The following is a 144,179-nucleotide window of genomic DNA, read 5'->3' on the forward strand; positions in this document are numbered from 1 at the left end:
TTGTATACCCCTCTATGTTGTACATTGTATACCCCCTGTATGTTGTACATTGTATACCCCTGTATGTTGTACATTGTATACCCCTGTATGTTGTACATTGTATACCCCCGTATGTTGTACATTGTATACCCCTGTATGTTGTACTATGTATACCCCTGTATGTTGTACATTGTATACCCCTGTATGTTGTACATTGTATACCCCTGTATGTTGTACATTGTATACCCCTGTATGTTGTACATTGTATACCCCTCTACGTTGTACATTGTATACCCCTGTATGTTGTACATTGTATACCCCTGTATGTTGTACATTGTATACCCCTGTATGTTGTACATTGTATACCCCTGTATGTTGTACATTGTATAGCCCTGTATGTTGTACATTGTATACCCCTGTATGTTGTGGTCTTTAAGGTGCCCATCTAATAGTTTTTTTAAACTATCGAGAATTCCACATCCTTTTTTTTTTTTTTTTTATAATTCAGTTTATTAAGTTTAGCACAAATAAAAACAAGGCCTTAGGGGGCATACCCTAGCAAACAGACAAATAACATAAAAAGAAAAACAGAAAATAACCCACCCAAAACCTCCCACAACTGAACCGCTCAGTACCCTTCATAGTCCAAGTCAGAAACATTGATCTCCGTTCTCTCTCCCCATGGTCCACCCCACCTGAGTTCAGGCCGTATCTGGCTCCGAGGCCCGCTCATCTACGGTAGATCTGGAAGCAACCCAGACCTGCCAGACCTTTTCATATTTCTTAGGGCAGTTCCTGGAAATATAGATCGCCTTGTACAGTGGAACTACCGCATTAACCAGCCCCTTCCAGAAGCCCAAGGTTGGAGGGTAAGGAGATATCCACTTAAGAACTATGGCCTTCCTGGCATAGAAGAGTAGGATACCGATAAGGGTACATGTCGCCCTGGCCATCGCCAACTGGTCTACCAGGCCAAGGAGACAGACCCCCACCGTTAAAGGAACCGATATAGAAGTCAGACCGGATATGAATTGAGTCACCTCCAACCAATAGGAAGTGATCTGCGGACATTCCCAGAAAATGTGAGAAAAGCCTGCAGAAGCGCAAGAGCATCTCCAGCAAGAAGCCGAGACACTAGGATAAATACGATGCAGCCTGCGAGGAGTATTATAAGAATTCCACATCCTTACTGCTCTGACAGTGAAGAACCCCTTACCTATTTTAAGGTTAAACCGTTTTTCCTCTAGGTTTAGTGAGTGGCCACGTGTCTTATTGTATTCCCTTTCTCTGAATAGTTTGTTCCTTATGCTAGGGTCACCAGTACAGAATTTGTACATTGATATCATATCCCCCCTCAATCGTCTCTTCTCCAGAGAGAATAAGTTCAGTGCTTGTAGTTTTTCCTCATAGCTGATGTCCTCCATTCCCCTAATTATTTTTGTTGCCCTTCTCTGGACTCTCTCCAGTTCCAGCACATCCCTCCTGAGGACCGGTGCCCAGAACTGGACAGTATACTCCAGATGTGGCCGGACCAGAGTCTTGTAGAGTGGGAGAATAATCTCTTTATTTCTGGAGTGAATCCCCTTTTTTATACATCCCAGTATTCTGTTGGCTTTGCTTGCAGCAGCTTGGCATTGCATGCCACTGCCAAGCCTGTTGTCTACCAGTACCCCCAGGTCACTTTCCATCCTAGACTCACCCAGAGGTTCACCCCCTAGTGAATAGCTTGGTTTCTGGTTTCTGACGCCCAAGTGCATTACTTTACATTTTTCAACATTAAATCTCATCTGCCATGTAGTTGCCCACCCCGTTATTTTGTTCAGGTCCGCTTGTAAGGTTTCCACATCCTGCATAGAAGATATTGGCATGCTTAGTTTAGTATCATCCACAAATACTGAGATTGTACTAGATATCCCCTCCTCTAGATCATTTATGAATAAATTAAACAGGATTGGTCCCAGGACAGAACCTTGGGGAACCCCACTTTCCACACCCGCCCAATCCGAGTACTCCCCATCATACACTGCATATAAAAAGTCTACACCCCTGGTAAAATGAGACAAAGGTAAATCATTTCAGAACTTTTTCCACCTTTAACCACTTCAATACCGGCCACTTTCACCCCCTTCCTGCCCAGGCCAATTTTCAGCTTTCAGCGCTGTCATACTTTGAATGACAATTGCGCTGTCATGCAACAATGCACCCAAATTAACTTTTTGTCGTTTTTTTTCACACAAATAGAGTTTTGTTTTGGTGGTATTTAATCACCGCTGAGTTTTTTATTTTTTACTAAAACAAAAAGAAAAAAAAGACGGCAAATTTTGAAAAAAAGTTTTTCTTCATTTCTGTGAGTAAATTTTGTAAATAAGTCCTTTTTCTCCTTCACTGATGTGTGCTGATGAGGTGGCACTGATGGTCTCTGATGGGCTGCATTGATAAGCATTGATGAGGTGGCACTGATAGGCACTGATGAGGTGGCACTTATGGGCACTGATGAGGTGGCACTTATGGACAATGGTGGGGTGGCACTGATGAGGAGGCACTAATATGCCACACTGATGGGCACTGATGTGCGGCACTGATGAGCACTGATAGGTGGCATTGATGAGCACTGATAGGCAGCACTGATGGGCACTGATAGATGGCACTGATATGCCGCACTGATGGGCACTGATATGTGGCACTGATAGGCCCCATGCTGCCCGCCCCTTGAGCCCCCGGAGTTGGGCCACCCTTGGTTCTAGTCGCATGCTGCTGCTTGCCTACTGTCACTTGTAAATACAGAAGCACTGGGGTGGGGGATGAGGAAAGCCTTGTACTTGGAGGGGGGGGGAGTGGAACTCTACACTGGAATCGGGGGAGAAGAGCCCTGCAATCTGCACTTAGCTCACCACTGCACTCTGCACATGGCGCAGCCCTGCATTCTGCACATGGCACAACCCTGTACTATGCACAGGGCACACCCCTAAACCCTGCACGTAGTGCACTCCTCAATTCTGCACTCTGCATGTAGCGCACCCCTCAACCCTGCACTCTGTACTCTGCACATAGCGCACCCTTCAACCCTGCACTCTACACATTGTACACCCCTGCACTCTGTACCTAGCGTACCACTGCACTCTGCACATGACACACCCCTGCACTCTGTACCTAGCGTACCCATGCACTCTGCACATGACACACCCCTGCACTCTGCACATGACACACCCCTGCACTCTGCACATAGTGCACCCCTAAACCCTGCACGTAGCACACCCCTAAACCCTGCACCTAGTGCACCCCTAAACCCTGCACCTAGTGCACCCCTCATCTCTGCAATCCCTAAACCCTGCACGTAGCACACTCTTAAACCCTGCTCCTAGTGCACCCCTCAACTCTGCAATCTGCATGCAGCGCACCCTTATAATCTGCACATAGCGTACCCCTCAACCCTGCACACTGTTTGTAGTGGAATTCACAGCAAATTTTCCCCACACTCTTCCTTGAGCAGCACACACTGCAGCAATCCCAAGTCAAAAGCTGCTCAAGGAAGAGTGTGGGGAAAATTTGCTGTGAATTCCACCTGGGCCTTGTTCAGCTCTTTGTGTCTCCTGTAAAAGCAGATAATCTGAAGAGGGCAACCGAGCTGGTAAAACAGGCGGCCCAGCAAGGAGCTCAGATTGTAGCGCTGCCGTACATATGTAAAGTGCAGAGAGACCGGACCCGGGCAAAGTATAGCTGGGATATCGAGAGGACAGCACTCAGAGCTAGTAGGACCGCCCAGGGAGATCAAAGGGCATCCGAGAAGCATAGGAGGCAACACTATTCTAAGGCCCGTTACCCCTGTAGGGGTAATTAATTCTGGTGAGTGCGGTCCTGGGGGTGCGGGGAGCACAGAGTGATCACCGTATTTGGCACCCTTGAGAGATATATTAAGGCACCTGCACTGAAGTCACTTTTGGATATTCTCTTGCATCTTAAATTTTGTGATATACTTGAAAAAAAGTGGACTACACACTTATATATTTTTTATACAACAATGTTGGGATATTTTGGATACTAATTTCTGCTACTTGTTAATGTTATTTAATATTTATATGTGGTTCCCTGCTGATTTTTATATTGCGTATTTCTCAGATCGTTTTCTACTTAGCTAAGCCTAGGAATAGGATTTATATACACCGTTTTATTCATCACTTTATGTATGTTTTTAGTGGTGTCACTTATATTTCACTTAGTAACACTATTCACACATACCTTTTATAGTATCATTGCACAAAGTTCTATATTGTTATTGATTTATATAAATTGCACTACTTTCACAGCGATTTATAATATCGCATCACACCTGACTATTGAAGATATCAGGTGGTGACATTTGGTGGACCACAGAAGATTTTCACTCATTATTTGCGCAGCACAATTTTATTTTCACAATATTATTATCTCACATTTTACTTATTTCTAAGGAGTTTTATAATTCACTAGTTTTTAAAGGATATTGCACTAGTGCACTTTATCTAGGTCCATGCTAATTAGCAGTAAGTGATTCACAGGCAGCGCCATATACCTCCCCTTTTCTCTTCACTCCTTACTATATATCCTAGGATTATAGTTATAGAGGTAGGCTGCAGCCGGTGTTAGTTGGATTCTACTATATCCTAAGCGCGGATTTTTTATATACAAAAGTGATAAGTGGCTTGGGGAACAAAACATAGAAATTTTGGGTCCATGGTCAGGAAACTTCCCAGACCTTAATCCCATTGAGAACTTGTGGTCAATCATCAAGAGGCGGGTGAGCAAAAAAACCCCACAAATTCTGACAAACTCCAAGCATTGATTATGCAAGAATGGGGGGGGGGGGGCGCCATCAGTCAGGATGTGGCCCAGAAGTTGATTGGCAGCATGCCGGGGGGAATTGCAGAGGTCTTAAAAAAGAAGGGTCAACACTGCAAATATTGACTCTTTGCATAAACTTCATGTCATTGTCAATAAAAGCCTTTGACACTTATAAAATGCTTGTAATTATATTTAAGTATCCCATAGTAACATCTGACAAAAAGATCTAAAAACACTGAAGCAGCGGACTTTGTGAAAAATAATATTTGTGTCATTCTTAAAACTTCTGGCCACGGCTGTATAGTGTAGTATGTTTTATTAACCACTTCAAGACCAGGCCTATTTCTGAGATTTGTTGCTTACAATCTCAGAAATGAGTATTTTATGCTAGAAAATAGCTTGGAACCCCCAAACATTATATGTGGTTTTTTTTTTAGCAGAGACCCTAGAGAATAAAATGGCGGTCAATTCAATATTTTATGTCACACAGTATTTGCGCAGTGGTCTTTCAGACGCAATTTTTTTGGAAAAAATACACTGAAAAAAAAACAAAATACCAAAGTTAGCTCAACTTTTTTGTTTAATGTAAAAGCTGATGTTACGCCAAGTAAATAGATACCTAACATGTCACCCTTTAAAAATTGCGCGTGGAATGGCAACAAAATACGGAACTTAAAAATTTCTAAAAAATTTTAACGGTTACCGGTTTAGAGTTAAAGAGGTCTAGAGCTAGAATTATTGCTCTCACTCAAACAATCGCAGCGATACCTCACATGTCTGGTTTGAACACCGTTTACGCTTGCAGGCGCGCCTTACGTATGTGTTTGCTTTCATGAAGCATGGGGCGCTTTAAAATATTTTTTTTCTTTTTTATTCTATTATATATTTTTTTTTTTTTACACTGTCCTTTTAAAAAACTTTTTTCTGATCACTTATTGCTGTCACAAGGAATGTAAACTTCCCCTGTGACAGTAATAGGCAGTGACAGGTAGTCTTTATGGAGAGATAAAAGACCCCAAACCCCTCCTCTGCACTTGAAAGTATTCAAAATGCCAAGATAGTTTATTGAATACTGTGGATTTCTTTTTAAATCGGTGCCGTTGGCTGCAGAGTAAACCGGAAATGTTATGATGTTGGTTCTGGGTTACTACATCCAAAACCCGATCAAAGCCAATTCCAGCTTTGTTCAGGTCTCCGGCCAGCCGGCGGACTTGGTGGCTGGTGGCTCTGGTTCTCCCGATGGGAAGGGAGAGCCCGGGCGAGCCTCACTAGGCAGCAGGAGGGGGAGAGGACCTCACTGCCCCCCCCCCCCCACTCCATGTCCCTGCCACCCGCTGCTTGTTATACCAGCTAATCGATTGCTTAGCCACATCGGTTGTTATCACAAGAAAGCCGACAGTTGGCTATGAAAAAACGGTGCTGGGGTGCAGTGGCATCACTAGGGTTGGTGTCACCCGGTGCGGTAACTCACGGTGTCACCCCCAACCCCCTCAAATACACAAGTCCTTCCTCTATTTACCGTATTTTTCGCCGTATAAGACGCACTTTCTCTTCCCCAAAACAGGGGGGGAAAAGTTGGTGCGTCTTATACGACAAATACACATTTTGCCTGCATTAAAACTGCCCCTAACTTTGTGCGGTGCTTGCTCGCAGTCCTCTTTTTATGCTGTGTGTGCTACAGGCTGGATTTGTGGCATGTACTGCGGGCTGTGGAGACTTCTCTGACCCTCCCTGCACGGCCAGGCTGTGTGTGTTCGGGCTTCCCTCTCCCTCCTATAGCGCGCCTTGTCCCCCCCTCCCAACAGTCTAATCACGTGCTGCCCGGGCACCATGTCAACGCTCTGCTGAGCTTACCGGTACCTTTCCCTCCATCAGTGCGGGCTGTGCCTCCTTATGTCTCCCCGGGCAGTCTCACTCCTTGATGAGCAGTGTGGGCACAATTGCGCCGCTTCTGTGCATATCTCCCGGGCACTGTATCAATATATGCTGCCCTGAAATGTCCGCACGTCTGCCCCACCTGCTCCATCCCTTCCGCCTCCTCCGGCCAATGTTTACTGTGTGCTGTCCGTGCTCTGCTCCGCCCCGCTCCTACTTGATTTGATGCCCGTGATTGATGGGCAGAAGAATTGATCCACCAAAGCTCCTCCCCCCGAATCCCGGGGAGAAGACACCGCCCTCCCTACCTCATACTGCTGTTCCTGCTCCGCCCCCACATCGCCTACTACTCTATTGGATGCCCATGATTGATGGGCAGAAGAATGGCTCCACAAGCTCCGCCCCCGAATCACGGGGAGAAGACACACCGCCCTCCCTACGTCATACTGTTGCTTCTGGCATTTGGTTCAGAATCTTTTTTTTCTAGATTTTCCTCCTTTAAAATTGGGTGTGTCTTATATTCCGGAGCGTCTTATACAGAGAAAAATACGGTAACTCCTCTAACATCCCCAACCCACATAATAACTCAAGAGAAAACAAATTCTGCAACTACTTCTATAGTAGAAAACAACTCTAAAGGGTTTATTTGATAAACTCTGAATGAGACGCACAGTCATTAATTTATTAGACCTCCCTTTTTCCAGTGAATTACTGGAAATACTTACAGTTCTCCAACAGGCTCAGCAGGCAGAGGCTCAAGGATCAGCAGTGTTCTGGGCTCAGCCTCAGTCACTCAGGGTTCAGGGCAGATTCCTTGCGGAAGGAGTTTGAGTTTGAGGCCGCTTTGTAATTCTTGGAGCTGGAGGAGACCACGCTGCACTGACCCAGGGTTCACCCTAGCGTTGCCGTGACTCCGCGTGATGTCATGGAACCCTGGTATGCAAAGGGCAGGGGAGGTCAGGACTCGGGAGGAGGAGCAAGTAAATCCTTCGCTATGCGGCGATGCGATGATACTCGTATAGTGAAGGATCAGATCGGGAGGCAAAGAGGCAGCTTCCTTGCTTGGGCCCCCCAAGGGGGTGTCACCCCCCCTCCCCCATGGACACCCTGGTGCGGTCCACACCCCCAGTACCCCCCTTGTGATGCCCCTGCCAGGGTGATTCCTCTAGATGCATATCATCCCACTACAACCACTTGAATCTAATGATGTACAGGTACATGATTTTGCAGCAAGCCAAGCTAAACAAATATAAAACATCTGCACTCACATGCTAACGAGTGAAAATGAGGATTAAATGTGTGCCGCTTCCTAGCTGATGTATCCTGCACCATTGCTTGCTTCCCAGGGTCAGCGTGTGTTCCACCAGCTGGAAGTAAAAAGGGGATGGCTCCGGGATTAACGTGTCAGGCTTTGATGCATTTCGTCATTTTCTTGGAGCCTTCTATGCATTCTATTCTGTTTTGATTGGTCCACTCGAGAGATCATATTTAGTGGACTACCCCGGCCAAAATGTGTGATCAGCCTGCCGCAAGCTTCACACATTAACGCTTTTATTAACCATGCTGCAGTACATACACTGTGGCAGGGTGGCTTGTACAGGCACTGTATTATACCTTGTGATGGGAGTCCCTTTGGTTGGGGGGGTCTGTGGAACACAGCTTACCTTTGAGAGGTTGAGAAATCCCTCTCTCAGCTCCCTAGGCCCCTCTTATGTGTAAGTCACCCTGTGTCTATTAGGGGCACAGGGTGACCAAGAAAATGATGGACAACTACTTGGTGGACACTGAGAATGTGGTTTTGATTGCTTCAAATAGGACAGTGATATTTGTCCACAATATCCCTCAAGAAATCTATGATACATTAATTCCACTATATCAGAATGATAGAACATTCTATGAGCTTTGCCTCATAGGCTGTTGTAGACCGTTGCCACGAAGTCTGTGACTTCTGAATGGCCGGGGCGTTGCTTGGATGTGGATTCCAGGTTCTTCAATGTAGGAGAAGGACAGTCTGTTACTGGTGGTCTCCTGCTATTGTCTGTTTAATATGATGTTCTGTGTTTATACGTAGGATAATGTGTAATGTATTTTGTTTTAGCCTTGTTGCAGTGCTGAGTTAAGTAACATATTAATAATAACATTGTCTAAATGTGGATTGTCATTAACCGATTGTTTCTGTCCGTAATGGATAGATAATTAGTTCAGGTTAATTATATTTCTGGACACAATTTCATCTGCATTGGATAATGTAATCAGGCACTTGTCCTGGTGGGGCAATCTGATCAGGAGGGGATGTCCTCCTGTGTGGTATATATTGTGTGTGTGAGTTTCTTCAAAAAGATTCCAGATCTATACAAGCTAGGTGTCGGCTAGTTTTGTATGGGGGCGCTCTAATATCTAATATCTATGTTCAAGACTGAAGGAAGCGGTATTCTGACGGAAGCCCACAAGCGCATTGTGGGGTTGCGATTCCATTACATACCTGTACAACGGGGCTTTCTACCGGGTGCGCTCGTGGAAATCTATAATTGGCTGCAGGACCAGTTTGTCTGTGTTTATACTTAGGATAATGTGTAATGTATTTTGTTTTAGCCTTGTTGCAGTGCTGAGTTAATTAACATGTTAATTATAAGATTGCATAGATGTGGATTCCCATTCACCAATTGTTTCTGTCCGGATGGATAGATAATTAGTTCAGGTTAGTTATATTTCTGAACACAATTTCATCTGCATAGCATAATGTACTCAGGCACCTGACCTGGTGGAGCAATCTGATACACACAAATCATAGGTTGAACTGGATGGACTGATGTCTTTTTTTTAACCTCACTAACTATGAAACTATGTAACTATGATCAGGAGGGGGATGTCCTCCTGTGTGGTATATATTGTGTGTGAGCTTGTTCAAAAAGATTCCAGATCTATACAAGCTAAGTGTCGGCTAGTTTTTTATGGGGGCGCTGTAATATCTGATATCTATGTTCAAGACTGAAGGAAATGGTAATGTGACGGAAGCCCACAAGCGCATTGTGGGGTTGCGATTCCATTACATACCTGTACAACGGGGCTTTCTACCGGGTGCACTCGCGGAAACCTATAATTGGCTGCATGATCAGTTTGTCAGTTGGTCCAATGATTTATGGCCCGGGACCCGCTGATCGACGGAGCGAATGACAGAAGAGAGCCCTGTGTTGTTAAACAACAGAGAACTCTCTACAAAGTGCAGCATTTTCTCCCTGCAAAGACTCTACTGAAGTTGAAGGCCAATGACCGGTATCCATGTTTATGTAAAACTCGCTCTTTACTAGAGAAGAACACGCCTTGATTTATTGGGAGACTCAGAGAACATATACAGTACATCTGAAATCTGCAAACTATGCATCTGGAATCCATATGTCTATGACTATAATACAAGGCTGTGAATCTTGTTGGCAGTTGCGTAGTATTTTGTCATCATCAAAGTGTTCCATGTTATGATGTCATTAAAATACACCGTGTTTCTGTTAGCAAAGTTCTTCTCTGTAACCTTATTTATGTCTTTATACAGAAGAGCGTGTTGGTTGTTCTTATACAGCGGGGAAAATAATGAATTGATCTCCTGCAGATTTTGTACGTTTGCCAAGTTACAAAGAAATGAAGGGTCTATATTTTTTTTATCATAGGTCTATTTTATATGATAGAGGCAGAATATCAACCAAAATCCAGAAAAAAAAAAAAAAACACACGATACAAATGTTATAAACCGAGTTGCAGTTCAGTGAGTAAAATAAGTATTTGATCCCCAAGCAAAACACGACTTAGAAGTTGGTGGAGGAACCCTTGTTGGCAAGCACAGAGGTCAGATGTTTCTTGTAGTTGGTTACAAGCAGTGGCGGCCCGTCCATCAGGGGCACCGCCCCCCCATCCATGCGTCCGGCCCCCTAATCTACTTGCAGGGCGCCGGACGCATGGATTCCAATGCAGGATTTTTTTTTTTTTTTTTGAAGCACGTAATTAAAGTCAAAGGCTCTAATAGGCTTAAAAAAAGGGTGGGCTCAGGGCGAAGAGCACTGCGCCCTGAGCCCCCCCCCAGTTGTGTGACAATAGAGGATGAATATTCGCTATTGTCACACGGATTCTCCTGCTGGCCAATCAGGAAGCGGGTCCTGGGACACGTTTCCCGATTGGCTGAAAGGAGAAGCCATCATATTGGCGAAGGAGGAGGAGGCCCGACCAACGAAGGGGGACAGGGAGAAGACTGAGGGGGAAGCCGCCGCCGCCTCCACATGTCAGTCCAGTGGCAGCACAGGGTGAGTGAGCCGGCGACTGGGGGGGGGGGTATGGTGCGGCGCGGGCTTGAGCTGGTAAGCTCTGTGGTCAGGTCCATCTGCCCCGCCCCCCCAACCGATGGAGCACCAGTTGTCACTGGTTACCAGGTTTGCACACATCTCAGGAGGGATTTTGGTCCACTCTTCTTTACAGATCTTCTCTAAATCCTTAAGGTTTCTTGGCTGTCTCTTGGCAACTTGAAGTTTCAACTCCCACAGAGGACATCTACACTGACAATCAGGGCACTGATTATCAGTCTCATGAAGATCAGTGCAGCCCAAACACTGCCAAACAGTGCCCATCAGTGCTGTCTATCAGTGCCTCCTCATCAGTGCCGCCTATCAGTACCGCTTATTAGTGCCCTGCAGTGTTACCTATTAGTGCCCATCAGTGCAGTCTCATCAGTGCCGCCTCATCAGCGCACATCAGTGAAGGAGAAAAAAATAATTATTTGCAACATTTTATAACAGAAACTAAGTAAATCTAAGGTTTTTGTTTTTTTTTTTCAAAATGTCTTTTTTTTTGTTTGTTTAGCAAAAAATAAAATCCCCAGTGATTATTAAATACCGCCAAAAGAAAGCTCTATCTGTGTGAAAAAAAAGGACATCAATTTTATTTGGATACAACATCGCACCACCGTGCAATTGACTGTTAAAGTAACGCAGTGCCGAATCGCAAAAAATGGCCTGGTCATTAACGGGGCAAATCCTTCCGGTCCAGAAGGGGTTAAAGCCAATGGATGTTCTTATATCTGGAAAATGCAGCAAAATGTCTTCTACCGTATCTGGGGAACGCACATTGAGACATGTTCAGCCGCAGTGCAGATAGCGGTGATCCGTGCGGTAGAGCGGTGGGGGAATGACTTTGTTAATTAGCCGGACCTCACTCCCAGCAAGCTTACCTCTGGTAATGTCAGACTTCATTATTCCCATTCAATTAATTATTCTAAATGTGAGCATCCTGGCCGATTCAGTGACTGCCTGTGTTAGGTTGTCTGCAGCTGAATTTGATAGGGCTCAGTTTCCACTAGTGCGACTTGTCATGTGACTTTGGACACATAAAGTCGCATGACAAGTCACAACCCATTGATTTCAAATGCACTTGTTCCAATCCATGCGACTTAAAGTTGCAGCGACTTTGAAAAGGTGCCTGCACTACTTTGATGCGACGTTTGATGCGACTGTGTAAAGTCAGATCAAAATTGCACTCAAAGTTCCATCAAAGTCACACTGCAAATCTCGCGATGTTGGCGTCGCACCAGGGGAAACGTAGCCTAATTTATAAATAATTGACGAAGCAGATCGGCTTCATTTGCATTATTAGCCGTGTCATGTTGTCATCATTTAATAGGCTTTGCCTTCAGGCTGGTAACGCTGGCGGCCCATGGAAGCCTTTTAAAATATGCTAATTCTGTTTACAGAAATGGATGAGGATTATTACAATGAACACAATTATAAATGCAACACTTTTGTTTTTGCCCCCATTTTTCATGAGCTGAACTCAAAGATCTCAGACTTTTTCTATGTACACAAAAGGCCGATTTCTCTCAAATATTGTTCATAAATCTGTGTAAATCTGTGTTAGTGAGCGCTTCTCCTTTGCCGAGATAATCCATCCACCTCACAGGTGTGGCATATCAAGATGCTGATTGGACAGCATGATTATTGCACAGGTGTGCCTTAGGCTGCCCACAATAAAAGGCCCCTCTAAAATGTGCAGTTTTATCACACAGCACAATGCCACAGATGTCCCAAGTTTTGAGGGAGGGTGGAATTGGCATGCTGACTGCAGGAATGTCCACCAGAGCTGTTATCCGTGAATTGAATGTTCATTTCTCTACCATAAGCCGTCTCCAAAGCTGTTTCAGAGAATTTGGCAGTACATCCAACCGGCCTCACAACCACAGACTATGTGTAACCACACCAGCCCAGGACCTCCACATCCAGCATCTTCACCCCCCAAGATGGTCTGAGACCAGCCACCCGGACAGCTGCTGCAACAATCGGTTTGCATAACCAAAGAATTTCTGCACAAACTGTCAGAAACCGTCTCAGGGAAGCTCATCTGCATGCTCGTCGTCCTCATCGGAGTCTCCACCTGACTGCAGTTCCTCATAGTAACCGACTTGAGTGGGCAAATGCTCACATTGGATGGCATCTGGCACTTTGGAGAGGTGTTCTCTTCATGGATGAATCCCAGTTTTCACTGTACAGGGCAGATGGCAGACAGCATGTATGGCGTTGTGTGGGTGAGCGGTTTGCTGATGTCAACGTTGTGGATGGAGTGGCCCACCCATGGTGGTGGCAGGGTTATGATATGGGCAGGCGTACATTGTGGATGGAGTGGCCCATGGTGGCGGTGGGGTTATGGTATGGGCAGGTGTACATTGTGGATAGAGTGGCCCATGGAGGCGGGGTTATGGTATGGGCAGGCGTACGTTGTGGATAGAGTGGCCCATGGTGGCGGTGGGGTTATGGTATGGGCAGGTGTACATTGTGGATGGAATGGCCCATGGTGGCAGTGGGGTTATGGTATGGGCAGGCGTACATTCTGGATGGAGTGGCCAATGGTGGCAGTGGGGTTATGGTATGGGCAGGCGTACGTTGTGGATGCAATGGCCCATGGTGGCCGTGGGGTTATGGTATGGGCAGGCGTACGTTGTGGATGGAGTGGCCCATGGTGGCGGTGGAGTTATGGTATGGGCAGGCGTACGTTGTGGATGGAGTGGCCCATGGTGGCGGTGGAGTTATGGTATGGGCAGGCGTACGTTGTGGATGAAGTGGCCCATGGTGGCGGTGGAGTTATGGTATGGGCAGGCATACGTTGTGGATGGAGTGGGCCATGGTGGGGGTGGGGTTATGGTATGGGCAGGCGTACGTTGTGGATGGAGTGGCCCATGGTGGGGGTGGGGTTATGGTATGGGCAGGCGTACGTTGTGGATGGAGTGGCCCATGGTGGCGGTGGGGTTATGGTATGGGCAGGCGTATGTTGTGGATGGAGTGGCCCATGGTGGCGGTGGGGTTATGGTATGGGCAGGCGTATGTTGTGGATGGAGTGGCCCATGGTGGCGGTGGGGTTATGGTATGGGCAGGCGTATGTTGTGGATGGAGTGGCCCATGGTGGCGGTGGGGTTATGGTATGGGCAGGCGTATGTTGTGGATGGAGTGGCCCATGGTGGTGGTGGGGTTATGGTATGGGCAGGCATCTGTTGTTTGTGTATGGAGTGGCCCATGGTGGCGGTGGGGTTATGGTATGGGCAGGCATATGTTATGGACAACGAACACAGGTGCATTTCATTGATGGCATTTTGAATGCACAGAGATACTGTGATGAGATCCTGAGGCCCATTGTTGTGCCATTCATCCACGACCATCACCTCATGTTGCAACATGATAATGCGCGGCCCCATGGTGCAAGGATCTGTACACAATTCCTGGAAGCTGAAAACATCCCAGTTCTTGCATGGCCAGCATACTCGCCGGACATGTCACCCATTGAGCATGTCTGGGATGCTCTGGATCGGCGTATACAACAGCGTGTTCCAGGTCCTCCAATTTCCAGCAACTTTGCACAGCCATTGAAGAGGAGTGGACCAACATTCCAGCAGCCACAATCACCAACCTGATCAACTCTATGCCAAGGAGACGTGTTGCACTGTGTGAATCAAATGGTGGTCACACCAGATACTGACTGGTTTCCGAACCCCACCAATACAGTAAGACTGCACATTTTAGAGTGGCCTTTTATTGTGGCCAGCCTAAGGCACACCTGTGCAATAATCATGCTCTCTAATCAGCATCTTGCTGATACAGGGGGAGGGCAAGCCTCTCCGTGGCTGCACAGAGAAGTGCAGGATCTGGCGGAGGAGATTCTATCCTCCTCTCTGCTGCCAACTGCTGAGACAAGGTGGGGGCGGAGACGAGGGGGGTGCTGCAGCAACTTCTAGTTTATTTATAAATATTGAATACACCGGTCCACACCTAATTTGTTTGTTTAATGCCAAAATGCAACATTTAGGGGTTCAACCCTATTTATAAACTTCCTGGTATTTAAGAAGTTGAAATAAGCTCACAGCTCCAGCTATAAACTTGGTATTGTTTTTTTTTTTCAGCCGGCTGCTATGCAAAAGGGGCTTAGTGATTGGCTAGATCTGGCGCCAAGAGCACAACTCTCTACCCCCGCTCCTGCCCTGCTAGAAGGCCTTCCTGCTGAGGCTTAACCCTCCGCCATATTGTGCCCCACGCCATGCCAGAGGCCTCCACACGACATTCCCAGCCGTTGACCTTTATATCTCAAGGAAGGAATGCCCGCACATAGTAGATTTTCTGAAATTTATTGATGGAATTCAGAGAATGGCATAACAGTAACATCACAAGGAAATACTTTCCAAAATCACTTAGTCATTTACATTTAGTGGACGGTCCGCAGCAGTCATATGTGAAAGAATATGCAGTTCTTTGACAGCCATCTCACCCTTACTGTCTCTCATTCTACCATTAGTACTCACTGTGCCCTCTGTAGTCAAATCCTCTATAGGTACATCTCTCCAGGACCCTCCAGAGGAATAGCCCAATTCAGGTTTAGCACCCTCCTAGGTAGGTGCTAGGATGAGCATATTATAGGTTTTAATTTTGCTGCTGTACAGGGAGATAGCCAGGTAAATGTTTGTACTGCTGGCCTAACAGAGAGCGGTAATCAGTTAGTGTAGGCTGCTCAGTGCACTCTGGTGCTGCTTATGGGTTCTGGGTTAAAGGTGGAGACTAGGCAAATGAGAAGCATTAATATGCATACAGGCCTGGCCAATTTGAAGGGGAGGTGCCCCTAGGCATTGATGGGTGCTGGTATTTATGTTTGAGGAGCACATGCGCTCTGGGTCATTCCTGGAGGGGATTGCACCAGGCTGGGAAAGGAGCTTTGTCTCCCCCAGCACTGGCTGCCATGTGGCCTCGGGTGGGTGACCCAAGTGCCTGAATTGCTGACATGTGGCTTCAGATGGGAGATGTGAGAGGAAAACTGTGTGGCTGACCCTAGTCCTACTATAACTGACAGAGGGAGAGTCTACAGTGCATATGGTCTGGTATCACACAGAGAGGAGGCTGCCGGTGGAGCTGCAGGAGCCTTGTGAGAAAAGACACCCTAAGGATCCTTAGACAGTAACCCCCCTCTTGTTCTCTAAGTCAGTTGGGGGCCAACACACTGGCTAGTGTTCTTAGATCCTTGTCCAGAACTGTCTACTACTTTATTAAGAGACATTGCTCAGTTCTGCTGTGAAGAAGTCTGTATCTGCCTTTGCAAGGACTTCAGTCAAGTTTCACTTGGAAAGGAAGTTAGAGGGCACTGGGGTTACAACTGCAAGAGGGGGTCACAGGAACAGGGTACAGTCTGGGGGTCACAAGAGAAGGGTACAATCTGGAGGGCACTGAGGGTCACAAGAGCAGGGTACAGTCTGTAGGGCACTTGGTCAAAGGTGCAGGATACAGTCTGGAGTAGGTCGGGATCACAGGAACAGGGTACAGTCTGGAGGGCACTGGAGCTACAGGAGCAGGGTACAGACTGGAGTACAATGGGGGGGTCACATGGGTCACATGAGCAGGGTACAATCTGGAGGTCACTGGGGGTCAAAAGAGCAGGGTACTATCTGGAAGCACACTGGGGTGCCCCAGGTGATCTTTCTAGCACACTGCAGGTTTACAAAAGCAGGGTACAGTCTGGATGGCACTGGGGGCAAGGGTGCAGGTCCAGATACAGTTTTAAGTTGTCTGGGGGTCACAGGAACAGGGTACAGTCTGGAGGGCACTGGAGTTACAGGAGCAGGGTACAGTCTGGAGAGAACTGGAGTTAAAGGAGCAGGGTACAGGCTGGTGATCATTGGTGGAGCCAATGATGTCACAAAAGCTCTGGGGAACACAGCAGAGATGCTAGAAGACACAGGGGGGTCAGCCTGCTCAAAAGTTGAGCCATACAACAGCTAGCCCCCCCATGATTGGCTGCAGAACCCAGAAGCTGGTGGCCACACACAGGGCAGAGGACCCAGTGCTGGAGCATGGAACTGGTGAATGTGACAGAAAGGGATCAGGGCTAGGAAAGGGTTGAGCAATGTAAAGGATGAGACTTACCTTGCATAGAACAGGTGGTCAACTGGAGATGATTATTTGATGGACTGGGGATGACCATTTCATATGGAGCTGAGAGGTTGTCCTGCTGGCACGCCACTCTTATTTGAATTAGGTTGGTGTGGACGGGTTATATGCTATGACAGTCTGGTGGTAGACTGGTTTTGGAAAAGCAGATACATTTGTTGATATGGGACCCTCCGGTATTTGGTGATTGTTCTGTGCCTTGAAGGTCCTCGGTTCCTGAAGAACTTGTACTATTTTGGTAAAATATCCTCAAACCAATGAGGTGCAGCTGAGAACAGAGATTTGGGTATGGTTCATCAAACACATGGCCAACAAATACTTTTTTTTAGCTGAGATCTCTGTTAGCTCTATTTGTAGCAAAATTTGAATTTTATGGGGTTTTTTTATGACTTTTTGTTAATGATTTTGTTATATTTGTTTGCCCTCAAGTTGCCCCAAGTCTCTTGTCATTACAAATTCAATGTAAATGAATGAGAGCTGTCTTAATATGCACTACTGAAGTCGCTCCGACTTCAGAAAAGGTTCCTGTACTACTTCAAGACGACCTCTATCCGACTTGTGCCCATAGACTTCAATGGGAGTCGCCTCTAAGTCGGATCCTTATCTATTTTCAAGCGACTGTTATCAGACTTTCCAGGAAGAAGAAAAAGATTACCCAGGCATTCCCCACAGACAAATTCGCCCATCATTTAAGTCTCTTACAAGTCTCTCACAAGTCTCTTACAAGTCTCTGACAAGTCTCTGACAAGTCTCTTACAAGTCTCTGACAAGTCTCTTACAAGTCTCTTACAAGTCTCTTACAAGTCTCTGACAAGTCTCTTACAAGTCTCTTACAAGTCTCTGACAAGTCTCTCACAAGTCTCTGACAAGTCTCTCACAAGTCTCTTACAAGTCTCTTACAAGTCTCTGACAAGTCTCTTACAAGTCTCTTACAAGTCTCTCACAAGTCTCTCACAAGTCTCTCACAAGTCTCTTACAAGTCTCTTACAAGTCTCTTACAAGTCTCTGACAAGTCTCTTACAAGTCTCTGACAAGTCTCTTACAAGTCTCTGACAAGTCTCTTACAAGTCTACTGCTGCTATGGCCATGTAAACCCAATGTCACGCAGTCCCAGCGTTTTCATTGAGGACAGCTATTGGTGAATGAGGAAGATGGCCAATTATTGCTTTTATCGTGATCATTGCAGTTCATTACTGAATTGAAAATTCCACAAAATTTTGAATTCCAGCTTAGACCTCGATCTATCAATTGTTTGGAATGGAATAATTGCATAAAGCTGGAGGAAGGTATCAGCAGAGTAATGCATTACCCATTGGAATTGGTCTCAGATTTTTTTTTTTTCCACATTTTTTCAGGGAAAAAAAATTGCAGCTAGAAATTGATTGATTGTCCTTGACGGAAGCAGAACAGCCATGCAAAATCTACATGTACCCGAGCTTGCTAAGACACCCGAACATCTGGATTCCTTTTTTTTTTTCCCTGTTGGTGCTATTTCTGGGTAATTGGTTTTATCTCAGCTCATCACATTCACACGCTGTGCAATATTCTTGCCCAAACCTACGGGCGATGGATGATGAATGGTTATATATATGAGCAGGTCGTTGTATTGTGTTTTAATATTCGGTTATCTGTTCTTATTTATAAAAAACAAAAGAATCCTGCGCTAAATTATAAATGTGAATGAAAAAATATGTGTGATAATGAAAGCAGCAAATACACTTCATCTATAGAAAAACCAAAAACAATAATACCAATAAAATGTGTAGCGCTAACTTCAAACCAGTGTTGAATACAAAGATTATACATAAAAAATACAAATTATATAAAACTTGATAGTGACATATCCAAATCAAGGACAGTGCATCTAAGTGAAAAAGAGTCCATTGAAAAAAAATAAAAAAAAAATCAATAAAACAACAAGTCCCAGGATGGGCGATGATAGATGGAAGACTTCAATCCCAAGGAGGTGGTGAAGCAGGAATACACCCGTGAGGAGTATAAGAAATGGCTGCTTACCAGAAACTTAGGCCCCCAAATTAATGGATAGGCCACAAGTGCTTAGGTATGGAACTGCAGTACTAACATTCCTTCAGGTGCGACTTTGCAGCGGACAGTTCGGACCCCTGACTGACATTTTTGACACTTTTGGGGGTACCAGTGACATTACTACAGTAATCAATGCTATAAATATGCACTTTCACTGTAAAAATTACACTGGCAGGGAAGGGGTTATAGTGGAGTTCCGGCCTATTTTGCAACTTTAGTGATTCCTGGAGTGCTTGCTATGCTGATCAATAATTGGGCATTTTCAATTTTTTTTCGGGATTTCCTTATCTTATTTTCAGGGCATTTTTGATTGTACTTCCTCCTTCTCCCCCCTCTGTGGCCACGGCCACCGACATCACTTCCGCCTTTGCATTGCATCCTGGGAGCTGTTTGTCATCACTCCCAGGAGGCTGGAATCAGGAAGAACTCCCAGAACACTCCCTGGAATCAGGAAGAAGGACACAGCAGATTACACTGCGGCTTCAGATGCCCACATCCAAAATGGCCGCGCCCAGACAGCATTTTTAAAAGTAAGATTTTGACTAAAATCCAATACCGTACACCTTGTAAGTATGAGAATAGCGGTTCTGTAAAGGGCGATGGGTTAGTATTATAGGGGTATTTTTAGTTAAAAAAGGTATTTGAGGCCAGTGTTGGGGTAGTTACTCAAAAAATGTAACTAGTTACTAGTTACTTCTGTAAATTGTAATGAGATTACTTTACTAGTTACTGCATTTGAAAAGTAACTTCACTACTTATTACTTTACTTTCCTCTTTCTTAATTGACCGTGTAGAAGAAGATACATGGCACTCTTTCTGCATAGAGTTTATTGTATAAACACAGGCTTTGGGAAACATGAGAACAAAACCTGAAAAAACAGAATAAAACATAAAGTGCAACAAAAAGTCATAAACTTCACCCCTCTCTATTCTTCCAAATAACGATTGTATCGAACGGCTTGGGTAACGCAGGAAAGCGCGTTCCTATAGCCTAGTAAAGTAGTGTAGTTACCTCCTATAGCCTAGTAAAGTAGTGTAGTTACCTCCTATAGCCTAGTAAAGTAGTGTAGTTACCTCCTATAGCCTAGTAAAGTAGTGTAGTTACCAATATTAGTATTGTAACTAGTTACTTTACTTAGTTACCAAAAAAAGTAATGTAGTTACTGTAATCAGTTACTTTGTAACTAGTTACCCTCAACACTGTTTGAGGCTGGAACTCCACTTTAACTTTACTGGTGATCAAGGGGTTAAGTATGTCCCCAGGGGTGTGATTCTAACTGTGGGGGGGGTGTGGCTTGTGATGTAATCACAGAGACATACGATCCTACATAGCAGGATCGCATAGCATCTGTGATTAGTTTAATGAGAATGAAAGACGGCCGTGTTTACATCAGCCGTCTGTCCTTCTCCCTCTCCTGCGGGAGATTGTGATTGGCCGGCGGCCATCGGAGCCGCCGGTCACACGCGCTGGCTCCCCAGGGAACGAGCGGGGGCGGGAGCGAGCCGCCGGCGTCGCACGCTCGCCCCCTACAGGCTCGTGGGCGAGCGACGTACCCCTACGTCACTTTGCCTGTAAGGGGCTGACTGCCGCAGTAAATAGTCGTGCGGCGGTCGGCAAGTGGTTACGAATCACTGTTATATGTGCCTGTAATGATTCATTTCTTATCTTTCCCCTCGTCGCCTATCTCAATCATATAAGAACAAAATTTAGGGACTGGTGTTTTCTTGAATCCCTTATAATAACTGGTTGTAAATCCATCTGGGCGAGGGCTTTTTCCTGTTGGGGAACTTTTGAGGGCCTCGCGTATTTCTTCTTGGCAAATTGACTCCTCAAGGGTTAAGTTTTTATTTCTCTAGTTTGGGAAGCTTTGATATAAATTGTATATATTTGATAATACTTTGTTTTCTGAGTTGTTCTACCTCGGGTCTGTCTTTTTGTCTAAACGTGTAAAGATTCTTGTAATAATTTTGAAAAGCGCACGCTATTCTGTAGTTGAGAACACCAATTCTTCTCTTCTATTCTTTATTTTCTCTATGTAATTATTTGATTTTTTTACTCTTTATTAATCCAGACAGATATTTTCTAGGTTTGTTTCCTCACTTATATCTTTCCTTAGCTACCCTATTAAAGCACTGTATTGTCTCTTCCTCGAGCAGAGCTCTTAATTTATCTCTTTTTAGCACCAGAGCTTTTTGTATTTCAGTCTTTAGAGTAATTTTATGTTCTTGTTCCAAATCCTGCAATTCTTCTATTAATCTATTTATCTTTGCAGTTCTTTCTCTTTTTTTCCTAGATCCAAGTGAGATAAATATTTCCCTTATATAAGCTTTATGGGCTTCCCAAGTTATGGCCCGGGAGACCTCAGGGCAGTGGCGGCCCGTCCATGGGCCCCCCCCTATCCATGTGTCCGGCCCCCTAATCTACATGAAGGGCACCGGACGCATGGATTCCAATGGGGTTTTTTTTTTAAGCACCTGATAAAAGTCAGAGGCTCTAATAGGCTTCAAAAAAGGGTGGGCTCGGGGAGCAGAGCACTGTGCCCTGAGCCCACCCAGTTGTGTGACAATAGCAAATGAATACTGATTCTCCTCCCGGCCAATCAGAAAGCGGGTCCTGAGACCTGTTTTCTGATTGGCCGAAAGGAGAAGGCATGCTATTGGCCAAGAAGGGGGGAGGAGACGGCCACCGAGAAGGGACATGAAGGAGCCTGAGGGGGAAGCCGCCGTTGCCTGTCATTCCGGAGGAACATGGGATTCACATGTGATTCGGGACTAATGCTTGGCTGGGGCTGGGTCGCTGGGGCCCCCTGGGCAAGTGGGGCCCCCCGGGCAACTGCCCAGCATGCCCATTCAGTAAGATGGCCCTGATTATATGCTTAAAATTAAGATCTGGAGAGAGAGAATCTCCTCTTGTACATCCAAGCAGGGCCAGCTGTCTCACCGCTATATCTTCGGCAACTCAACGCAATGTCAGAGGCGGCAGTGGAGCGGCTGGAGCCCCAGTCCGAGCTCCCACACTGACAAGAGACGCCGCCGCAGCTATTTAGCCCTTTATACACTCCGGTAGCCTCTGAATCCCTCACTTCCGATCACCAGTACGGTGGTCACGCGTCCTTGGGTCCCGGCACCAAAGTGCCTCAGGTAGGAAAGGAAGGAGAGGTAGGGAAGCCGCCCGCACCGCCCGGCGTACAGCTGTTTCTACATCAAACCAGGCTAGAAGCCGTAGGGAGTTCTAGGCGGTCAGCTAGAGCTTTGTCTCAGCATGGTGTTCAGCACCAAGAGGTCCTCACTCTCATGGCTGCACTATGCAGGCTTCTCCCCCCTCCAAAACTCCATCGCCCTGCACACACCCACAAAAAAACACAAGCACAGAGTGTGCATATTTATTGTAATTCTAGGTGCCTCATTTATGGTCTACTGTACTCTAAACCAGAGGTGTAACTAGAACCTTCAGGGCCCCGGTGCAAGAAACCATGAAGGGCCCCCCCGACCCCTGGTCGGGGCCCTTCCTTTCAAGCCTGGGTTCTCTTCCCATTGATCCTGGGGCCCTTTACTCTCGTTGCGGGGCCCTTTATTACAGTCCCGCAGCAGGACACTTTCACAAGTTCTGCAGTGGGCCCCCTTCCTACCATCTTGGGGCCTCCCCAGGGTGGTGGATTGCCAGGGTCTGGTCGCAAGTGTGAACTTTGGGATCCTGGAAGTTCACCCACTGGTGTCAGTAGTTTTTATTTTTTGGTATTTTAATTGTATTTTTTTTTATCATTTTATTTGTTTAAAATGTCACTGACTATGACTCTGTCCATTCAGAAAAGGAAGGAGCTGGTAAATTACATATTTTCCGACCCCTTCCTGGTTCTCTATTGTGACACATCCCCTGCAGCAGCCGGTAGGAGAGGGAAGGGAGCACAGTGGGGGGAGGGGGCAGCACAGTGGGGGGGGGGGGAGCACAGTGGGGGGGGGAGCACAGTGGGGGGGAGGGGGGCAGCACAGTGGGGGGGGGGGGAGTACACAGGGGCCCAGAGACAGCAGAACACAAATTAACTGGATAGGAGGAGTGGCGGGGGCAGCATACAGAGGAACCAATCTCCTCCATTTTCCTCCTGCAGATACAGGAGGAATAAGGAGGACAGTGATTTCTCTACATGCTGCCCCCGCCACTCCTATCCAGGTGTCTAGGGGAGCCGCACAGGACCCCTGGAGCATGGGGCCCGGTTGCATTTGCAACCCCTGTAGTTATGCCCCTGCTCTAAACTGATGAGCTGTAACTGAAAGAGTTATTAAACATTTCCAGATAATACTTATTTTCCACGGATCTCTCCAGTGTTTTAGCCTTCACTTTTTTTTTTAAACTGATCAGATCTGATATGTGATTAGCGGTTACGGCTTGCGATACAATTTGTACTGTAAGTACCTTGTAATTAAACTCAAGAAGAGCAGTTGTCTAAAATCAAAGGAGTGTAATTAATCCCTTATTACCGACTTTGCTTCATTAAAAGAGATCCTTATAAATTGCACATTTCATTTTTTTCCCACCGGCTGACCTATGAACTCTTTTTCTCTGAGTGTTTAGTGTAACTTTTGTACTCACATTATTCTATCTATATACTGTATATAAGGCCATTTTGTAAAAACACTGGAGATATTGAATATTGGTCATTGTTGGCTTTATCAACCAATCAGATGCCTGATTTTCTTTTTTTTAGCCTGAACTAGAAAAATGGCAGATGAAATAAAATTGGGGGATTTGATTTTACAATAATTAACCACTAACCGTCCGCCCGCCATTGATTTACGTCGACGCTAAATACCGGGGTTGCTGCTATAACCCATTCTATTTTTTTAAACGGCGGGCAAACAGCTTTTAGGTAAGGGTGGTCCCAGCGGTGCGGTGGTTCCCGAACGGTGCGGCGGAAGAGGTGACCCCGCCGCGTCCCGGCCATTTTCCCCGCTTAACGGACCCGCCGGCAGCGGGGAAAACGATCCGGGTCTCTTATCCTCAGAGACAGTAAGTCGAGTGAGGGCAAGATGGCCCTCACTCGACTCTATGGTCTTGGAGGACCGGAGTGACGTCAAAAGTCTTTAACCACTTGCCGACCGCCGCACGACTATCTACGTCGGCGGTCAGCCCCTTACAGGCAAACTAACGTAGGGCTACGTTGTTTGCTTGTGAGGGTCTAGGGAGCGAGCGCGCGCCCCCCGGGGCGCGCTCCCGCTCCCGCGTGGTCACGGACCCCCCCGCGCGTGTGACCAGCGGACCCGATGTCCGCCGGTCACTCGGCGATCGGCGGGGGAGAGGGAGAATGTCAGGCAGCTTGTGTAAACAAACTGCCTGTCATTCTCCTCGCTGCAAAGACACTGATAAAACGGATCTGGTATGTAGATCCGTTGATCAGTGTCCTTACAGCTAGAGCCACAGCCAATCACAGTAGAAACCACGCCCCTAGGGACACACACAGCCCCTCCCTTCCAAATAAAGTTAACCCCTTCACTACCAGTGTATTTTTACAGTAACAGTGCATATGTATAGCACTGATTACTGTAGAAATGTCACTGGTAACCCCAAAAGTGTCAAAAATGTCAGTCAAGGGTCCGATCTGTCCGCCGCAATGTCGCAGTACCGCAAAAAAAATCGCAGATCGCCGCCATTACGCGTTAAAAAAAAAAACAACAAAAATGACAAAAATCTTTCCCTTTGTTAGTAAACGCGATAACTTTTGCGCAAACCAATCAAAATACGCTTTTTGCGATTTTTTTTACCAAACATATGTAGCATAAAATAAATTGGCCGAAAATTTTTAAAAATTTTGATTTTTACATTTTTTTTGGGGGGAATTTCATATAAAAAAATGTGAAAAATATTGTTATTTTTGCAAAATTGACGCTCTTTTTTTGTTTATAGCGCGTGATCAAAAAATCGCACAGGTGATCAAATACCACCAAAAGAAAGCTCTGTTTGTGGGAAAAAAAGGACGTCAAATTCGTTTAGGTACAGCGTCGCACGACCGTGCAATTGTGCGTTAAATTCACGCAGTGCCGAATCGCAAAATACCCCCTGGTCGGAATGGGGGTAAAATCTTCCGGGGCTTAAGTGGTTAAAGGGCTTTTTTTTTTTTCAACTATCTTTTTTTTGTTCTTTTTCTTTTTTAGTGTAGTTGTGAGGTGTGAGGTCTTTTTGACCCCAGATCTCACAATAAAGAGGACCTGGATGGTTACATTCCTTGTAATAGGAATAAAAATGATCACAATTTTTTTTTTTTTAAACTGTGTAAAAATAAAAAATTATAAATAAAGTAAATAGGAAAAAAAAATCCCCGTTAGCTCGCGCGCAGAAGCGAACACATACACAAGTCCCGCCCACATATGTAAACGGTGTTCAAACCACACATGTGAGGTATCGCCGTGATCGTTAGAACGAGAGCAATAATTCTAGCCATAGACCTCCTCTGTAACTCTAAGTTAGTAACCTGTAGAAATTTTTAAAATGTCGCCTATGGGGATTTTTAAGTACCTATGTTTGTCGCCATTCCGCGAGCGTGTGCAATTTTGAAGCATGACATGTTGGGTATCTATTTACTTGGCATAACATTATCTTTCACATTATGGAAAAAATTGGGCTAACTTTACTTTTTTCTTATTTTTTAATTAAAAAACGTGATTTTTTTCCAAAAAAAAATGCGTTTGGAAGACCGCTGCGCAAATACGGTGTGATAAAAAAATATTGCAACGATCTCCATTTTTTTTTTCTAGGGTCTCTGCTAAAAATATATATATAATGTTTGGGGGTTCTAAGTAGTTTTCTAGCAAAATAAAATTATTTTAGCTTGTAAACACCAAGTGTCAAAAATAGGCCCGGTCTTAAAGTGGCTAAAATGGCGCTCTATAAATATCAGTAATAAAAATAATAATAATAATAAGAAGAATAGCAGTTTTCATTCTTTTTTTATTATTTTTGAGGAAGTTGAGGGTCTTTTATATTCTTTATCTTTTTTAGTCTTTTATCATAAAATAATTGTATACTGTAAACTGAAAAAAAAAAAAAAAAAGAAAGATCTTCATTTGGGTCGTTCTTCTAACAATTCTTCCAACAATAACTAACTGTTACATATAATAAAAGAGTTTTTATCCTGATTTCTCTCGTTTTTCCTCCTGGGTTTGTTCAGACAGATTTGGCGAGCTGCTGAAACATCAAACTGAATAAACTGCACAGTCCCATGGAGTGCAACTATTTCCAGATTATTATTTAGGATTTGTGTAGTTGGGGGGTACATTTCACTGTCAATGACCAGCAATAAAGGGGAAGGGTTAACTCTCACTGCCACTGACCAGCTTTATGGGGGGGGGGTTAAACTTCACTACCATGACCACCAATGCAGGGAGAAGGGTTGCATTTTACTGCTATGACCACCAATGCAGTTTGGTGGGGGGGTAAATTTTGCTGGCAGTGACCATTTAGGGACTTATTTACACCAATGCTGGGGGTTTTTGTTGCACTTACTGACACCCATGTTGAGGGTTATTATTGCATCCACTGACACCAGTGCTGGGGGTTATTTTTGCATCCATTGACACTAATTCTGGGGCTTATTATTGCACTTATTTACACCAATGCTGGGGGTTATTATGGCATCCACTGACACCAATGCTGGAGGTTTTTATTGCACTTACTGACACCAATGCGGGGGGTTATTATTGCATCCACTGACACCAATGCTGGGGGTTATTATTGCACTTATTTACACCAATGCTAGAGGTTATTATTGCACTTACAGACACCAATGCTGGGGGTTATTATTTCATGCACTGACACCAATGCTGCAGGTTATTAGTGCATCCCTTGATACTAATGCTGGTGGTTATTATTGCACTTATTTACACCAATGCTGGAGGCTATTATTGCACTTACTGACACCAATGCTGGGGGTTATTATTGCACTTACTGACACCAATGCTGGGGGTTATTATTGCACTTATTTACACCAATGCTGGAGGCTATTATTGCACTTACTGACACCAATGCTGGGGGTTATTATTGCATACACGGACACCAATGCCGCGGGTTATTATTGCATACACTGACACCAATGCTGCGGGTTATTAGTGCATCCATTGACACTAATGCTGGTGGTTATTATTGCTTCCCCTGACAGCAATGCTGGGGTTATTATTGCACTTATTTACACCAATTCTGGGGGTTATTATTGCATCCACTGACACCAATTCTGGAAATTATTATTGCATCCACTGAAACCAATGCTGGAGGTTATTATTGCATCCACTGACACCAGTGCTAGGGGTTATTATTGTGTCTTCCGACACCAATGATGGGAGTTATTATTACATCCACTAACACCAATGCTGGGGGTTATTATTGCATCCACTGACACCAATGCTGGGGGTTATTATTGCTTTCACTGACACCAATGCTGGGGGTTATTATTACATCAACTAACACCAATGTCGGGCCTTTTTTTTTGCACTCACCGACACCAATTCTGGAGGTTTTTGTACTCCAACTTATGTGCACCTCTGTGGAAGTGTTGGGGGCCACACTTGAGGCCCTCAATCATTTTTTTTTTATAAATTGTATTTTTATTGAAGTATAAACAAGTACATTGAACAGACAATGGGTGGGTTACCCCAAAAACAGAACATTGCAAAGTAGTTCATAGCAGTCCCAGTAGGTAAATGCACATAAAAGAGAACAAAATAGGCCCTCAATAATTTTCAAGTTGACCACCATTGGTGTAGATGGATAATGCTTTGAGCTGCATGTAGCTTGCATTTGAAATGCTTGTGATTTTTATTTGACCTCCTTCCCATCTGCTTTTGCATTCCCACTGACCTGTGTGATGAGAGAAGCAGTTCTTACCATATCAATGTACACCCACCCCTTGCAATAATGCCAATGATGTAACTTTTAGCTAAATTGTTAAAAATACAGCTGCATGATGCAAGATTTTATTTTTTTTATGTTCATAAATCAAACCAAAAACTATGCCTCCCCTCATGCCAGGGTGCTAGGTGTAATCCTGGACTCTGACCTGTCCTTTCAGCCCCAAATCCAATCATTGTCAAAAACTTATAGACTTCACTTTAGCAACATCTCTAAAATTCGCCCCTTTTTAACAACTGAAACCACCAAGCTACTCATTCAGTCCCTTGTTATTTCTCGCCTCGACTATTGCAATTCCCTTCTCATAGGCCTACCACTCCATAGGCTATCCCCTCTTCTGTCTATCATGAACGCTGCTGCCAGGCTTATCCACCTTACCAACCGCTCAGCGTCTGCCTCCCCTCTCTGCCAATCCCTACACTGGCTCCCGATTGCCCAGCGAATTAAATTCAAAATACTAACCACAACATACAAAGCAATTCACAACTCTGCCCCAAGTTACATTACCAATCTTGTCTCCAAATATCATCCAAATCGTCCTCTCTGCTCCTCTCAAAACCTCCTACTCTCAAGCTCCCTTGTCTCCTCCTCCCATGCTCGTCTCCAGGATTTCTCCAGGGCCTCTCCCATCCTCTGGAACGCTCTACCTCAACCTGTCCAGCTATCTCCTACTCTAGCTTCTTTCAGGCGATCCCTGAAAACTCATCTCTTCGGGGAAGACTATCACACCGCCAACTAATCTGCCAACAGCTCATTCCCTACTCTTACCTCTTGTAACACCTGCCCCACCCCATTAGATTGTAAGCTCCTCTTGTATTTTATTGTATTGTATATGTACTGTCTCCCTCTAATATTGTAAAGCGCAAATTGCTGGCGTTATAGAAATCCATAATAATAATAATATGCATTTACGGAACAAAAAAAAAAAAACATGCATCAAACAAAAACATTTAAAATTCACCTGCTCGGGCTTATCTGACCTTCTTTTTTTTATTTTATATTTTAGATAATCAAAGCCTTTGGAGTAACATGAGAAGACGGCGATGTCACAGCACCCATGTATACCAGTCTTCTTCACCAGTCCAATTAGAGAAACTTTTTGTTCCCAACAATTTAATCAGCAGCCTCCAAAGAATAGGATAACGGACTGGAAATTGGAGGATCCACCAAAAACCTTCACCGGCCTTTTCTCCAGGAGAGATTCATCTCAACGAATAGATGCTTATAAAGTTCTCCTAAGTGAAGTAAGAAAAAATACAATACAGAGTATTACAACATACAATATAAACCTTGAAAAAAGCACATTTTGCCAAATATATGCTCGGCTACAACCAAACCTTTATCAGGAAGCTACTCAACCCAAAAACACCTTCACAGGAGGAGATTTCGTACGATAAATGTGAAATGCTAAGACATGTGATTCTTATGAAGAAACGGCGTGCAATGAAATCTCTTCACATCTGCAATCTATTGGAATAACTTGGAAGTGCCCAGAGAGAAGGAAAACATTTCAAAATGATGTTGGAGTTACCATCTCTGATCAATCACGAGGACATGAAATGTAAACATCATATTGGCCACGTTCTAAATTCTGCATGTTAATCAGTGCCTGAGTGTGTATTTTGGCCCAAAAACTATTTCCAGAACCTTAAACTTAGGAATCCTTTCCTGACTCTAAACTTTGGAGACATCATTTCTTTAAACAGACTTGGCTGAACTTGATCATGGTCCTATTTAACCAGAGCAACACAGTAGAATCGATCCCTCTCTGTCTAAACTGCACTCACCAGACGCCCACCAACAGCATCTCCAAAACCATCATCATCGGAGTTATCTTTGGGGTCTTCATCACCTTTGGTGTGCTTGGAAACATCTTGGTCATACTTTCAGTCGCCTGCCACCGGCATCTACAAACCGTGACCCATTATTTCATCGTCAACCTTGCCGTAGCAGACCTACTCTTGATGTCCATGGTTCTTCCATTCTCCGCCACTTTTGAGATCCAAGGCTACTGGCTGTTTGGACGTATTTTCTGCAACATCTGGGCAGCCGTTGATGTACTTTGTTGTACAGCTTCCATAATGAGCTTATGTGTCATATCTATCGACCGCTACATAGGGGTCAGCTATCCGCTGAGGTACCCCAGCATAATGACAGAAAGGAGAGGTCTTCTTGCTCTACTCTGCGTGTGGGTCTTGTCCCTCGTGATCTCCATTGGACCTTTATTTGGCTGGAAGGAGCCGGCGCCGGAAGACGAGACCATCTGTGAAATCACAGAAGAGCCGGGCTATGCACTCTTCTCTGCCTTTGGTTCCTTTTATCTTCCCCTCACCATTATTCTTGTCATGTACTTCAGGGTTTACGTCGTGGCCAAAAGGGAGGGCAAAGTTTTAAACTCTGGGATGAAATGTGAGAAATCAGACTCTGAGGAGGTGACATTGAGGATTCACCGGAAGAGCACCCCTGATAGCCTCAACTCCAATTCAAGTACGAAGCACAAAACCCACTTCTCTGTACGACTCCTTAAATTTTCCAGGGAAAAGAAAGCTGCAAAGACATTGGGGATAGTTGTGGGATGTTTTGTCCTATGCTGGCTTCCTTTTTTTCTTGCCATGCCTATAGGTAAGTGTTTTTTTTTTTTATTACTATATAACTTTCTGTTGCAGAAATGAAAGTTGCTGGGAATTGTTCCAAAAAAAATCCAACTTTAACCCTTTTGTTGTCAGAGCCATTTTTTGCCTTTCTTGCACACATGTTTTAAAAAAATAATTTTAGGCCTCAAGATTAATTACCCACTTTAGCTCTGGAAGATTTACCCCCTGAATAACCAGGCCGTTCTTTGCTATTTGACAATGAGCTACTTTAACTGGTAATTGCGCTGTCATGCAACATTGTACCCAAGCGAAAGATTTGGGTATCGTCGGCGTAGAGATGGTATTGGAAGCTGTAGAGGTGTAGAATTGAAAACAGGAGAGGTCCAAAAAGAGAACCTTGGGGGGCCCCAAAAGAGAAAGGAAGAGGTGAGGAGAAAGTAGGATTGTAAGTAATACTAAAGGTGCAGTTGGATAAGTAGGAAGAGAACCAATGAAGAGTACAGTCACGGAGACCAAAGACGTGGAGTTTTTATGAGTAGGAGGGGGTGGTCAAGTGGACGCTAGCTAGTAGTTTAGCAACCTCGTCTATAGTGGTGAGGTTGAATGAGGGAAGTAGTGATTGCACCTGTGTGCATGAAGTGTAAAGCATGGAAGGTATCTGAACAGCAATGATCTCCTCACAAATTGTATCAATCTTCTGTTTGAAGTGGTTGGCGATCTCCTGGGCAGTGAGTGAATCAGTGAGTGGAGGACTAAGTAGAGAATTAAAGGTAACGAAGAGTTGCCTGGGGCGAGATGATAAGTTGTTAATGAGAGTGATAAAATAGGTCTGTTTGGCAGTGTGGAGACTGGAATTGTATTTTTGGAGGGCAGATTTATATTGTTTGAAATCTTTCTGAGACCTAGTCTTACGCCATAGGCGCTCAAGAGCAAGGCTATTCTTTTTCAGACTTCTAGTGTTATCTGTTTGCCAAGGTTGAAGGGGTCGGGGACTGATTCGATGTGTAGTGAGGGGGGCCAGTGTGTCCAGGGAGGCTAAAAGTGAAGCGTTGTAAACAGAAGGGTCTAGGTTGGTGCAGGACAGGGGCACGATTTTGTCATAGAGGTGGTCGGTAGCAGAATAGAGAAGGGAAGGTTTGAGATTACGTAGGTTTCTACGGGTAACTGTAAGGCAGTTGGAGGGAGAGGAGGTGGAGGAGAGGGAGAGAAGGAAACTAATAAGGTAGTGATCAGAGAGAAGGAATGGATAGTTTGAGAGGTTGTACGGAGTACATAGGTGGGAGAAAACAAGGTCAAGGATATTGCCTTCAGAGTAGAATCATGTATTCATTGCTTCAGGTCAAAAGAGGAGGTTAGACTGAGAAGTTTGGAAGTGGCAGGAGTGTTAGTATTAATAGGAATGTTGAAGTCGCCAAGAATGATTGTGGGGATTATGGAAGAAAGAAAGTAGGGTAGCCAGGCAGAGAAGTCGTCAAGAAAGGTTGATACTGGGCGGTAGATCACAGCTATCCTTAGAGATACTGGAGAAAAAAGACGAATGCAGTGTGTGCCTTGCGTCCACTGGGTCTGGGGGAGTGAGTCCAGAGAATACCACCATGGGATAGGGCAGCAGAAGACGCAGTGTCGGATTCATGAAGCCAGGTTTCGGTAATGGCGAGGAGATTAAATGAGTTAGCAATAAAAAGGTCATGGAGAGAGGTGAGTTTATTACAGACAGAGCGGGCATTCCAAAGGGTGCAAGAGAAAGGGAGTCTGGTCTTGGGAAGAAGAGAGATGGGAACTAGATTGTGCTGATTGCGGCTGCAGCCAGAGGGTGCAGGGTAATGGATGTGTTGAGCACAGGTAAATGATGGAGGCCCAGGGTTTGGGGATATGTCTCCAGAGGTTAGGAGAAAGGTGAGGGAGGTAATATGAGAGTGTGATTTATATGAAGGGACATGACCCTGTGTCCTGGAGGTTTTGTGTGCGTGTGGATTTAGAAATAGAAGGAGATGGTGAGTGTAGTAATAAGGAGAGGACAGAAGTGAGGGTGATATATATAAGCTGTGGGGTGGAGAAGAGGGGTGAAGGAGAGAGAGTTTAAGGATAGAGGATATGGCTGTCAGAAGGAGTGGTAGAGAGTGCATGTTACAAGGAGAAATAGCTGAAGGGGTAGACAAGGTCACCTGTAGTCTGTGTGGTGTTTAGCTCAGCCTTTCCTGTGTTCATTCACTTTGTGCATTCGCTGAAGTGCAGAGTCAGAAGTGCTCCCACTTATAGAAAGAGCCCCACTTTGAGAAAGAGCCCCAACAGCAAATGTGCCTTCCCCAAGAGATGCTTTCTTATTAACTGTTAGAGATAGGGTGGGTGCTTTCCAATTAACTAATCAGGAATTATTAAAGGGACGGGCTAAACAGAGCAACATTTTCACTTCAGAAAAAGATTTACAAGAGGACAGCTAACTGATAAGGAACAGGCTATAAATTAAAAGTCATAGGATGACAATAAAGCATTGCAATGAGAACAGTCTACAGATGGTTAAGCAAAATAAACATACCACAGTTAAAGACAGAACATAAAGGAGAGCAGTTTTCAGTAGTACAGCTTTGAGTGGAGTTTCAGCAGCATTTAAAGGAGTTGTAAAGTCTCAGGGTTTTTCACCTTAATGGATTCTGTGCATTAAGGTGAAAAACCTCCTTTGTTGCAGCTGCCTCCCAGACCCCCCATTTTTCTTACCTGAGCCCATCCTTTCCAGCGATGTGCATGAGCCCAGCGGCTTCAGCCGTTGTCTCTGTCCTCATTGGATAGATTGATAGCAGCAGGAGCCATTCGCTCCCGCTGCTGTCAATCAAATCCAGTGACACGGGAGCGGAGGGTGGGGCCATGTTCTGCTGTCTGTTTCGATTGATGCAGGAACAGGACTCAGGAGCAAGACCGCATGGGTGCCCCCATGGAAAGCGGCCCCTTGTGGGGGCATCTGATGAAGGGAAGGAGCCAGGAGCGCCGAGGGGGCACCCCAGAATAGGAGGTTCAGGCTGTTCTGTGCAAAATGATTGCACAGAGCAGCTAAGTATAACATGTTTGGTATTTTTATTTTAAAAAAATCTGAACCTTTACAACTCCTTTAATGTAAATGAGAGATAAAACCTGGAAGCTGATTGGTTACTATGCACAGCTGTACCAGATTTTGCACTCTCCAGTTTTAGTAAATCTTCCCCTAACTGACACTGGGTGGGAACTGACTAACTGCCACTGACATTACCTGTGACACTAATTGTAATGTTCCGGTACCTATGGTACCCTTGTTCCTATATTTCTCCTCTCTTTGCGTCCCATCTTGTATATACAAAGGACGCATACACCTTTAAGACCGGATGACATCACTGCCGAGCGCCGCTATGAGCGGCTATTTTAATCGCCGGTTTGCTCTCACTCATCGCTCGTTCAAACCCACATGTTCATCGCACCTACGCCTGAGAAGTCGGAGCTGCTGACATACCTTCCTTGCTGAACTAAGCCGGAAACCTCGCTGGTGATCCGTATCCCGCTACGGGATCACCTCTCTCCTCTGGACATTGTATTTCCTAACCTATCTAAGTGATAAGTACCCCGCAGGGGATTCTTACTAAACCAATCTCCTACTGTCATCTACAGCAATTACCAAGACTATCTGTATCTATCTATTCACTATCATCTGCATAAGACTGTTAGCTCTTGGGACTACCTTGAACTATCCTTGCACTAGGTTACTCTGTCTAAAGTATACTCCATCTGTGTCCTCTTACCATCTGCACTATACTTGACATCAGAACCTATCTGCTTACCATCACCTGCAACTCTCCTATACTACTTCTAGTGCTCACCATACAATAGCCTGTCTCTCATCTATATATCCTCATATACTCTATCCCTCCATTAACATCTATTAATATATATATAGTGTATAACAGGCTGTACACGGTGATGAAGTCCTGAGAGTTGGATATGTTGTTCAACAGATTCTCTACAAGGCTACTGAGTGTAATAATTCTGCAGCTGTAAATCCATCCGCAAACAAAAACGCATGAACGTTACACTAATACAGTGATCAGTGCTAATACTGTACACTATCACTGTACTAATGACACTGGTTGGGAAGGGGTTGACATCTAGGGGTAATCAAGTGGTTAAACGTATGCCTAACTACATTTAATGTATATAATATGACAGCTTAAATGCCCAACGAAAACCAAATAAAGTATAAGCTATCCCAAGCGCTTCAAATGAGGATCACTCACCAATAAATAAATTGGCTATGCAGCTACTTAACTAAAACATATGGAGAAAGATATATAATAGATAGATACTCAGCAATATCCCTATATATATATAGTAGCGCAAACTTGTCAAGAAGCAAGTGCCAAAAAAATACTGTGCCCACTGCACAAAAGTCCGAAATGCAATAGATGTCACATAGGCAGCAGGAAAAAGTTCAGAAATGACTCAAACAGTCCATAATCCTTCACTCTATCTCCTGGGATGATAATGTACGAAGACGTGTTTCTCAAAAGGATCACCACCACCACCGTGCTCCAAGGGGGGAGGAGAATTGCCCACTCACCAGATGCTGTGGCCCAACCCACTTTCGTGTTTGAGCATTCAGGCTTATAATGATGGTCACTGGTCCAGAGTATCCACAACAGGAATCGCACCAGCGCAGTCAAAAAAAGCTCAGCAGCATATGGGGAGGAGAGAACATAATCCCAATAGCGTGATACCGTTTGAAAGGGTTTTATTAAAAAAAAATAAAACATAAGGTAACACACTCACATGTCTTGTATGTCATCCAACGCAAAAAAACAGTCACGAATAGGGGAGGGATGCCCTTCGGGAGATGATGTCCAGGCTCCACGCCGTGGACGCTGCGCCTTCTGGGTAATCCGAACTCCTCTTACACAGCCTGGTTACATCGCCTGGTCACGCCCCGACGCGTTTCGTGATTTCCACTTCTTCCCCGGGAGCGTATTTTTTTGGCACTTGCTTCTTGACAAGTTTGCGCTACTATATATATATAGGGATATTGCTGAGTATCTATCTATTATATATCTTTCTCCATACATTTAATGTATGCTGCTTTTACTTATAATAGATCACTAAGTTTCTCTTCCTTGCTTTGCAGGGATGAGAAACAGAGATCGTTCCCTCTAGATTGTCAACACAGAGCTCTGGGCTGTGATTGGACACAGCCGATTATCAGGTCCCAGCCATGAAACATTGGCCGGGACTTGCTGACAGGCTCCGGCTGTGTACAATCACAGTCAATGCCGGAAGTGGGGCACACATTGACGCTTCCTTAACCCAAAAGTAGGCAGGGACGTACGTGGATTGTAGTATAAAAAAAAGCAACGCATTTGTGAGTCTAACATTTGGCTTGCCGTTACAGCGTGCTCCCATTGAACTCACTGGGCTGTTTGACAAGCAGTATTGAAAATGCTGCAAAGCAAAGCATCACGTATGCATTTTGGGTGAGCAGCTGGGGCCAGTAATACTGTGACTCAGCCACTTTTTTTTACAGCCCCCCCCCAGCCGCTCATGTAAAAATGCTCCTATTGACCCACCATCCTGCCTGGGGGCTGCCCTACCTGACAGGAGGAGCCTGAGCAGAGTTGCAATGGTTCACCTATGTGAAAGAACCCGTACTGACCCACCATCCTGCCTGGGGGCTGCCCTACCTGACAGGAGGAGCCTGAGCAGAGTTGCAATGGTTCACCTATGTGAAAGAACCCGTACTGACCCGCCATGCTGCCTGGGGGCTGCCCTAAAAGACAGGAGGAGCCTGAGCAAACTTGCAATGGTTCACCTATGTGAAAGAACTCATACTGACCCGCCATTCTGCCTAGGGGCTGCCCTACAAGACAAGGGGAGCCTGAGCAGAGGTGCAATGGTTCACCCATGTGAACTAACCCATACTGAGCCACCATGCTGCCTGGGGGCTGCCCTGCAACACAGGAGGAGCCTGAGCAGAGGTGCAATGGTTCACCCATGTGAAAGAACCTATACTAACCCGCCATGCTGTGTGTTGGCTGCCCTACAAGACAGGAGGAGCCTAAGCAGAGTTGCAATGGTTCACCTATGTGAAAGAACTTGTACTGACCTGCCATGCGGCCTAGGGGCTGCCCTACAAGACAGGAGGAGCCTGAGCAGAGTTGCAATGGTTCACCTATGTAAAAGGAACTCGTACTAAACCACCATGCTGCCTGGGGGCTGCCCTACAAGACAGGAGGAGCCTGAGCAGAGTTGCAATGGTTCACCTATGTGAAAGAACTTGTACTGACCTGCCATGCTGCCTATGGGCTGCCCTGCAAGACAGGCGGAGCCTGAGCATTGGTGCAATGGTTCACCCATGTGATAGAACCTATACTGACCCGCCATGCTGCCTGTGGGCTGCCCTACCAGGCAAGAGGAGCCTGAGCAGAGTTTCAATGGTTCACCTATGTGAAAGAGCCCGTACTGACCCGCCATGCTGCCTGGGGGCTGCCCTACAAGACAGGAGGAGCCTGAGCAGAGGTGCAATTGTTCACCCATGTGAAAGAACCTGTACTAACCCTCCATGCTACATCCTGCCTGGGGGCTGCCCTATGAGACAGGAAGAGCCTGAGCAGAGTTGCAACGGTTCACCTATGTGAAATAACCCGTACTGACCTGCCATGCTGCCTGGGGGCTGCCCTATGAGACAGAAGGAGCCTGAGCAGAGTTGCAATGGTTCACCTATGTGAAAGAACCCATACTGACCTGTCATGCTGCCTGGGGGCTGCCCTATGAGACAGGAGGAGCCTGAGCAGAGTTGCAATGGTTCAACTATGTGAAAGAAGCCCTCCTGACCTGTCATGCTGCCTGGGGGCTGTCCTACCAGACAGGAGGAGCCTGAGCACAGGAGCAGTTGTTCCTCCAGTGGTTTGGCCTATTGTCTGCACCAGTGGCATGCTTAGGGGGTTCGGGGTTGCGATCCACACCAGGTACCAGCACTCCCAGTGTGCCAACCAGTCACCCAACATTTTCTTCTTTTTGTTGCACTGTGCAATTGTATGACAGGTAGAAGTGGCACCCCCATCAGGGTAGGGGGGGGGGGGTACAGTTTGGCGCCTTCAGCACTAGATGAGCTTGTCCCGCCACTGCTTATGGTAAATGTCCTAGATATAAACTAAAAGTTATTTCCGGGCAGTTGTCTAATTGGTTTTGGATCCTTATAAACCCCTACATGTGTGTTTATTAGTTATGCGCTGTTTTTAAATAAAAAGTACTAATTACTGATGAACGATCACACCCTTGTCTCTAATGATGTCGCCGATGGAGTGTAAAATGTTCTTTAATTAAGCCGAACCTTCTAATTAACCGTGGAGAATTCGAAAGTTTCCCCTTCCATCTGTTTTTCTGCGCAGATGATGAAAAGGCCCGTGAGGGTGTGACGAGCGTCCAATTCAGTATTGTTTTGTTTCCAGTTATTTTACCATTCTGACCGAGTTTTATTATTGTCATCAACCAGCTTGTGACTGTCATTTATTTCCCTGAGCGATTCCATTTAATTACATGGGGAAGTGGTGGTGCACCGTCGGAGCCGGTCTATGGGTATTGTGACTGACAACCACTAATAGACATTATGGCTCCATCACTGGTTGGGGATTTAAGGCACATTGTTGGCTGCTCACATTGCTGAAGGGTTATTGGGCACAAACTTACAAATTAACGTAGCACTATTGCCTCCCATTCCCTTTACTTAGAGGGTTAGTTCTCCTTTAATTGGTAATTTTCCAGAAAATCCCCCAATTGATTCCAGAATCTCTAGCACATTACATACCCCTCCCTCCATTTTAGCTAGTTTTTTTATAATGCCTCCTTAGCCTCCTGATGTAACCCCTAAAAACCTGCACCACACATTATATTTGATTTTTGGGTGGCCACGTTCAGTAGAATGGGTCTTATTCGGCGACTGAACTTGACAGGGGGGATCAGTTTTGCTACATGTCATGGCTGTGGCATGTGCATACCCATACCCTCTGCCTTTGCAGCCTTTGTCTGTGTGTTACCCTCACCTAACCCTTGCACTCTGTTATTTACATACTCTAGACACCTGCATTCTGTATGTTGCTCACTCTGAACCCTGAACTATGCACGTTATGGACTACTGACCCCTGCACTCTATGCATTATTTACAAACAACCACTGAGCTATGAACATTACACACTCCTGACCCTGGACTATGAACATTACACACTCCTGACCCTGAACTATGTACATTACACAGTCCTGACCGTGAACAATGTATGTTATGGATTCCTGACCCCTGCACTCTATGCATTATCTACTTCCAACCCCTGAACTATGTACATTACACACTACTGACCCTGAACTTTGAACATTACACCTCCTGACCCTGAACTATGTACATTATACACTCCTGGTCCTGAACTATGCACATTACACACTCCTGACCCTGAACTATGAACATTACACACTCCTGACCCTGAACTATGTACATTACACACTCCTGGCTCTGTACTATGTACATTACACACTCCTGACCCTAAACTATGTAGGTTACACACTCCTGACCCTGTACTATGTACATTACACACTCCTGACCCTGAACTATCTATATTCCACACTCCTGACCCTGAACTATGTACGTTACACACTCCTGACCCTGTACTATGTACATAACACACTCCTGACCCTGAACTGAAAACATTACACACTCCTGACCCAGAACTATGTACATAACACACTCCTGACCCTGAACTATGAATATTATACACTCATGACCCTGAACTATGCATACTATGGACTCCTGGCCCCTACACTCTATGCATATTATGGACTCCTGACCCCTGCACTCTATGCATTATCTACTTCCATCCCCTGAACTATGATCATTAAACACTCCTGATCCTGAATTATGCACATTACACACTCCTGACCCTGAACTATGAACATTATACACTCCTGACCCTGAACTGTGAACATTGTACACTCCTGACTCTGAACTATGTACAATACACACTCCTGACCCTGAACTATGTACATTACACACTCCTGACCCTGAATTTTGTACATTACACACTCCTGACCCTGAACTATGTACATAACACACTCCTGACCCTGAACTATGTACATAACACACTCCTGACCCTGAAATGAGAACATTACACACTCCTGACCCTGAACTATGTAAATTACACACTCCTGTCTCTGAATTATGTACAGTACATACTCCTGACCCTGAACTATGTACATTACACATTCCATACCCTGAACTGTGAACATTACACACTCCTGACCCTGAACTATGTACACTATACAGTCCTGACCCTGAACTATGTGCATTACACACTCCTGACCCTGAACTATGTACATTACACACTCCTAACCCTGAACTATGTACATTACACACGCCTAACCCTGAACTATGTACATTACACACTCCTAACCCTGAACTATGTACATTACACACTTCTGACTCTGAATTATGTACATTACACACTCCTAACCCTGAACTATGTACATTATACACTCCTGATCCTGAACTATGTACATTACACACTCCTGATTGGTTCTGAACTATCTATATTACACACTCCTGACTCTGAACTATCTATATTACACACTCCTGTCCCTGAACTATGTACATTACACACTCCTAACTAGGGATGGGCTGAACGACCCCCTGTTCGGTTCGTACCAGAACTTTCGAACATTGCGAAATTTCAAGAACCGAAAAACTAACCCCATTGAAGTCTATAGGCCCCAAACTGGAAAAATCAAAAGTGCCCATTTTGAAGGTGCATATGCAAGTAATTGGGCATACAATAGTTATGGGGGTCTGGGTACTGCCCTGGGGGACATGTATCAATTAAAAAAATGTTTGTAAAAAAAAAGTAATTTTTAAATGAGCAGTGGTTTACTGATGCTTAAAGTGAAAGCATCAAAATGAGAAATAACAGAAAAAATGAAAAACTCCTTCCAATATAGTGCCTGGTAGGGTCCCCTTAGTCTACCTTTAAAGTGGCACATCTGTAATGTGTACAGAAGCTGCTGCAGAAATAATTGCATTTATAAAGCCAAAACAATTAAATTTTTCCTGCAAGCTTTCGTTATTTGGTAAATAACGGCTTGGGGAGCACTCACTTGTCCCATGATCCAGCGACGTGGCCTCTCGATGCCTCGCTCCGCTCTCTCGCCTCTCCTCGGCGCCAGAATCACAAGTGTGGGTACCTGGCTGTGAAAGCTTGTGGCTTCACAGCCAGGTGCGCACTGCGCATGCGCATTAGATGTGTCCCAGAAGATTGCAGGGAGGGAGGGGGAGAGGAGAACTTCCGGTCGGGGCGCCTAGGTGGCCCAACCGGAAGCGGGAGTGGGTACCTGTCAAAACTAGGTACCCATTTTCTGCTCCCAAAAAAATGACATGCCAAATGTGGCATGTAAGAGGGTGAGGAGTGCTTAAAGCGGAAGTTCCTCTTTTGGGTGGAACTCTGCTTTAAGTGGTTAATTATGTAAGTGCTATAAGGAACTTTGTGTGTACCTTTAGTGTATACTGGATATTGTTGTTAAGACTAATAGCTATGAAAATGTCAAATCTTTTTTCCTTTTCAAAATATTTTGGACTTCGGCCATTGGCATTTTGTCGGGACATAGCAATATGCAGCAGGAATTTAAGAAGGTAAAAAATGATAGTTTACAAGAGACATGAACTTATATGGTAAACTAAAAAAATACGGAAAATGTTAACTTGTAACTTAAAAAAAAAATAGAGAACACTGAGAGGAACTAGTCCTTGGGATGCATGAGTGGGGACACAATCTGCACCGGATCATGGCACACCTTGGTGGTGTTTGGCTAAATGTAATGCAATTCTTTTTGTCTTTTGCGTGACCAGTAATGATGAGGGATGAGCATATCTGCACATTGTTCAATCTGTGGAAAGTTTCACGAAACGTGATGAAAATGAGAAAAGTCCAAATTTGTTTGAACCCTAATAACACCAGTGTAGGGTGTACCTGGATATTCAAGTTGGTCCTTTTGTGGGGCTAATAATCAAGCTATTGTCCAATGAAAGGCATGGGAAGCACGCTCCTAGGTAGGTGCTAGAAAGTGAGTATAGTTGTTGGCTCTGCTCAGAGGAGCAGCAGGTAAATTCTATATCGCACTGTGCATAACAGGGAGCAGGATCTGTGAGTTAGGTCTGCTCAATGTGCTCAGTGTGTGAGTCATGTGGTCTGAAAGAGTGTCCCCACTGGTCCAATGGGGAGGCACATTGGACAGTGGAGGAAACCTGACCAATGGGGATACAGCCCCAGTGATTGGCACAGACTGCTGTCTCTGTGCGTTATGGGGTGTGGTATAAAAGCCAGGAGCACATGGGTCTTTGGCAGGAAGCAGAGTCCCAGAAGGAGGGTGGCGGCTGACTCCTCTTCTGCAGTGGTTGGTGTGTGGCCACAGGCAGTCAGCCTGATGAGCCAGAAGTGTGGAGCTGAACCCAGAGGTCCAGGAGGGCTGACTAGGAGGAGTTGATACACTGGAGAACCTGAGAAGCAGTGAAGTGAGTACAGGGCCTGACCAGGAAGGGGGCCACTCCGGAGTAGAGTAGTCAGAGGACGGGTGTCAGCTGGTGGATAGAAAGGGGGTACTAGGTGAGTACCCTGAAGATAAGTGCTAAAGAGCATTACTTCAGATTCATCTAGTGGCAGGATGAAGCTGCGGCCTTGCCTCATTCTCAGATAGAAGTCCTCAGCATTGTGAATAGTTCATCCCTTCTCCCATCCCCATATAAAATAAACCAACAAAAACTACAACCACTAGACTGTTCATTGATTGAGCCAGAAAGTAAAGTGTTAAGATTCTGCATGCAGTTGCTGTCGGTAACCCAGAGGACCCGGAAAGGTGAGAAATCTAGCCACCCTCAAGGGGGCAGGGCTACGCATGGGAAGCCAGGCATTGCCATGGGGGGACATGTTCCAATACCAAAATATAACATAAAACATGCCATACAGAGGGAAGGTGGCCTTTTCACTAGGCTTGGAGGGTGACAAATACACAAACCCTTTGTCAGCTTTCCTTAATGTAGCACCCCTCTGACACCCCAAAGGCAGGATAGCACCTCCAGAGGCCAGGGGCAGACTAGCTTTTCACCCCAGGGCTGAGTCTTTGGCTAAAATAGGGGACCAAGAAAGGATATTGAGTGCGAGCCACTTTTGTATTTCTAAAGTTTTATTGCAGAATGGTTAAGGAGGTGAAGGTTAGGGGTCCCAGATACCGTAGCAGATCACTTACAGACTCTACGGATCTAAATCAATGTCCAGCTTCACAGATTCAGAACCTTGAAGCCCACCCAGAAACACTAAACATGTTCCCAAATTCTAGTATGACCTTCAAGTGAGATACTAGACCTTTCTTAGAGACCAGCATTCTTCCTGGCTCTCTCCAGCAAGGGGCCTCCCCTGGGTCTTCTCCTTGGCACAGCTTTCTCCAGATCAGGCAAAACAGCTTGAAGACCACTTCAGCACATGTTAGGCTCAAAATCAGGGGCTCCATCCAGCTGCACCTCCCTAGGCCTCAGCCCAGGGGGAGAGAGGGAGCACATGACCTGTCTCAAATATTTATATCCTCCCCCAGCATGCACCAGTGGCTAACCTACTGAATTGGCTGAAGAAATATGAATATTTATGACTTTTAGGAACCCAGCTTACCTTAGAGAGGTTGGCCCCTCTTATGTGTAAGTCATCCTGTGTCTATTAGGGGCACAGGGTGACCAAGAAAATGATGGACAACTTCTTAAAGAGGAAGTAAACCCTCCTCTACAACTTGTACCCATAGGTAAGCCTATGATAAGGCTTACCTATAGGTACTGTAAATATCTCCTAAACATGTACCGTTTAGGAGATATTTACCTTACATGTCGCCAGTGACGTCACTGGCGCATGCGCTCTGAAGGAACGGCCGATCGTGCCGTTCCTTCAGAGCCCCGTGCCGTGACTGTCGGCTCTAGCGCGCGTGCGCGGGAGTGACGTCACCGCGGCTCCGGCCAATCAGATGGCCGGATGCCGCGATCCCGGAAGACGGGCGACTAGACATGTCGCCCGTCATAGAGGTGAGTGAGCGGCACGGCGGGGCTCGTTCTGAGGTAAGTATTGCATAATGAGCTAGTATACGATGCATACTAGCTCATTATGTCTTTCTTTTGCAGGGTGTAAAAAAAAAAAAAAAAAACTCAAACGAGTTTACAACCTCTTTAATGAACACTGAGAATATGGTTTGGATTACTTAAAATGGGACAATAATATTTATCAACCATATACCTCAAGAAATATATGAAGATTTAATCCCACTTTACACTGTGAGACCTATAGCCTGTTGCCATGAAGTCTGTGACTCCTAAATAATCAAAGCATTGCTTAGATGTGGATTCCATGTACTTCAATGAAGGAGCCGGACAGTCTGCTACTGGGGTCTCCTTCTATTGTCTGTTTAATAAGGTGTTCTGTGTTTTTACTTAGGATAATGTGTAATGTATTTTGTTTTTGCCTTGTTGCAGTGCTGAGTTGATTAACATGTTAATTATAACATTGTCTAGATGTGGATTCCCATTCACCTATTGTCTCTGTCCAGATGACTAGGTTTTTAGCTCAGGTTAATTATATTTCTGTACACAATTTCATCTGCATATGATAATGTAATCAGGCACCTGACCTGGTGTAGTATATATTAGGTGTGAGTTTTCTCAATAAATGTTCTAGATCTTATACAAGCTATTCTTCTTGGCTAGTTATGTATGGGGGGGGGGGGGGCTAGAATATCTGATATCTTTGTTCAAGACTGAAAGAAGCGGTATTCTGATGGAAGCCTACAAGCACATTGTGAGGTCGCAGTTCCGTTACATGCGGCCTTCACGCCGAGCAGCCACATTTATGCGGCCCTGTGTAAACCACTTACTTGGCTGAAAGCATGCTCCCTGCATGGTAGATGGTGTGTACCGGAAAGTTCCAGATGCATACTAGCAATCGGGAGCTTTTCAAATACCTGCATACAAACATATAAGGAGCCGGCAACACTGTAATCCTTTGACGAGTACTTTATTTGGGTACATCGGAGTGACAATACAAAGATAGCGCTGACGCATTTTGGCAAACAGCCTTAGTCGTAGCTAAAATAACACAAAATGACAAAATATTTATACCTAAACAAAGACTCCACCCAAAAGAAAATTAGCTTGTCTAATTGGTACAATTAACCAATTTGGTGTTGGTTTGCTCAACTGAGCAGAACATGGATCTACAAATACACATGACATAAAATTGTTGCAATAAAAATATTACTTTATATGACATATGGTGAAACAGGAATGTCATATAGAGAAAAATATTACATGTAAGTATATGCACAAAAACTCCAGGAACATACCAGATCAGATGAAAAAGAAGAAAGAAGAACATAATGCAACATAAGTATAAACCTAGATAATAGTGGCTATAAACTAACTGCAACAAAGTATAATTACATAAAAGTCATCATAGCAACAGCCCATATAGCTGAAAAACCCACAGAGAAATGAAAGGGAAATGAATAAATGTAAAAAAAAATAAGACATCATAAAAAAACATAATCCTGCCATGGTCAGAATATAAAGTTAAGAGCTTCCGGACCGCCCACCACACATTTACTGCGGCAGGCTGGCCCTCCTGCGCAAACTGACATAGCCCTACGTTGGTCGCGCATTTGGTGCTAGGGGGAGAGCGCGCGCCGCCTGTGGTTCGCTCCCGCCCCCACTAGACAATGAGGATGCTGATCCACAGGGCCGGTGGCCGCGATTGCCGCTGTGCACCCGCGATCGCTCCCGATGACAGAGAACGGTCAGCTGTTGAAAACACAGCTGACCGTTCTTCTCTCTGAAATGACCATAGAGCTCCTGTGATCCTTCTATATAGAAACACAGGTCTCTATGATCATTTCACAAGCCCCTCCCCCCACAGTTAATAAACACCCCCTAGGCTCACATTTAACCCTTTGTTCACCCCTATGTTAACCCATTCTCTGTACAGTGACAGTGCATATTTATAGCACTGATTACTGTAGTAATGTCACTGGTCCCCCCAAAAGTGTCAAAAATGTCAGTTAGGGGTCCGATCTGTCTGCCGCAATGTCGCAGTCCCGCTAAAAATCGCAGATCGCCGCCATTACTAGTAAAAAATAAATAAATAAATAAATAAAAATGACATAAATCTTTCCCGTAGTTTGTAGACGCGATAACTTTTGCACAAACAAATCAAAATACGCTTATTGCGATTTTTTTTTACCAAAAATATGTAGCAGAATACAAATTGGCCTAAAGGATGAAAAAATGTGATTTTTAAATTTTTTTGAGGGGGTATGTTATATAGCAGAAAGTGAAAATATTGTTTTTTGTTTTTTTTTTCAGAATTGTCGCTCTTTTTTTTGTTTATAGCGCAAAAAATAAAAATCGCAGAGGTGATCAAATACCACCAAAAGAAATCTCTATTTGTGGGGGGAAAAAAACAATATCAATTTTATTTGGGTACAGTGTCGCACGACCGCGCAATTTTCCGTTAAAGTAATGCAATGCCGAATCGCAAAAAATGGTCTGGTCATTAAGGGGTCCAGAAGTGGTTAAGAGAAAGGAGGGAACAAACATAGAAAAACATCCTAGAGGATTCTCAGGAAAAAGAGGGAACCAGATGAGTAATTTTAGGAATAGATTAATATCCCATATGTGGTCCATGCATGGAGAGATGCGTGTCCCCAAGGATAAGAACCATCTCACTTCCTGTTCAAGGAGTTTTATGTGCATGTCACCTCCATGGACTGACTGTTGGATTTTTTTTTTATACTGCAGAAAAAGAAAAAGAATTCATATTACCATCATGTTCCAATTTAAAGCGCTTAGATGCATTATACATCTTTTTAACATTACTATATGCTACATCATTATAGTGTTCACTTATTCTTACACGCAAAGGCCTGGTTGTGCAATTTGCAGAAATAATCCGATTATCTGACCGCTGTTACAGCCAATCACAGTAGTCGAATGACTTGAATGCCCGCCCCTGCCTCTGGCTCTTGGAACCCTTAACCACTTAAGCCCCGGAGGATTTGGCTGCTCAAAGACCAGGGCCTACTTTGCGATTCGACACTGCGTGACTTTAATGGACAATTGCGCGGTCATGCGATGCTGTACCCAAATTAAATTGACGTCCTTTTTTTCCCACAAACAGAGCTTTCTTTTGGTGGTATTTGATCACCTGTGCGATTTTTACTTTTTGCGCTATAGACAAAAAAAGAGCAACAATTTTGAAAAAATAACAATATTTTCACATTTTTTATATGAAATTCCCCCCAAAAAAAATAAAAAACTAAATTTAACATTTTAGGCCAATTTGTTTTCTGCTACATATTTTTGGTAAAAAAAAAATCGCAATAAGCGTATTTTGATTGGTTTGCGCAAAAGTTATCGCGTTTACTAACTAAGGGAAAGATGTTTGTCATTTTTATTGTTTTTTTTTTTTTAACGAGTAATGGCGGCGATCTGCGATTTTTTTGCGGGACTGCAACTTTGCGGCGGACAGATCGGACCCTTAACTGATATTTTTGACACTTTTGGGGGTACCAGTGACATTACTACAGTAATCAGTGCTATACATATGCACTGTTACTGTAAAAATGACACTGGCAGGGAAGGGGTTAACTTTGTTGGAGAGGGAGGGGTTTAATGGGTCCCTAGGGGCGTGCTTCTAACTGTAAAGGGGTGTGGCTTTTCATGTAACCACAGAGACATACGATCCTACATAGCAGGACCGTATGATCTCTGCAGTTACACCAGGGAGAATGACAGACGGCTTTGTTTACATCAGTCGCCTGCCTTTCTCCCTCTGCAGCGGACGATTGCGGGTGGCCGGCGGACATCCGAGCCGCCGGTCACTCGCACGGGGAACACAGTGAATGAGCGGGGGAGGGAGCGCGCCTCCAGCGGCGCGCACTCGCCCCCTATTGGCTCGCGGGCGAGTGACGTGTATATATACGTGACTTTGCCCAGGAGGGGCTGACCGCCGCCGTAAATAGTCGTGCGGCGGTCGGCAAGTGGTTAAGGGGCCAGGAGGCAGTCAGCAGGAAGGGGTTAAGTTTAGGGGAAGACCTAACTACAGCCCAGCCAAAAATGAAATTGACATAGAAGCCCCTGTTTAGGACAAGGGGGGCTACACTAACCAGCTCCAACACACACTGAAAATATGGGGGGGGCTCATCCATTGCTTCAGATCATTGACCTTAGAAACTCATCTGACCAGGGGCAAAGGCTATGCCGTGCATTATGGGTTAGAATGGAATTCCCACCAAATAGTAATACAGTTTACATTGTAAAATTCTTAGTTTATTTCCATGCTGTACTGCTCCAGGAAAATGCATCCCAGGAATGGTTCTTCTCTAGCTGGGTAGATAAAATTTTTTGCCGACTCCATGCAGATGGGAAGGAGGGAGAGGAAACGCAGGATACCTAAAAAGCCAACATACAAGAATAAGTCTAACCATCAATACCATATGTGGTCTCCCACTCCCCCAGCCCCTACTCAGAAAAAATAATTAGAGCCTGGATAATATACTCGTAGGGGACCCTACCTCATCAAGGGAAAGCAGGAAATAGGGGTACCTTATAATCAGTGGCGGCTGGTGCTCAAAATTTTTGGGGGGTGCAAACAGAAAAATGTAATAGGCATTGCTTCGCGGCACAAAATGCGGCAAAAAATTGCATGACGTTGAGATCACAAAAGTGTGAAAGGGGCCTTCAATGCAGAGTGACCACAGCATGCCCCCTTTAATGCAAAGTGACCACAGCGTGCCCCCTTTAATGCAGAGTGACCACAGCGTGCCCCCTTCAAGGTAGAGTGGCCACAGCATGCCCCCTTCAATGTAGATTGACCACATCATGCCCCCTTCAATGTAGAGTGACCACAGCGTGCCCCCTTCAATGCAGAGTGACCACAGCGTGCCCCCTTTAATGCAGAGTGACCACAGCGTGCCCCCTTCAATGTAGAGTGACCACAGCGTGCCCCCTTCAATGCAGAGTGACCACAGTGTGCCCCCTTCAATGTAGAGTGACTACAGCGTGCCCCCTTCAATGCAGAGTGACCACAGCGTGCCCCCTTCAAGGTAGAGTGGCCACAGCATGCCCCCTTCAATGTAGATTGACCACATCATGCCCCCTTCAATGTAGAGTGACCACAGCGTGCCCCCTTCAATGCAGAGTGACCACAGCGTGCCCCCTTCAATGCAGAGTGACCACAGCGTGCCCCCTTCAATGCAGAGTGACCACAGCGTGCCCCCATCAATGTAGAGTGACCACAGCATGCCCCCTTCAATGCAGAGTAACCCCAGCGTGCCCCCTTTAATGTAGAGTGACCAAAGCGTGCCCCCATCAATGTAGAGTAACCACAGCGTGCCCCCTTCAATGTAGAGTGACCACAGCGTACCCCCTTCAATGTAGAGTGACCACAGCATGCCCCCTTCAATGCAGAGTGACCACAGCGTGCCCCCTTTAATGTTGAGTGACCACAGCTTGCCCCCTTCAATGTAGAGTGACCATAGCGTGCCCCCTTCAATGTAGAGTGACCACAGCATGCCCCCTTCAATGCAGAGTGACCACAGCGTGCCCCCATTTAATGTAGAGTGACCACAGCGTGCCCCCATTCAATGTAGAGTGACCACAGCTTGCCCCCTTCAATGTAGAGTGACCACAGCGTGCCCCATTCAATGTAAAGGTGACTACAGCGTGCCCCCTTCAATGTAGAGTGACCACAGCATGCCCCCTTCAATGCAGAGTGACCACAGCGTGCCCCCATTCAATGTAGAGTGATCACAGCGTGCCCCCTTCAATGTAGAGTGACCACAGCATGCCCCCCTCAATGTAGAGTGACCAGCGTGCAGAGAGACCAGTGCACTTACCTGATGCAGCGGCGGCCTCTCCTCAGTCCTCTGCGTCTCTCCTCCTCCTCCTCCTTGGCCAATGGCAAAGGTTAGACTTTCGGCCAATCAGGAAACGTGTCTCGGACCTGCTTCTTGATTGGCCAGGAGGAGGATCCATGTGACAATAGCGAATATTCATTCGCTATTGTCACACAATGGGTGGGATCAGGGCGCACTGCTCTGCGCCCAGTGTCCACCCTTTTCTGAAGCCTATTAGAGCCTCTGGCTCTAATCACGTGCTTTAGAAGAAAAAAAAAAAACCCCATTGAACTCCATGCTTCCGGCGCCCCGCATATAGAGGGGGCCAGATGCATGGATGGGGGGCGGCGCCCCTGCGCCCCCAACGCACCGGCCGCCACTGCTTATAATACATGTGATGCTAGGCCATATGAGTATTAACTAGATGCCATTAGTGTAAGTGAATTGAATCCAAATATCCCACACTTGGCTTAAACCTTTTTTAACGGTTACCAGTTTAGAGTTACAGTGGAGGTCTTTTGCTAGAATTATTGCTCTCACTCTGATGATCGCGGCGATATCTCACGTGTGGTTTGAACTCCGTTTACATATGTTCTGGCGTGACTTTCCAATGCATTTACTTCTGTGAGGAATGGGGTGCCTTCCTTTTTTTTTTTTCTTAATTTTATTTTATTTTTACATTGTCCTTTTGGAAAAAAAAAATTTTGGATCACTTTTTTGCTGTCACAAGAAATGTAAACATCCCTTGTGACCATAATAGGCATTGACAGCCTGGTACTCTTTATGGAGGAAGCTAAAAGACCCCAAATCCCTCTTCTGCACTTAAAAAAACGTCAAGTTTGCTGTTTTGAATGCTGTAATTTTTTTTTTTTTTAAATCTGGCGCCTTTAAGGCTCCAGTACCCGGAAGTGATGTTAAGACATTACAAATAAACAAAGAGCTGGGTGGGCACACCCTGAACATGCATTTCTAAAGCTGGTGCAGCTATGAACCAAGCAACATGCAGATATACAGAGAATAGCGCACACATGCAAAAGAAATGACAAATATAAAGGCAATTAATAAATAAAAATGGGGATTTGGTCCCACCATAAAGCCATATCGTGCTCAAGCCCACCACTACGTCAAAGTACCCCATTGTCAGTGGGTCCTACACTATCCATAAAAAGAAGGATGAATCCAACCTCTCTAAACCATTGGATATACTACTCCTAACTGGGAGAGATGTGTAACTGCACTATAAGGGACTCCTTCTTTATCTGCCTCCGGTTTTTACATCCGAGACCCCATTAAAGCTGAATCCGGCTTTGTTTGGGTCTTTGGCCAGCCGGCGGACGTGCCAGCTGGTCACTCGGGTCTCGCGGTGGGACGGGAGACATGTGTGACCAGCCGACACGTCCACCGGCTGGCCAAAGACCCGAGCAAAGCCGGATTCGGCTTTAATGGGGTCTCGGGTGTAAAAACCCGAATGCGATGTCATGACATCACTTCTGGGTACTGGAGCCTTAAAGGTGCCAGATTTAAAAAAAAAAAAATAAATGACAGCATTCAAATCAGCAAACTTGCCATTTTTATTGCTGCGGGAGGGTTGGAGGTCATCCCCTCCCACTCCTTGTAATGACAACTGAGCGGCTGCTCAGCCACATTGGTTGTCATCACAAGAAAGCTGACTGTCTGCTCTAAACAACGGTACCGGGGGGTGATGCCTTTAACTGCAAGAATCACCCCGGCACAACCCTCTTAAGCCAAAGCTGCATATTTGTGTTCCATAGGCATGAAGGGGTTAATTTAGATGTAAAAGGACCAGATCCTTAAAGTAGTATTTCTTTACTCTCTACAGTAACTCTGCATTTTTGTTGAACATCCAATCAAATGCAAGGGAAATGCCTTATTTAAATCCACAGAAAGTAGTAATGAGCCATGCAATGCAACGGCTGTTCAAAGTGTAAAAAAGGCAACCAGAGTTCACCGCTATCCTTTACTGATTCCTGTAAAGTGGAATTAAATGGTTTGCTATAGATTACAATTCACTGCACAATACAATATCTTGTCAAACAATGCAGAATTTTCTTTTTTTTATCCTTTACAGATATTTATCTTTATATAGATTTGTGACTGTTCAGATGCTACACAGTGCAAGGAAATCATTAACCGCTTGCCGACCGCCACACGACTGCGGCGGTCAGCCCCTCACAGGCAAAGTGACGTAGTACTATGTCGCTAGCCTGTGAGGGTCTAGGGAGCGTGCGCGCGCCCCCGGAGGCGCGGTCACGGACCCCCCCTCGCGCGTGACCGGCGGACCCGATGTCCGCCGGTCCCCTTAGCGATCGTCGGTGGAGAGGGAGAAAGGCAGGCGGCTGATGTAAACAAAGCCGCCTGTCATTCTCCCTGTGTAGGAATAGTGATCATACAGTTCTACTATGTAGGACCATTGATCACTGTTCCTACACCTCAAGCCACAGCCAATCACAGTTAGAATCACGCCCCTAGGGACACACACAGCCCCTCCCTCTCAAAAAAAAAGTTAACCCCTTCACTGCCAGTGTAATATTACAGTAACAGTGCATAAAATTCTACCGACGTTATATCGACGACATCATCATTTTATGGGAGGGAACAAAGGAATCTTTAAACAATTTCTTTTCAAAACTGAATGAGAACACATATGGTATCAAGTTTACAGGAGATTGGAGTTTTAATCAGATAAATTATTTGGATCTTAATATTTTTAAAGAAAATAACATACTTAAAACCAAAACTCATTTTAAACCTACAGATAGGAATGGATATATACCTACTAGTAGTTGCCACCATCCCATATGGAAAGAAGGAATTCCAAGAAGTCAATTCGTGAGGATCCGAAGAAATTGTGACAACCCTGAGGACTATTTATCACAGACAGATATTTTAATAAAGAGATTTGAGGAAAAAGGGTATGACAGACAGAAATTGATTATGTCCAGAAACAAAATACTAAATACGGACAGAGATGAATATTTATATAAGAGTAATAAGCCAGCAAAACCCAAAGAATTAGCATTCATTACAGGATTCCATCATAATTTCAGACAGACTGAAAAGATCGTGAAAAAATACTGGCCTATATTAAAGTCCGATAAAACTTTGTCGAGATTGTTACCCAAACAACCGAAATTTATATATCGGAAAGCCCCTAATTTACGAAATCAACTTGTCCATAATGCAATTGATCCCCCCAAACCAGTGAAAATGTTCCCTGACTTAAAAGGGTTTATTCGGTGTAATAGGTGCTTACCGTGTAAAACTACGAATAAACAACCTAGGAAGACATTGCATTTTAAATCCAGATGGAGTGGAGAAGAGTTCAAGATTAATAAATTAATTACGTGTCAGACCACCCATGTAACCTACCTAATAGAGTGCCCCTGTCGACTTCAGTATGTCGGCAGGACCACCAGACCTCTGTTCGTACGAATCAGGGAGCATATTAAGAATATAAGAAAGGGGTCTCCAAAGCATAGTCTCCCGAGACATTTCGCAGAGGTACATAATAAGGACCCAAGGGGACTCACCTTTGTGGGTATAGACTCTATTGTTGAACACTGGAGAGGCGATAACAAGAAAATTAAAATCTCTAAAAATGAAACGAGTTGGATTTATCGACTCAATACTCTCCAGCCTAAGGGGTTAAATCTGGACATAGACCTTAACTGCTTCATCTCCAATTTTTAAATTTTAAATCCTCCCTCCTTTCTCTATATATGTTTTATATTTATATTTTTATTTTTTATATATGCCACAACATCTGTCTTTTATTCATCCCATCCTATATATACCAATTTTTATAATACTAACTCCAATTTACCATTTCTATTCATATATTGCATAATACCCAACATGATCTAACGGTATCTGAGCCTATAGGTCACATATCGTTAATATCTATATACATATGGTTTGTGCAATCTACACAATCTCCACTAGATGTCGCCTCTTTTATATGTATACATTTTTATACATACACATTTTTTGAGTATACACAATGTATTTTTGTTCTCATTCATTTATTTCACGTTTTTTATACTTACATGATATTTAACAGTTACTATTTATCAATTAATTAAGTACACATAATATCCACTAAATTTTCTTTCTTTATACACATTCCTATATGTACATTCTTTTATTCATACTCACTCGTTATTTATATATATATACATCATTATCCTCATCCTCGGTTCGTAATAATATACATTCACCATCTGTTATTACCATACATATTTTTAGCCACAAGATGGCGCACTACATAAGATTACCTCCTATTATATTTTTAACACTTATTACTTTTATATTATTTATTTTTAATTTTTTTATTTTTATTTTTATATTTTCTTAATTTTAACGTATGTTTAATAAATAATGTATACTATGTTTTTAATATATTGCACTCACTCCCTGTATGTATATATGGTGGTTCATGATTTAATTTTGGCACGGGATATATATATATACAGTCTTTAATCATTTTATTTATTCTATTAATATTTCCATCAATATGAATCAATTCGGTTTTCTGACTGTAAGGCATAGGTTTTGTCTTACATAGGAAAGCATGAGCCGCGGCAGGGCTTACATGCAGCACTCGTTATGCTTCATAACGAGTCCCGTAGCCTTGGTAACCACCGTATATAAAAGGGCCGGCTTGGAAATGATGCGACGCTGCAGAAGACGTCACATGACGAAACGCGTACAGCGCCGTCACGTCATTTCCGGTTCCGGTTTCCAGTTGGAACGCATTGCGTTCCGGGACGCCAATACCACGCTGTTTTCCATATGATTGAATGTGAGTATTCATTTATTGTATACTGCTGAATAAAATATCCCCTACAATATCACACTATCGAGTCTTTCCACTTCCTATGACCCTCCCATCCATATACTTGTGAGTGGCCATACTAGATCCCTCCACGGAGCATCGGACATATTGGAACAAGACCCTAGTACTGGACCCCACGCTAGGATATCTGCGATACCCCGCGGACCCCACACCATTCTCCCCCAGGAAGGGAACCACTACACAGAGTAAGGACCAGCGAGGCATATCTACAATACCCACTCTATACCCCTGTGTGGGGTGGGTATATCTGGTGAGTAGGTTTTTCATCAGTAGCCACTTTGCAGCTCACCAGTCACCCACCTTGGGGGTCACCGTAAGTCACTGCCCACCTATCTCACTGGGTACACTCACCTATTTATGGATGTATTCTAGTATATGAATTGACTGATTATTACGTATTGTCACACTTTGGAAAGAAGTTTCCCGCACTTTATTGCTTTTGCACAATTTTTTGATCACGAACTTTAATTTTTATAATAATTTTTATATTTTTAGTACTATCACCTATTTGTACACTTTGAATAATACTCTCCTGTATATTTGCACATTTATCCTGTTTGGTCAAGCTTTTCCCGCACTATTTTACTAATTTTTATCATCGTGATTTTTGAGTCATTTTATATTATTTATTGATTGATTTATTTAATGTTGTTTATAGATTCACTCTGTTGACTATTTATTTTTATCACTATTGCATATTGTATATATACACATATTTATTTATCTCAGCACATCTTTGCACATTACACTTCGCCACCTGGTGGCTATTCTCCATAGCCTTTTTTATATACAATTCATCCGATGATATATGTTTACATAGGAATATCCACCTAATTACACCTTATAATATAAGCAGCGCCATCACCTCCATTCTTAGTGCATATGTATAGCACTGATTACTGTAGAAATGTCACTGGTAACCCCAAAAGTGTCAAAAATGTCAGTCAAGGGTCCGATCTGTCCACCGCAATGTCGCAGTCCTGCAAAAAAAAAACGCAGATCGACGCCATTACGCATTAAAAAAAAACAACAAAAATGACAAAAATCTTTCCCTTTGTTAGTAAACGCAATAACTTTTGCGCAAACCACTCAAAATACGCTTTTTGCGGGTTTTTTTACCAAACATATGTAGCATAAAACAAATTGGCCGAAAATGTTAAAAAATTTCGATTTTTACATTTTTTTGGGGGGAATTTCATATAAAAAAATTAGAAAAATATTGTTATTTTTGCAAAATTGACGCTCTTTTTTTGTTTATAGCGCATGATCAAAAAATCGCACAGGTGATCAAATACCACCAAAAGAAAGATCTGTTTGTGGGAAAAAAAGGACGTCAAATTCGTTTAGGTACAGCGTCGCACGACCGCGCAATTTGTCCGTTAAAATCACGCAGTGCCGAATCACAAAATAGGCCCTGGTCAGGAAGGGGGTAAAATCTTCCGGGGCTTAAGTGGTTAAAAGAGAAGTATGGGGTTAAGTGTTATTGCCCATTTATACTTACCTAGGTGGATGCTGCATCTGTACCCTGGCATCTTTGTACTGAGAACCGAGCGATCGAACACCGCCGATCGCTCGGTTCTGATCGCTCCCCGAGCAAAGAGCTGCTGACTGTCAGTTACCGGCTCTCTGCTCTGCCCCCTCCTTGCTCATTGGAGATTATTCTCGAACTCTACAAGACTCTGGTTCGGCCACATCTGGAGTATGCTGTCCAGTTCTGGGCACCGGTCCTCAGGAAGGATGTGCTGGAATTGGAAAGAGTCCAGAGAAGGGCAACAAAAATAATTAGGGGAATGGAGGGCATCGGCTATGAGGAAAAACTACAAGCACTGAACTTATTCTCTCTGGAGAAGAGATGTTTGAGGGGGGGATATGATATCAATGTACAAATACTGTACTGGTGATGACCCTAGCATTCAGAGAAAGGGAATACAATAAGACACGTGGCCACTCACTAAAACTAGAGGAAAAATGGTTTAACCTTAAAATACTGTGACAGGAAGTCAGCTAAATCTGGGAATGTAGTCACAGGAAGGAGATACATTTCCACCTGATTTAGAAAGTCCATTAATTAATTTAGGGTGTTGGCTACAGAGCTAGCCAGCAGGAAGTTGAAAGGCCTTCACCTGTTCAGAATGAGGGAGTTAAGGCTCTATAATTTGTTCAGAGAAATTCCTATTGTTTGCTGCCTCCAGAAGCTGCATCCTGAAGCCATGTGGGCTGGGAGCAGGAGGACAGTCAGCGTGTGCCTCCCGACAGGATGTGTGGGCCTGGGAGAAGACCCCCCGGAGTGATGTGTGCCCGGGACGGTAACCAAGGGTGAATACGTCTCAAAGGTGAGAAGACGAACTGTTGATGTGAAAGAAACAAAGGACTGTGTTGCCCTGTGAAGCTATTATAAAAGGACTATTGAGTGTCCGCTGTAGGACAAGGAAGTCTGCCCGACGGTAGGTTGGAGACAGACACTTAGGCAGGTTCCAGTTGTGAGAAGGTAGCCGCCCACAGAGGCAAGGATTTATTTTCTGTTTTATTTTATTTTGGATGTTTTGCTGCATACAGCCTGGTGAAGAAAACACCATTTAATAAACCACACTGTTTGTTTGCAAGCACTTGTCGGCTACCTCTCTGGGAAAACGCACCCCCCAAGGGGTCATCCACACCCGCCACCGAGCTAATCCCTTACATATGGTGGAGGTATGCAGTGGGCATAAGCAGAGATCCCTGCAAGGAAGTGCAAATGTTTGATGAACTTTATCTGGTGCATGAGATTGCACAATCTATGTGTGCAGGAGAGAAGATCCTGACAGAAAAAAAAAAAAAAAGTGTTTTAAAGAGACAGCGGTCTCAAAATTATTTGATGAACCTTGTTGTGTCTGGTGCAAGTGACTGCACAAACTGTGTGTGCAGGAAAAGAGATCTTGCAAGATAGAGAGAAAAACTACATGTGTTAAAGAGACAGTGGTCTGAAAAATTTTTGCTGGACTGTGAAAAATTTGTTTGTGGAGTTATTGAAGATGGGGCGTTCAAAACGCCTGAAGAATGCAAAGATAGATGAAATGAGAGACCGGATTCTATGGATGGAGGGGATGTTGCCGTCTGAACCAGCCCCATCCATGCCTAAAGAGAGTCTACTAAAGAGGAAGGTTGTTGTCCCTAGCAACACTGATGAAACCGCTATGGAGACGCAGTGTGCTCAGATGAAAAGTAAACTCAAAATGGAGGAGATATTGAAACATCTGATTATATCAAATGCAGCTCAACAGCAAGCAAATGCAGCTCAACAGCAGGCAAATGCGGATTTTCAGCAGAGCTTTGCAGCTCAACAAAAGGCTCATCAAGAGAGCATGGCAGGCTGGAAACAGAGACGCCAGCAGCCAATGGAGGCCATCGGTTTGGAGGAAACCGAGTATGTGTGCAGGGCTGAGTTGGATGCCTTGCAACGGAAAATGGAAGAAAAGGAACAAGCCTTGGAATTGCTTAAAATGGAGCATAGAAACTTGCAGGAAATGAATGAACTACTCAAGTCTCATGTGTTACAGTGGGAAGAATCCACTGCTCTTCTTTTGGTCGAGTTGCAAAAACGCAGAGAGACTATAATGGAGAAAGATACCATCCTCATGGAAAAGGAAAGTGAAATTCAGACTTTGCAGAAGCAAAGTATGGCTGATATGTTGGAGTTGCGTAATCAGCTGGAAAAAAGTCTTCAGTCTTTGGGAGCTACAAAAATAGACCTGCAGGAGTCGCAGGAACAGAATGTTGCTCTGGAAGCGACATTGTCTCTCAGCGACAAAGAGAAAAGTGAAAGAGAAGCTAAATTACTGAGTACTGTGTATGAGCTCACTACTTTAAGCAATGTGGTAGATGAATGGCGTGCGGACTGTGAAAGTTGGAAAGGGGAAGCCCAACGTGTCCAGCAGCAGTTAAAGGAGAAAGAAGCCTGTGTGGCAGAATTACATTCTTATTCCCAGATGCTAGCCAATGAGGTGAAAGCTCTTATGCAGGGAAAAGGAGATTGTGAACATAAGAGGGAAAAAGTAGAGGCACAGCTTCTGGAATCGCAAGTCAAGGTGTCAGAAGGTGACCGATTGTGTGCTAAGCTGTCAGAGAAGGCAAACCGACTGCAGGTTGAGTTGGACAATGTTACAAATCAGCTTTCTCAAGCAGACAGCAAATCTAGAGAAATTGCGGAAGATTTTTCTATCTTGGAATCGCAGCTGCAAGACACGCAGGAACTCTTACAGGAAGAGAGGTGTCAAAGGCTGAGTTTTAGCACAAAGCTCAAACAAATGGAAGATGAGAAAAATGGCTTCCTGGAACAATTAAAAGAGGAGGCGGAAGCAAAGAAAAACCTATCAGAGCAAGTCGCAACATTGCAAGCTCAGATAGCGGATATGAAAAAACGCATGGAAGAAAGCGTTGGTTCATTACAGTGTGTTGAAGATGTGAAAAAGAAGTTTGATCAGATGCTTGGTGAAGAGAAGACTGTGTCTGCAAAATATGCAGAAGAACGCGCACGTGCAGAAACGGAGGTGCGTGATAACGAGAGCAAAGCCCTGTTCTTGGCTCGCTCTTTGGAGGAAGCTCTAGAGTGTAAGGCTGAACTAGAAAGTGTTAAACAGCTGCGTACAGAAATGGAAGAATTGGTCAGCTCCAAGGATGATGTTGTGAAAAGCGTTCAGGAGCTAGAAAAGTCTAAGCGAGCCTTAGAACAGCAAGTAGAAGAGATGAAGATTCCGTTGCAGGAACTGGAAGAGGAATTCCAGGCAACAGAGGATCTGTCCCAAAGAGGGGATAGTGTGCCTGATGCAGTTTTTAAAAGGATCAGTGTTTTGGGGTCTGTCCTGAGTGAGCCTCAGAAATGTGACGACATGTGGCTTGAATCACCCCTTTGGAATAAACCGTTCCTTCAAAAACTTCAAGCATTGGAAAATGTATCATTAGAACTTCAGCAAACAAAGGAGCTGAGTAAGAAATGTGGTGATTTCTCAGTTCAGGCTGAAAACCTAGTGGAGAAAACTAAGGCTGTTGGTGAAAACGTGAAGCAAATGAATAAGTGCCTTTCAGGGAGTGTTTCCAAAATGGAACTGGTGAAAGACGGGTGGCAGAAGTTTGATCGTGATCTTGAGATGCATTCCATGTGGAATTCAGATAGAGAAAAAGAACTAGGTGACCTTGAGCGGTCAAATAGTTCAGCAGAAAGTGCATTGAAGAAACCTGTAAAAGAATGTGTTGCAGTTCCATGCTTCTTCACTGATGCAGAGAGGAGGTCTATAATGGATACCACCCAGATCGCTGGGTTCAACTGTGTTGTTGCCTTTGACCCCTATGTTGGTGGAAGGAAAGTTGATGATGTTCTGGTTGGCTTCTTCTGTGAAGAGTTTGGCAAGAAATATAAACTGAATATCAAATCAAATAGTAGGCCTTTACTGCGACTCGCTCAGGAGGGCGAAAAGTTTAAGAAGTTGATGAGTGCAAATGCTTCAGATCTGCCTATGAATATGAAATGTTTGGTGAATGATATTGATATCTCTGGGAAAAGGAACAGGGGTCACTTTGAAGAAATGTGTGACAGCCTGTTGTCTCAATTGGAAAATCCTCTGCACAGCATCTTAGAGCAAGCAAAGCTCAAGAAGGAAGATCATTCCCTTTTACAACAAAAAGTCAATGATTGTGTACAGATGTATGGAGAGGCAACTCAAGTCACAGAGGGATGTCAAGAGTCCCTACTTGGAACAAAGCTTAGTGAAGCAAAGGTTCTCAAAGTTTTGTGGAAAACATTTATGGATTGCAGAGAGAGGCGTCTTAAGAATGTTGAAGACATTAAGATTAGCCCAATTGAGTTGCCTATGGATCACGGTCCTCCGTGGTGGATTGGACAGACGGTTATGAGGGACAAGCTGTCTGACATTTATGAGAAAGCTGTCAATGAAGATGACAGAAACGAGAAGGAGCAAAATGATGCCAAAAATGCAGTTGAAGAATGTGTATATGAGATGAGAGACAAACTGTGTGGCATTTATGAGAAATCCGTCAATGAAGATGACAAAACAGTTTCATCCGGAAGCTTGAGGATAATAGGAGGCTTATCAGTGAGTCAGCAGTGCCTGACACATGCGTGCCTGGAAATATGTGTCCCAACCCTAGGGTTGAAACAAGAGGGGGGGGTATGTGACAGGAAGTCAGCTAAATCTGGGAATGTAGTCACAGGAAGGAGATACATTTCCACCTGATTTAGAAAGTCCATTAATTAATTTAGGGTGTTGGCTACAGAGCTAGCCAGCAGGAAGTTGAAAGGCCTTCACCTGTTCAGAATGAGGGAGTTAAGGCTCTATAATTTGTTCAGAGAAATTCCTATTGTTTGCTGCCTCCAGAAGCTGCATCCTGAAGCCATGTGGGCTGGGAGCAGGAGGACAGTCAGCGTGTGCCTCCCGAGAGGATGTGTGGGCCTGGGAGAAGACCCCCCGGAGTGATGTGTGCCCGGGACGGTAACCAAGGGTGAATACGTCTCAAAGGTGAGAAGACGAACTGTTGATGTGAAAGAAACAAAGGACTGTGTTGCCCTGTGAAGCTATTATAAAAGGACTATTGAGTGTCCGCTGTAGGACAAGGAAGTCTGCCCGACGGTAGGTTGGAGACAGACACTTAGGCAGGTTCCAGTTGTGAGAAGGTAGCCGCCCACAGAGGCAAGGATTTATTTTCTGTTTTATTTTATTTTGGATGTTTTGCTGCATACAGCCTGGTGAAGAAAACACCATTTAATAAACCACACTGTTTGTTTGCAAGCACTTGTCGGCTACCTCTCTGGGAAAACGCACCCCCCAAGGGGTCATCCACACCCGCCACCGAGCTAATCCCTTACAATACGTAAAGGGTTCTTTACTGTCAGAGCAGTAAGGATGTGGAATTCTCTTCCACAGCAGTGGTATCAGCAGGGAGCATCGATGGTTTCAAAAGACTATTAGATGGGCACCTTAAAGATCACAACATACAGTGGTATACAATGTACAACATTCAGGGGTATACAATGTACAACATACAGGGATATACAATGTACAACATACAGGGGTATACAATGTACAACATACAGGGGTATACAATGTACAACATACAGGGGTATACAATGTACAACATACAGGGGTATACAATGTACAACATACAGGGGTATACAATGTACAGTTAACATCAAACACACACACATCATAGGTTGAACTGGATGGACTGATGTCTTTTTTCAACCTCACTAACTATGTAACTATGTCAATTGGGACACAGCAACTGCACGGGAATGCACAGGTGTTCACTTGAACTGTGCAGACAGTTCCATTCATGTCAATTGAGACGCAGCAGCTGCAAGGACACAGCCACTGCTCTCAACTTGACATCCATGTGGGTGCATGTCCTGAACTCACACTGTCTGCGTTTGGGTCCATGGATATTAGATCTGTCTTTGCAACTGGTGCTTCCCAACATGAATAGGACTGCCTGCATAGGGATGGACAGAATACCTGTGCATTTTCTTGCAGGTAAACACGGCCCTCCATGGGCGTACGCTTTAGCACACTCACTGAACAAGGCCTTAGTAGAAATTTAGCAAGTTATATTGTGTTTATTTGTGCATATAAGGATTTTAGTGGGTTTTTTTTATGTGAAAATAGTGATTTCATAAACATTAGCGCAAACATTGCGGGGCCTTAAAAATCAGTAGCACCTTCTTTTTATTCTACTGGTCATGTGCTTTCAGAAAATATATGGTTTGGGGGGGGTCTTTTGCAAACTCTGAAAGCTGTAAGTGAAAAATGAAAACCTCCAGATTTTGTGAGAAATTTTGGGTTTGTTCGATTTTCACAATTTTGCAAAACAGCGCAATGTAAAAATTAGAAATATTTGTTATTTATTAACTCCATATAGGTGTCGTGGAAATTAATATACGCTTAATGCACAAATAACCCTGTTGCGCTAATAAGTGCACTTTTGGATAGTAATATACGCCAAGCGCAATTAATCCCGTTGTGCTAAACAGCACTTGCATACATTCAAATGTACAATAGAAATGGGAGTGCATGTAAATGAACCAACTGAAACAGAGTACAGGAGTTTCCAGCTGGTCCGTGTACAATGGAACCAGTATGGATTCTCATGAACACAGCCATACCAGTACATACGCATACACTCCCGTCATAACCTGTTAGAGTGAATCCTATATAATATAGTTCACAAAACCATATTTGATAGTGATTATGGTACTATTCCAGTAAATGGGACCATAGCTGCAAGGGAAAATAGCAGCAGTATTTCAATCATGTGGATCAAGCATAATAGAAAGCTACCAGCCATTATTACAGGAAAAAGGGCAGATATTTATCAAAACGATAATAATTCCACATCACAAACATATCCCCGCCATTGAATACCAGGGCCCTGGCTGGCCGATTTACATTTGCACGTTGGAGTTCACATCGCACTGCCATAGATCAGGATTGGCGTTCTCTCCAGCGGTAGACGCTCAGAGCGCCCCCTGTTCAGATCAGGTGAGTGGTATGCAGTCTCCATTTAATGGAAGGTTTCCATAATTACAGGTCTTTCCTCAATGCCAATTAAAGCCATATTTGCTGCAAATAGCGATTACCGGTAAACTGACACTGGGAGGCATATTGGCAATTTAAATAAAACACTTCATGGAAAATGTCCACACAAATATTAATGCAATTTCCACAATTTCCACAACATAGGTTAAGTTTTTATATTTAGTAGGAATTTAGCAGGAATTTTGTAAAATTAGCTGTGCCTAAAAAAATCTGTAGCACCTTCTTTTTATTCTGAAGGTCACATGCTTTTTAGAAAATATATGGTTTGTGGGGTCTTTTACAAACTCTGAAAGCTATATGTGAAAATTAAAAAAGCAGAGGAAAAATTGCAGAAATGGTCTGGCCAGTTGAGTTTAACCACTTGCCGACCGCCCGCCATAATATTACTGCAGCAGTGCGACTCGATGACGATCAGTCACGTAGTACTACGTGATTTCGTGCACATGGTGTTGGCGGCACGCGCGTCCCACCGGAGCCGTGCTCCTGCTGTCTTTAGACACAGCGGGAGGTTGGCCAAGGGAGGAGTGGCGGCGATTGCCGCTGCCCTTCCGCGATCACCGGAGAAACTGAGAGTAGACCCGCCTGCTTATGTAAACAAAGCAGGCAGATCTTCTTTCAGACAGGCAGGGAGAGTTCAGCAGTTTCAGCTAAGCTATAACACCGATCTCTCTGTGCCTGTCACAGAACCCATCCCCCACACAGTAAGCAAGCACTTTAGGCATACATTTAATCCCTTTGATCACCCCCAGTATTAACCCCTTCCCTGCCAGTGTCATTTATACAGTAACAGTGCATATTATTTAGCACTGATTACTGTATTAGTGTCACTGGTCCCCAAAAAAGTGTCAAAAACGTCAGTTAGGGGTCCGATCTGTCTGCCGCAATGTCGCAGCCCCACTAAAAATAGCTGATCGCCGCCATTACTAATAAAAATAAATAAATAAAAAGTCCAAAAATCGATCCCGTCGTTTGTAAACGCTATAACTTTTGCGCAAACCAATTAAAATACGCGTTTTGGGATTTTTTTTTTTTTTTACCAAAAATATGTAGCAGAATACAAATTGACCTAAACTAATAAAAAAATAAAATTGAAAATTTTTTTATTAGGAATGTTTTATAGCGTTTAAATATGGCGTTTTTTTTTTTGTTTTTTTTCAAAATTGTCGCTCTTTTGTTTATAGCGCAAAATCTAAAAACCGCAGGGGTGATCAAATACCACCAAAAGAAAGCTCTGTTTGTGGGGAAAAAAAGGACATCAATTGTATTTGGGTACAGCGTTGCACGACCGCGCAATTTTCCGTTAAAGTAGCGCAAAAAATGGCATGGTCATTAAGGGGGTAAAACCTTCCGGGGCTGAAGTGGTTAAAAGTGGAGCACAGGGCCTGGCAGCGAAAGGGTTAACACTCCACACTGGTGTAAATATAATTGTGCTTCCATGTGGGAATGAAGGACCACCTTGGACCCACCACCGACGTCTTATCTTCACCCTCTCGGTTATCTTTTAATAACCTACACAGCTTTACGCCAATGTTTTCCTAGGCCAAGGACTGGGTGAGGGAATTCTTTTTTGCGCCCGGATTAATTCTGGTTTCATTGGAAAACCTTCTAGAATGTCGCTGAAACCAGAGAAGAATATTTAAACCATGCCTGACACTCTCATCATTTAAAAGGACCGGCTAAGCCCCCCGTCTGTGTTTAGATAAGAAAAGTGTTATTGGAATAGAGGATTGCTTCCCCGTCTCCTTTTTTTTTTTTTTCCATAAACTGAACCTCTCGAGCTGTTTGTCATTTTCACAGGTCAGAGGGTGACAAGAGGTGTTTTAGTTGATGCAGATCTGGAGTGTTGGAGATAATCTCCATCAGATTAGTCCCGGAATGTGTAAACTGTTTACTTATGAGCTAAGGGTAAAGGGGGACTCCAATGAGGCCCCCGACATCACCAAAGGGCTGCACATAATGTTCAATATACAGCGGCTAAAATTAAGTATTGAACACATCATCATTGTTCTAGGTAAATACAGTGCCTTGCGAAAGTATTCGGCCCCCTTGAACTTTGCGACCTTTTGCCACATTTCAGGCTTCAAACATAAAGATATAAAACTGTAATTTTTTGTGAAGAATCAACAACAAGTGGGACACAATCATGAAGTGGAACGAAATTTATTGGATATTTCAAACTTTGTTAACAAATAAAAAACTGAAAAATTGGGCGTGTAAAATTATTCAGCCCCCTTAAGTTAATACTTTGTAGCGCCACCTTTTGCTGCGATTACAGCTGTAAGTCGCTTGGGGTATGTCTCTATCAGTTTTGCACATCGAGAGACTGAAATTTTTGCCCATTCCTCCTTGCAAAACAGCTCGAGCTCAGTGAGGTTGGATGGAGAGCGTTTGTGAACAGCAGTTTTCAGTTCTTTCCACAGATTCTCGATTGGATTCAGGTCTGGACTTTGACTTGGCCATTCTAACACCTGGATATGTTTATTTGTGAACCATTCCATTGTAGATTTTGCTTTATGTTTTGGATCATTGTCTTGTTGGAAGACAAATCTCCGTCCTCCGTCCTCTTCCCATCAATTTAAACCATCTTCCCTGTCCCTGTTGAAGAAAAGCAGGCCCAAACTATGATGCTGCCACCACCATGTTTGACAGTGGGGATGGTGTGTTCAGGGTGATGAGCTGTGTTGCTTTTACGCCAAACATAACATTTTGCATTGTTGCCAAAAAGTTTGATTTTGGTTTCATCTGACCAGAGCCCCTTCTTCCACATGTTTGGTGTCTCCCAGGTGGCTTTTGGAAAACTCTAAACAACACTTTTTATGGATATCTTTAAGAAATGGCTTTCTTCTTGCCACTCTTCCATAAAGGCCAGATTTGTGCAGTATACGACTGATTGTTGTCCTATGGACAGAGTCTCCCACCTCAGCTGTAGATCTCTGCAGTTCATCCAGAGTGATCATGGGCCTCTTGGCTGCATCTCTGATCAGTCTTCTCCTTGTATGAGCTGAAAGTTTAGAGGGATGGCCAGGTCTTCGTAGATTTGCAGTGGTCTGATACTCCTTCCATTTCAATATTATCGCTTGCACAGTGCTCCTTGGGATGTTTAAAGCTTGGGAAATCTTTTTGTATCCAAATCCGGCTTTAAACTTCTCCACAACAGTATCTCGGACCTGCCTGGTGTGTTCCTTGTTCTTCATGATGCTCTCTGCACTTTAAACAGACCTCTGAGACTATCACAGTGCAGGTGCATTTATATGGAGACTTGATTACACACAGGTGGATTCTATTTATTATCATTAGTCATTTAGGTCAACATTGGATCATTCAGAGATCCTCACTGAACTTCTGGAGAGAGTTTGCTGCACTGAAAGTAAAGGGGCTGAATAATTTTGCACGCCCAATTTTTCAGTTTTTTATTTGTTAACAAAGTTTAAAATATCCAATACATTTCATTCCACTTCATGATTGTGTCCCACTTGCTGTTGATTGTTCACAAAAAAAATACAGTTTTATATCTTTATGTTTGAAGCCTGAAATGTGGCAAAAGGTCGCAAAGTTCAAGGGGGCCGAATACTTTCACAAGGCACTGTATATTTCTTTTACAAAAGTTTTTATTAAAGGAAAGGCATAAACATACATCAGATCGAGGCATGTAAGTACAATGCGAAAAATGGAACATATAAAACAGGTAGCATCAAAAAGAAAATACAAACATAGGGCGTGAGCCAACATTGGATGCTGTAAACCAGATGGAACTCGTAAGCAAAAATGAATAAAGCGGGGACCAAAAGTCCACCAGTGACACATAGTACAAACTACAACTGGTGGAGCATTCCGAGAGTGTTCCATCAATCAAAAATAGACATGGTCATAGAGTACCAAGCAAAAAGAAAGATCAATACAGAGTAGACAAAGGGAAAAGAAAGGAGAAAAGAAAGAAAAAAGAAGACAGAGAGGGAGAAGACGATAGAAGGAGGGAGGGTGAAGAGTGGGAAAGGAAGGGAAGGTCCTGCGGGGCGAGCACTCGGGGGGCTTTTAAATGGAGAGGAGAGTGGTCTGAAATCTAGAAGGGGCAACATTCGAAATCCAGGGATCCCATACCTTAAAAATTTGTCAATGAGAATTAGAGGCTATTGCTGTAAGTTTTTCAATGATCAGGATATCATTCATACGATTTTTGACTGCCTCAAAGCTAAGCAAAGCGGTCTCCCAGGACCGGGCTATTGTCAACTTCGTAGCTGTGAACAAATGCTGGGCCAACTGGCGCTGCCTACGGGATAGGTCAGGTATAGGTTTGCATAGAAGTGCCTCATACAGGTCCCTTTTCAATGTGACATGAAAAATATTACGGAGCAAAGCGTAGATCCTGATCCATAGTCTGCACACCTTAGGGCACATCCACCAAATATGCGGTAAATATATTTGTAAAGGTGCTACTGACATGTCAGTAATAACCCATGCAATCCATACATAAAAAGACACCAAAGCAAATAAGTTCAGAAATTACAGTATCTCACTACATTTTTGTAAATATTTTATTCTATCTTTTCGAGCCGGTTCACACTGGGGCGACTTGACAGGCGACTTGGTCGCCTGACAAGTCGCCGTGGGTCTCCTGCCATAGATTAGCACAGGACCCGTTCTAATAGGAGCGACACAAGTCGCTCCGACTTAGAAAAAGGGTCCTGTACTACTTTGGGGCGACCTGGAGGCGACTTGCATTGACTTCAATGATATGAAGTCCGTGCATGTTGCTCCGAGGTCGCGGTGCGCGCTGTGCACCGCGACTTCACAGGTCGCCCCGGCAAGTCGGGTCGCCCCTATGTGAACCGGCTCTTCATGTGACAACACTGAAGAAATGAGACTTTGCTACAATGTAAAGTAGTGAGTGTACAGCTTGTATAACAGTGTAAATTTACTGTCCCCTCAAAATAACTCAACACACAGCCATTAATGTCTAAACCGCTGGCAACAAAAGTGAGTACACCCCTAAGTGACAATGTCCAAATTGGGCTCAAAGTGTCAATATTTAACCACTTCCACAAGCCCATTTTTGACACTTTTTGTTTACAATTTAAAATCAGTATTTTTTACTAGAAAACTACTTAGAACCCCCAAACATTACATATATATTTTTTAGCAAAGACGGTCGTTGCAATATTTTTTGTCAAGCAGTATTTGCGCAGCGGTCTTTCAAACGTCGTTTTTTTGGGAAAAATTACGAAAAATCACATTTTACTGCATTTAAAAAAAAAAATTAAACAATAAAGTTAGCCCATTGTTTTTGTATATTGTGAAAGATGATGTCACGCCGAGTAAATAGATACCCAATATGTTACGGTTTAAAACTGCGCACACCCGCGGAATGGCGACAAACTACGGTCAAAAAAAAATCTCCATAGGCAACACTTTAAAATCTTTTAACGGTTACCAGTTTAGAGTTAGAGTGTAGCTCTTTTTTTAAATTATTGCTCTCGCTCTGGCGATCGCGACGATACCTCACATGTGTGGCTCGAAAAGCGATTTCATTTGCGGCCCGAGTTCCCGTATACGTTTTCTTTCGTGCGCGAGCTAACGGCGACAGGGGCGGCTAAAAAAAATTTTCTCCCTATTTTATTTTTTTTTGTTAATTTGAACGCAGGTTTTTAAAAAAAAAAAAAAAAAAAAAAAAGTTTGATCACTTTTATTGCTGTCACAAGCAATGTAAACATCCCTTGTGACAGCAATTTGCAGTGACAGGTACTCTTTATGGAGGGATCGGGGGTCTAAAATACCCCAAACCCCTCCACTGCACTTCCATGCATTCAAAACGCCGAAAACTGCATTTTTGAATACATTCACTTTTTAAAAAACTGCCGCATTTAGCAGCCAAGTAACCCGGATGTGACGTCATGGACGCCGCCTCCGGGTTACGTCATCGGAGACCCGATCGAAGCCGCTTCCGGTATAGATCGGGACTCCATCCAGCCAGCAGACGTGCCGGCTGGTTGCTCGGGTCTCCCGGTGGGACGGGAGACCTGGGCAGAGCCGCGGAAGGCGGCTGAAGAGGGGGAACGTCCCCTCCCGCTCGCCGGGGTAACGATCGAGCGGCTCCCGAGCCACATCTGTCGTTACCGCCGGAAAGCCGACTGCCGGCTCTAAAAAACGGCTCTAAAAAACGCTAGCTAGAGGCATCATCCCGGTACCACCACTTAAATTCAGCCGACGTAGATCTACGTCAGTTTGCGTTAAGTTAATAACTAAAACGCTGGCAACAAAAGTGAGTACACCCCTCAGTGAATATGTCCAAATTGGGCCCAAAGTGTCAATATTTTGTGTGGTCACCATTATTTTCCAGCACTGACTTAACCCTCTTGGGCATGGAGTTCACCAGAGCTTCACAGGTTGTCACTGGAGTCCTCTTCCACTCCTCCATGATGACATCACAGAGCTGGTGGATGTTAGAGACCTTGCGCTCCTCCACATGCGTGGCCAGTCCATCACCTTTACCATCAGCTTCTTTAGCAAGGCAGTGGTCATCTTGGAGGTGTTTGGGGTCGTTATGTTGGAATACTGCCCTGCGGCCCAGTCTCTGAAGGGAGGGGATCATGTTCTGCTTCAGTATGTCACAGTACATGTTGGCATTCATGGTTCCCTCAATGAACTGTAGCTCCCCAGTGCTGGCAGCACTCATGCAGCCCCAGACCATGACATTCCCACCTCAATGCCTGACTGTAGGAAGACACACTTGTCTTTGTACTCCTCACCTGGTTGCCGCCACACAGGCTTGACACCATCTGAACCAAATAAGTTTATCTTGGTCTCATCAGCTCACAGGAGATGGTTCCAGTAATCCATGTCCTTAGTCTGCTTGTCTTCAGCAAACTGTTTGTGGGCTTTCTTGTGCATCATCTTTAGAAGAGGCTTCCTTCTGGGATGACAGCCATGCAGACCATTTTGATGCAGTGTGCGGCGTATGGTCTGAGCACTGACAGGCTGACCCCCCACCCCTTCAACCTCTGCAGCAATACTGACAGCACTCATACGTCTATTTCCCAAAGGCAACCTCTGGATATGACGCTGAGCACGTGCACTCAACTTCTTAGATTGACCATGGTGAGGCCTGTTCTGAGTGGAACCTGTCCTGTTAAACCGCTGTATGGTCTTGGCCACCGTGCTGCAGCTCAGTTTCAGGGTCTTGGCAATCTTCTTATAGCCTAGGCCATCTTTATGTAGAGCAACAATTCTTTTTTCAGATCCTCAGAGAGTTCTTTGCCATGAGGTGCCATGTTGAACTTCCAGTGACCAGTATGAGAGAGTGAGAACAGACGCAGGCTTCTGTATGGAGAGACTAGTTGCATGCGTTGCTCATGTGTGATTTTGGCCCATTCTTCCACACAAACAGTCTTCAAATCTTGAAGGTTCTGTGGACCTCTTCTATGAACTCTGATCTTTAATTCTTTCCAAAGATTTTCTATTGGGTTCAAGTCAGGTGATTGGCTGGGCCATTCTAGCAGCTTTATTTTCTTTCTTTGAAACTAACTGAGAGTTTCCTTGGCTTTGTGTTTGGGATCATTGTCTCGCACTGACAATCAGAGAACTGATCAGTGTAAACAATGTACTGAGAATCTTGCCTGTTTACGGCTCTCCTTTCCTTCCACAGACACCGCACCGGAGGAAAGGAACGCCGATAACCGACAAGTCTGCTTGCATGTGATCAGCTGATCAAAGGGCCGAGTGCCCTGCCTGCATGCGCGCTTCAGGGGGCAGGTGGGAGGCAGGGTTCTGGGAGGAAGTCCATGGATGCCCTTCCAGGACTGGAAGCCTGGGACATGGTCACGGATGGAGGGGGGGGGTTGAGTGGGCCCATCATGGTTCTAGTTACACCTCTGGTTCCCACTACAGACTGCTGAAGGCCGCACATCATATACCACAGAGCTGCATGCAGGTTAGGCACCGGGGGGGCTTCTATCTATCACCGCAGGGCTGGAGTGATCACCGATTCAGGGAAGCCGGGATCAATAGAAAAGGAATTTACTTCCAAGTTCTAATTGCATATTATCCTCTACTGAACAGTTATAAAAGCTTTACACCTCTATAATATATAAATCTGTATTTAACAACTCCAAGTAACAAATAAAATCAATCTGTGAACTGCCAATTGTATTCAGTAAATGTTCCATCAGAGCTCGCCGGTCGGGAAATCCTCCTAATTACACAATTACAATGTATCCAAACACAAGACTTTCCTATATTGAAGCTCGCAGTCCTGAAAGCAGAACTAAACTGAATCCGAGTGCCACAAACTGAAAACATTATTTAAAGCCGTAATAAAACCAAGAAGCAAATATTTATTTTATTGCAGCTTACCAATCATTCGATGTGATGGCTGCATTCGTTTTCTTTTTTTAGGCTTTCTTTTTTCAGTCTGGTGATCCAGCCAGCAAGGGTGTTGTTTTTCAAAAAGCACAAGCTTTCCAGCAGAATGTATCCGTTTACATGGATGAGGAAAACCGCTTAACACTGGCAGGGGTGCTTACAATGTTCAGCTTTTATTTACTCATGTCAAATCTTTATCCCAAAAGGAAAAAAACAGTTTGCTGTAACTGATTATAAAAGTGTAAACTGGAGTTTGCCTTTAATTTGTTGGTGGTTTTAAATCTGCTAGTCCATCTAGCGCCCCTCTCCCCCCAGACGGACAATGCTGCTAGCTGCTGTGCCTCCTGTACTCATTCCTCCAGAGCTGTGTCTCATTAACCGGTTAACGACCACCCGCCGCCGTTATACTGCGGCAGGCAGCCCCTCCTGCGCAAACCAATGTAGGTCTGCATCGGTCGCGCGCCTGAAGCTAGGGGGTGAGTGCCCGCCCCCACTTGTCAACAGATGCACAGGGCCGGTGGCTCCGATTGCTGTCAGACACCCGCGATCGCTCCCCGCTGAGAGAGAAGAGCGGCCAGCTATTGTAAACACAGCCGACCTTTCTTCTCCCTGGAATGATCACAGAGCGCCTGTGATCCTTCTATATAGGAACACAGGCTATGGTCATTCCACAAGCCCCACCCCCCATACAGTTAGAATCACTCCCCTAGGTACACATTTAACCCTTTGATCACCCACAGTGTTAACCCCTTCCCTGCCAGTGTCATTATTACAGGGCATATTTTTAGCACTGATTACTGCAGTAATGTCACTGGTCCTCCCAAAAGTGTAAAAAATGTCAGTCGGGGGTCCGATCTGTCTGCCGCAATGTCGCAGTCCCGCTAAAAATCGCAGATCGCCGCCATTAAAAGTAAAAAAAAAAAAAAACAATAAAAATGAATAAATCTTTCCCGTAGTTTGTAAATGCGATAACTTTTGTGCAAACCAATCAAAATACGCTTATTGCGATTTTTTTTCTACCAAAAATATGTAGCAGAAGACAAATTGACCTAAAATGTTTAAAAAATTTTGATTTTTACATTTTTTTTTTTTTTTTGGTGAATGTTATATAGCAGAATGTGAAAAATATTGTTTTTTTTTTTTTTTTTTTTTTCAGAATTGTCGCTCTTTTTTTGGTTATAGCGCAAAAAATAAAAATCGCACAGGTGATCAAATACCACCAAAAGAAAGCTCTGTTTGTGGGGAAAAAAAAGACATCAATTTTATTTGGGTATAGCATCGCACGACTGCGCAATTGTCTGTTAAAATAACACAGTGCCTAATCACAAAATATGGCCTGGTCATTATGGGGGGAAATCTTTCTAGTCCAGAAGTGGTTAAAGTGTTACTTAACCCAGGAGCTTGCAGTCACTATATCTGATCTCCCACAGTACATAGAACATGGAAATACAATTATTTTCAGTAAATATAAACTGCTAAATCCCTTTTCTCATCAGCAGTATATAGCAGTCTTGTGACTTCTATCAGTTCCTAGTAAAGCTTGTAGGAGGAGTTTTCAGTCTCCTCTGATCCCCTGTCTCAACCAGAGATCTCTACGGCCCTCCAGCTGTTGCAAAACGACACATCCCACGAGGCATTGTAAAACTCTGACATTCACAGACATGACTGGGAATGATGGGAATTGTAGTTCCTGAACAGCTGGAGGGCCATAGTTTGAAGACCCCTGGTGTCGACAATGCTGTGCTGATCACATGCAGCCCTCCAAAGAAAAAATAAAAACTCTCTAGTAGCAATACGCCTCAAACTGAGCATGTGCAGCCCGTCCCCTGGCTCTGTAATATCAGGAAATATATTGGGGACAGTGGAAGAAGGGGAGGATCCGGGAAGACAGGATCAAACAGCCTTTATGCACAATGCAGAGGATTAACCCCTTAGGTTCCACAGCAAGTATAACAAGCATGCTTTACTGCATATACAGACTGATTTTACTGTTGTGGCTTTAGTAACACTTTAATACCAGAGGGGTGTTACTGGGCAGATCACCAGGTGAAAATAGAGGAGAAAAAGCCAAAGAAAAGAAAACAAATGCAGCCACAACATCTAATGATTGGTAAGCTGCGATATATTAAATTCATGGTTTTGGGTTTAATACTGCTTTAATTCATTTTAAAAATCCAAAGCAAACTCCTCCATCCATCCATCCATCCATCCATGTCTCTATGCTTTATTTTGTTTAGAAATTCATTTTAAAAAATGCACCCACCCCCCCCCTAGCATTTCTAGCTGCGGCCATCTTGACTAAGGGCAGATTTTTATTATTATTTTACAGGATTAGGCAAATGATCAATGTAGCATTTACTTCCTGGAATTCATCTGCTCTTAGCTCAGGCATGCATGCAGGAGGGTGTGCTTAGCTGAGAAAAGCCCCTCCTCCCATGAAGACTCCTGGGATGGATGACATAATATTGGCCTAGGCCAGAAACCAGGAAGACACTGAAGAAATGTAGAAAGAAAAAGTTTAAAACAAGTAAATATAATATACACCGGGGCTTGACAAATTTGCTTGAAATCTGGGAGCCAGCTAAAAAAGTTAGGGGGCATTTTTTTTTTTTTTTTTTTGCGCATGCCGAATGGTCGTCTTCTGTCGGACCGGCTGCCATACACACAGGCCCAATGGCAGCCAGTTTTTGTTGAACCGGCTGAAGTTGCCCAGCATTCGGCCCGTGTGTACTTGGCTTATTGGTGTGATGGGCAGTGGCTCGCTTGGGAAGGACAGTGCAGCAAGGTGGAGGCAGTAGGAGATCCAGTGATCCGGTAGCTTATGCCACCTGAGGCCACTTTCACACGTACACCTAATTCGATCCGCCAGACGGATGGAAAGTAGGATCGGATGGCGGCGGTTGTCAGCGGACATTCGCCGCTCCATAGAGGAGACTGGAGGGTCCGGCCAGGTCCGCCTGAAAAACTGACCTGATCCGACATCCCGTGTGAAAGGGGCCTTTGGCTGTGTGGCATGGCAGGGAGAGAATGAAAAATAATAAAAAATAAATTTTCATGAAAAAAAAAATATATATATATATTAATAAAAAATTGTTTCCATCTTTGTGAGGTTGTAATTAGAACTGAGGCCATTCCAACCAGCTGCCCCACACTCCCTGTCCACTCACCGGTAAGGACAGGGCACCAGATCAAGCCAGCAACACCTTCAACCTCTTCTCTTTGGAAAGAGATGGGAGGGCAGTGACAACAGGCAGGGGAAACCCTCAGTGCCACCAGTGACTGCTTGTTTCATCCCCAGCCACCACAAGAGGGCGCCAGTTCCCCAATGTAAGCGTCTCGCAAAGCCGCAGCCTCAATTACAGGCCGGCACGGCATCTTAATCCACGCACCCGCTGGCAGGGGCCGCATGGCAGACATCCCAACCTGCAAAAACTCATTTCAGGGAGGTGGCAAACTCATTTCAGGGTGGTGGCACTCCCCCTCCCCCCACCAATTTAACACAACTAAAGGATGATGAAATTAAATGCAATCAGTATTCAGAGGGTTACTTCTTCTGAGAGATAATAAAGGAACACTCTAACCACCATGACCACTTCAGTGATTTAAAGTGGTGTCATGGTGGTATGAGTCAGAAACACTGCACATGCTGGGATATTTACAATTATGTGCTGGGGGCTAGTTGCGCCCCTAGCACATGTGACTTACTGCTGGCTAGTACTGCTGGTGGGTACTGCTGGCTGGTACGACTGGTGGGTACTGCTGGTGGGTACTGCTGGCTGGTACTGCTGGTAGGTACTGCTGGTTAGTACTGCTGGTTGGTACTGCTGGTTGGTACTGCTGGTCGGTAATGCTGGCTGGTACTGCTGGCAGGTACTATTGGCTAGTACTGCTGACAGGTACTGCTGATGGGTACTGCTGGTGGGTATTGCTGGCTGGTACTGCTGGCTCCTCTGAGAGACATCAACAGAGTATGAGGAGAGGGGATGGAGGAAGCATGCAGAGCCAATGCTTCCTTGTATCTCTCCTGTCACAGGTGGAGTTCATTTTATATCACTCCGTCTGTGACAGGACGGAGCCGGAACTACTCAGGAAGCATCGGCTCCATTCTGACAGCTGACAGCTCTCTCTGCATTGAAAGGGGGCATGCTGGTCACTCTGCATTGAAGGGGGCACAGTATACCTTAATTACTGAAGGCCCCTTTCACACTTTTGTTACCTCAAAGTCACGCAGTTTTTTACAGTGTTTTTTGCCGCAAAGCAATGCCTATTACATTTTTCTGTTTGCGCCCCCCCCCAAAATTTTGAGCACCAGCCGCCACTGGTCTCTAACATCCACTAGCTCCGTGATGTCATCATGGAGGAGGGGAAGAGGACTCCAGTGACAACCTGTGAAGCTCTGGTGAACTTCATGCCCAAGAGGGTTAAGGCATTGCTGGAAAATAATGGCGGCCACACAAAATATTCCACTTTAGGCCCAATTTGGACATTGTCACTTAGGGGTGTACTCACTTTTGTTGAGTTATTTTGAGGGGACAGCAAATTTACACTGTTATACAAGCTGTACACTCACTACTTTACATTGTAGCAAAGTGTCATTTCTTCAGTGTTGTCACATGAAAAGATAGAATAAAATATTTACAGAAATGTGAGGGGTGTACTTACTTTTGTGAGATAAGCCTTCAAAATGGGCACTTTTGATCTTTCCTGTTTGGCTCCCATAGACTTCATTGGGGTTTGCTTTCCGGGTTAGAACATTTCTCCTGTTCGGGAGTTCTGCTGTGGGGGTGTTCGGCCCATCCCTACTAACAGAGCCCAAAACTCCGACACCCTGAAAAAGATTCGGATGAATAAGAGGTGATACTTTCTTGTCAAACTTCTATTTGTTCCCTGCACCATTCTTGTCACATCTATTCATCAGAATGTCTTTTACATTGTTATTCACTTTCCTTCAGTCATGGTTTATACCAGGGGTGGGGAACCTACGGTTTGGGGGCCGTATGCGGCCCCCGAAGTCATCTGGTCAGGCCCCCCATGCAGCTGAGTCTGTGTCTCTCAGCTAATCTGTCAAAATGGAGCCGATGCTTCCTGTATCAGTACCAGCCAGCAGTACCTACAGCGCAGTAACCACAGCAATACCAGCCATCAGTACCCACAGCAGTACCCGCCTGAGCCAGCAGTACCAGCCAGCAGTACCCACAGCACAGTACCAGCCATCAGTACCAGCCTGAGCCAGCAGTACCCACAGCAGTACCTGCCAGCAGTACCTACAGCACAGTACCAGCCTAAGTCAGCAGTACCCACAGCAGTACCAGCCAGCAGTACCCACAGCAGTATCAGCCTGAGCCAGTAGTACCATCCAGCAGTACTCACAGCACAGTACAGGCCAGCAGTACCAGCCTGAGCCAGCAGTACCCACAGTAGTACCAGCCAGCTATATCCACCAGCAGTACCTGCCAGCAGTTCTTTTCAATACTTACCACTTACAAAAAAGTCGACTGCGCTCCAGACTGACCAACGCAAACCTGGAAAACCTGTTGCTAGTAGCAACATCAATACCAGCTAACATCACACACCTCACCAAAGAGAAGCAGCTGCAGCCATCACATTAGGGGTGAGTTAATTAATTGTTTGACCAAATATAACAGGCTAATTTTTAAGGTGATAATTTTGTACGGCCCCCGAATTGTTTTATAAATACCCAAATGGCCCTTGGCAGAAAAAAGGTTCCCCACCCCTGGTTTATACAATAGTGATAATAAAACACATTTGAACTCGCCTGTTTTGTAGTTAATGTCTTCCTGAAAATAAATAAAGCCGGGGAAAAGAATCGTTCATCGCCATCACCGCCACATCCATCATCCATCCCATCAAACATCGGCGGGTAATAAAACACATCTTCAAGGAAATTGGCTGCATTGAGTTTGAAATTTAAGAGAAATACTTTATTGGAAAACTTTTTTAAAGTGATTCTAAACACAATCACTTCAATCTCATATAAAATGTAACATGGTAACCATTTCAGCTCCAGAAGGTTTTACCTCCGTCATAACCAGGCCGTTCTTTGCTATTCAGCACTGCGCTTATTTAACTGGTAATTGCTCGGTCTTGCAACACAGTACCCAAATAAAATTTATATCATTTTTTTCACACAAATAGAGCTTTTTTTTTGTGGTATTTGATCAATGCTGAAATTTTTATTTTTAGCAATATAACCACTTTACCACCGGAGGATTTTGCTGTCTTACGTCCGGGCCACTTTTTGTGATTCGGGGCTGTGCGATTTTAACTGACAATTGCGCGGTCATGCAACGCCGTACCCAAACGAAAATTACGTCCTTTTTTTCCCACAAACAGAGATTTCTTTTGGTGGTATTTGATCACCTCTGCAATTTTTATTTTTTGCGATATTAATAAAAAAATTTGACAATTTTGAAAAAATAACAATATTTTTCTACTTTGACAGTTAAAAAATATCCAATATATTCAATTTTTGTCATATATTTAGGCCAAAATGTATTTAGCTACATGTCTTTGACAAAAAAATTCTCAATGAGCGTATTTTTAACCGCTTTAAAACCAGAAGATTTTACCCCATTCCTGACCAGGCCATATTTTGCGATTCGGCACTGCGTTATTTTAACGGACAATTGCACGGTCGTGCGATGCTGTACCCAAATTAAATTGACATCCTTTTTTTCCCCACAAATAGAGCTTTCTTTTGGTGGTATTTGATCACCTGTGCGATTTTTACTTTTTGCGCTATAAACAAAAAAAGAGCGACAATTTTGAAAAAATAACAATATTTTTCACATTTTTTTATATGAAATCCCCCCCAAAAAGTGTAAAAATCAACATTTTTTAACATTTTAGGCCAATTTGTTTTCTGCTACATATTTTTGGTAAAAAAAAATCGTAAATAAGCGTATTTTGATTGGTTTGTGCAAAAGTTATCGCAGCTACTAACTACGGGAAATTTATGTAATTTTTATTGTTTTTATTTTAACTAGTAATGGCGGCGATCTGCGATTTTTTTTTTTGCAGGATTGCAACATTGCAGCGGACAGATCGGACCCTTGACTGACATTTTTGACACTTTTGGGGGTACCAGTGACATTACTGCAATAATCAGTGCTATAAATATGCACTGTTACTGTAAAAATTACACTGGCAGTGAAGGGGTTCTCTTTTTTTGAGAGGGAGGGGTTAAGTGTGTCCCTAGGGGCGTGATTCTAACTGTGATTGGCTGTGGCTGTGTGTGTAAAAACAGAGATCAACGGTCCTACATAGCAGAACCGCATGATCTCCATTCTTACACAGGGGAGACTGACAGGCAGCTTTGTTTACATTAGCCGCCTGCCTTTCTCCCGTGTAACGGACGGTCGCGAGTGCCCGGCGGACATCGGGTCCGCCGGGCACATGCGCGGGGGGGTCCGTGACCGAGCGGGAGCGGGAGCGCGCCTCCGGGGGCGCGCGCTCGCTCCCGAGAGCCTCACAGGCTAGCGACGTAGTACTACGTCGCTTTGCCTGTGAGGGGCTGACCGCCGCAGTAAATAGTCGTGCGGTGGTCGGCAAGTGGATAAACAAAAAAAAAATGAAAATTTTGAAAAAAAAAAAGTTTTATTTTTTAATTTTCTGGTTTGTTAGAAAACATATCCAATAAAATCAAATTGCGTCATAAATTTAGGTCAAAATGTATTCTGCTACATATCTTTGGTAAAAAAAAAAAAAAAAATCCAAATGAGTGTATATGAATTACTTTGTGTTAAAATTCTACAATCTATGGCACATATGTCCAACACAAAGCCCACTGGCCCAATATGGCCCACCAGACCATTTCATGTGGCCCTTACACCCAGAGGGAGGGGTGGAAATGAGATATGGACAGCCTATGAAAGAGCTGAATCCTGCACACTGTGCAACGCACAACCCTAAACCCTTTTCAAGAACCGTAGCAGCCTCCCCCCCCCCCCCCCACCCAAGTGAGTATGGGCACCCCTTCACAGAATAGGCTTAGAGGAAGACTTGGCTAATCTCTGGGCCCAGGGCTTTTTCTTACCCTGCCAACACCAGCAGATGACATGACTCCCCAAATCAACACTGACTGTGGAAAATTGTACATTTCATTTGGAAATCAAAATCCCAGAGTCTGGAGGAGGAGTGGAGAGGCACAGAATCCAAGTTGCATGAGGTCCAGTGTGAAGTTTCCACAGTCAGTGATGATTTTGGGAGCCGTGTCATCGGAGCCGCCGGTCACATGCGCGGACATGTCAGGGAACGAGCGGGGGCGGGAGCGCTCCTCTGGCGGCGTGTGCTCGCCCCCTAGAGGCTCTCAGGCTAGCGACGTAGTACTACGTCACTTTGCCTGTACGGGGCTGACTGCCGCAGTAAATGTACTTGCGGCGGTCGGCAATTGGTTAAAAGAAAGGAGTAATCTTACTAATTCAGTGACATAAGGCTGCACTGATGGGCACTGATGACTAGGCAGCACTGATGGGGCTGCACTGATAAGGCATCACTGATATGCTGCACTGATGGGCACTGAGTTGCTGCACTGATGGGCACTGATGTGCCCAAATAGGCTGCACTGATGGGCACTAATATGCTGCTCTGATGGCCACTGATGAGGTGGCAGTGGAGCGTACTGATAAACTGCACTAATGAAGCAGCAATGATAAGGCAGCACTATTATGCTGCACTGATAGGCACTGATGAGGCTGCACTGATGGGCACGAGGTGGCACTGATAAGCTTTACTGATGGGGCTGCACTGATATGCTGCCCTGATGGGCACTGATATGTTTCACTGATGGCCACTGATGAGGCTGCGCTGATGGCCTCTGATGAGATGCCACTGATAAGCTGCACTGATAAGGCAGCACTGATACTACCGCATATGATGCACTTGTGGCCACTGATGGGGCTGTACTGATGGGCTCATGATGAGGCTGAACTTATGGGAACTGATAGACTGTGGTTGTCGTTTACAGATGACAGGGCGGGTCATAAACAGGAAGGGGTGTGGCCTTTACAGGAAGGGGTGGGTCATATTTAAATTAGGGGGTGCCCAAGTTTAGTCAGGCCTAGGGCAGCACTAAATATACCACTGATGCCACGCCTCATTGATGCAGTAATTCATGCAAAAGGAGCCCCGACCAAGTATTGAGTGCATCCTATAATGTACATGGACAGACTTTTCACTAAGACAACATTTCTCTATTATTGGTCTTATGTAATATTCAAATTTTCTGAGATACAGAATTTTGGGGTGTCACTCGCTGGAAGCCATAATCATCAAAATTAAAAGAAAGAAATGCTGGAAATATATCACTCTGTGTGTAACTCATCTATATAAAATATAGGAGTTTCACTTTTTGAATTGAATTACTGAAATAAATTAACTTTTTGATGATATTCAACTTTTTTTGAGATGCAGCAGTATATAAATTTTGCGGCCGTCAAGTGGTTAAGTCCTTGTCTACCATAAGCTTATAAGTACCGTATATGCTGGCGTATAAGACGACTTTTTAACCATAAAAACATCCCCCAAAAATCGGGGGGTCATCTTATACACAGAGTAAAAAATGTGAACTTTAAGAGGACTCCAGGTTTAGGACTGGCCCAAAACGAATGTTCCTAATCTGTCAGCCCTCTGGATGTGCGGTAATCCTGTATGTACCGTAGCTTTAGCTACATACAGTATACCGCTCTGAGCCAATCACGCTGAGTGATGTATTCTATTAATGAATACAAAGCCAGTCAGAGAGGCGGGCTGATAATGTTACAAACTCTAACTCAGCCAATCCAAGCTGGCTTTGTATTTATTAATAGAATACATTGCTCGCCGTGATTGGCTCAGCGCGGCATTCTGTATGTAGCCAAAGCTACGGTACATACAGGATTACCGCACATCCAGAGGGCTGACAGATTAGGAATGTTCATTTTGGGCCAGCTTGGTAGTCCTAAAACTCTTAAGGTTCACATTTTATACTCCTGCCTGATTAGTGGGTGTAAACAGCTGCTAGACATGACCCCATCATGGGGTGGGGGGTAGTCTTATACGGCGGGTATAGCCCAAAACCTATGTTTTAACTGGAAAATTAGGGGGTCGTCTTATACGCTGGCATATACGTTAGCTTGGGATTGAAGAGGTTAAAGCAAAGGTGCTCTTTCACACAAGCACATAAAATCCCCCCCCCCCCAAAAAAAAAATTTGTGACCCCCACCCCCTATACACACATACAAACGTAAACGCAGGCATCGGGGCACCTACGCGTGAAAACGAAGATTGTAATACATGTTACGTATTTCCACGAATGCCGGAGTGAGAGCAACAATTCTATCACCAGATCAGGGGAGGACTGGGCCAGGGGGGCAATTGCCCCCCGGGCCACTCTGATGCCCCGTAAAAAGGCTGCACTGCTTCTGCAACAGACATGCCTAAAGGATTCCTGGTGAAGAGAAGTAAAAAGTCCCCACCACTGACCTACTGAGTGCGGGATGAAGACAAGGACAGAGGACAGCCCCCCCCCAGCATGGATGGTGTAAACTATATCTGAGCAGAGGCCGGTTCAAAGCCCCACTGCAGACTCTCCTCCCCCAGGTAGCCCCAACTGAGCTGTCCCAGCTCCCCCTGGGCAGGTTGGGAACCCAGAATGGGCCGGTGAGTAGAGAGTACCTGGAGCGGAGCTTTAGCCTGTAATGGGGTCAGGAGGAGGCCAAGAAGATGGAGAGTGGGAGGGGGGCCGAGTTGCTGCACCATGGGCCTCTGGTTTGTACTTACCACCTGGACTAAAAGAGCGCCAGTCTGCCCCTTGCACCAGACCCCCTCCGTATCACTAAATTGGTGACCTATAGCAGGGATCATCAAACTACAACCCTCCAGCTGTTGCGGAACTACACATCCAATGAGGCATTGCAAAACTCTGTCTTTCACAGACAAGACTAGGCATGATGGGAAATGTAGCTCCTGAACAACTGGAGGGCCATAGTTTGAAGACCCCTGGCCTATAGGGAGCTTTCGAAGCGTCTCCTATAGAAAATAGAAGGTGCTGAAGTTTGTCGCCATTTAATGGGCGCACGCAAAGTTCAGGTTTGACATGTTGGGTATCTCTTTACTCTTTCCTAGACCTTTGCGGTAATATTAATTGACACAAAAAACTTGCAACTACCTCTATTTTATTCTCTAGGGTGTTTGCTTTCAGAAAATATATAAAGTTTTGGGGTTTTACGTAATCTTCAGGCCTAAAATTACTTTTTTTAAACATGTGCCAAAAAAATGCAAAAACGGCTCTGGCAGCGAAAGGGTCAGCTGAGGACAATTCGGGGTACCATAGTTTTTCGCCATTTCATCAGCACTTTTAAGGCTTGGCATGGTTGTTATCTATTACCTCAATGCAGCCCCCACCATCTTTTGTATTTTTTTAAATGGTATTATATTGTGTACTCAATAAATATATATATATATATATATATATATATATATATATATATATATATTTATTTATATATATATTTATTTATATATTATATTATTTATTACATTATTTACATGTATATTATATGTTTATATATATATATTTTTTTAAATGGTATTATATTGTGTACTCAATATATATATATATATATATTATATATATATTTATTTATATATTATATTATTTATTACATTATTTACATGTATATTATATGTTTATATATATATTTTTTTTTAAATGGTATTATATTGTGTACTCTATATATATATATATATATATATATATATATATATATATATATATATATATTATATATATATGTATATATTATATTATTTATTATATATTATATGTTTGTATATATATATATATATATATATATATATATATATATATATATATATATATATAGTATATTGTGTATTCAATCAAGTGTATTTCTTTCTGAAATTTTGTCTGTGATGAACAGTTGTGCAAATATTGTAAGACATAAAAAAAATGCAGCTACCACCATTTTATTCTACAGGGTCTCTGCTTTCAGAAAATATATAATTATTTGGGGATTAAAAGTACTTTCTCTAGAAAAAAAAAAAAAAACTTGTCCCAATAGACACGCCGTCAGCCCGGCCCCTTTCACACTTGTGGGACCTTGCCGCGATTTTACCGCGATGTTGACGCGATTTTGACTGGATTCGAAGCAATGTCTATGTCTTTGGACCTCAAAACACATTAACCACTTTAAGACCGGAGGATTTTCCTGCATAATGACCAGGCCACTTTTTTCAACTCGGCACTGCGCAAATTTAACTGACAATTGCACGGTCATGCAACACCGTACCCAAATGAAATTTACGTCCTTTTTCCCCCACAAACAGAGCTTTCTTTTGGTGGTATTTGATCACCTCTGCACTTTTTATTTTTTGCGATATTAATAAAAAAAGAGCGAAAATTGTGCGAAAAATTGACATTTTCTACTTTGACAGTTAAAAAATATCCAATATATTCGATTTTTGTCATATATTTAGGCCAAAATGTATTTAGCTACATGTCTTTAACAAAAAATTTCTCAATGAGCGTATTTTTAACCGCTTTAAGACCGGAAGATTTTACCCCATTCCTGACCAGGCCATATTTTGCGATTCGGCACTGCGTTACTTTAACGGACAATTGCGCGGTCGTGCGACGCTGTACCCAAATGAAATTGATGTCCTTTTTTCCCCCACAAATAGAGCTTTCTTTTGGTGGTATTTGATCTCCTGTGCGATTTTTTAATTTTTGAAAAAAAAGAGCGACAATTTTGAAAAAAACTAAAATTTATTTTTCACATTCTGATATATAACATTCCCCCCAAAAAAATTTACAAATTAACATTTTTTTACATTTTAGGCCAATTTGTTTTCTGCTACTTATTTTTGGTAAAAAAAAAAAGATCACAATAAGCGTATTTTGATTGGTTTGCGCAAAATTTATCACATCTACTAACTACGGGAAAGATTTGTCATTTTTATTGTTTTTTTTTTTTTTTTTACTAGTAATGGCGGCGATCTTGCGATTTTTTTAGCGGGACTGCGACACTGCGGCGTACAGATTGGAACCCTGACTGACATTTTTGACACTTTTGGGGGGACCAGAGACATTACTACAGTAATCAGTGCTAAAAAATATGCACTGTCACTGTAATAATGACACTGGCAGTGAAGGGGTTAACACTGTTGGTGATCAAGGGGTTAAATGTATGCCTCATGCTTACTGACGTGTGTGGGGGGAGGGGGTTGTGTGACACAGAGACAGATCGCAGGTTCAACTATGCTGAATCCTGTGATCTGTCACTGTCTGTCACAGAGAAGATCCGCCCGCTTTGTTTACACAAGCAGGCGGATCTTCTCACACTTTCCCTGACGATCGGGGAAGAGAGACGGTGATCGCTGTCTCTCCTCCTCCGGCTCGACTCCCGCTGTGTCTAAACGCAGCGGGAGCGAGCCTCCGGCGGCGCGCGTGCGACGCCAAGACAGGGAGGAGTCCAGCGACGTAGGTCTACCTTGCTGGACACAGGGCTGCCACGTTGCTGCAGTAGCAGCAACGTGAGCAGTCCGGAAGTGGTTAAAATCGGCCCAAAGTAGTGCAGGGGCTACTTTGAAGTTGTTGTGAGTTGAAGTCGCACAGATATGAATGGTACTCATTGGAAATCATGGAGTACGACTTTGTCATGTGACTTTGCAGTCCCAAATCGCAGGACAAGTCACACAAGTGTGAAAGGGGCCTTAGCAGTGATTATAAGTTTTACATCTTTTCTGGATTCAGGGAAATGTTCCAAAAATGTTGCTGAATGAGTTAAAGACGGCGCTGATTGTAACCGCGCTCCGACTCTTCACACCCACAATTACAGAGGAGCTTCAACAGATTGATCCATTTTTCAAGAACTGAATCTTCTGTCATCACTTCAGTCAATCAGACAGGAAATAGCAGCGTGTCCCCCCCAGGCCCCCCCCCCCAGAGCCCGTCCTCATTTTGAGAAAAGCATACATTTTGATTAGAGATTTCTCATTCTGTTTTTAATCTCGGTATCCTTTAACCACTTGTCTACCGGGCACTTTCACCCCCTTCCTGCCCAGGCCAATTTTCAGCTTTCAGCACTTTGAATGGCAATTGCTCGGTCATGCAACACTGTACCCAAATGACATTTTTATCATTTTTTTCACACAAATAGAGCTTTTTAAAGGCATTTAATCACCACTGAGGGTTTTATTTTTTGCTAAAAACAAAGACTGGAAATTTAAGAAAAAAAAAAAGTTTTCTCAGTTTCTGTCAGTAAATTTTGTAAATAAGTAACTTTTCTCCTTCACTGATGGGCACTGATGAGGTGGCACTGATAGGCGGCACTAATGGGCACTGATAGGTGGCACTGATGAGATGGCACTGATGGGCACTGATAGGCGGCACTGATGGGCACTAATAGGTAGCACTGATGGGCACTGATAGGTGGCACTGATGGGCACTGATGAGGTGGCACTGAAGAGGAGGCACTAATATGCCAATCTAATAGATGGCAGTGATGGACACTGATAGGTGGCACTGATGGGCACTAATAGGTGGCACTGATGGGCACTGATAGGCGGCACTGATGGGCACTGATAGGCGGCACTGATGGGCACTAATAGGTGGCACTGATGGGCACTGATAGGTGGCACTGATGGACACTGATATGCGGCACTGATGGGCACTAATAGGTGGCACAGATGGACACTGATAGGCGGCACTAATAGGCGGCACTGATGGAACTGATAGGCAACACTAATGGGCACTGATAGGCGGCACATATAGGCAGCACTAATGGGCACTGATGAGCGCCACTGATGGGCACTGAAAGGCAGCACTGACTGGCATCACTAATGGGCACTGATTGGTGTCACTGATGGGCACTGCTGGGGCTGTACTGTAATCTGTAAACTGTGATGATCAGTCCCCTGATTATCTTTATAGTCTCCCCTGCGAGGCTATCCCGCTGATCGGCTCTCCTCTCCTCACATTCCAGTGGTAGTCGGTTAAAGGAGCACTAAAAATCAGCAATAAGAATCCCACTTATTGCTGATTTTGGTCGCTCCTTTAACCGAATACCTTTAGAGACTTTGGAAACGACCACTAGGCCGTATCTTAAGGTAGCAGCCCAGACCCCTTAACAAGGGTCCACTGCCTTTTTTCATCCTGTCGGGCCAGATTGATTGGGAGTTAATTTCCCACAGTGGCCCTCACTCACCTACCACCAGGGCCGGGACAAGGGATAGGCAGGAGGGACAGTTGCCCTGGACGCAATGGTTTATTGCAGGGATGGGGGGGCGCCTTGACCCTAACCCTAAGGGAAAGGGGGGTGCAGTTTGGCATCCTTGGCACAGAATGACCTTGTCCCGGCACTGCCTACCACCCACCCACAGACCCTCTATCGAGCGGGTCAGTCCAGCCCAGCCATCAACTTTTCAAAAAAACTCCTTACACTCTGTCAGAGTAAACTGAGGAGAGCTGATAAACAGCACTTCCTTGTTTCCATGTGATTGGACACAGCCGCTCACATGGGTAAGGAGCCGCGTCATCGGGTCATTACCAAAATCAGGTTTGTGTCGTGTCCTAGGAAGACAGCGCGGCCCTGGGGGTACACGAGAGCGGCAGTTTTGGGACGCTATTATATGACGTCGTCCCAGAACGAGAGTGCATCCCGTCCGCCTTCATTTTACTATACGGCTGGCGGGAAGTGATTACATATATGCAAATTCTGGAGGCCCCCCAGTTTAAAATGTAAAAAAAAAATATAAATGTTTTTTATCAATGGGAAACCTGAACCTGGGACAATGTACACAACCTCCTTGATGAGATTAACTTAATATCTGAACCCCCCCCCTCTTCACATCAGAGGTCCCCCCATCATATTAGAATGTGCCTCGTCACATTAGAGTCCCTCCTTCACATCAGAGGTCCCCCCATCATATTAGAGGGCCCCTAATCACATCAGAATCCCCCCCCTTCACATCAGAGGTCCCATCTGCACATCAGAGGTCCCCCCATCATATTAGAGAGCCCTCATCACATCAGAGTCCCTCCTTCACATCAGTGGTCCCCCCATCATATTATAGGGCACTCTATCATATCAGAGGTCCTCCCATCATAATAGAGGGCCCCTCATCACATTAGAGTTCTCCTTTACATCAGAGGCCCCCCCCCATCATATTAGAGGGCCCAGCGTCACATCAGAAGCCCCCCCCCCCCTTCACATCAAAGGTCCCCCCATCATAATATAGGGCACTCTATCATATCAGAGGTCCTCCCATCATATTAGAGGGCCCCTCATCACATTAGAGTTCTCCTTCACATCAGAGGTCCCCCTTCAAGTCAAGCCCCCCCCCCAATCCTATTAGGAGGGCTCCACAATACATCAAAGTCCCCCATCTCCACAAAGTACCCTCATCACATCAGAGGTTCCTTCAACACCTCAGATGTCCCCAACCACATCAGATGTCCCTCGTCAGATCAGATGTCCCTCGTCACATCAGAGGTCCTCCCATCACATTAGAGGTTCCCCATCTTATCAGATGCTCCCTATCTTATCAGAGGTTCCCCATCTTAACAGAGCTTCTTCTCTCCCATCAAAGGTCCCCCCATCACATCAGAGATCCCCCCATCACATCAGAGGTTCCTCCATCACATCAGATGTCCCCCATCACACCAGAGGCTCTCTCTTCATATCAGAGGTCCCCATCACATCAGAGGTCCCCCATTACATCAGGAGGTCCACCATCACATCAGAGGCCTTCTCTTCACATCAGAGATCCACCCATCACAGCAGAGGTCCCCCCATCACATCAGAGATCCACCTTCACACGGGAGGTCCTACTTTCACATCAGGTGGTCCTCATCACATCACAGGTCTCCTCATAACTTCAGTGTTTCACCATTACCACAGAGTTTCCCCATCACATCAGAAGTCCCCCCTTCACATCCGAGGTCCCCCCATCATATTAGAGGGCCCCTCGTAACATCAGAGGTCCCCCCCATCATATAAGAGGGTCACTCATCACATTAAAGTCCCTCCCTAACATCAGAGGTCCCCCTTCACAACAAAGGCCTCCCCATCGTATTAGAGGGCCCCTCATCACATCACAGGTTACCTGATCGCTGTGATAGCCTCTGATTGACTATCACAGTGATCAGTCACTGTGAAGCCTGCCCATGTGTTGCTCTCTCTCTGTGAATGGAAAGGAAAGATACATTGTATCTCTCTTTCTCCTTGCAGAGAGAAACAAATAACTGTGTAAAAAAAATAATAATAATAATAATAAATAGAAGAAAAAATAAAGAAAAAATACCTAATCAAGGTGTGATCTAGGTCAGTGCCAGGGTTAGTGTCTGGGTCAAGTAAGGGTCAAAGGTCAGGGTCAGTAAATTTTGGATAGAATTTAAAAAAAAAAAAAAACATTTTTTAAATAATAAAAATAAAATAAAAAATACCTAGATCAAGCTGTGATCTAGGTCAGTGCCAGGGTTAGTGTTGGGGTCAAGTAAGGGTCAAAGGTCAGGGTCAGTATACTTTGAACAGGATTTAAAAAATGTTTTTAAATAATAATAATAAAAAATACCTAGAACAAGGTTTGATCTAGGTCAGTGGCAGGGTTATTATTTGGATCAAAGGTCAGGGTCAGTATATTTTGGACAGGATTTAAAAAAAAAAACGTTTTAAAATGCTAATATAAAATAAAATAAAAAAATACCTAGATCAAGGTACGATCTAGGTCAGTGCCAGGGTTAGTGTTTGGGTCAAGTAAGGGTCAAAGGTCAGGGTCAGTATATTTTGGACAGGATTTAAAAAAAAAACAAATTTTATAAAAATAAAATAAAAAATACCTAGATCAAAGTACGATCTAGGTCAGTGCCAGGGTTAGTGTTTGGGTCAAGTAAGGGTCAAAGGTCAGGGTCAGTATATTTTGGACAGGATTTAAAAAAAAAAACAAATTTTATAAAAATAAAATAAAAAATACCTAGATCAAGGTACGATCTAGGTCAGTGCCAGGGTTAGTGTTTGGGTCAAGTAAGGGTCAAAGGTCAGGGTCAGTATATTTTGGACAGGTTTTAAAAAAAATAATTTTATAAAAAATAAAATAAAAAATACCTAGATCAAGGTATGATCTAGGTCAGTGCCAGGGTTAGCGTTTGGGTCAAGTAGTGGGTCAAAGGTCAGGGTCAGTATATTTTGGACAGAATTTTTTTTAAACATTTTTTAAATAATATTAAAAAAATAAAAGAAAAAATACCTAGCTCAAGGTTTCGTCTAGGTCAGTGTCTGGGTTAGTGTTTGGGTCAAGTAAGGGTCAAAGGTCAGGGTCAGTATACTTTGGACAGGATTTACATTTTTTTTTTAATAATAATAATAAAAAATAAAATAAAAAATAAGTTAGAACAAGGTTTGATTTAGGTCAGTGCCAGGGTTAGTGTTTGGATCAAAGGTCAGGGTCAGTATATTTTGAATAGGATTTATTTTTTTAAAAGCATTTTTTTAATTAGTGTCAGTCTCAGTATGTTTTAGGTGGGATAAAAAAGAGGAAAATGCGCACTATTGTTTCTGGGCTGTACTACAGGTACTAACATACACGTATGTGGTATCGCTGCAATCGTTGGGAGCAGAAAATTATATTTTGGGTTGTTCTTTGGTGGTATAGTATGGTAGTAACAAGAAATATACAGCTAAATTAAAAATAATTATTTTTTTTTACTATTTTGTGCCAGTTTCCCTTTGATAATAAAAAATTATTATTAAAATTATTAAAATAAAATTATTATTATAAAAATCAGGAGATAGCCGTGACCAATTACCACCAAATGAAAGCCCAATTTGTCGTGAAAATTCACCTGAATGTACAAATTAGTATGTGTAATGTTTTACTAGCACATGACAAAGTTGCAAAATTGTGCTTAGGCATTAACATCTGTTTTACTCTTAGGTGTAAAGGGGTTAAATAAAAGACAGTTTTTTTGGGGTTTTTTTGGCACGATCCGTCATATTTTCATTATCAATGCCAACATTTCACCATTTCTGCCAGGGGAGACAAACTTTCGAGCACAGCTTCATCCCATCGGGAACTCAATACCCTAAAAAAAAGAAAATGATACTCCAAAATTTAGCAGCATTTGTTTTTCATCATTCTGAATTAACTAAACCAAAGAAAGGTTATCGTTGTGATGGGTTGCGGCACTTTTTTTCTTTCTTTTTATTCATACTTTGCACAAGTTTTACAGTTGAGAAAATAACTTTTTTCGATCCCCTGCAGATTTTGTAAGTTTGCCCACTTGCAAAGAAATGAAGGGTCTTTATTTTTTATCATAGGTGTATTATAACCACTTAAGCCCCAGGCCTATTTCGGACACTTTTTTTTACAAAGTAAAATCAGTATTTTTTCTTAGAAAACTACTTAGAACCCCCAAACATATACATATATATATATATATATATATATATATTTTTTTTTTTTTACCAAAGACTCTGGAGAATAAAATGGCGGTCATTGCAATATTTTTTATCATGCGGTATTTGCACAATGGACTTTAAAACATCATTGTTTTGGAAAAATTTCAAAAAATCACATTTCACTGCATTAAAAAAAAACTAAACAATAAAGTTAGCCCATTTTTTTTGTATATTGTGAAAGATGATGTCACGCCAAGTAAATAGATACCCAACATGTTACAGTTTATTATTTATTTAATTGCGCATACTCGTGGAATGGCAACAAACTACGGTCAATAGAAATCTCAATAGGCAATGCTTTAAAATTTTTTAAAGGTTACCATTTTAGAGTTAGAGTGTAGCTCTTTTTTTTTAATTATTGCTCACGCTCTGGCGATCGCGGCAATACCTCATGTGTGGTTTGAACAGCGATTTCATTCGCGGCTCGACTTCCATATACGTTTTCTTTCGTGCAGTGACAGGTACTCTTTATGGAGGGATCGAGGGTCTAAAAGACCCCAAACCCCTCCACTGCACATCCATGTATTCAAAACGCCGAAAACAGCATTTTTGAATACATTCGTTTTTTTTTAATTTGCCGCCTTTAGCAGCAGAGTAACCCGGACGTGACGTCATGGACGGCGCCTCCAGGTTACGTCATCGGAGACCCGATCGAAGCCGCTTCCGGCTTTGATCAGGACTCCATCCAGCCGGCGGACGTGCGGGCTGGGTGCTCGGGTCTCCCGGTGCGAAGGGAGACCCGGGCAAAGCCGCAGAAGGCGGTGGGAGGGGTGTCCCCTCCCGCTCGCCGGGGTAATGAACGAGCGGCTCCCGAGCCGCATTGGTCATTACCGCCGGAAAGCCGACCGTCGGCTCTAAACAACGGTATCGGGGTGATGCCTCTAACTAGAAGCATCACCTAGGTATAACACCGCAAAGTTTGCCGACGTAAATATACATTACTTTGCGGTAAGTGGTTAAATGATAGAGACAGAATATTAACCAAAAATCCAGAAAAAAAGCACATGATACAAATATTATAAACCGAGTTGGAGAAACCCTTGTAAAAGTTTTTTTGTAGTTGGTGACCAGGTTTGCACACATCTCAGGAGGGATTTTGGTCCACTCTTCTTTACAGATCTTCTCTAAATCCTTAAAACTCCACTTTTGTGGGGGAAAAAATCTGCAAATAAAGAAAAAACAATATAGCGAATACAATTGTGACACAAATCATATTATAATTGAATGTTATTAAGTTTACTTTTCAAGCTGCAGCCGTTGTAATTTTCTGAAAATGCAATATGGCCGCCTGGAGCTGTTCTGTACACGGAATGTATACTGACCACACCCCCAGAAACATCATTTCCTGCTTGTGTGATTGGCTCACCATTGTATCAAGATACAAGTCAGATTTCTGGCATCCCCTGCAACAAAAATGTCATTTTTGGTGAGATCCTCCCAATAGCAGCATGTCTAAAGGGATGCAGGCCCAGCAGATTTCCTCATTAGAGCCCTGCAACTGCACAGCTGATTGATAATTATGAAACCACTCCCATTAGACCCACTCAGCACAGAGGAACAAACAATGATTTCTTCAGAATAACAAAAGGTAGGAATCTGCAACAAAATTTGTTAAAATCCTTGCAATGTACAGAGATCACCCAGAGGGGAATGTTTATTTCTCAAAAAAAGTGGAGTTAGGCTTTAAGGTTTCTTGGCTGTCTCTTGGCAACTCGAAGTTTCAGCTCCCTCCATACATTTTCTATAGGATGAAGGTCTGGAGACTGGCTAGGCCACTCCATGATCGTAATATGCTTCTACTTGAGCCACTCCTTTGTTGCCTTGGCGGTATGTTTTGGGTCATTGTCATGCTGGAAGACCCATCCATGACCCATCTTCAGTGTTCTGGCTGAGGGAAGAAGGGTCTCAACCAAGATTTTACAATACATGGCCCCCGTCCATTGGCCCCTCAATGCAGCAATGTCGATCTGTACCTTTAGCAGAGAAACAGCCCCAAAGCATCGTGTTTCCACCTCCGTGCCTGACTGTAGGGATGGTGCTCTTCGGGTGATAGTCCGCATTTTTATTACTCCAAACATTGCAAGTCCCTCCCCTGAAGAAGGCACATGTACAGTCATGCCAATGCCAACTAGCCTTGGCACTGACCTAGATCCTACCTTGATCTAGGTATTTTTTTCTTTTATTTTTTATTATTTAAAAAATGATTTTTGTATTTTTTCAAATCCTGTCCAAAATGTACTGACCCTGACCTTTGACCCTTACTTGACCCAAACACTAACCCTGGCACTGACCTAGATCGTACCTTGATCTAGGTATTTTTTCTTTATTTTTTATTTTATTACTATTATTATTTTTTTTTACACAGTTGTTTGTTTCTCTCTGCAAGGAGAGAGAGATACAATGTTTCTTTCCTCTCCATTCACAGAGAGAGAAACACAAGGGCAGAAAGATTGGGAGAAAGTGCTGTGGTCAGATGAGACCACAATTGAGCTCTTTGGCATTAACTTGACTCGCTGTGTTTGTAGGAAGAAAAATGCTGACTATGACCCTAAGAACACCATGCCTACAGTCACCATCCCTACAGTCAAGCACGGAGGTGGAAACATGATGCTTTGGGGCTGTTTCTCCGCTAAAGGTACAGGCCAACTTTGCCACACTGGGGGGGCCAATGGACGGGGCCATGTATTTTAAAATCTTGGATGAGAACCTTCTTCCCTCAGCCAAAACATTGAAGATGAGTCATAGATGGTTCTTCCAGCATGACAATGACCCAAAACATTCCACCAAGGCAACAAAGGAGTGGCTCAAGAAGAATCACATTAAGGTCATGGAGTGGCCTAGCCAGTCTCCAGACCTTAATTCTATAGAAAATTTATGGTACAGGCCGACTTTGCCACATTGAGGGCCAATGGATGGGGCCATGTATTGTAAAATCTTGGATGAGAACCTTCTTCCCTCAGCCAGAACACTGAAGATGGGTCATGGATGGTTCTTCCACCATGACAATGACCCAAGACATACCGACAAGACAACAAAGGAGTGGCTCAAGAAGAAGCACATTAAGGTCATGGAGTGGTCTCCAGACCTTAATCCTATAGAAAATGTATGGAGGGAGCTGAAACTTCGAGTTGCCAAGAGACAGCCAAGAAACCGTAAGGATTTAGAGAAGATCTGTAAAATAGAATGGACCAAAATCCCTCCTGAGATGTGTGCAAACCTGGTCACCAACTACTAGAAACGTCTGACCTCTGTGCTTGCCAACAAGGGTTTCTCCACCAACTACTAAGTTATGTTTTTCTTGGGGATCAAATACTTATTTTACTCACTGAACTGCAACTAAATTTATAACATTTGTGTTTTTCTGGATTTTTGGTTGATATTCTGTCTCTATCATTTAAACAACACCTATGGTTAAAAAAAAATTATAGACCCTTAATTTCTTTGTAAGTGGGCAAACTTACAAAATCTGCAGGGGACCAAATAATTATTTTCCCCGCTGTATACCTGTAACGAGACCCTTGCTCGCTTGCTTCCGCTCTCCCGACACTCCTCTGCTTCTAGTGAGTACGCTTGCAGATTGCAACGTCTGATGGTTCGGTCAACCAAGGCTTCGGGATCCGAACTACAGCTATGTGCCGTTCGGAATCCATTAGAAAAAACACCAAGCAGGCTGTATGTAAGTTCAAACAGGAAGACCTTTATTGGAAGTACACAACACACTTTTATACAGAATTTGAAACATCCCGCCCCCACCAACCGCTTTCCTATTGGTCAATTGTAAAGTTCATGTCGTTCTCCTTCAGGTCCTCCTTAGCCATGCAAATGAGGACTTGAAAATGAGTCAGCAGGGATTGGTCCCATAGCTTGATTAGAAGGACTGTTATGTGTAATGAGACAGAAGCCCCAGGGAGCAATCAATGTACACAATAGCCAGACACAGAACAATGGAGCCGTCTGGAGCCTTCAGACAAAGCAGAAGACCCCCCCCCACTGTGTAACAGATTTCAAGGAGGAACACCTCCGCCTTCCAAGGTCCATGACAATACCTTCTCTGCATAACAGGTCTGAAAGCTTCGGCAGCATTACACAAAATTAGGGAAGGCTCGAACAAATATGATACCCCCCCCCCTGGAGGAGGATCACCAAGCGGATCACTGAGCAGGAGATGATAAAATATTACTAAACGGTACACAGTAGGATAATAAACATTATATAGTACAACACTTTCCTTCTCCAAAATTTGCATGGCTGCCAGCTCTCATTCCGGGTATGTCACGGCGTGCCGTTATAGAGAGATATAGGCAGCTGGTGACATATATTCTGCTCTGTGGGCACCACGAAGAACGCCATCACGTTCCCGACTCCTCCGAATTTCTCAGAAATGATGAGACACTTCATAAGACGGAGCGAAGTGCAACGCATACGACCCTCCGCAGTCATTTAATTGGGGGATGATATTGGGCATTTAGAGGGAGCCATCCGTCACCGATCGCTGAGCCCATCCAATGAACTGCACTATGGGGACTCCAGTAATGCTGATTAAATTGTCTTGTTTAGTGAATTCTGTTTGGAATGTAACATCCGTGCCAAGCTGCTCTAAAATAGTTATTTCTCCAGCATCAGGGGAAAGGGAATGGGGAAATGTTCAGGTCAGAGGTCATATCATTGTATAAATAGGTGCACATGCGATACAAAAATGAACCTCATCTTTCTGTCCACAGATTTAACCACTTGCCAACCGGAGGAAATGTTTAATTTTTTTGTGTACATGTTAAAATTTGCATTTTTTGCTAGAAATTAATGTAACCCCACTCAAAAAAAAGAATTATATATACAGTATCTCACAAAAGTGAGTACACCCCTCACATGTTTTGTAAATATTTTATTCTATCTTTTCATGTGACAACACTGAAGAAATGAGACTTTGCTACAATGTAAAGTAGTGAGTGTACAGCTTGTATAACAGTGTAAATTTGCTGTCCCCTCAAAATAACTCAACACAGTCATTAATGTCTAAACTGCTGGCAACAAAAGTGAGTACACCCCTAAGTGAAAATGTCTAAATTGGGCCACATTAGCCATTTTTCCTCCCCAGTGTCATGTGACTCGTTAGTGTTACAAGGTCTCAGGTGTGAATGGGGTGCAGATGCATTCAATTTGGTGTTATCGCTCTCACTCTCACTTTAAATGTCAAAATTGGGCCCAAAGTGTCAATATTTTGTGTGGCCACCATTATTTTCCAGCACTGCCTTAACCTTCCTGGGCATGGAGTTCACCAGAGATTCACAGGTTGCCACTGGAGTCCTCTTCCACTCCTCCATGATGACATCACTGAGCTGGTGGATGTTAGAGACCTTGCGCTCCTCTACCTTCTGTTTGAGGAAGCCCCACAGATGCTCAATAGGGTTTAGGTCTGGAGACATGCTTGCCCAGTCCATCACCTTTACCCTCAGCTTCTTTAGCAAGGCAGTGGTCATCTTGGAGGTGTGTTTGGGGTCGTTATCATGTTGGAATACTGCCCTGCGGCCCAGTCTCCAAAGGGAGGGGATCATGCTCTGCTTCAGTATGTCACAGTACATGTTGGCATTCATGGTTCCCTCAATGAACTGTAGCTCCCCAGTGCCGGCAGCACTCATGCAGCCCCAAACCATGACACTCCCACCACCATGCTTGACTGTAGGGAAGACACACTAGGCTATGTACTCACCTGGTTGCCGCCACATATGCTTGACACTATCTGAACCAAATATGTTTATCTTGGTCTCATCAGACAAAGTGATTTTTTAAGAGCCTCTGAGTATAACGTTGAGAAAATTCGGCAATTACATATGAATTTTTGGGTTCCTGTATATGTGTTTAGTAACGCTCACTTGGTTTTCTTTTTCTTGCAGGCTCTCTTTACCCTCCAGCCAAACCTTCGGTAACTATTTTCAAAATCACCTTCTGGCTCGGCTATTTTAACAGCTGCATCAACCCCGTCATCTACCCGTGTTCCAGCCGAGAGTTCCGGAAGGCCTTCCAGAACATTCTGCACGCCCGCTGCTCGCATCGGAGGCAGGCCTCCGCTAAGTACTCCTCGGGGTTCATCCTGAGCAGCCCCGTCCACCGCAGTCCGGACGAGCACAGAGAAGTAGTGAGGATACCGGTGGGTTCCGGAGAAAACTTCTACAAGATCACCAAGTCTGACGGAGTCTGCGAATGGAAGTATTTTTCCCCGGTCCCCAGCCCGTCCTCTTCCTACGGAGCGCCAAGGGACTTTACAAACTGTTCGACGGCTAGAGTGAGCAGCAAGTCGATTTTGAGGACCTGCTGTTGCATCGGCATGGAGCCGCCGCCGGCATGTACTCAGCATAACGTCCCCACTATTAAAATACATAAGATCTCTGTGAGTGAAAACGGGGAGCCAGTCTAAGGTTGGCAAGGTGTAGACGTTGCGTAGACGATGCGTAGACGTTGAGTCTAGTATGGTGCATGCCGAGTGGAAGTCACATGACCGTACTTCACCGACCTGTCTGTGCAAGCTCCCACCAGCACCATTTACATTCCATTTTGATCTGAGCCTCGTTTTTATTGCTTGTTACTGACTAATCGAGAACGCGTGGAACCTCAACTGATGACTTATGCTGCTATACCAGCACCGTGGATGCGGATGCATGAATTGAAACTCTCCGTGGTGCTATGTAAATGCAAAATAAAATGAAAAGGAAGTGGCGAATGAAATGAAATGCCAAATGCAGCCGACTCTTTTTATGTGCCGTGGTTTTGTGTGTGTGCGGGGTTCATGCAGAGTTCATGAGCTGTGCGTCGTGTACAGGTGGAAAATGACCTAAAATAGTTCCAGGTTATTGATTGCCCATCTGCAGATGGCTCGTGATAGCTACATCATTACATGGGAACAACTATCAGAGGCACACCACTCAACGTGTGGGCGAGATCCCAGGACTGACTAGAGATAAAGAAAAATAGGAAAATAAAAATCTTAGCCCACCTCCGTGACCAGGCTATTTTTTGCGATACTGCGTTACTTTAATTAATAAATTTCGCAGTCATGTGACGCTGTACCCAAACAAAATTTATATTCTTTTTTTCCCCCACAAATAGAGCTTTCTTTAGGTGGTATTTGATCACCCCTGCCGTTTTTTCATTTTTTGCGCTATAAACAAAAAAAGAGCGATCATTTTGAAAAAAAATTAAAAACAATATTTTTTACTTTTTAAATATATAAAAACTTTTTTAAATAAAATACCCAATAAATGTAAAAAAAAAATCGAATTTTTTAACAAATTTAAGACCAGTATGTATTTTGCTATTTTGATGGTATTTGATCACCTCTGCCGTTTTTTTTTTTCTTTTTTGCGCTATAAACAAAAAAAGAGCGATAATTTAAAAAAAAATATATATATATATATTTTTTTACTTTTTCCTATAAAAAATCCAATAAATGTAAAAAAATGTTTATTTTTTTTCATAAATTTAAGACCAGTATGTATTCTCCTACATGTTTATGGTAAAAAAAAAAAAAAATCTCAAAACACGTATATTGATTGGTTTGCACAAAAGTTACAGCATCTACAATCTACGTTATTTTTTATTTTTTTTTTTTGCGCTATTAACCCAAATAAAATTTATATTCTTTTTTTTCCCCACAAATAGAGCTTTCTTTTGGTGGTATTTGATCACCTCTGCCGTTTTTTTTCTTTTTTGCGCTATAAACAAAAAAAGAGCGATAATTTTGGGAAAAAAAACAATATTTTTTACTTTTTAAATATAAAAAACATTTTAAAATAAAATATCCAATAAATGTAAAAAAAACTAATTTTTTCATAAATTTAAGACCAGTATGTATTCTGCTACATGTTTACGGTAAAAAAAAAAAAAATCCCAATACGCGTATATTGATTGGTTTGCGCAAAAGTTACAGCATCTACAAATTACGGTATTTTTTTTTTCCTCGCTATTAACCAGTTCTGGACCGGAAGGATTTACCCCCCTTAATGACCAGGCCATTTTTTGCGATACAGCACTGCGTTACTTTAATGGACAAATGTGCGGTCGTGCAACGCTGTACCCAAACAAAATGTATATTCTTCTTTTTTCCCCCGTAAATAGAGATTTCTTTTGGTGGTATTTGATCACCTCTGCGATTATTATTTTTTGCGCTATAAACCAAAAAAGAGCGACAATTCTGAAAAAAAAACAATATTGTTCACTTTCTGAAAAATATAAAAAAATACCAATAAGCGTATTTAGATCGGTTTGCGCAAAACTCATCGCGTCTACTAACTAGGGGAAAGATTTATGTCATTTTTATTATTTTTTTGTGGTTTTTACTAGTAATGTCAACCACCTGTGATTTTTATTTTTTGCGCTATTAACAAAAAAAGAGCGACAATTCTGAAAAAAAAAAAAACATTTTCACATTCTGCTATATAACATTCCCCAAAGAAAAAAGAAAAAATTTAAAAATCTATTTTTTTCATTATTTTAGGCCAATTTGTATTCTGCTACATATTTTTGGTAAAAAAAAATCCCAATAATGGTATTTTAAATTGGTTTGCACAAAAGTTATCGTGTCTACAAACTAGGGGAAAAAATTGTGTCATTTTCATTTACTTATTTATTTTTTTACTAGTAATGTCGGTGATCTGCGATTTTTAGCGGGACTGTGACATTGCGGTGGACAGATCGGACCCCTAACTGACATTTTTGATACTTTTGGGGGTACCAGTGACATTACTACAGTAATCAGTGGTAAAAATATGCACTGTTACTGTAATAATGACACTGGCAGGGAAGGGGTTAACCCAGGGGTGATCAAAGGGCTAGATGTGAGCCTAGGGGAGTGCTTTCTAACTGTGGGGGGGGGGGACTTGTGAAATAATCCTAGACACATGTGATCATTCCAGAGAGAAGAACAGTCAGCTGTGTTTTACCCTTCTCTCTCAGTGGCAATCGCGGCCACTGGCCCCGTGCATCGGAGTCCTCACTGCTGAGTGGGGGTGAGAGAGCCACCGGCAGTGCGCGCTCACCCCCGGGATCATTCCCGTGGATCGCTGTACAGGTACGGTAATTCATGCAGCTGAGCCGGCCTGCCGCAGTATATATGCGGCGGGCGGTTGGCAAATGGTTAACAAAAAAAATAAAAAAATAAAATTTTGAAAAAATATACAGTATATATATTTTTTTTTTTACTTTCTTTTTTTTTTCCAAAAAGCTTTCTGATACAAAACATATCTAATAAAAAAATGTAAAAAAATAAAATGTCTTCATCATTTTAGGCCAATTTTGTATTCTGCTTGATATTTTTTTTTTTTACCAAAAATATGTAGCAGAATACAAATTGGCCTAAAATGTTAAAGAATGTAGATTTTTAATTTTCTTTTTTTTTTTTTTAGAATGTCATATAACAGAATGGGAAAAGTATTTTTTTTTTTCTTTTCAAAATTGTCGCTCTTTTTTTGTTTATAGCGCAAAAAATAAAAATGGCATACCAATCAAAATATGCTTATGGGGATTTTTTATTTTTACCAAAAATATGTAGCAGAATACAAATTGACCTAAAATGATGAAAAAAAATAGATTTTTAAATTTTTTTGATGGGAATGTTATATAGCAGAATGTGAAAAATATAGTTTCCTGACAGACTCCATGGCAGCACACGTATGGGTAGGCTCCGCCTCCTCTCCTACCCTATAGGACCCCACTCCCATAAATCTTTGCTCCATACCAGGAGCCGTGTTCCTTTTTCGTCCTCCTCCTGCGAGAAGGAAGTCTTACCTTATAGGACGTCTATCGGTTTCAGGCGAGCTGGTGGCGTGTGGACCTTGTTGATGTCGGATGCCTCCTGTTTTATGTCCAGCAATCTCGATATTTATCGGGTGGACCCGGGCAATATTATTTTAAAATGCTGAAGATGCCGTAAATCCTGAATGAGAGGTGGGCTGCATTGATGGCCAATACGTCCTTGCTATTGAGCGGATAGGCCCTGGTGCCCTGTCACACACGCATGAATTCATCCAGGCCTGAGACTGTTCGTTTATCGTCATGGTGGTAAAGTATAAAACTTTCTTTTGGTTTCATTGCATTTCCTGTTTGTGCGGTGGAGCGCTCCTGCGTTCCAGATCGTCGCTTAGGCTCCTCCCCCTGCCTCGCTGGACCTTCAATTGGTTGTCCAGGATGAGGCTTGGCCCTGGTATCGTCTGCGCATGCGCGCGCATCGCTCCCGATCTCCTATGACGATATTGCGTCGTTTGGGGCGTGGCTTTGCGGCGCCCGGGAGATTTAAGCAGCTGTCATTCCTGTTTACAATGGGATGTCTGCGGGCGTTGCGGTGGCTTCCCCGTGCTGTTTCTCTGCTCTTCAGCGGTGAGTCATGCATTGATCCAGGTGCCATTTGGGGTAAAAGGGTTGGTGTGGAGACGAAAGTCAGTACATGTATGCTTACTTTCTTCCTGTGCAGGCTTTTGCTTCTATCTGCAAATGGATGCTTCACCACCCCCCGGTGGCCAGTCCCTGCGCAACAGGTGAGCTAGTTTTTCTTAACCCTTACCTGCTTGCGTTGGCTGGTGGAATGGAGCCTAAGTGTGTTTTTCTTTCCCTATTTAGCCCTTTTAGGTCTGACCAACGCCCTATTTCTGGATCAAAGGATCGTTCTCCTTCAGCCCATCGGCATTCTTCATCAAAGTCTAGTCATAGGTCTAGCTCCAGGTCTAAACGACATGAGCACACTTCCAGTTCAGTCGCTCCGCGGCAATCCCGCCATTCTGACCGCAGTTCAGGGAAATCATGCTGGGGCTGTCGAGCCCATATCCCTGAGGATAGATCCCTATGTGATACCTGTTATTCCAGGGTTTTGAGGGAAAAGCAAGACACTGCACAACCAGTGGAGGCTATGGTCAGGCGGATTGTAAAAGAATCCCTTAGAGATTGGGATTCGAGCAGGCTTTCGGGTCACTCTTCAGAGGCTCCTGGTTTCCTCCCAAGGGATGAAGTGGAGCCAGGTACTTCACAACCAAGTCGTCTGTCAGAAGATTCTACAGACAGTGAAGATGATTTGGCAGACCAGAATGTAGGTTTTGAACTTGCTATGGTCCCACCGCTAGTTAAGGCGGTTAAGGAGGCATTAAAATGGGAAGATCCAGCTGAGTCCCCAGCCAAGCAGAAGAAATACTTCAAACATCTCAAAAAAGAGCGTTCCCATTTTCCCCTCCTAAGGGAATTGGGAGAAATTATTACAGACGAGTGGCAGGGAGTTGAAAAGAGAAACTCTTTGTCATCTAAGGTCTCCGGAATGTATCCCTATAAGGATGATAAGGTGAAACATCTAGACTCCGCTCCCACGGTGGATGCGGCCTTGATGAGGTTTGTGAAACACGTAACCTTACCATTGGAAGACTCAGTCTCATTCAAAGACGCTCTTGACAGGCGGATTGACACAGATCTTAAGAAGATTTATCTCTCCGCAGGTATGGCGTGTAAGCCGGCTCTGGCTTTGGCAGCCACATCCAAGGCAATGGAAGCCTGGGTAGACAGCGTGGAGGCTACACTTCAGAGTGTCTCCGAAGAGATGGCCAGGAGTTCAGCCTTTCAGGAGTTGAGACTGGCAACGGCTTTCTTGGGTGAGGCATCCATTGATATAATCCGCTTGGCGGCGCGGGTCATGCTGTCCTCTGTCACGGCCAAACGCGCCTTGTGGTTGCGCCCCTGGTTGGCCGACCCTGCCTCTAAGCAGGCCTGGTGCAAAATTCCCTTTGAGGGTTCCTCCCTCTTTGGTAATAAACTGGACAGTGCTATTACCCGTGCCACTGGTGGTAAATCTAGTTTCCTTCCCCAGGATCGCCGGTTGATAGATCAGAGAAGACCTCAAAACAGACAAAATCCTGATCGTGCCAGAGAGGCCCGTTTTTACAGGCCCGGTCGTGAGCTCAGGAAGAACTGGAAGCGCCCTCAGTCTACAGGGCAGAAGTTCTCCAAAGGAAAATCTTCAGCAAGCCGAGAGGCGATGAAGTCTTTTTGATATCGAGCCTGTCCAGACGGTGCGGGTAGGCGCACGCTTGCTTCAGTTTGCGCACGTCTGGGCAGCCTCGATCGAAGATCAATGGGCCGTCAGAACCGTATCACACGGACATGTGTGGATTTTCGACAGAAGCCCCATTCTTCGCTTCATTCCTACGGCCTTACCCCGTTCAGAAGAGAAGAAGTCAACTCTTCTTACATATGTAGAATCCCTGGTTGCCCAGGGTGCGGCAGTGCCTGTCCCAACCGAGGAACGGTTCCAAGGCATCTACTCTCCGCTCTTCATGGTCTTGAAGAAAAGCGGCTCTTGGAGGCCGGTTATAGACCTAACACACCTAAACACCTTCATCAAGAAAGAGAGGTTCAGGATGGAAACACTTTTTACAATTCGGCAAGTGGTACAGCCAGAGGATTGGATGATATCCATAGACTTGAAAGATGCCTACTTTCACGTCCCAGTCGCAGCAGAAATGCAAAAATTTCTCCGATTCGCAGTGGGTCAGGTGCATCTTCAATTTACCTGTCTCCCTTTCGGGCTTACCACATCACCTCGAATCTTTTCCAAAATCTTACTGGCTGTAGTAGCCCTGATCAGAGCAAAAGGGATTCGTCTTTACCATTACTTGGACGACTTGCTCCTTCTGTCAGAACATCAGGATCAAATTCTGCTTCACAGATCTCAAGTAATTTCCACCCTTCAAGAGTTCGGGTGGCTCCTGAATTTGGAAAAAAGTCATCTGGAACCCACAAAGTCGTTGGTCTTCCTAGGGGCCCTCTTCAACACTTCCAGACGCACTATCTCCCTTCCATTCGAGAAGATTCCGACAATTCGCAACAGGATTCGTCCGGCATTATCAGCCTCTCATCTCCGGGCGTCCCAGTGCATGAAGATAATTGGGACCATGGTTTCTACGGCTCCCATGGTGAAGTGGGCACAGTGGAAGATGAGGCCCTTTCAGATGGGATTCCTCCAACAATGGAATTTCGAGAATCCAGAAGTCCTCATTCGGATAACTACGTCCATGAAGGACAGCTTAACCTGGTGGCTTCAGCGAAAGAATCTTTTAAACTGCCATTCAATCGTTCCAGCGTCCTGGTTGGTCATGACCTCGGACGCCAGCAGGACGGGATGGGGAGCGCATTGCCTGTCGGAGGTGGCCCAGGGCAGATGGGACTTCCCTACATACGGGGTGGTCTCGAATGTGCTGGAGCTTCGGGCAGCGTTCTGTGCTCTCCAGGCCTTTCAGCATCTGGCGACCGATGCCTCGGTCCTCCTAAGACTGGACAATACGACAGCCGTCGCCTACATCAAGAGACAAGGGGGCACCCGCAGTCCTTCTCTTCTGAAAGAAGTGAAACCTATTATGGATTGGGCTCAAAGACATCTGTCCAACTTGTCAGCCGCCTATCTTCCGGGTGCCCAGAACGTCCAGGCAGACTTCCTCTCGAGGTCTGCTCTGGACAACAACGAGTGGTCACTCCATCCAGAGACCTTCATATGGGTCATGTCTCTAGGTTACCATCCAGAGGTAGATCTGTTCGCATCTCCAAGCAATGCCAAACTGGAGAGATTCTACACGAGGTGGCGTTATCCCCAGGCCTACGGGGTAGACGCCCTGACGGATCATTGGAATTTTCAAACGGCCTATGCGTTTCCTCCAGTGCCAGTCATCTTCAAGTTTCTTCACAGACTCAGGACAGAGAGAGTGCAGATCATAGCGATTCTTCCCTTCTGGCCAAAGAGACCGTGGTTTCCTCTGTTGCTCCAGCTGAGCTGTCGGGACCCGATACCTCTGCCAGTCAGGCCGGACCTTCTGTCCCAAGGGCCTATTCTTCACCCCTGCCCAGCACAGCTTCATCTCATGGCATGGCTGTTGAGAGGGAAAGATTGAAAGCGCTCGGTTGTCCAAACGAGGCAATCGCTACAATGATGAGTGCCAGAAGACCCGGCACGAACAAGGTCTATGAAAAAATCTGGTCCAAGTTTAAGGATTATGTGGATAGCAGATCTAGCTCTGTCTCTGACCCAGGAATCCAGGATATTTTGGGCTTCCTCCAGTCCGGTCTGGACCTGTCATTGGCAGTAAGCTCCCTTCGGGTCCAAATTTCAGCCATTTCGGCCTTCACTGGGACTGCATGGGCGAAACACTCCCTGGTTCGCCAGTTCTTCAGAGGCGCTACTAGGTTAAGACCTCCTAGAAAGCCCAGGTTCCCTAAGTGGGATCTTCCTACGGTCTTGGAGTTTCTTTCCTCGCTCACCTTGAATCAGAAGGATCCATTCTTCCTTAAAAACATCTCCATGAAAACAGCCTTTCTGGTGGCTATTACTTCGGCCAGTGGCGGCTGGTGAAGTTTTAAGATGGGGGGGCGCAAGACCCCGCCCTTCTATTTTGGCCCCTCCTATTTCTCAGAAGCCACACCCCTTATAGACCCCACCCATTTTGTCCCCTGTATTTTGCTTGCGTGAACCAATTCTCCCAATATATCACATATTAAGGGCTCCATCAGTACTAGTATATCCCATAATAGGGAGCAGGGGCCCTATTATGGGATACACTGACAGAGTGGCACAAACCCCACAGTACAGGCCCCTTGTACAAACCCCACAGTACAGACCCCCTAGCACAGACCACACAGTACATGCCCCCTTTCAATGTAGTGACCAGCGTACATGCCCCCTTTCAATGTAGTGACCAGCGTACATGCCCCCTTTCAATGTAGTGACCAGCGTACATGCCCCCTTTCAATGTAGTGACCAGCGTACATGCCCCCTTTCAATGTAGTGACCAGCATACATGCCCCCTTTCAATGTAGTGACCAGCATACATGCCCCCTTTCAATGTAGTGACCAGCGTACATGCCCCCTTTCAATGTAGTGACCAGCGTACATGCCCCCTTTCAATGTAGTGACCAGCATACATGCCCCCTTTCAATGTAGTGACCAGCATACATGCCCCCTTTCAATGTAGTGACCAGCGTACATGCCCCCTTTCAATGTAGTGACCAGCGTGCATGCCCCCTTTCAATACAGTGACCAGCGTACATGCCCCCTGCAGAGGTATGGCAGTGGGAGAGATGGGATCAGGCAGAGGGATGGTGGTGGGAGAGATGGGATCAGGCAGAGGGATGGAGGTGGGAGAGATTGGATCAGGCGGTGGGCGGGATGAGATCAGGCAGAGGGATGGAGGTGAGAGAGATGGGATCAGGCAGAGGGATGGTGGTGGGAGAGATGGGATCAGGCAAAGGGATGGCGGTGGGAGGGATGAGGGCATGAGGCAGAGAGGGATGGCAGTGGGAGGGATGGTCATGGGATGAGGCAGAGCAGAGGGGGATGGCAGTGGAAAGGCTGGATGGATGGATGGTCATGGGATGAGGCAGAGCAGAGGGGGATGGCAGTGGAAAGGCTGGATGGATGGATGGTCATGGGATGAGGCAGAGCAGAGGGGGATGGCGGTGGAAAGGCTGGATGGATGGATGGTCATGGGATGAGGCAGAACAGAGGGGGATGGCGGTGGAAAGGCTGGATGGATGGATGGTCATGGGATGAGGCAGAGCAGAGGGGGATGGCGGTGGAAAGGCTGGATGGTTGGATGATCATGGGATGAGGCAGAGCAGAGGGGGATGGCGGTGGGAAAGGCTGGATGGATGGATGGTCATGGGATTAGGCAGAGCAGAGGGGGACGGCGGTGGAAAGGCTGGATGGATGGATGGTCATGGGATGAGGCAGAGCAGAGGGGGATGGCGGTGGAAAGGCTGGATGGTTGGATGGTCATGGGATGAGGCAGAGCAGAGGGGGATGGCGGTGGGAAAGGCTGGATGGATGGATGGTCATGGGATTAGGCAGAGCAGAGGGGGACGGCGGTGGAAAGGCTGGATGGATGGATGGTCATGGGATGAGGCAGAGCAGAGGGGGATGGCGGTGGAAAGGCTGGATGGTTGGATGGTCATGGGATGAGGCAGAGCAGAGGGGGATGGCGGTGGGAAAGGCTGGATGGATGGATGGTCATGGGATTAGGCAGAGCAGAGGGGGACGGCGGTGGAAAGGCTGGATGGATGGATGGTCATGGGATGAGGCAGAGCAGAGGGGGATGGCGGTGGAAAGGCTGGATGGATGGATGGATGGTCATGGGATGAGGCAGAGCAGAGGGGGACGGCGGTGGAAAGGCTGGATGGATGGATGGATGGTCATGGGATGAGGCAGAGCAGAGGGGGATGGCGGTGGAAAGGCTGGATGGATGGATGGATGGATGGATGGTCATGGCCCATGATGACCATCCATCCAGCATTTCCACCGCCATCCCCCTCTGCTCTGCCTCATCCCATGACTCATGGGATGAGGCAGAGCATAGGGGGATGGCGGTGGAAAAGCTGGATGGATGGTCATGGAGGACTGACAGGACAGGAGGACCACGAGGACTCACCGGTGGTGATGTCTTCTTCCAGCAGATGACCTCCGGTGGTCTGGTCTCCTCTCCGGTGCCGCCGTCACTCCCGTCCGGTGTCCACCCGACTCCATCGCCCGCGGTCCGGTCCACTGCTGCGAGTGACGTCAGCGGGGTCAGCGTTGGATGTCCTGGATGCTGTGATTGGTCCAGGCTGGAGGCTGGACCAATCACAGCCAGGAATCCACGAAGTGGGGGTTTCCAAGGAATCTGCCTTGCGCCCAGGTTACGCCCCCCACGCCCCCAGAAGGCAGCCAATCGGCGCCTCTTCTGGGTGGTAACCCCACCCCCCCACCCCCTCCACATCGGCTGGCGGCGGCGGCGGCGAACGCAATTTTTTTTTTTTTTTTCAAACTTTATTGCTCGTTTTGCAATCTTTTTTTTTTTTTATCTTTTTTTTTTTTCTTCCTTTTTTCAGGGGGGGCGGCGCCCTGGCGCCCCCTATGCACCGGCCGCCACTGACTTCGGCCAAACGGGTTTCTGAACTCGGTGCCTTGGGTTACAAGGAACCATTCCTTACGTTTTTCCCTGATCGGGTAGTATTGGTTCTGATGCTTGGCTCCAATCCGAAAGTAATGTCGGTATTCCATGTCAACCAGGAAATTGTCCTACCCACGTTCAAATCTCAAGATGAAAATTCTGTCCATCCTTTGGACGTGGGGGAAACTCTTCGGCTATATCTGGAGACTACAGCTCCTTTCCGCCAGTCAGACCATCTTTTTGTCCTCATCTGTGGAAAAAACAAGGGCAAACAAGCTTCCTCAAGATCTATAGCAAGTTGGATAGTTCAGACCATCCAGTGGGCATATAAAGCCAAGGGACTGGCTCCTCCAGAGGTGGTGACAGCTCATTCCACTAGAGGGATCTCTACGTCGTGGGCAGCTTCTCTTCATGTAGCTCCTGACGTGATTTGCAGAGCGGCTTCTTGGTCATCAATTCATACCTTTATGTCGCATTACTGTGTTGAACCGGCTTCTTTATCTTCGGTCAACTTTGGTTTAAAAGTCTTGTCTGTTGACGGTGCAAATTAAACCTTTTTCTATTAAACCAGCAGTTACCCGCCCGGGTGTGTATGGCGAGTTATTTCCCATACGTGTGCTGCCATGGAGTCTGTCAGGAAAACGGAAAATTTATATAAATACTTACCGTAATTTTCCTTTTCTGATGGACTCCATGGCAGCAGGAGTCCCCTCCCATCTGCTGGAGTAGTTCTAGTTATGGAACACGGCTCCTGGTATGGAGCAAAGATTTATGGGAGTGGGGTCCTATAGGGTAGGAGAGGAGGCGGAGCCTACCCATACGTGTGCTGCCATGGAGTCCATCAGGAAAGGAAAATTACGGTAAGTATTGATATAAATTTTCCGTTTTTTTTTTCAGAATTGTCGCTCTTTTTTTGTTTATAGCGCCAAAAAAATAAAAATTGCACACCAATCAAAATACGCTTATTGGGATTTTTTTTTTCTTTTTACTAAAAATATGTAGCAGAATACAAATTGACCTAAAATGATGAAAAAAATAGATTTTTTAATTTTTTTGATGGGAATGTTATATAGTAGAATGTGAAAATAGTTTTTCCTGACAGACTCCATGGCAGCATACGTATCGGGTTTGGCCCCGCCTCCAAACCTACCCATAGGACCTCACTCCCATAAATCTTTGCTCCTGTTCAGCACACGTGTTCTTTTTTTGTCCTCCAAAGGATTACCTGATATCCTACCTGAAGATGGATTCCGGGCGATGGATGGCTCTACCAGTCGGGTATGGAGCTCTCCAATAAGCCCCAGCTGCTGCGGGGTATGGAGTAGGGGCGAAGATGTATGCAGCCTTGGCCAAAAAGCCCAGCTGCTGCGGGTGGCCGGTACCCTAAGAATGAGATAAGTCCGGTGTGTGCATCCATCCCTGGTGATCTGCGGTTCGTGAGTACAAAGTCCTCCATGGCAGCTATTTTGTTTATATTATTGCTTGCTAGTGCCTTTATGTCTTACCTGGTTTTTCTCCTGCTTTCCCTGGTGGCTAGTGGTCCGGGGCCGGTCAGCGATTCACTTCCTGACCGGCCTCCGGTGCGCGCTACTGCGCATGTGCGGCGCCTCGGGAACGAGGCTTGGTTCTCGCGCAGGCGCAGTGTAAGCACGGCGCATGCGCAGTGAGCTGGCATCGGTGGCGATCGCTGATGACGTCACCAGGCGCCATATTTAAACCCCAGAGCTGTCAGCAGTGTTGTGTTTGTACACACTGCTGATACTGGGTGTTACACATACGAAGACCGTTCGTTTTGTGGTCGTTTTGCTGTGCACTGCCGCTCTGCCTGCTAACCTTGGTTCCTGGTGAGTACTGGCCCCAGTTTGGGAGCAACCCCCCCCCCCCCGCTTTGCTGGTTTTTCTGACATGCTGTCCGGCTCATTCTTGTAGGTCAGCATCAGAATGGAAGCTACTTTGCCCTCCGGTGGTCAGCCCGCCCCTAACAGGTATTTGGGGCTTCTTGGTGGGGTTGTGGGTTATAGGGGGTGGGGGTAGGAACTTAAGTGTTCCTAGCTTCCTGTCTGTTTTTTCTGTTTTTTCTCTTGTTACAGCCCTCCTCGTTCAGAGACTAGGCACTCTTCTCAAAGAAGTGAAAGGCGCTCGAGCTCTCGCCACCGGCACTCTACAGGAAAGTCCCGTTCGGGCTCACATCATCGCAAAGCGTCTACTTCAGCCAGCCACGCACGGAGACCTGACAAAGCAGGTTGCAGGGGCTGTGGCGCTAGTGTCCCGGAGAGGAAGCTTTTCTGTGACAGATGTTTCTCCCAGGCTGCGGGAGAAAGGGATACTTCCGATCAACGCATTGAGGCTTTGGTCAAGAGAGTAGTAAAGGACTCTTTGGCAGAGATGGGTGTCAGTCGTTCTCAAGACACTGCAATGGCTTCCCCAAGCCCTTCCCCTGTAGCACTCCAGGTACAGGAAGATTTCGAGTCGGCCCACACAAGCCATCAGTCGATGCTCTTGTCAGGTAGCGACTCTGAAGATGAGGATCCCTGCTTGGGTTTTGAATATACCTTGGTGCCTTCCCTGGTTAAAGCGGTCAGAGAGACCTTAAATTGGGAAGAGTCAGCTGTTCCCCCTCTCAAGCAGAAGAAGTACTTTAAACAGCTCAATAAGGAGCGTGTTAATTTTCCCTTCCTGGGAGAGTTGGGTGAAATTATCTTGGAGGAGTGGAGAAAGGTGGAACGAAAGAATTCCTTAGTATCCAAGATGGCTAAACTTTACCCCTTCAAAGAGGATGATGTGAAACATCTTGAGTCTCCTCCCCTAGTTGACGCAGCAGTCATGAGACTGGTCAAGCACGTGACCCTTCCCTTAGAGGATACGGTCTCATTTAAAGACCCGTTGGACCGAAGGATGGACTCTGATTTGAAAAGAATCTACCTTACAGCAGGTATGGCCTGTAAGCCAGTCCTGGCTTTAGCCGCTCTATCCAAAGCCATGGAGTCTTGGGCTGATGTGGTAGACGAATCGGTCAGATCGGTGTCGGAGGAGGTGGCCAGAAGCGCTCCAATCCAGGAGCTTAGGCTGGGCACGTCGTTCCTTGGGGAGGCTTCCATAGACCTGATCCGTCTATTGGCAAGGGTTATGCTGTCCTCGGTCACAGCTAAGAGAGCTCTTTGGCTCCGCCCTTGGGTTGCGGATCCGGCGTCAAAGCAAGTTTGGTGCCGTATTCCCTTTGAGGGGTCCTCCCTTTTCGGGAATAAACTTGACGAGGCCATAACCCGGGCTACAGGCGGTAAGTCTGGGTTTCTTCCCCAGGATCGGCGCCAGTTCAACGTCAAGAAAGGACAGCCTGCCAGAAAATTTGTTCCTGACCGGGCCAGGGAAGCTCGGTCTTATAGACCTGGTCGGGAGTTCAACCGGAACTGGAGATCCAGACAGTCTTCCAGGAAGACGACAAAGAATGTCTCCTCGGGGGACCGTGAGCCCACTAAGTCCTTTTGAAGGTGGGCCCGCTCAGACATGTCGGGTGGGTGCGCGTCTACGCTCCTTCCGGCATGTCTGGGCGGCTTCGATTCAGGACCCCTGGGCCGTCAGGACGGTGTCTTCAGGCCACAAGTGGGTCTTCAAGGAGAGGCCAGGCTCAAGGTTCCTGCCTACTGCCATACCATTCCTAGAAGAAAGGCGTCAGATTTTGTTTTCTTACGTCGAAGCTCTCATTGCTCAAGGGGCTGTCATCTCCGTTCCAGAGTCCGAGCGAGGCCAAGGAATATATTCTCCGCTCTTTCTGGTCCAAAAGAAGAACGGATCATGGAGACCAGTAATAGATTTGACCTTCTTGAACAAATTCATAAAAAAAGAAAGGTTCAAAATGGAGACCCTGTTGTCCATACAGCAGTCAGTCCAGCCGGCAGATTGGATGGTGTCCATCGACTTGAAAGACGCCTACTTTCATGTCCCTGTGGACGAAGATTTTCAAAGGTTTCTCCGGTTCGAAGTGGGAGGATTACATCTTCAGTTTATCTGTCTCCCATTCGGGCTCTCAACATCTCCACGGACCTTTTCAAAAATCTTATTGGCCGTGGTAGCCCTACTGAGATTGAAAGGTATCCGTCTTCACCACTATTTGGACGATCTCCTCCTGTTGTCCCAAGACAGAGACCAACTATTAGTTCATCTGGAGCAGGTCGTGTCCACTCTCCAGAAGTTTGGTTGGTTACTCAACAAGGAGAAGAGTCACCTGATTCCAACTCAGTCCCTGATCTACTTGGGCGCTCTGTTCGACACAGAGAAGGCAACTATCTCTCTTCCAGAGGAAAAAATAGGGACACTTCGGGACAGGATTCAGTTTGCCCTCTCATCCTCTCATCTTCAGGCACGTCAATGCCTGAAGGTGATCAGGACTATGGTCGCAGTAGTCCCCATGGTGAAGTGGGCCCTGTGTAGGATGAGACCCTTTCAGAAGGGATTCCTTCAGCAATGGGATACGTGGCATCTGGATCAACGCATCTTCTTAACCCCTTCAATGAGAGCGAGTCTCCCCTGGTGGTTGGGCAGAGACCACCTGCTGAACTGCCACTCTCTGAAGCCAGCTCCGTGGGTAGTGGTTACCTCGGATGCCAGCAACATAGGCTGGGGTGCCCACTGTCTGTCGGAGGTGGCACAGGGCAGGTGGGAGTTTTCCACTCGAGGAATAGTATCCAACATACTAGAACTCCGAGCAGCATTCCAAGCTCTTCGGGCATTTTCTCACCTGACAAAAGACCAACCTGTCATGCTGCGTCTGGACAACACCTCAGCAGTGGCATACATCAGGAAGCAAGGGGAAACACGCAGCTGGTCCCTATTGAGGGAAGTGGAGCCGATTATGTCCTGGGCACAGAAAAATCTCTCGAATCTTTCAGCGGTTTATGTTCCAGGAGTCCAGAATGTCAAAGCAGACTTCCTGTCCAGAGTGGATCTGGACAACAACGAGTGGTCCCTTCACAAGGAAACGTTCGACTGGATCCTAACATTGGGGCTCTCTCCAGAGGTAGACCTCTTCGCTTCTCCCTGCAATCACAAACTGCCGAGGTACTATTCAAGATTCAGAGATCCACAAGCATCAGGGATAGATGCACTCTCGGATCAGTGGAGATTCCACAGGGCATACGCCTTCCCACCAATTCCGATTGTGCTACAGTTTCTTCGGAGACTCAGGTCGGAGCCAGTGGAGGTAGTGGCGGTAATTCCCTTCTGGCCGAACAGGCCATGGTTTCCCCTTCTGACGCTACTCAGTGTTCGAGACCCAATCCCGCTACCCTTCAGACCGGATCTGTTGTCCCAGGGGTCTGTACTCCATCCGTGCCCAGACCGTCTACATCTCAGGGTCTGGATGTTGAGAGGAGGAGGTTACAGGCTTTAGGCTGTCCAGAAACGGCAATCTCGACATTGCTTAGTGCTAGAAGAAGCTCAACGAACAGGGTTTATCAGAGAATCTGGGATAAATTTTCTGCACAGTTGACTACAAGGCCTGATCCTCAATCTTCAATTAAGATCCAGGATGTATTGAGCTTTCTCCAATCAGGTCTGGACTTGCCTCTATCAGTGAGTTCGCTCAGAGTCCAGGTCTCGGCTATTTCCGCTTTTACAGGGATCTCCTGGGCCACTCATGCCCTAATTCGTCAGTTCTTCCAAGGGGCAGTGAGAATCAGACCTCAGAGAAAACCCAGGTTTCCCAAGTGGGATCTGCCACTAGTTCTGGATTTCCTGGCGGGTCAGATTCAAGACAGGTCTGATTCTTTGACCATAAGAGAGCTTACACTGATAACAGTGTTTCTGGTAGCTGTAACCTCAGCAAAAAGAGTGTCGGAAATTGGGTCCTTTGGGACACAAGAGCCTTTCTTAACATTTTTTCCTGACAGAGTGGTGCTCATTCCCATGCTGGATGCGAGACCAAAAAGGACTTCTGTCTTCCATGAAAACATAGAAACAGTATTACCAACCTTTAGACTAGAAGAGGAAGATTCTTTGGTTCATCCTCTGGATGTTGGAAAATGTATTAAGAAATATTTAGATGCCACTTCCTCTTTCAGAAAATCAGAACATCTCTTTGTTACCTTCTATGGAAAAAACAAAGGTTCAAGAGCCTCGACGAGGTCCATTTCCTCTTGGATCATCCAGACCATCCAGTGGGCTTATAGGGCTAAGGGCTTGACCCCTCCAGCAGTAGTTACAGCTCATTCGACGCGGAGCATCTCTACCTCCTGGGCAGTATCCAGACATGTGGCTCCTGAAGTCATCTGCAGAGCAGCGTCGTGGTCCTCTATTAACACGTTCCTATCCCATTACTGTGTTGAGCCAGCGGCTCTTTCGTCTGTGAATTTTGGTTTGCAAGTCCTGTCTGTTTGACAAAATGCATTAAACTTTTCTGTTCAGCACCTGCCCACCCTGTGTGTACGGCGAGTTATTTCCCGATACGTATGCTGCCATGGAGTCTGTCAGGAAAACGGAAAATTTATATCAAATACTTACCGTAATTTTCCTTTCCTGATGGACTCCATGGCAGCAGGAGTTCCCTCCCGGATTTCTGTGGAGGATAGTTACAGAACACGTGTGCTGAACAGGAGCAAAGATTTATGGGAGTGAGGTCCTATGGGTAGGTTTGGAGGCGGGGCCAAACCCGATACGTATGCTGCCATGGAGTCCATCAGGAAAGGAAAATTACGGTAAGTATTTGATATAAATTTTCCGTTTTCTTTTTCAGAATTGTCGCTCTTTTTTTGTTTATAGCGCAAAAAATAAAAATCGCAGGTCGCCGCCATTACTAGTAAAAAAATAAATAAATAAAAATGACATAAATCTTTCACCTAGTTTGTAGACGTGATAACTTTTGTAATAATCTTTTTTTGTTTATAGCGCCAAAAAAATAAAAATTGCACACCAATCAAAATATGCTTATTGGGATTTTTTTTTTAACCACTTAAGCCCCGGAGGATTTGGCTGCTAAAGGACCAGGGGTTTTTTTGCGATTTTTTACTGCGTGACTTTAACGGACAATTGCGCGGTCGTGCGACGCTGTACCTAAACGAATTTGACGTCCTTTTTTTCCCACAAACAGAGCTTTCTTTTGGTGGTATTTGATCACCTGTGCGATTTTTTGATCACGCGCTATAAACAAAAAAAGAGCGTAAATTTTGCAAAAATAACAATATTTTTCACATTTTTTTATATGAAATTCCCCAAAAAAAAAAGTAAAAATCAAAATTTTTTAACATTTTTCGGCCAATTTGTTTTATGCTACCTATGTTTGGTAAAAAAAATCGCAAAAAGCGTATTTTGATTGGTTTGCGCAAAAGTTATCGCGTTTACTAACAAAGAGAAAGATTTTTGTCATTTTTGGTGTTTTTTTTTTTAACGCGTAATGGCGGCGATCTGCGATTTTTTTTTTCGGTACTGCGACATTGCGGCGGACAGATCGGACCCTTGACTGACATTTTTGACACTTTTGGGGTTACCAGTGACATTACTGCAGTAATCAGTGCTATACATATGCACTGTTACTGCAAAAATGACACTGGCAGGGAAGGGGTTAACTTTATTGGACAGGGAGGGGTTAAGTGTGTCCTAGGGGCGTGCTTTCTACTGTGTAGGGACATTCCTATTGGTGTAAAAGCAAAGATCAACCGTTCTACATAGTAGAACGGACAGATCTTCACTTTTACACAGGGAGAACTGACAGGCAGCTTGTTTACACAAGCTGCTCTGTCTTTCTCCCTTCACAGGAGCGATCGCAGTGTGACTGGCGGACATCGAGTCCGCCGGTCACACGCACTGACTTGCCTGTGAACGAGCCGCGGCGGGCGCGCGCCTCGGCGGGCGCGCGCCCGCCCGCGATAGGCTCGCAAGTCAGTGACAGGCGAGTGACGTACCGATACGTCACTCTGCCTGGCCGGGGCTGACCGCCGCAGTATATAGTCGTGCGGCGGTCGGCAACCGGTTAAGAAAAATATGTAGCAGAATACAAATTGGCCTAAAATTATGAAAAAAAATAGTTTTAATTTTTTTGATGGGAATGTTATATAGCAGAATGTGAAAAATTTAGTTTTTTTTTTTCAGAATTGTCGCTCTTTTTTTGTTTATAGCGCAAAAAATAAAATTTGCACACCAATCAAAATACTCTTATTGGGATTTATTTTCTTTTTTTACCAAAAATATGTAGCAGAATACAAATTGGCCTAAAATGTTAACAAATTTAGATTTTTTATTTTTTTTGAGAATGTTATGTTAAATAGCAGAATGTGAAAAATACAGTTTTTTTTTTTCAGAATTGTCGCTCTTTTTTTGTTTATAGTGCAAAAATAAAAATCGCAGGTCGTTGACATCACTAGTAGGGTTGAGCGGACACCTAGATGTCCGTGTTCGACGGGTTCGGCCGAACTTTAAAAAAAAGTCCGGGTCCGTGTCCCGGACTTTTACCGAACTTTTCCCGGACACCGAACCCCATTGAAGTCAATGGGGACCCGAACTTTAAGGCACTAAAATGGCTCTAAAACACCAAAGGAAAGGGCTAGAGTGCTGCAAATGGCAGCAAAACGTAATTAAGAGCATGGCAAGTGCTCTGCAAACAAATGTGGATAGGGAAATAACTTAAAACAACAAAAAAAAACAGAAAAATAAAACAATGTTCTTCTTCATCTCTGAAGGACGAGGCCCATATGGAGTAGGAGGGAGGTTGAGGTGGTGGTGGATGTGGCGGTGACATAGGCGTGCGCACAGGGTGTGCTGGGTGTGCCTGGGCACACCCTAATCACCTAGGGCACATAGCATTGCCAGTGAGGAGATGGGAAAGATCTCCCTGGGACCTGCTCTGCTCTATTTCTCCTTGCCTACAGGTACATGGCCCCGATACATTACTCTCCCTGCTGGCAAACACATGCATGTGTATTTCAACTTTGGGGTGCACACCTTAATGCAATAGGCTGCGCACACCTATGGGCGGTGTAGGTGGAAGCGGCGGTGGAGGAGGACCAGGGCCGGATTAACAGCATCATGGGCTTGGTGCTGAGGATTTTGAAGGGCCTTAAGGGCCGTGCCTTGCCATGCACCCAGAGGAGGAAGGGTGCAGCCATGCATGCCTAATTCAACATGGGATGCTGTCTCTGAAGCCCATAAACACATCCATGCATCGCCAACTGTCCCTCCTTGTCCGGCCTTCACGCTGTGTGGGGAGGTTCTGAGGGTGCTGCCTGGGGAAGCGAGCATAGAAGCCAGACTTCTGTGTTTACAAGTGACAGAAGAGCGGTAACAGTGAATATGGCCAACCCGGGGCCTATATAAAAGGTAGGGGCCTGGAGCTGCAGCTCCAATAGCCCCTACATTAATCTGGCCCTGAGGAGGAGGACGAGGTAGCCAACACTGCTTCTTTTCAAAAATTTTAAATGAGGGTACACCCCAAAAGAGTGAGAAAGAGCAAAAATGGAACAATGGGTGGGTAAGGTCGGTATCCATTGCTATTCTGCATAAGGTACGGAAAAGTCCCGTGGGATCCATGCCTGGTTCATTTTAATGAACGTGAGCTTGTCCACATTGTCTCTGGACAGGCGGCTGCGCTTGTCTGTTATAACGCCCCCAGCCGTGCTAAATACCCGTTCAGATAATACACTGGCTGCAGGGCACGCCAGCACCTCCAAGGCGTAAAGGGCAAGCTCAGGCCATGTGCCCAATTTGGAGACCCAGAAGTTGAAGGGGGCAGACCCGTCATTCACTACATGTAGGCGTGTGCACACATACTGCTCCACCATGTTGGTAAAATGCTGCCTCCTGCTAAGACGTTCCATCTGAGCTGCTGGTGCTGCTGTTTGTTGTGGCGTGCTGACAAAGCTTTTCCACATTTCGGCCATGCTAACCCTGCCTTCTGAGGTGCTGGCGGTGCCCTGGTTGCGTTGGCGACCTCCTCCTCCTCCTCCTCTGCCTTGTGCTTCCACTGTGGCCCCGCTGTCAGATGGGAATGCCAGCAGCATGGCGTCTACCAGCGTGCGCTTGTACTCGCGCATCTTGCGATCGCGCTACAGTGAGTGAATTAAGGACGGTACGTTGTCCTTGTAACGGGGATCCAGCAGCGTGGCCACCCAGTAATCAGCACAAGTTAGAATGTGGGCAACTCGGCGGTCGTTGTGGAGACACTGCAGCATGTAATCGCTCATGTGTGCCAGGCTGCCCAGAGGCAACGAAAGGCTGTCCTCTGTGGGAGGTGTATCGTCCGTGTCCTCTGTATCCCCCCAGCCACGCACCAGTGATGGCCATGAGCTGGCCTGGGTGCCACCCTGCTGTGAACATGGTTCCATCTCCTCCTCCAGCTCCTCCTCCTCCTCATCCTCCTCATCCTCCAGAACTGTGCCCCTGCTGGACAATTGCGTCCCTGGCGTTTGCGTGTGCAGGAACCCACCCTCGGAGCCCCTTGCGAATGACTGCCCTGAAAGCCTTGGAAATGTTACCTCTTCATCCTCCTCCTCCTCCTCATCCTGTGCCACATCCTCTTCCATCATCGCCCGAATTGTTTTTTCAAGGAGGCATAGAAGTGGGATAGTTAAGCTGAGAACGGCGTCATTGCCACTGGCCATGTTGGTGGAGTACTCAAAACAGCGCAACAAGGCACACAGGTCTCGCATGGAGGCCCAGTTAAATTAAATAGCGGAATAGAAAATATGATCCAAAAAAAGTGTATGTATATCACACGTACACAACCACACTGGGCCCCAATTACTATTGTTTGTACCCCTAAAAGGCTAGATGAGGAGTAGGGGGAGTATGGAACAGGCAGCACCCTCAAACCTTCAGAAGTATGAGATGAACCCCAACAACTTGGAAAGGTGGATCTCTCTCACACGTACCAACACAGACTATCCCCCAATTTAACTGATCCCCAAAGGTTTTTGATTAAATAGCGGAATAGAAAATATGATCCAAAAAAAGTGTATGTATATCACACGTACACAACCACACTAGGCCCCAATTACTATTGTTTGTACCCCTAAAAGGCTAGATGAGGAGTAGGGGGAGTATGGAACAGGCAGCACCCTCAAATCTTCAGAAGTATGAGATTGTGTTCACTGTACCCCACAAAGATTGAGTTCACTGCACCCCACAATGATTGTGTTCACTGCACCCCACAAAGATTGTGTTCACTGCACCTCACAAAGATTGTGTTCACTGTACCCCCCAAAGATTGTGTTCACTGCACCCCACAAAGATTCTGTTCACTGTACCCCACAAAGATTGTGTTCACTGCACCCTAAAAGGATGTTGTTCACTGCACCCCACAAAGATTGTGTTCACTGCACCCTAAAAGGATGTTGTTCACTGCACCCCAAAAAGATTGTGTTCACTGTACCCCCCCAAAGATTGTGTTCACTGCACCCCACAAAGATTGTGTTCACTGCACCCCAAAAAGATTGTGTTCACTGTACCCCCCAAAGATTGTGTTCACTGCACCCCAAAAAGATTGTGTTCACTGTACCCCCCAAAGATTGTGTTCACTGCACCCCACAAAGATTCTGTTCACTGTACCCCACAAAGATTGTGTTCACTGCACCCCAAAAAGATTGTGTTCACTGTACCCCCCCCAAAGATTGTGTTCACTGCACCCCACAAAGATTCTGTTCACTGCACCCCACAAAGGATTTTGTTCACTGCACCCCAAAAAGATTGTGTTCACTGCACCCCAAAAAGGATTTTGATCACTGCACCCCAAAAAGGATGTTGTTCACTGCACCCCAAAAATGATTTTGTTCACTCCACCCCAAAAAGATTGTGTTCACTGCACCCCACAAAGATTGTGTTCACTGCACCCCAAAAAGATTGTGTTCACTGTACCCCCCAAAGATTGTGTTCACTGCACCCCACAAAGATTCTGTTCACTGTACCCCACAAAGATTGTGTTCACTGCACCCCAAAAAAGATTGTGTTCACTGCACCCCAAAAAGGATGTTGTTCACTGCACCCCAAAAAGGATGTTGTTCACTCCACCCCAAAAAGATTGTGTTCACTGCACCCCACAAAGATTGTGTTCACTGCACCCCAAAAAGATTGTGTTCACTGCACCCCAAAAATGATTTTGTTCACTGCACCCCAAAAAGGATTTTGTTCACTGCACCCCAAAAAGGATGTTGTTCACTCCACCCCAAAAAGATTGTGTTCACTGCACCCCAAAAAGATTGTGTTCACTGCACCCCACAAAGTATTTTGTTCACTGCACCCCAAAAAGATTGTGTTCACTGCACCCCAAAAAGGATGTTGTTCACTGCACCCCAAAAAGGATTTTGTTCACTGCACCCCAAAAAGATTGTGTTCACTGCACCCCACAAAGGATTTTGTTCACTGCACCCCACAAAGATTGTGTTCACTGCACACCAAAAAGGATTGTGTTCACTGCACCCCAAAAAGATTTTGTTCACTGCACCCCAAAAAGATTGTGTTCACTGCAGCCCAAAAAGATTGTGTTCACTGCAGCCCAAAAAGATTGTGTTCACTGCAGCCCAAAAAGATTGTGTTCACTGCAGCTCACACACAGAAAAATGGATGTGGATCACTGACACCTGCCTATCTCCAATCCCACACCACACAGCAATATCGATTGTAGTTTGTAGAACACAGTTTCCCTAAAATTCAGCAGACTCTGTCCCTAACAGGATTGAGAAGAGATCGTAGATCAGGATTGAGTGCAGATTCACCCCACCCCCCACACAGCAATATCGATTGTAGTTTGTAGAAGACACTGACCCTATAATTCAGCAGACTCTATCCCTAAAATGCCTACAACTCGCCCTGCCTAAACACTCCGACCTGTCCCTCAATTCTATCTGGACACAAATGGTTTTTTCCTGCCTATCTTTCCCTAATCAGCAGCCAGCACATTGATGTGTGCTCTGTCCCTTAGCTAAGCAGCAGAATGACGCTGCTGCGGCGGCTGCCTCGAACTTATAAAGACTTGGTCACATGCTTCAGACGGCCAATCACAGCTACTAAGACATTTGCAGGCATGGCTGGGATGGCTTAAGGCACACCAGTTAAACGATTGTTGATTGGCTGTTGAAAGCCCGCCATGAAAAGAGCGCCAAAGCATGCAAAACCCGGAAATAAAACGACCGAACACGGATTTTTACCCGAACATACAGTAAAGTGTCCGTGTCCGTGTTCGGGTAAAAAAAATCCAATTATTCGGTACGAACACGAATAATACAGTCCGTGTTCGCTCAACACTAATCACTAGTAAAAATAAATAAATAAAAATGACAAAAATCTTTCCTCTAGTTTGTAGACGCAATAACTTTTGCAAAAAAAACAATCAAAATACACATACTAATATTTTTTTTTACCAAAAATATGTAGCAGAACACAAATTGCCCTTAAATGATGAAAAATTAAACTTTTACATTTTTTTTGGGGAATGTTATATAGCAGAATGTGAAAAATATATATTTTTTTTTTCAGAATTGTCGCTCTTTTTTTGTTTATAGCGCAAAAAATAAAAATCACAGATCGCCACCATTACTAGTAAAAAAAATAAAAAAACAATAAAAATGACATAAATCTTTCCTCTAGTTTGGAGACGTGATAACTTTTGCCCAAACAAATCAAAATACGCTTATTGGGATTTTTTGTTACCAAAAATATGTAGCAGAATACAAATTGGCCTTAAATGATGAAAAGTTTGACTTTTACAATTTTTTTTTTTGGGAATGTTATATAGCAAAAAGTGAAAAATATTGCGCTTTTTTTTTTGCAGAATTATCACTCTTTTTTTGTTTATAGCGCAAAAAATAAAAATCGCAGGTCGCCGCCATTACTAGTAAAAAAATAAATAAATAAATAAATAAAAATTACATAAATCTTTCACCTAGTTTGTAGACGTGATAACTTTTGTGCAAACGCTTATTGGTATTTTATGTTACCAAAAATATGTAGCAGAATACAAATTGGCCTAAAAAGTTCAAAAAATTTGATTTTTAAATTTATTTTTCGGGAGTGTTATACAGCAGAAAGTGAAAAATATTGTTTTTTTTTTTTTTTTTTCAGAATTGTCGCTCTTTTTTTTTGTTTATAGCGCAAAAAATAAAAATTGTAGGTCGCCGCCATTACTAGTAAAAAAAAAAAAAAACAATAAAAATTACATAAATCTTTCCCCTAGTTTGTAGACGTGATAACTTTTGCGCAAACCGATCAAAATACGCTTATTGGGATTTTTTGTTACCAAAAATATGTAGCAAAATACAAATTGGCCTAAAGTCCCGGTTCACATTGATGCGGCTGCGGCGATCGCATGTAATGTCGGAGCGCACTGCTCCTTCATTACATGCGATCGGCTGTGCGGTGCGAGTTTAGCCATACACTTTGTATGGTTAAATTCGCACTGCACCCGCAGCAAAGACGCACAGGACTCTTTTTTGCAGCCGCATCAGGATCGAATCGCACAGCTTGTGCGATCCGATCCTGTGCGAACTGCAAGATCGCACTGCGATATGCGATCAAACTGGGGGTGTCGTTAAGATTACATTGACACCCCCAGCGTATCGCATATGGCAGTGTGAACTGCCGGGGGTGCGTGTGCGATGCGGGAACAGGCTGCGAATTCGCAGCCTTCCCGCATCGCATAAGTGTGAACCGGGGCTTAATGATGAAAAGTTTGACTTTTACACTTTTTTTTTTTTTTTTTGAGAATGTTATATAACAAAAAGTGAAAAATATTGCTTTTTTTTTTTTTTTTGCAGAATTATCGCTCGTGTTTTTGTTTTGTTTTTTTGTTTGTAGACGTGATAACTTTTGCGCAAACCAATCAAAATACTCTTATTAATATTTTTTTTTACCAAAAATATGTAGCAGAATACAAATTGGCCTAAAATGATGAAAAAAAATTAATTTTTACATTTTTGGGGGGGGGGGGGGGGGAATTATATATAGCAGAAAGTGAAAAATATTGTTTTTTTTTTTTTTTTTTTCAGAATTGTCGCTCTTTTTTTGTTTATAGCGCAAAAAAATAAAAATTGCAGAGGTGATCAAATACCACCAAAAGAAAGCTCTATTTGTGGGGGGGGGGGGGGGGGACATCAATTGTATTTGGGTACAGCATTGCACGACCGTGCAATTGTCAGTTAAAGTAACGCAGTGCCGAATTGCAAAAAAATGGCCTGGTCATTAAAGCGGAGTTCCACCCAAAAGTGGAACTTCCGCTTTAGGGAGTCCTGACCCCCCGACATGCCACATTTGGCATGTCATTTTTTTTGGGGGGGAGCGGGTACCTAGTTTTGACAGGTACCCGCTCCCACTTCCGCTCGGAGCGCCGCAGCGCCCTGAGCGGAAGTTCTCCTCTCACCCTCCCTCCCTGCAATCTTCTGGGACACGCCAGTGTGGGGGTTGTTCTTCAGGGGTTGGGCTTGGCCCCCTTAGTTCCAGAGAAGGAAACTCTTAAGGTGCAGAAAAAAAGAAAATTCACTGGATCAATGGCACAAGCATTTTCCCAGCCCTCACAAAATTGGTTTCCTATAATCGCCAGCTCCATCTTGTGGCCATAATGCAGTATTTTCCTAAATTACTTTAGTCAGGGAATATACCTTGTTGAGGCCTCTAGATGGAGCGGACAATGATAGGAAGTCCTAAGAAAACAAATACTTTTGGAATTCATGGCAGCTGGGCAAATGCTTGTGACATTCGTGCACCAATAATTTTATTCCTTAATAAAATTCAACCTAATAAAACAATGAAAATCCTCCTCCATTCGCCACATTTAAACACACCATAAAATGATCAGAGGTGTGTATTAGCAAATACATTAAATAATTCCAAGCGAGGGGGACTCGGAATGGGTCACCCACACCTGAGAACCCGAGTCTAGTGACAGAGATGCAAAAAAAAAAAAAAAAAACTACAGTGGGAAACAAGTAACCAGAAACGAAGTGACAATATCCGCTACTTTATGTGTGGAGTATTATTCTGCCCTCCCCCACCCTTGGATGCCCATGGATGCACATGTGCAGTGTGCGGCAGTGCTAGCTTAATAGCATCATGGGCCCCTGGGAAAAAGAATGCACTAGGGCCCCTACAAGCTTGCATCACATGTCACCATCACAGCACCCCCTTACATCAAGTGCCCCCATACATCAGGTGTCCCCATCACAGTGTCCCCATACATTCGGTTCCCCCATGACAGTGCCCCCATACATCAGGTGACCATCACAGTGTCCCCATACATCAGGTGCCCCCATCACAGTGCCCCCATACATCAGGTGCCCCCATCACAGTGTCCCCATACATCAGGTGCCCCATCACAGTGCCCCCCATACATCAGGTGTCCCCATCACAGTGCCCCCCATACATCAGGTGCCCCCATCACAGTGTCCCCATACATCAGGTGTCCCCATCACAGTGCTCCCATACATCAGTTGTCTCCATCACAGTGTCCCTATACATCAAGTGTCCCCATCACAGTGTCCCTATACATCAGGTGTCCCCATCACAGTGCTCCCATACATCAGTTGTCTCCATCACAGTGTCCCTATACATCAAGTGTCCTCATCACAGTGTCCCCATACATCAGGTGTCCCCATCACAGTGTCCCCATACATCAGGTGTCCCCATCACAGTGTCCCCATACATTAGGTGACCCCATCACAGTGTCCCCATACATTAGGTGACCCCATCACAGTGTCCCCATACATTAGGTGACCCCATCACAGTGCCCCCATACATTAGGTGACCCCATCACAGTGTCCCCATACATCAGGTGCCCCATCACAGTACCCCCCATACATCAGTTGTCCCCATCACAGTGCCCCCATACATTAGGTGACCCCATCACAGTGTCCCCATACATCAGGTGCCCCCATCTCAGTGTCCTCATGCATTTGGTTCCCCCATCACAGTGTCCTCATACATCAGGTGCCCCCATCACAGTGCCCCCTTACATCAGATGCCCCCATCACAGTGTCCCCATACATCAGGTGTCCCCATCACAGTGTCCCCATACATTAGGTGACCCCATCACAGTGTCCCCATACATCAGGTTTCCCCATCACAGTGTCCCCATACATCAGGTGCCCCATCACAGTGTCTCCATACATCAGGTGCCCCATCACAGTGTCTCCATACATCAGGTGCCCCATCACAGTGTCTCCATACATGAGGTGCCCCATCACAGTGTCTCCATACATGAGGTGCCCCATCACAGTGTACCCATTAATCATAATGCTATATTTTCCTTACTCATGGTAATATAATGAATAAAGAACATTAAACCTTGAGAGGAAATATCCTAATAACCAGTGCTGGGACAGGAGCCCAGGGAGAAGCTGTGCCCCTCCCTACCTACCCCAAAATGTTTCAGCATTATGTGTCAGCAAAAATACCCCCAATCTTCACATCTACCCCCCTAAGACTAAATTCCCTTTGCAAGCCAAAATTCTTCCGAAGCAAAAATTCCCTCTCTTTATTTACAAACCCCCCCTCCCAGCTCAAATTTTCTCCTTCCCCAAAATCCCTACTCCTAGCACAAATCCTCTACCCCAAAAATTTCCCCTCTGAGCATAAATCCCCCCCCCCTCCAAATCTTCCCCTCCCAGCACAAATCCCCCCCTCAAATTGCCTCTCCTAGCACAAATCCCTCCAGCCCCTAAATCGCCTCCCCTAGCGCTAATTCCCCCCCTCCAAATCGCCTCTCCTAGCACTAATCCCTACCCCCCTTATATCGCCTCTCCTAGCACTAATTCCTACCCCCCTTATATCGCCTCTCCTAGCACTAATCCCTACCCCCCTTATATCGCCTCTCCTAGCACTAATTCCTACCCCCCTTATATCGCCTCTCCTAGCACTAATCCCTCTACCCCCAAATTGCCTCCCCTAGCGCTAATTCCCCCCCCAATCGTCTCTCCTAGCACTAATCCCTACCCCCCTCCCCTTATATCGCCTCTCCTAGCACTAATCCCTACCCCCCTCCCCTTATATCGCCTCTCATAGCACTAATCCCTACCCTGCCTCCCCTTATATCGCCTCTCCTAGCACTTATCCCTCCACCCCCCCCCAATCGCCTCCCCTAGCGCTAATCCCCCCCCTAAATTGCCTCTCCTAGCACTAATCCCTACCCCCCCTTATATCGCCTCTCCTAGCACTAATCCCTACCCTCCCCTCCCCTTATATCGCCTCTCCTAGCACTAATCCCTGCCCCCCTCCTCTTATATCGCCTCTCCTAGCACTAATCCCTACCCCCCTCCTCTTATATCGCCTCTCCTAGCACTAATCCCTACCCTCCCCTCCCCTTATATCGCCTCTCCTAGCACTAATCCCTACCCCCCTCCTCTTATATCGCCTCTCCTAGCACTAATCCCTACCCCCCCTCCTCTTATATCGCCTCTCCTAGCACTAATCCCTACCCTCCCCTCCCCTTATATCGCCTCTCCTAGCACTAATCCCTACCCCCCTCCTCTTATATCGCCTCTCCTAGCACTAATCCCTACCCCCCTCCTCTTATATCGCCTCTCCTAGCACTAATCCCTACCCCCCCTCCTCTTATATCGCCTCTCCTAGCACTAATCCCTACCCCCCCTCCTCTTATATCGCCTCTCCTAGCACTAATCCCTACCCCCCCTCCTCTTATATCGCCTCTCCTAGCACTAATCCATACCCCCCCTCCTCTTATATCGCCTCTCCTAGCACTAATCCCTACCCCCCCTCCTTTTATATCGCTTTTCCTAGCACTAATCCCTACCCCCCTCCTCTTATATCGCCTCTCCTAGCACTAATCCCTACCCCCCTCCTCTTATATCGCCTCTCCTAGCACTAATCCCACCACCCCCACCCCCAATCGCCTCCCCTAGTGCTAATCCCCCCCCCTAAATCGCCTCTCCTAGCACTAATCCCTAACCCCCCCTTATATCGCCTCTCCTAGTACTAATCCCTACCCCCCCTTCCCTTATATCACCTCTCCTAGCACTAATCCCTCCACCCCCCCAAATTGCCTCCCCTAGCGCTAACCCCCCCCCCCCCAAATTGTCTCTCCTAGCACTAATCCCTACCCCCCTTATATCGCCTCTCCTAGCACTAATCCCTGCCCCCCTCCCAAATCATCTCCCCTAGCACTAGTCCCTCCTCCAAAGCCCCCTTGTAGCACAACCCCCAAATCCTCACTGCTCTACTTCGCCCCCCCCCCCCCCCCGCCACCATTTACACAGGAATTTAGCTTGGAAAATGTTTTATAAATATACCCCATGAGGGTGAATCCCCCCACTAAGGACACAGACAGCAGTAAAAAGCTGAGAGATATTCTAACCCTTCCACACTGTATCCAAAATGAAAAAAAAATATATATAATAAAATAATATTATGATTATATTATATAAAACTATTATTATTATATAAAATAATAATAAAATATAATATAATAAAATATCCACTATGAAAAAATATAATATAATAAAATAATAGTCTTATTATATTATATTATATTATATTATATTATATTATATTATATTATATTTTATCTATTACATTATATAATACCATTTTTATTACTATATAAAATAATAAAATATAATATAATAAATTGTCCAAATGAAGAAAATATATAATATAATAAAATATGAATATTAAATGATATTATATTATATTATTATAAAAAATAATACAATATAATATACTAAAATAATAATTTTCCTTTGAATACATTTTAACCCTTCATAGTATCTCAGTAAACCCGCTGTCCCTTAATTCTTCCAGTCTAAAGGGTTTTAGAGAATTAGAAAGCCTAAATGACTTTGTACCGCTCAGATTAAATTGTAAAATTCACTGACATAATGAAATGCAATTTAAACTTGGCTTCCAGTCTTGTACCAGTGCCAATTTATTAACATTATTGCTCCACTGTGCTTAGTAAGCTTTAGTTATATGCATCAATATAGCCCTGTTCACATTATATGCCAGGTGTTTTAATGCCAGACCATCATTATAGAGATTAATTTTGGAAAAAAAAATACAACATTGTTTCTCATATGCAAAATTTATGTATAAAATGAGACTTAAAAAAATCCACATTCACGGAGTGGCTACACAAGCCTAAGGTGGTAAAACCTGGATACTGGTCCTTCATTATAGGGATTTATTTTGTAATAATGCAAAAAGTATGTATAAAAAGAGACTAAAAAAATGAAGTCTAAGTTCATGGAGAGGCTAAACAAGCCTAACTACGGTGGCAAAATATTTTCTATGATCCTTTGTCAATATTATTTCTTTTCTTTTTCTTTTATTTTTTTAAAGGGGTTCATTTTGTGGTAAGAAAACTATATTGCTCCTCAAATGCAAAATTTATGTTTAAATTGAGACTGAAAAGTCAATTTTCATGTCAAGACGACACAGGCCTAAGGTGGTAAAACATGTATTTCAATGCTTTGTAATTATTATTATTACTTTTTTATTTTTATAGAGGTTAATTTTGGGGGGGGGGAACAATATTGTTCCTTATATGCAGAGTTACTCTAAAAATTATAATAAAAAAATCAAATCCACTTTTATAAAAAGGCCACACTAGGGTATGGTGGTAAAACATTTCTTTACTGATCCTTTGTCCTTATTATTTCTTTTTTTTTAATAGAGGTTTTTTTTTTTTTTTTTTTTTAGTCCTAAACCATCATCATAGAGATAAATACTGGAAAACCCAATATTGTTCTCGCTTGCAAACTTTATAGATAAAAAGAGACTAAAAAGTCAAGTCCACGTTTTATTGTTTTTTTTTTTTTTTTTTTTTTAGTCTAAAGATCATCATTGTAGAGATTTATTTTGAAAAAAAAACAAAAAAAAAAAAACAAAAAAAAAAAAACAATATTGTTTCTCATATGCAAAATGTATGTATAAAAAGAGATTTAAAAAATCAAGTCCACATTCATGGAGAACCTATACAAGCATTGGTAAATAGGGTTGAGCGGACACCTAGATGTCCGTGTTCGACGGGTTCGGCCGAACTTTAAAAAAAAGTCCGGGTCCGTGTCCCGGACTTTTACCGAACTTTTCCCGGACACCGAACCCCATTGAAGTCAATGGGGACCCGAACTTTAAGGCACTAAAATGGCTCTAAAACACCAAAGGAAAGGGCTAGAGTGCTGCAAATGGCAGCAAAACGTAATTAAGAGCATGGCAAGTGCTCTGCAAACAAATGTGGATAGGGAAATAACTTAAAACAACAAAAAAAAACAGAAAAATAAAACAATGTTCTTCTTCATCTCTGAAGGACGAGGCCCATATGGAGTAGGAGGGAGGTTGAGGTGGTGGTGGATGTGGCGGTGACATAGGCGTGCGCACAGGGTGTGCTGGGTGTGCCTGGGCACACCCTAATCACCTAGGGCACATAGCATTGCCAGTGAGGAGATGGGAAAGATCTCCCTGGGACCTGCTCTGCTCTATTTCTCCTTGCCTACAGGTACATGGCCCCGATACATTACTCTCCCTGCTGGCAAACACATGCATGTGTATTTCAACTTTGGGGTGCACACCTTAATGCAATAGGCTGCGCACACCTATGGGCGGTGTAGGTGGAAGCGGCGGTGGAGGAGGACCAGGGCCGGATTAACAGCATCATGGGCTTGGTGCTGAGGATTTTGAAGGGCCTTAAGGGCCGTGCCTTGCCATGCACCCAGAGGAGGAAGGGTGCAGCCATGCATGCCTAATTCAACATGGGATGCTGTCTCTGAAGCCCATAAACACATCCATGCATCGCCAACTGTCCCTCCTTGTCCGGCCTTCACGCTGTGTGGGGAGGTTCTGAGGGTGCTGCCTGGGGAAGCGAGCATAGAAGCCAGACTTCTGTGTTTACAAGTGACAGAAGAGCGGTAACAGTGAATATGGCCAACCCGGGGCCTATATAAAAGGTAGGGGCCTGGAGCTGCAGCTCCAATAGCCCCTACATTAATCTGGCCCTGAGGAGGAGGACGAGGTAGCCAACACTGCTTCTTTTCAAAAATTTTAAATGAGGGTACACCCCAAAAGAGTGAGAAAGAGCAAAAATGGAACAATGGGTGGGTAAGGTCGGTATCCATTGCTATTCTGCATAAGGTACGGAAAAGTCCCGTGGGATCCATGCCTGGTTCATTTTAATGAACGTGAGCTTGTCCACATTGTCTCTGGACAGGCGGCTGCGCTTGTCTGTTATAACGCCCCCAGCCGTGCTAAATACCCGTTCAGATAATACACTGGCTGCAGGGCACGCCAGCACCTCCAAGGCGTAAAGGGCAAGCTCAGGCCATGTGCCCAATTTGGAGACCCAGAAGTTGAAGGGGGCAGACCCGTCATTCACTACATGTAGGCGTGTGCACACATACTGCTCCACCATGTTGGTAAAATGCTGCCTCCTGCTAAGACGTTCCATCTGAGCTGCTGGTGCTGCTGTTTGTTGTGGCGTGCTGACAAAGCTTTTCCACATTTCGGCCATGCTAACCCTGCCTTCTGAGGTGCTGGCGGTGCCCTGGTTGCGTTGGCGACCTCCTCCTCCTCCTCCTCTGCCTTGTGCTTCCACTGTGGCCCCGCTGTCAGATGGGAATGCCAGCAGCATGGCGTCTACCAGCGTGCGCTTGTACTCGCGCATCTTGCGATCGCGCTACAGTGAGTGAATTAAGGACGGTACGTTGTCCTTGTAACGGGGATCCAGCAGCGTGGCCACCCAGTAATCAGCACAAGTTAGAATGTGGGCAACTCGGCGGTCGTTGTGGAGACACTGCAGCATGTAATCGCTCATGTGTGCCAGGCTGCCCAGAGGCAACGAAAGGCTGTCCTCTGTGGGAGGTGTATCGTCCGTGTCCTCTGTATCCCCCCAGCCACGCACCAGTGATGGCCATGAGCTGGCCTGGGTGCCACCCTGCTGTGAACATGGTTCCATCTCCTCCTCCAGCTCCTCCTCCTCCTCATCCTCCTCATCCTCCAGAACTGTGCCCCTGCTGGACAATTGCGTCCCTGGCGTTTGCGTGTGCAGGAACCCACCCTCGGAGCCCCTTGCGAATGACTGCCCTGAAAGCCTTGGAAATGTTACCTCTTCATCCTCCTCCTCCTCCTCATCCTGTGCCACATCCTCTTCCATCATCGCCCGAATTGTTTTTTCAAGGAGGCATAGAAGTGGGATAGTTAAGCTGAGAACGGCGTCATTGCCACTGGCCATGTTGGTGGAGTACTCAAAACAGCGCAACAAGGCACACAGGTCTCGCATGGAGGCCCAGTTATTGGTGGTGAAGTGGTGCTGTTCCGCAGAGCGACTCACGCGTGCGTGCTGCAGCTGAAACTCCACTATGGCCTGCTGCTGCTCGCACAGTCTTTCCAGCATGTGCAAGGTGGAGTTCCACCTTGTGGGCACGTCACATATGAGGCGGTGAGCGGGAAGGCCGAAGTTACGCTGCAGCGCTGCCAGGCGAGCAGCAGCAGGGTGAGAACGCCGAAAGTGCGCACAAACGGCCCGCACTTTCTGCAGCAGCTCTGACATATCGGGGTAGTTTTTAAGGAACCTCTGCACCACCAAATTCAGCACATTGCGCCAGGCAAGGGATGTGCGTCAAACCGGCTAGGCCCAGAGCTGCTATGAGATTTCGCCCGTTATCGCACACCACCAGGCCGGGCTTGAGGCTCGCTGGCAGCAACCACTCATTTGTCTGCTGTTCCATGCTCCTCCACAACTCCTGCGCGGTGTGTGGTTTGTCCCCCAAACAGGCAAGTTGTAAAACTGCCTGCTGTCGTTTACCCCTGGCCGTGCTGAAGTTGGTGGTGAAGGTGTTACGCTGTCCGGATGAGGAGGCGGTAGAGGATGAGGAAGCGGAGTAGGAGGAGTTAGGAACAGGAGGCAAACTGAAGCGCCCTGCAATCCTCGGTGGTGGAAGGACATGCGCCAAATTGCTATCCGCCTCAGGCCCATCCGCCACTGCATTTACCCAGTGTGCCGTTAGGGAGATATAACGCCCCTGACCGTGCTTACTGGTCCACGTATCCGTAGTTAGGTGGACCTTGGCACAGATGGCGTTGCGCAGTGCACACCTGATATTTTCCCCCACTTGGTTGTGCAGGGAAGGGATGGCTTGCCTGGAAAAGTAGTGGCGGCTGGGCACGACGTACTGTGGGACAGCCACCGACATAAGGTTTTTAAAACTGTGCGTCTCCACCAGACGGAATGACAGCATTTCAAAGGCCAATAATTTTGAAATGCTGGCATTCAGGGCCAGGGATCGCGGGTGGGTAGGGGGGTACTTCCTCTTCCTCTCAAGTGTTTGGGAGATGGAAAGCTGAACGCTTCCACGGGACATTGTGGAGATGGTTGTTGGTGACCCAGGTGGTGGTGTTGCTGACAGATCGTCTGTTTGCGGGGTGGCAGGTGCCGGTATCACTACAGATGTGGCTGGAGCGGCCGAGACTGCAGCAGAAGAGGAAGCAGGATGAGCCAGAGACGTTTCTTGGTTTTGAAGGTGTGTACTCCACTGCAGCTCGTGCTTTGCACTTAGATGCCTGATCATGCAGGTTGTGCTCAGGTTGAGAAGGTTTATGCCTCGCTTCAAGCTCTGATTGCACAGGGTGCAAACCACTCGTGTCCTGTCATCAGCACATTTTCTAAAGAACTTCCACGCTAGAGAACTCCTTTGAGCTGACTTTGGTGCGCTCGTTCCCTTGCTGCGTTGGGCAGTAGCGGGCGTAGTGTCTAGGGCACGGCCGCTCCGCTTCTGCACCCTGCTCCCTCTTCTGCTGTGCTGGTGGCTCTGTGCGACCACCGCCTCTTCCTCCAAACTACTCAGGTCACCTGCATGACGTTCATTCCATGTGGGGTCGAGGACCTCATCGTCCTCCACATCATCTTCCACCCAGTCTTCACCCCTGCCCTCCTTGTCGGTCTCCACAATGCTGAACGCCGCAGCAGTTGGCACCTGCGTTTCGTCATCATCGGAGACGTGCTGCGATGATCCTTGCATGTACTCATCTTGAGAAATAAGTGGTTGGGCATCGCTGCACTCAATCTCTTCCACTTCTGGGGCAGGGCTAGGTGGATGGCCCTGGGAAACCCTGCTGACAGAGTCCTCAAAAAGAATAAGAGACTGCTGTATGGCTTGGGGCTCAGACTGCTGGCCTGATTTGCAAGGGGGTGAGGTGAAAGACGGTTGGACATTGGCTGCAGGTGCCAACTCTGACCTTTCTGCAGTAGACTGGGTGGGAGACAATGTGAAGGAACTGGAGGCACTGTCAGCAGCAAACCAATCTACTATCGCCTCAACTTGTTCTGGCCTCATCACTTCTAGGGGCGTTTGATGCCCTACCAAATACTGATGCAGGTTCTGTCGCCTACTCACACTTGAGGAAGGTGTTTCACTTGTGCGTGTAGCTGGCACAGATCGACCACGTCCTCTCCTTGCAACAGGAGCTCTACCAGCAGCACCACGACCCAGGCCACGGCCCTTATTTGACGGTCTCCTCATATTTCTGTAATTTAAGATCTTGCCCTAGAAAGGTTTTTATTGAATAGCGGAATAGGAAATATGATCCAAAAAAGTGTATGTATCTCGCACGTACAAAACCACACTAGGCCCCAATTACTATTGTTTCTACCCCTAAAAGGATGGATGAGGAGTAGGAGGAGTATGGAACAGACAGCACCCTCAAATCTTCAGAAGTATGAGATGAACCCCAAAAACTTGGAAAGGTGGATCTCACACGTACCGACACAGACTATCCCGCAATTCAATTGATCCTCAAAGGTTTTTATTGAATAGCGGAATAGGAAATATGATCAAAAAAAGTGTATGTATCTCGCACGTACACAACCACACTAGGCCCCAATTACTATTGTTTGTACCCCTAAAAGGATGGATGAGGAGTAGGAGGAGGAGTATGGAACAGGCAGCACCCTCAAATCTTCAGAAGTATGAGATGAACCCCAAAAACTTGGAAAGGTGGATCTCACACGTACCGACACAGACTATCCCGCAATTCAATTGATCCTCAAAGGTTTTTATTGAATAGCGGAATAGGAAATATGATCAAAAAAAGTGTATGTATCTCGCACGTACACAACCACACTAGGCCCCAATTACTATTGTTTGTACCCCTAAAAGGATGGTTGAGCAGTAGGAGCAGGAGTATGGAACAGGCAGCACCCTCAAATCTTCAGAAGTATGAGATGAACCCCAACAACTTGGAAAGGTGGATCTCACACGTACCGACACAGACTATCTCGCAATTGAATTGATCCCCAAAGGTTTTAATTGAATAGCGGAATAGAAAATATGATCAAAAAGAAAGTGTATGTATCTCGCACGTACACCACCACACTAGGCCCCAACTACTATTGTTTGTACCCCTAAAAGGATGGTTGAGCAGTAGGAGGAGGAGTATGGAACAGGCAGCACCCTCAAATCTTCAGAAGTATGAGATGAACCCCAAAAACTTGGAAAGGTGGATCTCTCTCACACGTACCAACACAGACTATCCCCCAATTTAACTGATCCCCAAAGGTTTTTGATTAAATAGCGGAATAGAAAATATGATCCAAAAAAAGTGTATGTATATCACACGTACACAACCACACTAGGCCCCAATTACTATTGTTTGTACCCCTAAAAGGCTAGATGAGGAGTAGGGGGGGTATGGAACAGGCAGCACCCTCAAACCTTCAGAAGTATGAGATGAACCCCAACAACTTGGAAAGGTGGATCTCTCTCACACGTACCAACACAGACTATCCCCCAATTTAACTGATCCCCAAAGGTTTTTGATTAAATAGCGGAATAGAAAATATGATCCAAAAAAAGTGTATGTATATCACACGTACACAACCACACTAGGCCCCAATTACTATTGTTTGTACCCCTAAAAGGCTAGGAGTAGGGGGAGTATGGAACAGGCAGCACCCTCAAACCTTCAGAAGTATGAGATGAACCCCAACAACTTGGAAAGGTGGATCTCTCTCACACGTACCAACACAGACTATCCCCCAATTTAACTGATCCCCAAAGGTTTTTGATTAAATAGCGGAATAGAAAATATGATCCAAAAAAAGTGTATGTATATCACACGTACACAACCACACTAGGCCCCAATTACTATTGTTTGTACCCCTAAAAGGCTAGATGAGGAGTAGGGGGAGTATGGAACAGGCAGCACCCTCAAACCTTCAGAAGTATGAGATGAACCCCAACAACTTGGAAAGGTGGATCTCTCTCACACGTACCAACACAGACTATCCCCCAATTTAACTGATCCCCAAAGGTTTTTGATTAAATAGCGGAATAGAAAATATGATCCAAAAAAAGTGTATGTATATCACACGTACACAACCACACTAGGCCCCAATTACTATTGTTTGTACCCCTAAAAGGCTAGATGAGGAGTAGGGGGGGTATGGAACAGGCAGCACCCTCAAACCTTCAGAAGTATGAGATGAACCCCAACAACTTGGAAAGGTGGATCTCTCTCACACGTACCAACACAGACTATCCCCCAATTTAACTGATCCCCAAAGGTTTTTGATTAAATAGCGGAATAGAAAATATGATCCAAAAAAAGTGTATGTATATCACACGTACACAACCACACTAGGCCCCAATTACTATTGTTTGTACCCCTAAAAGGCTAGATGAGGAGTAGGGGGGGTATGGAACAGGCAGCACCCTCAAACCTTCAGAAGTATGAGATGAACCCCAAAAACTTGGAAAGGTGGATCTCTCTCACACGTACCAACACAGACTATCCCCCAATTTAACTGATCCCCAAAGGTTTTTGATTAAATAGCGGAATAGAAAATATGATCCAAAAAAAGTGTATGTATATCACACGTACACAACCACACTAGGCCCCAATTACTATTGTTTGTACCCCTAAAAGGCTAGGAGTAGGGGGAGTATGGAACAGGCAGCACCCTCAAACCTTCAGAAGTATGAGATGAACCCCAACAACTTGGAAAGGTGGATCTCTCTCACACGTACCAACACAGACTATCCCCCAATTTAACTGATCCCCAAAGGTTTTTGATTAAATAGCGGAATAGAAAATATGATCCAAAAAAAGTGTATGTATATCACACGTACACAACCACACTGGGCCCCAATTACTATTGTTTGTACCCCTAAAAGGCTAGATGAGGAGTAGGGGGAGTATGGAACAGGCAGCACCCTCAAACCTTCAGAAGTATGAGATGAACCCCAACAACTTGGAAAGGTGGATCTCTCTCACACGTACCAACACAGACTATCCCCCAATTTAACTGATCCCCAAAGGTTTTTGATTAAATAGCGGAATAGAAAATATGATCCAAAAAAAGTGTATGTATATCACACGTACACAACCACACTAGGCCCCAATTACTATTGTTTGTACCCCTAAAAGGCTAGATGAGGAGTAGGGGGGGTATGGAACAGGCAGCACCCTCAAACCTTCAGAAGTATGAGATGAACCCCAACAACTTGGAAAGGTGGATCTCTCTCACACGTACCAACACAGACTATCCCCCAATTTAACTGATCCCCAAAGGTTTTTGATTAAATAGCGGAATAGAAAATATGATCCAAAAAAAGTGTATGTATATCACACGTACACAACCACACTAGGCCCCAATTACTATTGTTTGTACCCCTAAAAGGCTAGGAGTAGGGGGAGTATGGAACAGGCAGCACCCTCAAACCTTCAGAAGTATGAGATGAACCCCAACAACTTGGAAAGGTGGATCTCTCTCACACGTACCAACACAGACTATCCCCCAATTTAACTGATCCCCAAAGGTTTTTGATTAAATAGCGGAATAGAAAATATGATCCAAAAAAAGTGTATGTATATCACACGTACACAACCACACTAGGCCCCAATTACTATTGTTTGTACCCCTAAAAGGCTAGATGAGGAGTAGGGGGGTATGGAACAGGCAGCACCCTCAAACCTTCAGAAGTATGAGATGAACCCCAACAACTTGGAAAGGTGGATCTCTCTCACACGTACCAACACAGACTATCCCCCAATTTAACTGATCCCCAAAGGTTTTTGATTAAATAGCGGAATAGAAAATATGATCCAAAAAAAGTGTAAGTATATCACACGTACACAACCACACTGGGCCCCAATTACTATTGTTTGTACCCCTAAAAGGCTAGATGAGGAGTAGGGGGAGTATGGAACAGGCAGCACCCTCAAACCTTCAGAAGTATGAGATGAACCCCAACAACTTGGAAAGGTGGATCTCTCTCACACGTACCAACACAGACTATCCCCCAATTTAACTGATCCCCAAAGGTTTTTGATTAAATAGCGGAATAGAAAATATGATCCAAAAAAAGTGTATGTATATCACACGTACACAACCACACTAGGCCCCAATTACTATTGTTTGTACCCCTAAAAGGCTAGGAGTAGGGGGGGTATGGAACAGGCAGCACCCTCAAACCTTCAGAAGTATGAGATGAACCCCAACAACTTGGAAAGGTGGATCTCTCTCACACGTACCAACACAGACTATCCCCCAATTTAACTGATCCCCAAAGGTTTTTGATTAAATAGCGGAATAGAAAATATGATCCAAAAAAAGTGTATGTATATCACACGTACACAACCACACTAGGCCCCAATTACTATTGTTTGTACCCCTAAAAGGCTAGGAGTAGGGGGAGTATGGAACAGGCAGCACCCTCAAACCTTCAGAAGTATGATATAAAGTAAATAACCGCGCTAAGCCAAAGAAAAAGCAGCAGCTGTAGTGGGAGTCACTAAGTAGAAGATGTAAAGGGAGAGCTGCGCTAAATTGATGGAAAACCAGAGTCACCCAGTATGAACAAAATAAGGTAAACCCACAATAACAGATGGTACTATGTCAAATAAATTCTCCTGCAACACAGACACATGTATGTCACAAATTGTCAGCAGGCATAAATACAGATGTGAGAAATAGTCCATCAAAAGAGTCCATAAGGTTGGATAGGTGTCCAGTGAAAAGGGTGAAACCACACACCACTTTCAACGTGTCTAATTCCACAGGTGCCACATGCAAAGAGCTCAAGATCTGCTTACCAGAGCTCATAGAATTATGAGCATAACACACATGTCCACAAATGGGCCAACCAAAATCGACCATGTGTAGCGTAATACCACTATTCTTGGGCGGATGACCTCGAGCTGAAATAGGAGCCTCTCGGTGTTCCACGTTCCAAAAAAAGAAGGGTACGATAGCGTAGTACGTCCACACAAGTTTATTAAACATAGGTTAAAAGAAACACTTACATTGTAAAAAAGAACAAGCGCTTGTAATAGTCTAATGCCGCCCGACTTCCGGGTCGCGTCGTGGTGACGTCAGCACGCCTTCCCTACGCCGTTTCGTGACACCTCACGTCTTCCAGGGGATGCGGGCGGCGCGCTGACGCACCACTTAAATAACAAACAACAGACCACCTCCTCCGCTGTCACACGGGACGGAAGCCGCCATCTTAACTAATGGAATGCCACTACCCAAGAGGTTTAACACCAAGGCAGGCAAAAAAAACCCATAATCTCAAAAACAAAGCCACCGGAAGGGGCTAGGTCCGTATCGATATGCCATTTTAGACAGAAAGCTACATTGCAAAACAAACATCGTGTTGGTCCAAAAGCCCCCATGATGCTGCAATCAATTATACTGACAAACGATATGTAGTTAGCCTCAATATCATAAAAACTTCACAAATGGGCAAACGCCCAATCTGCCATACTAAATGCTGGCAAAGTGGAAAAGGGAACCTGATCCATATAGCATAATGACAATATTATGAATAGATACTAGTATTTAAATAAGTCTACCGGGGCAGACAAAAAAGTAATTTGGGCAAAAGTAAGGATAGATTAGATCGTAATCTCTATATTACTAGATACTGTCCAGGTCCTTCTAAAATAAATAAACAATAATCAAAGTTCACCTATGTGACATTACATGAAATGTCCACATAATGGGAATGTTAAAAAAGGGGGCCAATCTTTATCCCAAATCCATACAGCATAAACGCAGCATCATGAAAACCCATGGACACTACCCGATGCTTGTTGGTAAATACATGTAAATTACATAAATACATATAACAGCATTTTAAATATGTCAAGCATAGCCAAATAAATACACACTTTACGTGCGAACAAATGGAGGCAACCCCAAGTAAAAGGATCTGGAAGATTTTTAAATAAATAAGAAGATCCAAGCAGCAAAAATAAAAAAAAAAAAAAAAAAAAAAAAAGGTGAATAAATAAAAATTTAAATAAATAAAAAATTCCTTTTACAAGGAAGCATAATCCAAGGGACAAAAGGGGTTGAGAAGGATCAGATGAGTACATAGACCTCAAGAATTATCTATGAATGCGTTCACATCCGTATCAATATTCAAACCAAACGGAGTGAACGTCTTCATCTTGTAGATCCAGGTCATCTCAAGTTTGGACAATCCCCTGACGAAGGGTTCCCCTCTCCAATGTGGAGAAAATTTATCGATCCCGAGAAAGATAGTACCTCGAGGGTCCTTGTTATGCTTGATCCTATAATGATTGGAAACAGAGTGTTTCCTGAAGCCCTTCTTGATGTTAGCAATGTGCTCGTTGCAGCGCACTTGAAAGGCACGTTTGGTCCTGCCAATATATTGCAGGCCACACGGGCACTGCAACAAGTACACAATCCCTGTTGAAGTACAAGAAATACAGGGCTTGATAGGGAAGCTGACACCCAAGCTAGTAGAGCGAATATCCCTGGTATTTCTCTGTTTGCATGCATTATAATAGCAAGTTTGACAACGGTTACACTTATAGTAACCCTTGAGTTGATCAAAGAAAGTAGGCTTAGGCCCAGGTGCATCAAGAACGTTCGGTGCCAATTTGTCACGCAAAGTAGTGGCACCCCTAAAGATGACCCTGGGTTTCGTGGGTAAAACCTCTCTCAAGGTCCGGTCATTTTTTAGGATGTGCCAGTGTCGTTCTATGATGTTTTTTATCTTTCTATATTGAGTGGAATAGGTGGTCACAAAGGGAGCAGTGTAAGCAGGCTGTGTGATAGCTGATCTAGTAGAGCCAGTTAACATGGCAGATCTATCCATAGCCTCCACTGTATTGAGGGTCCCAGTGAGAAAAGATTCCTCATAACCCTTGTCCAAAAAACGGTCAGTAAGGACCTGTGCTTGACATACAAAGTCCTCGTGACGGGTACAATTGCGTTTGAGCCGCATATACTGCCCCTTCGGCACAGCTTGCAACCAGGGGGAGTAATGACAGCTGTCTGTCGGAATGTAGGCATTCCTGTCGGTTGCTTTGAAGTATGTTCTTGTAATAAACTTGACCTCATCACGAGAGATGGTCAGGTCCAAAAAGTTAATGGACTCCTGGCTGGCTTCAAAACTGAGCTTAATACCTCTGTTATTGTTGTTCAGTTCTTCCATGAACGCATCCAGCTCAGATCTAGGCCCATCCCATAGGAGGAGGACGTCATCAATGTACCTAGCCCAGAGCAAGATCTGAGGTTTAGCACTAATATAGATGACGTCCTCCTCCCACTGGGCCATAAAGAGGTTGGCGAGTGAGGGGGCATACTTCGCCCCCATCGCCACTCCTCTATCCTGGCGATAGTATTGCCCCCCAAACCAGAAATAATTAGATCTGGTGGCAAATTTGAGTAGATCCATAATCAACTGGGTCTGAAGTACAGGAATATCAGAGTCCCGGATAAGAGAATCCTCCACAGCCTTCAGTCCCAATTCATGCGGGATTATAGAATACAGGGAAGCCACATCTGCTGTGACAAGCCACAGGCCATCTACTGGGGCAATGGTTTCCAGCATGTTAATAACATGCCGAGTGTCCTTTATGTAAGATGGAATAAGCCGTACCAAAGGCTGAAGATACGAGTCTATATACCTCCCCACCCGGGACGTCACAGAGTCTATGCCACTGACAATGGGACGGCCCGGGGGGGAGGTCAGACTCTTATGTATCTTTGGTAAGTAGTAAATAATAGGCGTTCTTGGGGCCTTAGGTACCAAATAAGTCTTCTCTTTCTTATTCAAAATACCCAGAGAATGACCTTTGGACACAATATTTTCCAATTCTCTCTTATAACGGGTACCAGGGTCTTTTGGGAGGGGGGTATAGGTGTCGGAATCGCTGAGAATCCGCCTCATTTCAGACAGATAATCATCCCTATCCAACACTACTATACCACCCCCCTTGTCCGCTGGGCGGATCACCAGATCTTTATTCTGGCATAAGGTGTCCAGACCCAGGGTGAGTTTCTGGCTCAACCTGTTCTTGCGAACCTGGACATCGTTTAGATCCCGGATCACTACATCCCTAAACACCTTAAGGGAGGGTGCCAGGGCTCCAGGAGGATTAAATAAGGAGGCATTGGACAAATTGGAATGCTGGAAATGTGTGGGGACAGACTTCTTATCAGTTATAGGATTCCCCAACACATATTTTTGAATGTTGACCTTTCGGACAAATTTGTGAATGTCCATATAAGTTTGGAACTTATTTAATGGCCTAGGTGGAGCAAACTTAAGCCCTTTGTCAAGAATACTCATTTCAGAGTCTGACAAGGTCTGACGACTCAGGTTGAAAATACCAGCCCCACCTAGGTTCTTTTCTTTGCCCTTAAGTTGTAGCCTCCTCCCTCCTCTGGTGCCCCTTGGTTTTCTAACGGCCTTAGTGGGCCTTGTTTGACCCCTTGAAAACCCCAACCAGGGTAACTCTGTTGGACTGGTTCATCCTGGGAGGGGAATTGCTTGTTCAATGAGGTACAAGTACTTGTGCCCTCCCCAGGGTCTTCAATGGCCTGTGACCTAGGTTCAATCTGTCTCTCCATTGGGGCTTGATTGTCCCTTAATGGGTAGAACTGATTTTGAACCGGCACATTGGGCCTATATTCAAGACCGTCATCTCCATCCCGATCCCTAGAGGGCATGCGTTGACCCTGCTGCTCATATGATCTATAATCGGGTCTATGCCTCCACTGTTGGGATTGGCCATTACTCTGTCCATAATACTGACCATAGGGCCCCCTATTATCAGGAACAAAGTCGGGTCTGGGTCTCCACTGTTGGTATTGATTGTTACCATAATGTTGGTCCTGGGTTCCTCTATTATTAGGACCCTGAGGACGGTAGGGGGAATTGTTCTCCTTATAATGAGGTGACCAATTCCTATTGTATTGATTACCCTGTTTATTACCACGAAAATTACCTCTACCACGCCCTCTGGCTCTACCCCTAGAGGGGGACTTAAAAGGCTGATAGTATTCCCTCTGTGGTAGGCTTAGTTGGGGCGGGTTGGTTCCATTAACAGGATTCATGGGTTCAGCTCCCGTCCGGATGAGTGGTACTGTGGTTGTCTCAACCGAAACGGCAGGTACCAGTTTTTTTTGGCCACTCAAAAACCGTGCTGGTCTTATAATCACCCAGGTCCCTATTAAATTTTTTCCGCTTTTTGATTTTTTGGTCCCTTTCCTCCTTTTCAAGAACCTTGAGGAGGTTGCCAGAACAGGCAATATATTCCTCATTGTCCTTGAGTGTGGACGTACTACGCTATCGTACCCTTCTTTTTTTGGAACGTGGAACACCGAGAGGCTCCTATTTCAGCTCGAGGTCATCCGCCCAAGAATAGTGGTATTACGCTACACATGGTCGATTTTGGTTGGCCCATTTGTGGACATGTGTGTTATGCTCATAATTCTATGAGCTCTGGTAAGCAGATCTTGAGCTCTTTGCATGTGGCACCTGTGGAATTAGACACGTTGAAAGTGGTGTGTGGTTTCACCCTTTTCACTGGACACCTATCCAACCTTATGGACTCTTTTGATGGACTATTTCTCACATCTGTATTTATGCCTGCTGACAATTTGTGACATACATGTGTCTGTGTTGCAGGAGAATTTATTTGACATAGTACCATCTGTTATTGTGGGTTTACCTTATTTTGTTCATACTGGGTGACTCTGGTTTTCCATCAATTTAGCGCAGCTCTCCCTTTACATCTTCTACTTAGTGACTCCCACTACAGCTGCTGCTTTTTCTTTGGCTTAGCGCGGTTATTTACTTTATATTTTTGACCTTGGAACGCTAACTGCTGCTCACAAGCCTTTATGGATATTTTTGAGTATCGGGCCTCAAGGATTGTAAACACAGAGGGAGTCTTCGAAGCCTTCTCTGAGAAAAGCAATGATATTAATGGCCTGTTCGTAAGATTGAAAAACCTGATGGTCTCTGAAGTCCATACCCAATGGGATTTGGCCTTCCTTGAGGTGTACATTAAAAATTCTATGGTTCCCCGCAGCCTCCGTTGGGAGGTGAGTCCCCAAAATGGGGAGGAGGAGCTTGAGCAATGGTACAAATATTTCAATGAGGCTGGTTTGGACTTGTTGAGGTTTTTGATTAAGCGTAAAACAGCTAAACTAGCCAAACTGGATACAGAAATCAAGTTGGTTAAGGATAAGTTGGTCCCACTCAAGGACAATGAGGAATATATTGCCTGTTCTGGCAACCTCCTCAAGGTTCTTGAAAAGGAGGAAAGGGACCAAAAAATCAAAAAGCGGAAAAAATTTAATAGGGACCTGGGTGATTATAAGACCAGCACGGTTTTTGAGTGGCAAAAAAAACTGGTACCTGCCGTTTCGGTTGAGACAACCACAGTACCACTCATCCGGACGGGAGCTGAACCCATGAATCCTGTTAATGGAACCAACCCGCCCCAACTAAGCCTACCACAGAGGGAATACTATCAGCCTTTTAAGTCCCCCTCTAGGGGTAGAGCCAGAGGGCGTGGTAGAGGTAATTTTCGTGGTAATAAACAGGGTAATCAATACAATAGGAATTGGTCACCTCATTATAAGGAGAACAATTCCCCCTACCGTCCTCAGGGTCCTAATAATAGAGGAACCCAGGACCAACATTATGGTAACAATCAATACCAACAGTGGAGACCCAGACCCGACTTTGTTCCTGATAATAGGGGGCCCTATGGTCAGTATTATGGACAGAGTAATGGCCAATCCCAACAGTGGAGGCATAGACCCGATTATAGATCATATGAGCAGCAGGGTCAACGCATGCCCTCTAGGGATCGGGATGGAGATGACGGTCTTGAATATAGGCCCAATGTGCCGGTTCAAAATCAGTTCTACCCATTAAGGGACAATCAAGCCCCAATGGAGAGACAGATTGAACCTAGGTCACAGGCCATTGAAGACCCTGGGGAGGGCACAAGTACTTGTACCTCATTGAACAAGCAATTCCCCTCCCAGGATGAACCAGTCCAACAGAGTTACCCTGGTTGGGGTTTTCAAGGGGTCAAACAAGGCCCACTAAGGCCGTTAGAAAACCAAGGGGCACCAGAGGAGGGAGGAGGCTACA

At 44.8% G+C, this 144,179-nt stretch overlaps 1 protein-coding gene across 1 annotated transcript; it reads left to right on the forward strand.

Annotated features, from left to right (window-relative positions):
- The first annotated feature begins 29,481 nt into the window (after window positions 1–29,481).
- On the forward strand, window positions 29,482–97,632 carry ADRA1A (adrenoceptor alpha 1A). The gene is made up of 2 exons (XM_082256040.1): window positions 29,482–30,681; window positions 96,793–97,632. The coding sequence occupies exons 1-2, from the start codon at window positions 29,784–29,786 to the stop codon at window positions 97,311–97,313; spliced, it is 1,419 nt and encodes a 472-aa protein (XP_082112166.1). The 5' UTR covers window positions 29,482–29,783; the 3' UTR covers window positions 97,314–97,632.
- Window positions 97,633–144,179: the final 46,547 nt, after the last annotated feature.

The sequence above is a fragment of the Pelophylax lessonae genome (genome assembly GCF_965119305.1).
Source record: "Pelophylax lessonae genome assembly, chromosome: 4".
In the NCBI taxonomy this organism is placed as follows: Eukaryota; Metazoa; Chordata; class Amphibia; order Anura; family Ranidae; genus Pelophylax; species Pelophylax lessonae.

Bases quoted from the DNA above. Each gene is read 5' to 3' on its own strand.
- ADRA1A (XM_082256040.1), top strand. From the start codon at position 29,784: ATGGTCCTATTTAACCAGAGCAACACAGTAGAATCGATCCCTCTCTGT. The intron at 30,682-96,792 runs GTAAGTGTTTTT...TTTTTCTTGCAG, and splicing joins TTTTCTTGCCATGCCTATAG to GCTCTCTTTACCCTCCAGCC.